The following is a 126,902-nucleotide window of genomic DNA, read 5'->3' as shown; positions in this document are numbered from 1 at the left end:
CATTCGTTCAGCTAATGCTCGCATGACCCTGTAATGCACCCATTTTAAGACTCAGTAAGTTTACATTAAATTATTTGTTGTGGAAGAGAAAATAAATAAAAAAGGAAACAAACTTTTCAAAATAAAATCCTGCATTACATTTAATGTTTTAGTTTGTAGTGGTACTGATAACTTCATCTCTTAGGAAGTAAACTTCAACCTTTTAAGGACAGTAAGAGAAAGGAAAACTCTCTTTTTATGAGATATTCAGGAAAGAAAGATCAAAATGCTGTATGTTGGTAAAAGAGCTGTTTAAAGTATGAGAGGAAGGGAAAGCATTCTGAAGCCATCTGGGAGACACACGTAAAGAATCCAGCAATAGTTAGCCTGGAAGAAAGGTGCCATGTTACCTGTCTTCAAATATCGGAAGGACCTTTGTATAAAAGATGATAGTCTTATTCTGAGTAGAGGAGAGACCAGGGCCAATAGGTAGAGGCTTGTGAGACTAGCTTTGACTGAACAATAGTGGACATATATTTGAGCACTCTTCACAGCCTCCTTATGAAGGATATAGTTTTTCCTTTTTCTTTCTTTTTTTACATTTTACCCATGAAAATAATGTGAAGCAGAAAGAGGTCACCTTCCAAAGGAGTACACCCAGAAAGTTCAGGGAGGCCATAGAAAGTCAGGTGGGATAGCTCCTCACAGGGTCTACTTGGAGACTAGAGAATGAAAGATGTGTCTCCATGCTGGGGCAATGTGGGGGATCTGTTTGGCTTATCTCTCTTTGGAGAGTTAAGAGGACAGTCTGGCATAATGGTGAAGAGGACTGATTCTAGAAGCAATCAGTCTGAGCTCCAAGTGTGACTTCTCCGTTTAATAGCTGGAGTGAGTTTCTTACTTACTCTGAGTCTCAGCCTTCTTTAGCTGTTAGGCGGGATGATAGTAGTAGTTATTTCTACTGTTGGGTTGTTTGAGGATTAAATGTCTTCTTCATTGTAAAGCACTAAAAACAGTCCCTGACAGTATGTACCCAACAAATGCTAACTACATTACTTGGAGTTCCCTGGTTTGAGGGTTCTTTGCTCTTTTTTTCTACTCCATCTCTTGAGTTTCTCTTTTCAGATATGGTTGATTTAGTTAAAAGCCCCAGCCCCTTCCCCCAGCTACCCATTTTACACACACACCATCCCTTAGAAGACCAGGTAAAAAAAGAGGAAAACAAATATGGCGCAGTCAAGTGATCCTGAATGTCTGTTCCTCAGGAAATGAGTCTTTTGGGAGGTATTTGTAAGTGTTATATAAAAGAAATATCCCCAAATCAAACAAGATTATACAAAGATTGATTACAAGACTTCTCAGAGTCTCTAACGTGCACTGTGCATTGTGAAATCTCCCAAGAACGGGAGACTTTGTTTGAATCAGTACAGCCTTTTTCCTTGGATGAGCCTTGAAGCTGTGCTTCTGTTGTGGGTGCTGTGATCTGGACCAGAGGCAGGAGGACGAAAGGCAGTCCTCTGCCTGGCAGCCTCGTCCAGTTCATCTCCTGAGGCCTGGACTACTCAGAAACCATACCCGGGCTTAGTCATGATTTAGTGAAATCAGAAAGTCAATAATTTCAATAGATTAAGGACTGGTTCCTGAGTATTTTGTTTCTTTCCCACCTGGAGTGTGCTCGTCTACAGGCAAGAAGGCAACTCAGAAGGCTGTTATTAGCCCAGAGGAGCATGTTGAGGCAGCAACAGACATTCCTACATCCAGCTGATCAAACCTTGTCCTAAATCTCATGTCAAGAGGCAGTTAAATCTCTCAGGGGCCTGACTTTCACCGTAAGCTACTAACATACAATCCATCTTGTAAGGAACAAAAAACAAGTTAAAACTCGCAGATTTTCCTACAGCTGTAATATAAGATGTTCTTCCCAGTAATAAGCAATCCTTTGGAGTTTTGTTTTAGGAAAAAAGGAGGAGTTCCACTTTTAATTCTCTTTCAGCATACATGTATTGAACATTTATTCCTGGAGCTGACGACCAGTGAGATGCAGCTTTATGAGAAAGTGCTCACACGACTGAGCAAAACAGATGTCTCTGTGATGGAAACTTGTACAGTTTACAGTATCCTTTGCAGCATCTGGGAAATGAAAAGTCATCATCTCATTTCCTGGGAAATGAACGTCATTCTATAGGGTGAGAGTTGGGGAGCTCTAGAGCCACACAGACCTTCTGGAATAGGTCTCTCATAGAACAGTGGTTAGCCTGAGAGACAAAGGACTAAGAAGAACATACCTGCATTTTTAGCCAGGAGGAGTTACCAGAATGTATATCCTTTACTAAGAATGTGTGAAAAATTTAATATTTAGAAAATTAACAAAAATTTTTTTTCTCCAATTTGTTTTACCTCTTGCTCTAATTGGAGGTTTTTGCCGTTCCTAATTGAAAAAATAGAAGTAATCTGTTTTTGTGGTATTGCTGAACAGCTCTTTATAAGAATTATGTGTGAACATACTAAGTAGCACATTGGCACTTCTGGTGGCTCATACCTCAAGTGACCCACTTCCTCATCTCATGGTTCTATCTCTCCCGCTTTAGTTTATCACTTAAGATGCTTCATTTGCATTCAGGTAACAAAAAAGTTCAGCTGAAGTGGCTTAAACAATAAATGTATTTATTTTGTGTAACCGGAAGACCAGGTTTAGGCTCAGGCTTGGTTATTCCAGCAGCTCACTGAAGTCATCAAGAATCTAGATTTCTGGGCATCCCTGGGTGGTTCAGTTGGTTAAGCGTCTGCCTTTGCCTTCGACTAAGGTCATGACCCTGAGATCAGGGATAGAGCCCTGCTTCAGGCTCCCTGCTCAGCTCTCTCACTTTCTTGCTCACTTTCTCTCAAATAAATAAAATCTTTTTTGAAAAAATATTTTATTTATTTGACAGAGACGGTGAGAGAGGGAATACAAGCAGGGGCAGCAGCAGAGGGAGAGGGGGAAGCAGGCTTCCTGCTGAGCAGGGAGCCCACTGTGGGGCTCAATCCCAGGACCTGAGATCATAACCTGAGCCAAAGGCAGACGCTTAACAACTGAGCCAACCAGGCGCCCCCAAATAAAATCTTTTTTGAAAAAACCTCTAGGTTCCTTCAGTCTTGCTGCTCTGCCATCCTCAGCATTTTTGCTTTTGTCCCCTGGTTGATTTCTCCATGTTGACAAAAGGGTTGCGGCAGCTCCAAACGTGTCTGAAAGCCAGAAGAGCAAGCAATTTTTCTTGCATCCTTTTTTTTTTTAAGTGTTGTTTTGGTTTTTGGTTGTTTTTTGGGGTTTTTTCTTTTTTTTTGAAGATTTTATTTATTTATTTGAGAGAGAGAAAGTGAAAGAGAGTGCATGAGAGAGGCTAAGGTCAGAAGGAGAAGCAGAGTCCCCACTGAGTAGGGAGCCAGATGTGGGTGGGACTCGATCCCCAAATTCCAGGATCATGACCTGAGTCAAAGGCAGACATGTAATCAACTGAGCCACGCAGGTGCCCCACTTGCATGCTTTTTTTTTAATAAGTAAAGAAAAATTTCCCAGAAGCCTCCATCAGAGATCCTCACTTTATATTGCCTGGAATTTTTTCACCTGTCCTTCTTAAATCAATTCCGGGTGAGAAAGATGAAACTACAGTTCCTTTCTCAAACAGATCACACTTTACCCAAGGCTGGGCCTACCTCCACTGAGAGGCGAGGGTGGGGAACACTTGAACAAAGCTGGGGTTTTATTGAACAAGAACAAAAGGGGCGGCAGAGTAGTCAACCAACACGGCCTGCCATCTGTAAGGTCATTTGAAGAATAAAGAATTTACCTTTTTTTTTCTTTTTTTTTAAGAATTCAACATTTTTTAGCAATCTGACTTCATTTGGCCTGTAGGAGAAGTGTTGTCTCAAATGCCACAGGAGAAAGGACAAGTGTGTCTTTTGCATTGCATTTAGGACAAAGTCCGTGAGGGCTTGTGGATGAAGAATGATGGAAGAGTTGGGAACTGCAGTTAAATCATTAATCATGATTTCAAGGAGAAAAATGAAGACGATGCTCAGCTAACAGTAAGGGTGGAATAAAATCATTTCGGAAATACTGTGCCTCTTTTTAATTTTCTTGACATCTACCATTCCTCACCTTTAACTAGTAATTATGGAACCCAAGTTTTACCTTCATGGACCATATCATCTTAGAAGAACATCTGACCTGAGCCCGAGGTGTCTGGATAATCTCATTTCCTCAGTGAGACATCAGTTTAGCCAGTAGACAGCGTGGATTGGAATTCTGACTTTACGCCTCCCTGGCTGTGTGACTCTGGGGAGTTACTTTAAATTTCTGAGTCACTGGGAAAATGAAATTGACAATTACCGCTTCACTGGATGGTTCAGGGAATACGATGAGGTGATGTTTTCATCATGCTTGGCTTCTGGGCACTCAATACACGGTAGCCTTGATGACCTCCGATAGACTGGTCCATCACCAGGGGTTCCCCAGACTTTAGCTTCTCCAGTCTAATTCCCCTGCTTTTCACAGTGGCCCAGGAATCATCTTAGAGCAGAAAGCAAATTCCATAGTGATGAAACAGGAAATGGGAAGACAGAGGGAAAACTTCCTGCTGAATCTCCTCGTCCCTCCAGCCCCTCCTCGTGCCTCCTGGTTCTGCTCACTTCACTTCTGCTAATCCGTAATCCACACCAAACTCTATCCTGAAGAACTCAAATCAGGGAAAACTTGCAGGGGCACAAAATGAAAGGACTCCCTTTACTACTAGGGTTGCAGTGGGAGATGGTATGTTCTTGCTACCCCAGGAGGAAATATTGAATAAGCTTTTCTATTAAAGAAAGGCATTTGTGCTACTTAGGGTAAATAATGCATCTGGTCAAACAGTAGCACTTAGCTTCTTTTTCTGGAAAAAACATTTTTTTCTTAGAGTATTCTGATACTTTTCTGAAGTTAATGTTTTATGTGTGTATGAAAGTATGGGTGTGACATAGACTGCTCGTTACCCTCACGACATCCTTTCTCTCCTTCTCCCATCACAAGGGAATTTTTGACAGGACACGCAGTGCCCAGTGTAAAGACTATTTCCCTGACTCATGTGACAGCTGAGTTGAAGGCATGTGAGTAAATGCTAGCTAGCAGCATGGAAGTATAATCCTACAGCCTCTCAAAACCTTCCTTAACACAGTGGCACATACCCTGTGCCCTCATTTATCCCCTTTCTCCATTCTGCCTAGAATGCTGACATTACCTGCCTGACCACAAGGAGGAAGGCCACACTCTGGTGTGGTGGGACAGTGATCTCAGTGGAACCCAGTCATACCAGTTCAGGGCACTTACCTTCAGACACTGCACACATGAGAGAGAAATAAAATTTTATTGGGTGTAAGCTATTATTATTTTAGTTTTTATATCTCACAATCAAACAATTCTATCACTTAACACTACTATAGAGAGCAAAACATTTTAGTTTTTGTATCTCACAATCAAAATTCTAACTATCACTTCTTAACACTATTATATAGAGCAAAACCAAATCAAGAAAATTTCCAAACCAGAAGATACAGTTTCTGTCCTAGATCAAAATGCCATCTAGAAGATTAAACTTTTTCTGAGAATACAGAAAAAGAGAAGTAAATCTGGTGAGTTAATTTTGGACTTCAGATTTATTTATTCTGTTGATAAGCCTTTTTACAAAGCAGTCTTCAGCCACATTGTGAGATTAATTCTACTCAATTAAAAAATACATACATTTCCAAGAGGGAACTGGAAGGCACAGTTTTGACCTAATGGTGTCATATTTCCTTTGGAAAGCACACTCTGGGGCATATTGCCCCAGAAAATTGCAGTGCTGAAATATAAACCTTTGTAAAACCATGTGAGAAAGAAACCTGTTTTATACGATGTATTTGCTGACAAATGTCAAGAGGAAATAATTTCTATAAAACGAAAAGAACCATTAAGTAGTCTAAATTAGGTCACAAACATTTTTAAAACTTCTACTGGAAAACCACCTATGGTTGACTAATACTCTGTATCCCCCAGATGCTCTATATGATAAAAGGCATCCAATTTCTGACCTGCATTCTATAGTGTTAAAAAATAATGCCATGTCATAATAACTAGGCCTGTATGGATTTGTGGCCATTTTGCTTCACAGATCTTGCCTTTGATCACTCAACACCCAGTTCTGCCTCTTCTAAATTCCCTCCTGTGTTCTAGGCACTAGGAGGCAAGAAGCTACCTTTTCACTCTCTCACTGTTAACAGTTTAGAATACAGCTTGGGTTTTGCCAGTACGATGCAGGCCGGGGGGAAGGCGGAGACCATGTTCCAGCTGCTTCTGCGTTTGGCAAGCAAGTCCTAATAGATGTAAGTGTACCAATGTCCGGTCACGAGCTCCGTGCACGTTGGCAGCCGTGATAGTGACTAGTGTGATGGTAGGACCAGCAGCAGCTGACCTTCTGACTTCTGCTCGTCCAGCTCTTGCAGGAATGTGTGAACACCCAAAGTCCTTTCTACTTATACACTGTTGTATGGGTAGAAATTCTACTCTGTTAGAGTGAGTTCTGTTTTCTGTGCTGAACCCTGAGAGAGTATTCTAGTCACTCATATATTTGCCAAGAATTGGGGAAATTAGTTTCCCAGAAGAGCATAATCATTTGTTAACTGAGTTCTTTAATGTTAAAAAGGGATCTTTGGTATATCATAAAGATTAGTGTTTCTTAAACATTGAGCTCAACTTAAATATTTGGTTTTCAATAAACATAATTTTCCTATAAAATTTTTACTTGATCTTTGACTACTATTTCAATAAGTAATAAGTTTAACAGTAATTTATCCCAAATAATTAACCCTTAATTAATTATATTTTGGTTAAGCATGATAAACAATAATCAGAAATTAATTATTATATAAATTATACACAGAAATTCAGTGTATCTCAAGGCCTTCATATACCCAACATATTAGATCCAAATATTTAATTAAACTTGACTAAGTTAAATGGTGCTAAGAAACTAAGGAACCTGAAACATAAAGACTTGAAATATCCAATTCCTTTAGACAGTCAAATACTATTTTCAAACTATATCAAAAACCTTCCTCATAAAAATCGTAAGACTAGTATTAATTAAACATATCAAATTAAAATCACAAGTACAGAGGGAACATGGGATCTTTCTTTTTTTTTTAAGATTTTTATTTATTTATTTGACAGAGATCACAAGTAGGCAGAGAGGCAGGCAGAGAGAGAGAGGGGGAAGTAGGCTCCCCGCTGAGCAGAGAGCCCTATGCGGGGCTCGATCCCGGGACCATGAGATCATGACCTGAGCCGAAGGCAGAGGCTTTAACCCACTGAGCCACCCAGGTGCCCCAAGCATGGGATTCTTGATCTCAATCTTTGGGTCATGAGTTCGAACCCCACACTGGGTGTAGAGATTACTAAAAAATAAATAAAACTTGAAAAAATAAATAAAATCAGAAGTACAAAATGCCAGATCTCCTTAATTGTATTAAATACGTTAAGTAACAAATAGAGGCAGATTATAATGATTTTTAAAACTTCATCTCTAGGTGTATATAAAGTATTAATATTATTTTGATTCATGTCATCATTTCTATGATGGCTAGAGCCTTTGCAAGGTTACAAAGTCACCTGTATAACTAAAGAAAGCAGTACACCTGAAACTAATATACCACTGTATTAAACTATACTGATAATAAAATCAGTTATATAGGAATGCCTGGGTGGCTTGTTGGCCAAGCATCTGCTTTCTGCTCAGGTCATGATCCCAGAGTCCTGGGATCTAGCCCTGTCTCATCTCAGAGGCCCCTGCTCAGTGGGGAGTCTGCTTCTCCCTCTGCCTCTCCCCCTGCTTGTGATTGCATATGCATGCATGCTTTCTCTCTCAAATAAATAAAATCTTTAAAATAAGTTACATAAATAAAAATAAAGAAAGCAGATGGCAGTCTAAGTTCATTGGTATGAAATCCAGGACCAAAATGCTATCTCAGATGTGATTATAGGCAGTGATTCCAGATGTGATCAAGGGGTCTAGATGCTGGTTCCATTTGATTCTACCTGAGCCACCCAAACCACAGATGATCTCCCTCTGCCCTTTCTCACAGATTATCCTTCTTACAGTAATAGGACTTTGAAGTACATGCTTTGTCTGCTACCCGGTCCCCTTCCCCAATCTCTAACAACATTTTGTTGTCTTACTTGGGTGGGGTGAACGACTTACTCATAGACACACTCACAGTCTCACACACAAAGCAAGATGGTGGCAAGTTTCTCCTGCTGGATTAGAGTTAACGGAGTCCTGCAAGCACACACAGAGTAATTAATATTCTTGTGCGTTACTTTATTACCTTTAAAGCCATCATTCTGTAAACATCGTAGGGACAGCTCTGACTTTGGGCCCTGATACAAAAAGTCTACAATAAACAAAAATTAGTAAACAGCATTCCTTTGAAGGAAACACACACACACACACACACACACCCCTTCTTCCTTTTTCCCTCCTGGGGGGAAAAAACTGTTGCTCCTGACAGCTCAATGGATTTAAACTCATGGGAAATGAAAGGCACTTCCAGATCTTGAATTTATATCCTTCAAAGAAATTTTTCTGAATCAAGAATACTAAGTCATTTTAGATGTTTTAAAATCATTTTTGAACAAACCCCTGTGGGGGCATTTGCTTTTAAAAGTTTTAGCTTAATTTTGGCAAGCAGATAATTAAAGCCATTGATTTGTTCTGTCGCTGGCTCCTTGAAATTATACTGAGGGCCAAATTGTCTTGTAGGAATTGCTTCTTCATCAGGAAAACCATTAGAGAAAGGTTATTTCCAGCAATGCTATATTTAGCAAATTAATCTTTTTTGAAAAACTGTTCACATTAGTGTACTGTAAAATCCCAAGCAACTAGTCAAATTCCGTATTGTTAGAGTTGTTGGCTGAAGTTCAGCATTTTGTAATTCACTGCCTATGATTCATCATCTTGAATAGGCATGTTCGGGCCTGAGATCCCATGTTTGATAATCGCAGCAATAAAACTCAAAGGATCAGAGTTATTCGTGAGATGCTCATACACAAAATTTGTTTTTATATACCACAATTATTATTGATTTTGCTGATTCTTATAACATCTTATTTTTTATTAACACATAATGAATTATTTGCCCCAGGGGTACAGGTCTGTGAATCATCAGTCTTAAACATTTCACAGCACTCACATACCATACACATAGCACATACCCTTCCCAATGTCCATCACCCAGCCATCCTCTCCCTACCCTCCCACCCCCCAGGAATCCTCAGTTTGTTTCCTGAGATTAAGAGTCTCTTACGTTTCCTCTCTCTCTCTGGTTCCATCTTCATTTTTTCCCTCTCTACCCACCACGATCCTCTGCCCTGCCTCTCAAATTCCTCATATCAGAGAGATCATATGATAATTGTCTTTAAAGACAGGATTCCTTCATATATCCTTCTAATGTAGAATCACAGTTTATCAATTATAAAACATTGATTTTATTTCATTTTTGAAAAATTTTTATGTTAATTATGCTCTAACTAAAACCAACCATTAAAGGTTAACAGACTCTAATGATTAAGTGGAAGACATATCTATCAAAACAAAAAGTTCCTCTGTGAAAAGGATATTTCTATGTCTTTTGTGCCGTTGCATGGAAGTCAACAACTAGAGATTAAGGCTTTGGTCAAATATAAAACCTCTTTTAAAAAACAAACTCTCGGGCACCTGGGTGGCTCAGTGGGTTAAAGACTCTGCCTTCGGCTCAGGTCATGATCCCAGGGTCCTGGGATGGAGCCCTGCATCGGGCTCTCTGCTCATCCGGGAGCCTGCTTACTCCTCTCTCTCTGCCTGCCTCTCTGCCTACTTGTGATCTCTGTCTGTCAAATAAATACATTTTTTAAAAAACCTTTAAAAAAAACAACAACCAAACTCTCATAGACAAGTTAGTACCCAAAGTTCCAACCAACAGCATCAGACAATATAAAAGAAATCAATGGCATCGCTCATCATATAATGGAATAATATACAGTAAGAGAAAAGAACAAGCTGCCGCTATAATCACCAGTAAGAAGGAAAACTAAATTAGATCATGTTAAGCAGGAAGAGACTGAAGTAGGATGAGTCCATTTAAACTAAACTAAAAAATATTTATTAGGAATACTTATGTGTCTTTAAAAAGCCATAAAGGAACGCATGAGAGAAGTGTTGGGGTTTTTTTTCCTTTTAATTTATTTATTTTTTCAGCGTAACAGTATTCATTGTTTTTGCACAACACCCAGTGCTCCATGCCAAACGTGCCCTCCCTATGTAAAGAAGATGTTTGCAGGGCTGCTCCCTGCTTGCCATGTCGAGAATAGTGTCGTATCCGTGAGTGTAATGTTGTATCCATGCTGTAATGCGTGTAGAGAAGTGTTTAAGCACATGTGAAATAAGATGGTTGTAAGGGAAAAAATCATGTTGTAGATTGAATGCTTTCCTCTAGCCCAATCTCACTGGTGTCTTAATTTTTTTAAAAGGGGCAGCTGTAAAGAGTAGCCAGTAAATGATTAACGTCAAATGTGGCTCAGCAGTTACCTCTGTAGAGGATACAATTACGGAGATCTATGTGGGGGCTTCCAAGGTATTGGAAATGCTCTATATAGTAGACAATATTGTAAGTTCTCTAGTGTGATATATATCATGATTAAAAGTTTAAAACTAACAAACATTAAAGATGATCTCAGGACACCTGTATGGCTCAGTCGGTTAAGCCTCTGCCTTCCACTCAGGTCATGATCCCAGGGTCCTGGGATCTAGTACCATATCCGGTTTCTTGCTCAGCTTGGAGTCTGCTTCTCCCTCTGCCTGCCGCTCCTCCTGCTTGTGCTCTCTATCTGTCTCTCTATCTGACAAATAAACAAAATCTTAAGAAAAAAATTAAAGATGATCTGCCATGATTTAAAAGTGAACAGGGCCAGAACTCTGAGCAGAGTCTCACTTCCATCTCTCCTTAGAGGCCAAGGTATACCACCAGAATACCCTACATCAGGTTTGGAGCACACACTTCCAGCTTCTGAGAGTGTTAGCAATCACTGTCTCTGAGCTGAGTCCCTCTCTGATACTTGCCTTTGACTGAAGATGGCCATAAACCTGAGATCATGCCCCTTTCCCTGGAAAAGCCCGTTATCTCCAGACCGGTTAAGTTGAGATTACAGGAATTCTCTTTTGCACTTTGCTTTATTGCACTTTCCAGATACCGTGCTTTTTACAAGTTGAAGGTTTTGGCAACCCTGCATCAAGCAAGTCAATTGGCACTTTTTTGTCAATAGCATTCTGTTCACTTCATACCTCTGTGCCATATTTTGATAATTCTCACACGATTTCAGAGTTTTTATTATACTTGTTATGGTTGATCTGTGATCATTCATCTTTGATGTTACTATTGTCATTATTGGAGGGTCCTGTGAACCATACCCAATAAGACAGCAAATTTAATTGACAATTGTGTGTGTTCTGACTGCTCCACCAATTGGCTATTCCCCCATCCCCTCTGTCTCACCTCGGGGCCCCCCTATTTCCTGAGACACAGATTGAAATTAGGCCAGTTAGTAACCCTACAATGGCCTTCAAACGTTCAAGTGGAAGGAAGAGTTGCATGTCTCTCACTTAAAATCAAAAGCTAGAAATGATTGAGCTCAGTTGAGGAAGGCACATTGAAAGCCAAGACTGGCTGAAAGCCAAGCCACTTGCACCAGTTAACCAAGTTGTGAACGCAAAGGAGAAAGTCTTGAAGGAAATTGAAAGTTCACTCCAGTGAAACACGAATGATAAGAAAAGAAAAACAGCCTTATTGCTGATAGGGAGAAAGTTTCAGTGGTCTGGATAGAAGACCAAACCAGCCACAACATTCCCTTAAGCCAGAGCCTACTCCACAGGAAGTCCCTAACTCTCTTCAATTCTGTGAAATCTGGGAGAGGTGGGGAACCTGCAGAAAGGAAGTTGGAAGTTAGCAGAGTTTCCTTCATGAGGTTAAAGGGAAGAAGCTGTCTCCATAACATAACAGTGTAAGGTGAAGCAGCAAGTTATCAAGATCTAACTAACGGTCACCTGGGTGACTCAGTCGGCTAAGTAAGTGTCTGACTTTGGCTCAGGTCATGATGTGGAGTCCCTGGGACTGAACCCTGTGTCAGGCTCCCTGCTCAGCGGGGAGTCTGCTTCTCCCTCTCCCCTGCCCCTGCTCATGCTCTCGTTCTCTCTTTCTCAAATAAATAAAAATTTTCTAAAAATCTTGCTAAGATAATTAATAAAAGTAGCTACACTAAACAACAGATTTTCAGTGTAGACCAAGCAGCTTTATACTAGAAGATGCCATGTATGACTTTCACAGCCAGAGAGGAGAAGCCAATGCCGGGCTTCAAAAAACAGGCTGACTCTTTTGTTAGGGGCTATTGCAGCTGGGACTCTGAGTGAAGCCAAAGTTCACTGACGATTTCTAAAACCCTAGGGCTCTTAAGAATTATGCTAAATCTACTTTGCCTGTGCTCTATCAAGGGAACAAGAAACCTTGGGTAGTAGCACATTTGTTTACAACATAGTTTACTGAATATTTTAAGCTCGCTGTTGAGATGTACTCAGGAAAAAAAAAAAGATTCCTTTCAAAATATTACTGTTCATTGACAGTGTGCCTGATCAGCCCACAGAACTGATGGAGACATCCAAGATTAATGTTGTTTTCATACTTGCTGACGCAACTTTCATTCTGCAGCCCATGGACCAAAGAGTAATTTTGACTTCCCAGTCTTCTTATTTAAAAATTACATTGTGTATGGGCATAGCTGCCATTGATAGTGATTCCTTTGGAGGATTGGGGCAAAGTAAACTGAAAATCTTTGGAAAAGGATTCACCATTCTAGAGATCATTAAGAATATTCATGACTCATGGGAAGAGATCAGAATATCAACATGAACAAGTGTTGGGAAGAAGTTGATTCCAGCCCTCACTGATGACTTTGAGGGGGTTCAGGACTTCAGTAGAGGAAGTAACTGCTGATGCTGTGGAAGCAGCCAGAGAATTAGAATTAGAACGGGAGCCCGAAGCTGGGACTGAATTGTTGCAATCTCCTGATGAAACTTTAATGGAAGAGGAGTTGCTTCTTATGAATGAGCAAAGAAAGTGGTTTCTTTTTTTTTTTTTTAAGATTTTATTTATTTTTTTGACAGAGAGAGATCATTAGTAGGCAGAGAGGCAGGCAGAAAGTGAGAGGGAAGCAGGCTCCCTGCTGAGCAGAGAGCCCAATGCGGGACTCGATCCCAGGACCCTGAGATCATGACCTGAGCCGAAGGCAGAGGCTTAAACCACTGAGCCACCCAGGCGCCCCAAGAAAGTGGTTTCTTGAGATGGAATCTACTCCTGGTGAAGATACTATAAGCACTATTGAAAAGACAACAAAGGATTTAGAATATTACATCAACTTAACTGATGAAGCAGCAGCAGGGTTTGGGAGGAATGATTCTAATTTTGAAAGAAGTTCTCCTGGGGGTGAAATATTATCAAACAGCATCACATGCTGCAAAGAAATCATATGTGAAAGGAATTTGTCAATTGATGGGGCAGACTTCATTGTTATCTTATTTTAAGAAATTGCCACAGCTACCCCAGGTTTCAGCGGCCATCGCTCATCAGTCAGCAGCCATGAATGTTGAGGCAAGACCCTCGACCAGGAAGAAGATGCCCACTCTCAGTGCTCAGATGATGGTTAGTGCTCTTCAGCAATGAAGTAGGTGTACATTAAGGTATGTACACTGGGGGTTTTTTACACATAATGCTATGTCTATTTTGCACACTTAATACACTAAACCTAACTTTTGTATGCATTGGGAAACCAAAAAATTCATTGCAATTCTCACTTTACTGGGGTGGTCTGGAACTAAACCGCAGTGTCTCTGAGGTTTGCTTATGTAAAGGCCGAGTCCCTTTGCCCTTTATAGGATTTAACTGTGACCACATGAACATGTTTTAAATAATTGTGAAAAATATTAGAAGTAATTTAGGTTAATAGAGGGAAAAAAGCCAGTTAGAGGGTCGCCTGGGTGGCTCAGTTGTGAAGCGTCTGCCTTCAGCTCAGGTCATGATCCCAGGGTCCTGGGATGCAGTCCGCATTGGTCTCTCTGCTCAGCAGGAAGCCTGCTTCTCCCTCTCCCACTCCCCCTGCTTGTATTCCCTCTCTCACTATCTCTGTCGAATAGATAAATTAAAAAAAAAAAAAAACTTTTTTAAAAGCTAGTTAGATATTGAAAACAGGTATCACTCTATAAAGTGGCATATTATCAAAATTGCATACTGTCCTGAACCTCTTCACTATGTGAGGTGTGGGTTGTTTTTGTTTGCTTGCTTGCTTATTTGTTTAGAGGTATTTTTTTCTTATCAGGCACATTTACTTATTTATTTACTTATTTATTATTTTTTTCCTTAAAGATTTTATTTACTTGAGAGACAGAGCATGAGAAGGGAGAAGGTCAGAGGGAGAAGCAGACTCCCTCCCTGCTGAGCAGGGAGCCTGATGCAGGACTCCATCCTGATACTCCAGGATCATGACCAGAGCTGTAGCAGTCATTTAGCCAACTGACCCACCCAGGTGCTCTTGTCAGGGACCTCTTAAAGGAACAAAGATACTCTAACATTTTGAATATGAACCTCCAAGATGGAATTTCCAGGTTTGTTTATGTAGATGTGAGGCATTGTTTCTCAAATATAATGAAAACAAAATATAAACGCCTAAATTTTGCCTTCTAAAGAAATAATAGCAATTCCAATGATCCCATGTCAGTGATGGGACCTCTTCAACAGGCTGGTGTCTAAGAGCTGGTATTTAGAGGCGAGAAAATAAAAGTCAAAGGTCCCAATATCTGGTGCATGATCCCAGCATTTGTTTTTCAGTGCTATTTGAGAATTAGCTGGTAACCTCCAGGCTCTGCCTTAGATAGAAAAGATCACTCTTCTGTCAGTTCTGCTTAACAACAAGGGAAGCTCTGCAGGGACCTCCTGGATTATGCAATAATGGGAAAGTTTGAGAGAGGCACAAAGGATCTATTTTGGCTGAAAATGGAAAAGAGTACAGAAATCATCTGAAGGCTGCTGGGTTTCATGTTAAAGGAGGAATGTAAAACTGCACTATCATTTGGGTTCCTTCAGTCTTTCTGGTAACAATGTCCATTCAGATGTGAACTCTATGAACCTACCTGTCTGGAATTTCTTTTTTTTTATATATATATATTTTATTAATTTGACAGAGACAAATCACAACTAGGCGGAGAGGCAGGCAGAGAGAGAGGAGGAAGCAGGCTCCCCACGGAGCAGAGGGCCCGATGTGGGGCTCGATCCCAGGACCCTGGGATCATGACCTGAGCCGTAGGCAGAGGCTTTAACCCACTGAGCCACCCAGGTGCCCCTCGTCTGGAATTTCTAAGAACTTCACCTGTTCAAGGAATTATCCAGTGACTATTTCTTTTTTTTTTTTTTTAATATTTTTTATTTATTTGACAGAGAGAAATCACAACTAGGCAGAGAGGCAGGCAGAGAGAGAGGAGAAAGCAAGCTCCCCGCAGAGCAGAGAGCCTGATGTGGGGCTCGATCCCAGGACTCTGGGATCATGACCTGAGCTGAAGGCAGAGGCTTTAACCCACTGAGCCACCCAGGCGCCCCTCCAGTGACTATTTCTTTCTGAAAATGGTGCTAAGGAATATTTTTAAAGATGTTATTTATTAATTTCTTTGTTTATTTTTAGAGAGAGAGAGAGAGAGCACAGGCCAAGGAGGAAGGAGAGGGAGGGGGAAAAAAATTCTTGAGCAGACTCCACTGAACATGGAGCCTGATGCAGGGCTTGATAGCACAACCCTGATACCATCACCCAAGCCGAAACCAAGAGTCAGATACTCAGCCTACTGAGCCACCCAGGTACCCCTGTACTAAGGAATATTTAGTGGGAAAGTATGACAGTTGATTATCTCAGTGTCAACATAAAGAAGCTGATGTATCCCCCAAATGCTTATCAACTTGCCCTTGGATTATGTTAAGGTTATGCTATCTTTGAGCATGCCCAAACCTTTTCAATACCTTTCCTTTCTTTCTTCTTTCATTTAAAAGATAGTTATTTGGTACCTGCTATGTGTCAGATACAGTGCTCAGCACTAGGAATATGCTGAACAACATAAAGATGACCCTACAGCCATCTACCCTTGTAGAACTTAGGTTTTATAAATCTACGGCTTCATTAAGAGTTGACAGTTTCTGTATAACATTGACTGGCAAAAAGCTTTACATAGTTATCTGTCACCCACTGCATAAAGTGGCATTTTTTTTCTTTGTTCTGAAACTATTTCAAAAACTGCTCACCTCTCCATAGACATACCGCCACCACATACAACCCTCCCACACGGATGGTTCATCCAACATAGCTTATTTCAAAGGACTTTCTCTAGAGTTGTTCTGAAGAAGGCAGTAAATTCGATTACATGTTCAAAGCAAGCCCCCTGAGGTCACAGCAAGGTTAACTCTCACATTGGGGGTTCACACTGGGTGCCAGGCATCGTGCTAGACTTTTTACTGCAGAGTCTCCACGAGGCACCTCTCCGTGCCTCCATTTTCTGCAGGAGGTAGTTAAGACTCTGGAGTTCCTGGCCACACAGTGAGTACAATGGTGGAGCCAGAATTCAAACCTCAGACTCTGAGACTCCAATTGCCATACTCTCTTCTCTAGACATGTTCTCTGAAAGGAAATCCAAGAGGATTGCATAGATTCTTCTGTCGATTCATTCTGTTTGTTCTAAAGTGTTTTGCTCAGTTTCATCTGGACTTCAAGAAAGCTCTTACCACTGCTGTCTCAGGGTGAAGTGGTCCGCTTGACTATCTCTTTGTTGTCAAGACTTCCTTAAACTCTGGAAATGATAAGCTTGGTTATATTGTCCATCTTTCTGCTATGAAGTTGTTTTTTATCTTATCTTTAATAATCTCTGTCATATACAGAAACTTTTCACTCCCTCAGACCCAGCCTTGCCCAACTTGTTTTCCCGTCTGGCATTAGCGTACATGGAATGAACTTGTTATAACAACTATTAACACTTAACTATTAACTATTAACAACTATTAACACTGTAACTAGCTAGTATAACACAGCTGACCCTTGAACAATAAGGGTTGAACCACTTGTCTGCTCTCCATGTCGTTTTTTTCGGATATGTGCAGTATAGTACTATAAATGTATTTTCTCTTCCTTGTGACTTTCTTAACATTTTTTTTGCCTGGCTTTATGGTAAGAACAGATATCTAATATATACAACATACAAAATATGTGTTAATTGACTGTTCATGTTACTGGTAAGGTTTCTGGTCAATAGTGGGTTATTAGTAGTTAAGTTTTTAAGGAGCCAAAATTCAGATGCAGATTTTCAGCTGCACAGGGGACAGCACCCCTCACCCCTGCATTGTTCAAGGACCAACTATAATAGACACAGCCTTGGTCCTCTAGCTAGAGCCATGCTAACTTTGCACAGTTCTCCAAACCCTCCATGCGTGTGCTTGCATAATTCTGTGTCTTTGCTCACGCAGTGCCATTCACCTGAAATATCTTCTCCCCTTTGTTTTCATCTGGCAAACCTCTCCTCTCCTTCTAAAAGTTCCTACAACTCAAGGAACTGTTGTGATTATATCCCAGATACCCCAGGCTGAGTTGCTTGTTTAAACTGTTGTATTAAGGTTTTATGGTCCTATTACCTGTCCATTATACTGTAGACATCTGTGTGCTGTCTCCCCTGCCAGGCAGTTAATTGATTGAGCTCAGGAGTGGTGTCTTATCTGTGGATATGTAATATCTCATGCAAGGCTTGGCACAGAACAATAATTAAAATTTATTGAACAGGTGAAGTAGTACAGATTTAATACTTATATTTTGAAATAAATATGTCTTTTGCTGTATCTTATGTAGGGACTTGCTACTTTCCTTTCTCCTCCTCTCTACTTACCACATAAAGATACATGAGGGGCTCCTGGGTGACTCAGCTGATTAAGCCACTGCCTTCATGACTCAGGTCATCCCAGAGTCCTGGGATTGTGTCCCATATTGGGCTTATCCTGCTCTGCAGGGTGTCTGCTTCTCCCTCTCCTTCTGCCTGACACTTCCCTGCTTGTGCTCGCTCTCTTTCTCTCTGTCAAATAAATAAGTAAAATCTTAAAAAAAAAAAAAAAAGAAGAAGATATCTGAAATGATTAAAACTTCAAGCCAGGCTCTGGGAAAATAGTGAGTTGATTTTTTTTCCCCATAGAGACATCCTTTTTGACTCAGCCCCTCAATTTGACTTAACTCCTTTATCAACATTATTTTCCAATTTTAAAGCATGACCAATATTATTTTCAGTATTGTAATTTACTGGGTGTGTCCTTTGGTCATTACTCTACACATCTTACCCCCAGTTTTTTGTTTGATCATTTTGTTTGTTTGTAGGATCCTCAGGTTGGCCTTTCTGTGCCCTTCCCTGACTCCCTGGCCCTTTTCCCCCTGCCAATTTGATCTCCTGGGATACTGTGGAGGTTATAAATTCTCCAGAGGGGAAAAACTCAAGCAATAATCCAAGTCTTTTACACATAAGAGAATGTCTTTTCCTTGTACTAAAACCATCTAAATCCTTTAGGGAATATAAGCAAATATTTAGGGAATATAAGCAAAATGCAGTGGGGCAAATGCAGTCATTCATTATAAAAGAACATAAGTGAATCAGTGCAAGAAAACGTCTCATAGATCTACGTGTATGAGGTAGCACAGAGGCTGAAATTTTGGCTCCAAAGCCAACCAAATCTACGTCCATATTCCAAGTCTACACTTATTGTCTGAGTTACCTCAATTTCATCATCCATAAGATTGGTATCAAAATTAAACTTATGTCAGTTTCTAGCATCATGGTCTTGGGTCATCACCTGTTGAGGAAAGCATTTAAACCAGAAGAACAGCAAGTTTCTTCCAAGTCTAAACTGCCCTGTGATTTTGTTGCATCACGCATTTCTGTATTTCTTCTCTCGGTTTCTTCCTCAGATTTATAAGAGTAAAGGAGCTACCTATCATTGTTTATTGCCAACGTTTTCGGCTTGCCACCAATTGACATTTCCCTGCCCTCCCGAACTCCAAATCCCCACAGGCACATACACAAGAACTAGTTACAGACTTCTCACAACTCTCCAAGCAGCTAAACAGCTTTCTCTCGGGCAGGGGGATTCCTCGATCCAAATTTAAATTGGAGATTGTTTTTTGTATATCAGAAACATGGGTGATAAAGCATCAGACAAGATAACTACAGCTATAATGAACAGTGGTTTCAATCTCACTGGAAAACTGTGATCACTAGGTTATTTTACTTAAACATGTGGACACATTTAAGAAGAATTCAAAGTACTAGTGCTATGTGCTAGGGTGAGTGCTTGTGAATTGTGTAAGACTGATGAATCACAGACCTGTAGCCCTGAAACAAATAATATATGTTAATAAAAAATAAATAAAAGTGGGAAATTTTTTTTAAAAAAGAATTCAAGATGCCCTTCAAATAATATATGTTAATAAAAAATAAATAAAAGTGGGAAATTTTTTTTAAAAAAGGAAGAATTCAAGATGCCCTTCAATGGATGAATGGATAAGGAAGATATGATCCATATATGCAATGGAGTATTATGCCTCCATCAGAAAGGATGAATACCGGGGCGCCTGGGTGGCTCAGTGGGTTAAGCCGCTGCCTTCAGCTCAGGTCATGATCTCAGGGTCCTGGGATCGAGTCCTGCGTCGGGCTCTCTGCTCGGCGGAGAGCCTGCTTCCCTTCCTCTCTCTCTGCCTGCCTCTCTTGTGATTTCTCTCTGTCAAATAAATAAATAAAATCTTTAAAAAAAAAAAAAAAGAAAGGATGAATACCCAACTTTTGTATCAGCATGGACGGGACTGGAGGAGATTCTGCTGAGTGAATTAAGTCAAGAAGAGAAAGTCAAGTATCATATGGTTTCACTTACTTGTGGAGCGTAAGGAGTAGCACGGAGGACATTGGGAGATGGAGAGAAGAAGTGAGTTGGGGGAAATCAGAGGGGGAGACAAACCATGAAAGGCTGTGGACTCTGAGAAACAAATGGAGGGTTTTGGGGGGGACGGGAGTGGGGGGCTGGGAGGGCCTGGTGGTGGGTGTTAAGGAGGGCACATATTACATAGAGCACTGGGTGTGGTGCATAAACAGTGAATGCTGGAACACTGAAAAGAAATAAAATAAAATGAAAAAAAAAAACCTAAAACAAAAAAAAAAAAAGGAAGAATTCAAAGTAGCATCAAGCCACTGGAAAAAAAATATCCAAAAACCTTTCTGAAAATTAGAATCTTTTAACTTGGTAAGAAGTGCAGAAGACAAACTCATTAATGATCATCAGACTGAAAAGGCTTTTGCCGAGTAGCAACTAACAATCCTGCATCTCTCTTCAGCACAGAGCAAGAAAACACCCCTTTTGAGTGCTTGGTGTCAACCGTTGCGCTTGTTACTTTTCCTTATGACCTTGTGCACAAAATAGTCTGATTTCCTTATCTGCAGTTTTGTTGGTCTGTACATTAACTAACGTTTATTGGCCTTCTCAAGGTAAGGATATTCATGATGAAAGAGTAATTTCTTTTTTTTTTTAAGATTTTATTTATTTATTTGACAGACAGAGAGATCACAAGTAGGCAGAGAGGCAGGCAGAGAGAGAGGGGGAAGCAGGCTCCCTGCTGAGCAGACAGCCTGATGCAGGGCTCGATCCCAGGACCCTGAGACCATGACCTGAGCCGAAGGCAGAGACTTAACCCACTGAGCCACCCAGGTGCCCCAAGAGAGTAATTTCTAATATGCTTTCCTCTTACACTATTATTAAGTCCCAAGATAATAGGACTGTGGTTATATGAGTTCTGTGCTCAAAGCCTACATTTTCAAAGCCAGCAGGACCCCTGTGAAAGACCATTTCTTTTTTCTCTTTCTTTTCTTTTCTTTCTTTCTTTCTTTTCTTTTCTTTTTTTTTTTTTTTTTGACATAGAGATCACAAGCAGACAGAGAGAGAGGGGGAAGCAGGCTCCCCACCAAGCAGAGAGCCCGATGAGGGGTTTGATCCCAGGAACCTGAGATCATGACTCAAACCGAAGGCAGAGACTTAAACCAATGAGCCACCCAAGCGCCCCTGAAAGACCATTTCTAGCACTGAAAGAAGAGTTCAAGCTGAGACTGCCCATAGGAGCAGTCTGAGGAGAAGGTTACTTGGGCCGTACCCCAACAGCAGGCTTAAGAACACGTCTGTCTTTTACTCAGGATCACAAAGAGGAAGAATCTGTCTACCTGTAACAGGAGAAGAAGAAAAAGGAGTGTTTCCCACTCACGTCTTTAATATACAAGTCCTCAACGCCGCCACAGCCCTCACAGATTGGAGGGGAAAAGTCTCCGGTTAAAGGTGGCTACAGGATAGAGCAATAAAAATAAAGTGTATAGAACCTGTCAGCCTCTGCCAAAGATGTTACGCACATTATTGCTTCCGCTCTTAACAATAAAACCTCATGACGCTAACATTGCCGTCACCATGTTACGGATGAGAACGCTGAAACGAAATGGCTAAGGGGCTTGGTCAAGGTGACCGCCAGAAAGAATCAAGCTGTGATTCAAGACTATATTTGTCTTGCTCCAAAGCCTGTATTTTTCCTGCAGTCTGTGGCTCCCCGGACTCTGAGAGAACTCTCCTCAGGACCCCAGAAGGCCAGTAAAGCTGCAAGAGCCAGACTAAGGCTCTGAGGGTCAACACACACCAGCTCTCAGAGAGAAGGCGTGTGTGGCTATCATGGCTTGTAACAGCAAAGCAGATACGGAGATGCAGGTGTTGAGCTGCCCCTCACCTGAGGCCCCCTGCAAAATTCAGATTGTGGGCCAGCAGGTCAACGTGAAGAATGAAGCCCGTAGGACTAAGACTCTGGATAAGACGTCGGTGTGCAGTGTGGCCTGAGCTAAGGATCGTGGAGGGCATGGTCGAGGCTGATTTAAGGCTTAAGCCACCTGTGGAAAAACAGGAGTAAAACTGAGTTTAGACCTGTTGGGATTGGGTCAGCATCACAGAATCACAGAACAATAATTGCCAATACCTATTAAAGCTAAAACCACTCTTTGGCCAGTGATTGAATTCTAAGAATTCATACTCCAGACATATTAGTATGTACATAAAATGGCACGTGTAAGATTATTCCTGCAGCAATATTTGTTATAGCTAAACACTGGTGCTGTTGATCATCAATATTGGCTAAATAAATGATTGACTACATAAATTATCTTACAGCTGTTCATGAAACTATAAAAAAGAATAAGGGTCCTCTTCCTTTACTGACTAGAAACTTTGCTAAGATATAATTTTAAATCAAAACAAGAATGATGCAGGATGGTCTATATAGTATAATTTTTAGTGGCATTATATATGATGGATTTGAAAAGATGCAAAAAAACTGGTAACAGAGGTTGTCTTCTTAAAAAAACTATGTGTCCTTAAATGTCTCAAATTTGACTCATAAGGTTTTGTTGTTGTTGTTTTTAACAATATACTGCTTTTTACTGGCCGGCCTGTAGGCTTTTGACTTCGATCCAGGATACGAAGGCCAAATTGCTGAGATCATAGCTCTTATTATGTATTAGATAGTTATTTCTAGTGAAAAGTAATACAGGTTTTATTTCTATTCATGTTTCTTTTATATATTTTTATATGTGGAAAATCCCAATGTCCTTTACAGTTTTTCATCCAATTGTTTAGCCCATCTCTGAAAGGCTTCCAGGTCCTTTCCATCTTGGGCCGAATCCAAACAGAATCTAAAGGAAATTCCCTCCCTCCTTGTTTGCGTGTGTATCCCATCAGTAGTGCTGGAAACAGCATTTTGTAAAGTCAGTGTAAATTTATATGGTTTAAGTGTTAAAATATGTTGGAAACAGATTGCTTGAGAGAAAACAAGACTGCAAATACAGAGAGTAAGCAAAGGAAAAGAAATACGTTAAGTCAGAAAAGAACAAGAAAAATCAAGGATTAAGTTAGTTCTGGCTTGATATAAGGACTACTCCTGGGCGTTAAGAAAATAAAAAGCCATTAAAAACTAGTTTTTAAAATATTCCTATGGGAGGAGCCAGAGTAGATTTATCACTGCAGGAGGTCGGCTCCTTTCAACTTTGTTCTGAACTTCAAGGCATTCATCTTAGAATGTCGTGTGTGTATCCCAGTGGAGGGTGCATATTCACCCAATGGGATACAAGATTTTAAAAAAGCAGAATTTTTATTTGTATATTTTAATTCAATTTGTGGGTGTTTTATGAGGTACATAATATTTTAGTGGTACATGTTTCACACATGTGTACACACACACACACACACACACGCTGAGATCCTGGCTGCTCAAACTTTCTTAGGGAATGCATGACCACAACGATTTGGAGAACACTGGACCACTGATCCAGGCTAAGAATGAGAGAAACTGGATGGGAAGAATCTTTGTTTATTGGTGTCCCAGGATTCCTGACTGAAGGCAGAAGATTTTTTTTTTTTAAAGATTTTATTTATTTATTTGACAGAGAGAGATCGCAAGTAGACAGAGAGGCAGGCAGAGAGAGAGAGAGGGAAGTAGGCTCGCTGCTGAGCAGAGAGCCCGATGCGGGACTGGATCCCAGGACCCTGAGATCATGACCTGAGCCGAAGGCAGCGGCTTAACCCACTGAGCCACCCAGGCGCCCCAGAAGATTTTTTTTTAAAGATGGCATGTATTTATTTATTTATTTATTTATTTATTTATTTATTTGAGAGAAAGAGAGTGCCTGCGAGAACACAAGCAGAAGGAGCGGCAGAGGGAGAGAGAGAAGCAGGCTCCCCCCGAGCAGGGAGCTGAACCCCAGGACCCTGGGATCATGAGCTGAACTGAAGGCAGACGCTTAACCCACTGGCTACTCAGGTGCCCCATATGTGGAATCACTCCAAAAAGGTCAAACTTGGGGCACCTAGGTGGCTCAGTGGGTTAAAGCCTCTGCCTTCGGCTCAGGTCATGATCCCCTGGTCCTGGGATCGAGCCCGCATCGGGCTCTCTGCTCAGCAGGAAGCCTGCTTCCTCCTCTCTCTCTGCCTGCCTCTCTGCCTACCTGTGATCTCTGTCTGTCAAATAAATAAATAAAATCTTAAAAAAAAAAATAAAAAATTTTAAAAAAGGTCAAACATGTACAAACAGTAGAAAATGGTTGCCAGGGCTCAGAAGTTGGGGAAATAAGAGGGATGAGTAAGTTCTAAGGAACTATATTTATTTATTTATTTATTTATTTATTGTTAAGGAGAGAGACAGTGTGTGAGGGTAAACCCCCATGTTGGACTCAATCTCATGACACCGAGATCATGACCTGAGCTGAAGTCAAGAGGCAGCTGCTTAACCAACTGAGCCACCCAGGTGCCCCATATTAAAAACTCTTAACTCTGAAAAAGGTTTTGATTAACTCGATTTTGAGTAGAAACTTTAGATAGAATGACCATATAATTTATTGTCAAAATAGGACAATTTTGAGAGTAAAAATGGTCATATCAAGAATTTGGCTGAGACAAGAGGCATCTAAACCAGGGCTCATGGTCACCTACTAACAGGGTACAGTCTCAAATGTATAGTGTCAAATAATATCAGCAGTCATAGGGAAAGTGTCCCAATTGACGATATGTGCTGTGTATTTGGTCACAGCCTGACATGAACTAAAGTGTCCCTGATTCCTGCTCCCCAGACCTTCCTTAAACTCTATGCTTGAAGAAGAGTTACGTGTGATGCATAATGGAAAGAGGGGCACAGGTATGTAAGACTTTTTCTGGTTTCTAGGAAAACAACTATGAGCATAGGAATTTTTCTCATCTTTTTTTTTTTTTTTTTTTTTTTTTAGTGAGACCCTTCCAGTTTGGTCTTCACCCATGGACAAATGTTAATAAAATTAGTGGGTCCGAAACTGCTTGAATTTGAACACAGTTCCTTAGGTCCTGATCAAACATTTCTGCAAACAGGATCTATGTTTCATTGATTAGTGGTCCTTTTTCAAGTCTTTTTTTTTTTTTTTAAAGTAAACTCTTACACCCAAACATGAGGCTCGAACTCACAACACTTAGATCAAGAGTCACAATCTCTATCCACTGAGCCAGCCAGATGACCCTGTAAATCTTCACTTTTTAAAAAAAGATTTTATTTACTTATTTGACAGAGAGAGATCACAAGTGGGCAGAGAGACAGGCAGGGCGGGCGGGAGGAAGCAGGCTCCCTGCTGAGGAGAGAGCCCGATCCCAGAACGCCGAGATCATGACCTTAGCCAAAGGCAGAGCCACCCAGGCACTCAAATCTTCACTTTTTAAACTTGTCAGCCATGTAGACATTACTTAAAATGGCTTCTACTTCTTAAATGAACCAAGTAGAGGAGGAAATAGATAAACATGCTTTTAAACCTCTTTTCTAGTGTGGCAGCTTAAATAGTAAAGATAGGTATCTCAGAATTTTAGAACTTGTTTGGATTCTAGCACACACACCCCATTTTTTTTAAAGTTTGTTTACTTAAGCAATCTACCCCCACTGAGGGGCTTGGACTCACAATCGCAAGACCAAGAGTCGCATGCTCTTCTGAACCAGCCAGGTACCCTCGCCCCTTTATCTGTAGAATGAGGACACCAGAGCTGAGAGTGTTGAGTTATCTAAGGAGCAGAGCTAGTGGGGATTGAGCTGAGACGACTAAACGGGTCTATGACTCCTACTCCACTGTGCTCCCGTATCACAGCTCTGAACCACATTTTGTTGCCGTTATGAAGATGCCGGAAGTAATGTCTGAATTTTCTGTGTGGGGCAAATACATGGAAGGGGTTTATTCCCGTGATAATGGTATAGAAGAGTGGTTAGGAGATATTTCTGGACTTGCTTCTCGTTAGATTATTGACCATACAGTGCTTGCCACAGGAGCGCATAAAGCCTGTATGGGAGACGCTGAAAAGAAAAGGACAAAAATAAATTGAATCAAAGTGAAAACACTCTACAAAATGTAGACTGGTTGCTTATTATTTGACTTCTTCTCCAGTGGAGACATAAGTTCAGTTGGCCTTGACGGAAGAAGAATGATGAGTTGATTAGTCCACTTGTGCACTATGACAGAGAGACCAGAGAAAGACTCAGGCGACTTGAGAAACAGGCAAATTCCGAAATTATCTGGTCTGAAGACATTATCCTTTTGAACTAAGCTCTTCAAAAAACAACCACGACTGGTGTCTCCAAGATTCTGTTTCTAGGAGACAAGCCTTCTTGTTCTCATCACATTAACACACAGACAAGCAGCTCTTGAAGGAATCCTGGCAAAGAGCGTGCGAGACAAAATATTGGTGTGGACTGCACCTGCTATCACCAAACCTGGAGCGACAAGGGAGTGTGCTGGGGAAAACATCACCTGAGGGGAAAAGTCAGTGCAGCAGTCGTGAAGGAAGACAGAACGGCAGATCCAAAGAAGAATTTTGTGAATTCTGTGGCCCAGGATCCTGTTGGCTGTATGTCTCTATTAGCACTCTTCCTCAGGGCGGGGGCCTTCCCTTGTCATATTCTCCACAGTGTTTCTCTCCCTCTGCCCCATCCCAACCTGCATGTTCCTGAACAGTCACCTAGTAGGACTCATTCCTCTCTCTGCCCCGGCTGGGGTGGCAAAGGGCCCTGCATCAGAAGGAGGGAAGTCAGTGAAGTACAGGACTGCTCAGAGAAGTACGACTTCAGAAAATAATTTCATCTCCATGAGGGCAGGGATCCTCTTTTTGTTCACGAATATGTCTAAGCCATTAGAGAACAGTGCTTGACTTATCAATTGCTTTTAATAAATATTTGTTAAATAAATTTTTAAATGAATGAACACATTTCTGAGTCCTGAACCCACCTGTAATGGTGGCAAACTACTTCAACATTATTGAGCTCCACAGAAGAGGGAATCTTCCAGGATTTCTAAAATTTGATCATCTTACAGGATACCCAGAAAAGAACAATCTTCAATCTATTCTGGTCACTCCCGCCGTCCTCGTTGGCCAAGCCCACAGTGGTTCTCTGAGGCCTCCTTGTGGCACTCGGGCACTGCACTGCCTCAAATGGAGCAGAGGAACGTTCTGCAAGGCCAGGACCCCCAGGCCTGAAGTGCATCAGCTCTTTGAGGCCAGGAAGCAATGCCCAGCTCCTCTTGCAAGTGAGGCCAACAGCCTGGGCTCTCTTGCTAGGGTTGGTGCCCTCATTAATAATAAAGAGAATTGTCTCTTTCTCTTCTGCTTCTCCAAACTTATTTTCTCAGAATTTATCCTGTCTCTAGGTTTTCAACTTTTCGAAACAAAAGCCAATAAAATTTCCAGACTTACTCTGCATTCTTCCCTGACTTCCCCCTGGCACTGACACACAGAGCTTACTACTAACTTAAATGGTAGAATGGAAAGGGAAAATGAAGGATGGGGGTGGGGGGACAACAACCCATAAATATCTCAAAACATTATCCAGCCATATGGATATTGAATCAGGTGCATATAATTATGGCAACTGTGAGCCCTACACGTCATTCCACTGACTACAAAAGCAGTTTAAAAGAAAGAACAGTTGTGTGTATCCTTCTCTGATACTTCCACTGTAGAAAGGAAAGGGACATTTATTATTTTTTTAAGATTTTATTTTATTTATTTATTTAAGATTTTATTTATTTATTTGACAGACAGAGATCACAAGCAGGCAGAGAGGCAGGTGGGGCAGTGAAGGGGGGGAAGCAGGCTCCCTGCTGAGCAGAGAGCAGAGAGCCCAAGTGGGGCTGGATCCCAGGACCCTGAGATCATGACCTGAGCCAAAGGCAGAGGCTTTACCCACTGAGCCAAAATGGAAAGGAACATTTAGTAACAGGTTTTTTAATTTGACTTTGTTTTGGTTTTTTTTGGTCTTATATCCTCCTATAACCAACAGGTTTGAAGAGACTAATTTTTTCTAAAATTTATAATGATCAGAATTTCTTAGACTACTTTTTGCTGTGATTTTGCTATGGCCTTTAGACAGCTTATATTTTAGCCCCAGTCACATCTTTGCTGTAATTTGAATATGTTCCATACTACAGATAGAGATCAGAATTCAATAGGATTGCCTAACTTTAAGCTGTTGGGCATAACCTGTGAGAAATCAATTAAAACAGTATTAATTATTACTCTTTCTGTAAATACCATTTACCGAATACCATTTTAATTTTTTTTACATTTTGAAACCAAACTGTATAATATACATTTTTACATTTTGAAACCAAACTGTATAATATAGGGGTGCTTTCAAGGGGTGCTTTCAAGGTGAGTATGTGGTATTCTGTTGCAGGAAAGGGTAATTGAGAAATTGGTGTGACTAATTCAAGGTCAGCTAACTTCAAATTATCACAGTAGAGGTAAGTCATGCTTTCTAAAATACTTTTTAGGGGTGCCTGGGTGGCTCAGAGGGTTAAGCCTCTGCCTTTGGCTCAGGTTGTGATCTCAGGGTCCTGGGATCGAGCCACACATCGAGCCACACATCGGGCTTTCTGCTCAGCGGGGAGCCTGCTTCCCCCCAACTCTGTCTGCCTACTTGTGATCTCTGTCAGTCAAATAAATAAATAAAATCTTAAAAAATAAAATAAAATAATTTTTAACATTATTTATTTCCTTTTTAAGCCAATAAAAACAGTAAGAATCAACTTATGTACCTTTTCTCATGCCAAGCTCAAGTCACAGGTCCAGGCCCATAAAATTTTAACCATGTAATAATTCCCAAGGTTTAAATGTGCCCCTTTTTCTATTGCTATCTTTTGGAGGCATATGACTTCCTGACACGACTAAGTAATTAAAACACAACATGAAGTCATACTTTCAGGTATAAGATTACTAACATACCTATAAAAACCACAGATAGCTACCTGTCTTATTACCGGAAACTTCAGAAATGAACGATAGCCTTTAAAAATGTTCTGATCTTCCTGTGTTAGGTACTAAATAGAAAAAACTATATGCTGTGTGCTACACATACTTAAATTTGTCTCTGATTAAAGTGGTAGGAAATAAAATTGCAGGTAAGCAGGTTATAATTGCAAATTTTAAGATACTTTGAATAGCAACATGTAAGAACACACCCTGCTTGTTAAGTATTTGGGATTTTATTGCATAGCCTGTTGAATAAGTATCTCAAATCCTATCATAATTACCATTTGGCAATGATAATCTCACTTTGCTGATAATTATACATGCAAATAAACTAATTTTAAAAAGATTATTTCATTTTGTTAAATGACTCTATCATGTTATAAAATGGAAAAGTCCTGGGGAGTAATTTGGCCAATGGCCCAGATGTCTGCTTCAGGACCCAGGAGCTTGATCCCCCAGCTGCTGAGCTTAACGGTTGCTGATAGCTCACAGCTGAGTCCATTTCTGCATCTAGTTCTCTGCCAAAGAGTTGCCCAAGGTTTTGCCTCCTTTCCAGGGGCATCCCACATCTAATGGCTGGCCAATAGACAAGGCCTGTCCCTTGTTTCAATTTAGTATGAATCTGAGAGGAAATCCCAGCTCCAGAGCCGCCGCCCCCCCCCCCCCCCGGATTATTTGAGGCTCCTATTGCAAACTGTTCCCAATCTAACTTCTCCCTCAGCTCAAGCCTGCCTCCATCATTCCATTACAGAAGTTTTTCTAAGAGTAACACCCCAATGATCTTTCTGCACACGAATCTCCAACTGGACCTTACACAGCTGGTACTGAAAGTGGTCCCAGAATTGGAACTCTAAAATAGGGTTTTGGAGCTGGTTTCCGTGCCAGCACGTGGTTAATGAGAACGCCATCCCTGGTGAGTGGAGTATTGATAGCACCTGCCATGCTGTGGCAATGTGATTACTAATTTGAATCCACCTACACTAAAGCTGTGTCCCACCTGGTTATTTGTAATTGTTAAATAGATAAATAAAACTTGGGGTTTCCTGCATTTAATTTATTATAGGGTTTGTTCCCGTTATAGCTTGGGCAAGACTGCCACCTCCTGGAGAAACTAATGTATGCTGATGCCCGTGGCGCTCTCATCCGCGGGGAATCGCTACCACGAGTTTGGGTCGCAAAGCCAACTCCGTAACTCTCCATTAAGTTAAACCAATTTCTACCCCGTTACAACCTCTATGGACAACCTCTATGGAATTTTTGCACAGCACCAAGAATTCAAAGGAACTTGTGCACCACAATTTTTTCACGTGAAAATTTAAACAAAATCTAACATCTGTAGAGAGCTACAGGTGCCAAGTGCTTTCATTCTTAGTCCTCAAAAGAGCCCTGTGAGGTAGGAGCTATTATCACGGGCACACCTACATTACGAATGAGTAAATAAAGTTTTAGCGAATTTAAGGTGACTGACGGTAAGCACAATCCCCACTTGGGTCGTCAGAACTCCAATGACTGCTGAGAACCCAAGCTCGGTGGCTAAGGGACCGCCTCGCCCCACCCAGGCATGCGCAGAAAAACACGGAAGCAATTTCCGTAGAAATTGTAGGAGGTCGGCACTGAGTGGGGTGTGGCGAGAGCCATAAAGTCCCAGCATTCCCCTCGTGCCGGGGCCAAGATGGCGGCCCCCGTGTTGCGGTGCTTTTCCCGGGGCCGGTGGTTTGGGACCCCAGGCCCACCAGGAGTCTTGCTCCTGGGACCACGTGAGGCCCATTCCGGCGCTCATGGGTTGCTGGCGATGCAGAAAGCTCGGGGTCTTTTCAAGGAATTCTTCCCCGAGAGGGGTACGAAGATAGAGCTCCCAGAACTCTTCGACCGTGGCACGGGCAACTTTCCGCAGACCATCTACTGCGGTTTCGACCCCACGGCCGACTCGCTTCATGTGGGGCATCTGCTAGCGCTGCTGGGCCTGTTTCACTTCCAGCGAGCGGGCCACAATGTGATCGCACTGGTAGGAGGTGCCACCGCGCGCCTGGGAGACCCCAGCGGCCGCACCAAGGAGCGGGAAACGCTGGAAGCAGAGCGCGTGCGAAGCAATGCGCGCGCCCTACGCCAAGGGCTGGAGGCCATGGTGGCTAATCACCAGCAGCTCTTCGCTAATGGGCGGACCTGGGGAAGCTTCACGGTACTGGACAATGCGGCCTGGTACCAGAAGCAGCACCTGGTGGACTTCCTAACGGCTGTGGGCGGGCATTTCCGCATGGGCACGCTTCTGAGCCGTCAGAGCGTTCAAACCCGGCTCAAAAGTCCCGAGGGCATGAGCTTGGCTGAGTTTTTATACCAGGTGCTCCAGGCTTATGACTTCTATTATTTGTTCAAGCATTATGGATGCCGGGTCCAGCTGGGGGGATCTGATCAGCTGGGCAATATCGTGTCCGGATACGAGTTTATCCACAAGTAAGCTCCTTTAGACCCAGGAAAAATCTTGTGACCAAATAATTTACACGTGAATAGCCTGTGATCAACTATTACGATTGGGGAATGACTCCCTTTTTGAGTCCTTGTGGGTTTTACTCCGCTAAGTATGTAATGGTGTTAATGTGACTAGCTCACGAAAATTGAAGGGCTGAATTAATGATACTAGGCATGCAATGTATTCTTAGAGCTTTGCAGGAAATAGACCACTACTCAGGATACAGCTTGTGTATTTTGCTTCCCCTTAGTAACTCTGCTTTTCCTTGTTTATGCTTGAATGCGACTGTGTCTCCTGGAGTACTTTCTGATTTAGCTCTGCAGGTCCCATGAAGCTAGTGTTCGTTTTTGGTTGGCATCTCAAATTTTTTTCCAACTCCAAATTTTGGCAAATAATGTAGATTTTAATCGCATTTTCTTGAGGGAGCCCAACTACAGGGCTAACCCATGTGATACTCATTTTTTAAAATCCCCTAAAACATTCTTAGTGTCTCTACCCGATTTCCCTTTACCCAGTTTTCCTTCCTGTTCTCCCTCGGCCATTACAGCTTTCTAGGACCTAGTGATGCAGAAACGAATGACAGTTTAGAATGCAGTTTAGAATGACAGATGCCAAAACGGATTGAGTGCTGTGGAAATAATTAAGAAGAAAAAAAATCAGATTTAGAAAGTGAAGGAAGTTTTCTTAGAGCAAGAGACCAGAATGAAATCTGAAGAAGGATTTGCAGAACTTACCATCACTGTGCTTGAAGCACATAATGAAGTTTTTCTTTATGTTGAGGTTGACTGGAGAAGATGTATTTGGAATCACTGTTCCTCTAATTACAAGTACAACCGGAGCAAAATTGGGAAAGTCGGCTGGTAATGCTGTTTGGCTAAACCGAGGGAAGACTTCTCCATTTGAATTTTATCAGTTCTTTGTCAGGCAGCCGGATGATTTGGTAGAAAGGTGAGTTCTTAATAGTATCCTGAGAAAAATTATAAACTCATAATTTTAGCCGTTGAATCTCTATGTACCCTCTATAGTTTCTGTGTTTTTGTATTCACTTAGATTTTCGTTTAAGACACAGAACATTGCAATTTTAACTCTTCTGAACAGTTTTTTGTTGGTTAGATCAGAAAACCACTGTGATTGATGAAAACTTAGAGCCAAGTTTGTGATTTACATCTAACAAGTACTTAAGACGTTATCACTTGTGCATTCTAGTTTTTTCACTCCTTTTATCATCAACTTGACTAAACCTGATTTTACCTTTGTCTCTAAAGTTTGCTTTCTTTATAACATCTTTTGAAAATCCTTTTTAAAAAATGATTTTCTCATTAATTCACATCTTAAACTCTTCAAAGAATATAAATTAATGAGAAAAATACACCTGCAACGAAAAAAAAAGGTGAATTTAACCAAAAATAACTTTTCCAGAGTGGAAAATATGCCTTATCAAACTACAGTAATTAAGGTTTTTTCCTTTAGATTTATTTCAAACATTTGATGATACACTTTTTTTAGGGTTTTGATGTATCAAGAACTGGCATCTGGAAAGTTTCCTTTTCTATTTGGCTCTAATGTATAAAAATACAATTAATTTCTATGACTAAATGTGTATCCAGCAACTCTTCTAAAATCTTAATTCTAGTAATTTTTGGTTTTAAAGCACAAGCTTAAATTTAAGATTTAGTAAAGAGACTAATGGAAAAGATTAGAGAGAATCCAGGCGGACTCCAGCATCTGTGGTCATGCGATCTCTTTGGCACTGCAGAACATTGGGATAAAACAATCTTTTCAGTAAATTTCACTTAGATAATTAGATGTCTTATGTGGGGAAAATAATGAAACTTAGTCTCACATGGTTTGCAAAAATCAGTTCCAGGTAGATTATCAACCTAACTCTAACAAAAGATAAATCATGTGTTCAGAAGATAAATAGAAAAATATCTTCATAACTGGGATAGGGAAAGATTCTTAAATGAGATACAAAAGATTTGACTAAATTACAATTAAGATCTACTGTTCATTGAAGTCACCATTAAGAGTAGAAGAATAGGGCGCCTGGGTGGCTCAGTGGTTTAAGCCGCTGCCTTCTGCTCGGGTCATGATCTCAGGGTCCTGGGATTGAGTCCCACGTCCGGCTCTCTGCTCTGAGGGGAGCCTGCTTTCCTCTCACTCTCTCTGCCTGCCTCTCTGCCTACTTGTGATCTCTCTGTCAAATAAATAAATAAAATCTTAAAAAAAAAAAGAGTAGAAGAATATCCATTACATGTACTAAAAGTGTAAAGAGCTTATACTCAAATTCCATAAACCAATAAGAAAAAGACAACCCAATAGAAACATAAGTAGAGGCTTGAGCATGCACTTCAGAAAGATTCTGTCCAAAAGACCAAAAACATCTGAGAAGGTTGCTCAGCCTTAATAATGAGGAGAAAATGCAAGATAAAGGTACAATTAAATACTGTTATGTACCCTCCAGAATGGAGAAACAGAATTAACAATACCGGGTTGTTGGTGAGAATGTTCCAAGGTGGTGGGAGAGTGAACTTATTGTGTATCAGTCTTGGCCAATTGCTAGTGATGCTATTGACTAGAAATGCTTGAGGAATTCACCTGGGCACATACCATTTGTGGCAAGCCCCCAGACCTTCCCTGACCAGAACCAGTGTTGAGGCTGGACTGGCCTGCGGGGTTCTTATGATTGCCGGATGCATCTCAGCAGCAACCATCAGGGAAATCTGAAAAACAAAATTTCTTACTCACAGGTCCTAGAGAGCCACACAGAAGGCCCTGGGTAGAGAGAGGGAGGGAGTGTGGACCTAGGCCACAGCCTTATTGTAAACAAAGGGTGGGGTGCCTAGGGCTTTGTAGGTTCACCCTTTATTGGGAAATTTAAAACATAAAGGCAGGAATTAGGGAACAGGAAGGGGAAAAACAGGGTCACTCAAGTGGTCAGTTATCTAGGGCTTTCTAGAAGAGGAACTTCATGAGTAAGGGAGGCCTAGTAATGGATCTAGTTGGTTTGCTACTAACTGTATCATAACAGCTGGCAGTGTGTTTATTCAAAATGAACATCTTTAAAATGGATAATTTGGCAATTAAAGTGTCAGGCACTTAGAGGCATCAGATTTTTTTGTCCTTTTTTTGTAATTGAAGTATAGTTGACATACTGTATTAGTTTCCCGTGTGCAAACATAGTGATTTGACATTTTATATACATTATGAAATGCTCATCACAGTAATTGTAGTCACTGGCTGCCTCCTTACAAAATTATTATAATATTATTGCCTGTATTGCCTGTGCTGTACTTTTCATCCCTGTGACTTTCTTATTTTATAACTGGACGTTTGTATATCTTAATCCCCTTCATCTGTTCACCCATCCCCTCCACTCTGGCAACCACCAGTTCTCTGTATTTATAAGTCTGTTTCTGTTTTATCTGTTCATTTGTTTCTTAGATTCCACATGCAAGTGAAATCATGGCATTTTTCTGAGTGACTTATTTCACTTAGCATAATACCCTCAAGGTCCACCCATGTTGTTGCAAGTGGCAAGATTTCTTTCTCTTTTATGGCTGAGTAATAGTAATATTCCATTTTTCTTTAGCCAGTCATCTATCAGTGGACACTTAGGTTGCTTCCATTTCTTGGCTGTTGTAAATAATACTGCAGTGAAAATAGGTGTGCACGTATCTTTTTGAATTAGTGTTCTTGTTTTCTACAGGTAGATACCCAGAAGTGAAACTGTTGGATGGTATCAAATTTCTATTTTTAATTTTTTGAAGACCTCCCTACTCTTTTTTGTAGTGGCTATACCAGTTTATATTACCCCCCAACAGTGCATGATGGTTCCCTTTCTCTACATTCTTGCCAAAACTTACTTCCTGTCTTTTTGATATTAGCCATTCTGACAGGTGTGAGGTGGTATCTTACTGTGGTTTTGATTTGCATTTCCCTGATGATTCGTGATGTTGAGCATCTTTTCATGTGTTTGTTGGCTGTCTCCTTTGGAAAAATGTCTGGGTTTTTTTGTTGTTGTTTTTTTTTTCAATTTTTAAAAATCGGATTGTTTTTTAATCAGATTGTTTTCTGGTGTTGATTTGTATCGGTTGTTTATCTATTTTGGGTATTATCCCCTTATCGGATATATCATTTGCAAATATCTGCTCCCAGTCAGCAAGTTGCTTTTTCGTTTTGTTGATGGTTTGCTTCATTGCGCAAGCTTTTTATTTTGGTGTGTTCCCAATAGTTTACTTTTGCTATTGTTGCTCTTGCCTGGGGAGAAAAATCCAAAAAATATTGCTAAGGTGGGTGTCCCAAGAGTTCCTGCCTGTTTCCTTTTAGGACTTTCATGGTTTCAGGTCTTACATTTTGGTCTTTAATCCAGAGTTTATTTTTGTGTGTGGTGTGAGCAAGTGGTCAAGTTTCATTCTTTTGCATGTAGCTCTCCAGTTTTCCCAGCACCATTTATTAAAGAGACTGTCATTTCTCCATTGCATATTCTTGCTCCTTTGTCATAGAATAATTGAACATATAGGCAGAGGTTTATTTCTGGGCTCACTATTCTCTTGGTCTGTGTATATATTTTTGGGCCCGTTCCTTACTGTTTTGACTATTATTGCTTTGTAGTAGATCTCGAAATCTGAGTGTGATCCCTCCAGCTTTGTTATTTCTCAAGATTACTTTGGTTATTTGAGCTCTTGCGTGGTTCCATACAGGTTTTAGGATTGTTTTTTCTTAATTCTGTGAAAAATGCGTTTGGTATGTTGATAGGGATTGCTTTAAATCTGTACTTCGCCCAAAAATAAATAAATCTGTATTTTGCTTTGGATAATATGGACATTTTAACAGTATTATTCCAGCCTATGAGCATGGTACATTTTTCCATTTATTTGTGTCCTCTTCACGTTCTTTTATCAGTGTTTTATAGTTTTCAGAGTGCAGGTCTCTTACTTCTTCATTAAATTTATTCCTCAGTATTTTACTCTTTGATGCAGTTGTAAATGGGATTGTTTTCTTAATTTCCTGGTCTGCTACTTTGTTGTTAGTGTATAAAAATGGAACAGTTTTCTGTGTGTTAATTTGGATTCTGCAACTTTACTGAATTTATTTATTACTTCTAGTAGTTTTTTGGTGGAGTCTTTAGGGTTTTCTCTATATAGTATCAAGTCATTTGCAAATAGTGACAGTTCTGTTTCTTCCTTACCAATTTGGGTGCCTTTTATTTCTGTCTGTTGGCTGTGGTAGGACTTCCAGTACTATGCTGAAATAAAGTGGCAGGTGGACATCACTGCCTTGTTCCTGATATTAGTGAAAAGGCTTTGAGATTTTCACCAATGAGTATGATGTTAGTTGTGGGTTTTTCGTATTTGGATTTTGGGGTATGTTCCCTGTCATCCCACTCGGTTGAGAGTTTTTACCATAAATGGATGTTGATTTTGTCAAATGCTTTTTCTACATCTAATGAGATAATCATAAAGTTTTTTATCTTTTGTTAATGTTGTGTATCATGTTGATTGGTTTTCATAAATTGAACCATCCTTATATCCTTGTAATAAATCCCATTGGACCGTGGGGAATGACCCTTTTAATGTATTGTTGAATTCAGTCTTATAATATATGTGAGGATTTTTGCGTCTGTGTTCATCAAGGATATATAGCCTGCAATACTCTTTTTTTTTTTGAAGTGTCTTTGTCTGATTTTGGTGTCAGGGTAATGCTGGCCTTATACTATGTATTTGGAAGCATTCATCTCTTCAGTTTTTTAATAGTTTGAGAAGAGTAGGTATTAGCTCTTCAAATGTTTGGTAGAATTCACCTGTGAAACCATCTGGTCCGGGACTTTTGTTTCTTGGGAGGTTTTGATTACTGATTTAGTTTCATTTCAAGTAACTGATCTGTTCAGATTTTCTATTTCTTCCTGATTGTCTTGGAAGATTTTACATTTCTAAGAATTTTTCATTCCTTCTAAGTTGTTCAACATGTTAGACATATAATAATTTTCCATAGTAGTCCTTTTTTTTTTTTTTTTTTAAGCATTGACTATATTTTCCGTGTTGTACCTTTCATCCCATGAGTATTCATTCCTTAACTGGAATCCTGTATCTTCTATTCCTCTTCATCCATTTTTCCCATCCCCTAGGCCCCAACTCTGGCAACCATTAGTTTGTCCTCTGTATTTGTGGCTGTTTTGGGGGTTTTTTAAATTGTTTTGTTTTTTAGATTCCACATATAAGTGAAATCATGTGGAATTTATCTTTCTCTACCTGAATTATTTCACTTAACGTAGTACCCTCTAGATCCACTGGAGTTGTCACAAATGGCAAGATACCATTCTTTTTTTAATTGCTGAGTAATTTTCCACTGTATATATACCATTTCTTTATCCATTCATCTATTAATGGACCCTTGGGTTGCTTCCATATCTTAGCTATTGTAAATAATACTGCAGGGTGCCTGGGTGGCTCAGTGGGTTAAAACCTCTGCCTTCAGCTCAGGTAGTGATCCCATGGTCCTGGGATTGAGCCCCGCATTGGGCTCTCTGCTCAGTGAAGAACCTGCTTCCCCCCCCTCTCTCTGCCTGCCTCTCTGCCTACTTGTGATCTCTCTCTGTCAAATAAATAAATAAAATCTTAAAAAAAAATACTGCAATGAACATAGAGATGCATATCTTTTTGAATCAGTGTTTTCATTACTTTTAGCAAAAATACCCATCAGTGGATCCTTGTGGTATATTTTTAATTATTGAAGAACCTCCATACTGTTTTCTACAGTGGCTGCATCAATTTACATTCCCATTAACAGTGCACAAGGGTTTCTTTTTCTGCATATCCTCACAAATGTTATTTCTTATCTTTTTGATACAAATCATTGTAACAGATATTAAGCGATATTTCATTATCATCTTGATTTCCATTTCTCTGATGATTAGTGATGTTGAGCATCTTGGTATGTGTTGACTGTCTTTATATTTTCCTTGGAAAAATGTCTGTTCAGGTCCTCTGTCCATTTTTAACTAGATTCATAGTGTTATGGGTGTTGACTTCTGTGAGTTCTTTATATATCTTGGATATTAATCCTTTGTTGGATATATCATTTGCAAATAAATCATTTGCAAAAAAACCCACTCAGTAGGTCTCCTTTTTGTTTTGTTGATGGTTTCCTTCGCTGTGCGAAAGCTTTATTTTGGTGTAGTCCCAATAGTTTATTTTTATTTTATGGTTTCAGTCCTCAATATTTAGATTTTTTTTTTAAAGATTTTATTTATTTATTTGACAGACAGAGATCACAACTAGGCAGAGAGGCAGGCAGAGAGGAAGGAAAGCAGGCTCCCCGCTGAGCAGAGAGCCTGATGCGGGGCTCGATCCCAGGACCCTGGGATCATGACCTGAGCCAAAGGCAGAGGCTTTAACCCACTGAGCCACCTAGATGCCCCTCAATATTTACATCTTTAATCCATTTTGAATTTTTTTTTAATGTATAGTGTAAGAAAATGGTCCAGTTTATGCTTTTGCATATACCTGTCCAGTTTTCCCAGCACCATTTGTTAAAGGGGTTGTATTGTATTTTCTTGTCACAGATTTGTCCTTTGTCACAGATTAATTGACCATAGCAGTATAGGTTTATATCTGTTTTCTCTAGTCTGTTCCACTGATCAATGGGTCTGTTTTTGTGCCAGTACCATTCTGTTTGATTACTGTGGCTTTGTAATATATTTTGAAATTTGGAAGTGTTACTTCCAGCTTTGTTATTCTTTCTCATGACTATCTTTGCTATTCTGGGTCTTTTGTGGTTCATACACATTTTAGGATTATTTGTTCTAGTTCTATAAGAAATGCTCTTGGTATTTTGATAGGGATTGCAATTAATCTGTAGTTTGCTTTGGGCAGTACAGACATTTTAACATTATTAATTCTTCCAATCCATGAGCATGGAATGTCTCTCTAGTTGTTTGTGTCACCTTCAGTTTCTTTCATCAGTGTTTTATAGTTTGCACATTACAGATCTTCTACCTCTTTGGTTAAGCATGGTAGTCTTTTTTTTTTTTTCCCTTAAGATTTTATTTATTTATTTTCATATAATCTCTACACCTGATGTGGGGCTTAAGCCAACAAACCTGAGCTCAAGAGTCATAGGCTCTATCAACTGAACCAGCCAGGTGCCCCTAAGCATGGTAGTGTTTTACAGTCCTTTTTATTTCTGTGGTGTCAGTCGTACCTTCTCTAATTTCTGATTTTATGTGTTTAAGTCCTCTTTTTCCTGATGAATCTGGTGAAAGGTTTATCAATTTTATCTTTTCAAAGAACTAACTCATAGTTTCATTTCTTTTTTTCTTAAGTTTCTGTTTTTATTTATTTGCTCTGATCTTTATTATGTCTTTGCTTCTGCCAGCTTTGGGCTTTGTTCTTTTTTCTAATTCCTTTAGTTGTAAGTTTAGATTGCTTATTTTAGATTTTTCTTGTTTCTTGAGGCAGCCCTTCATTGCTATAAATTTCCCTCTTAGAACTCCTTTTTCTATGTCCCAAAGATTTTGGAATATCATGTTTCCACTTTCATTTGTTTCTAGGCAGTTTTTAATTTATTCTCTGATTTCTTTGTTGACCCACTAGTTGTTTAGTAGCATGTTGTTACATCTCCGGAGACGTGTCTTTTTTCCAGATTTTTTTTCTTGTAATTGATTTCTAGTTTCATACCAGAAAGGGGCTTGGTATAATTTCAGTTTTCATAAATTGAGACTTGTTTTGTGACTTAACATGCTTAATATTGTGGAAAATCTTCAGTGTGTATTTGAATGTGTATTCTGTGTTTGAGAATGGAATATTCAGTATATATCTGTTAAGTTCATCTGGTCCAATATGGTGTTCAGAGCCACAGTTTCCTTAGGTCATCTGGGCAGAAAATTCATCTGTTGCTGTAAGTGGGATGTTAAAGTCCCCTTCTATTGTATTATTGTTGACTTTTCTCTGTATTTTTTTTATTTCTTTTTTTTATTTGACAGAGATCATAAGTAGGCAGAGAGGCAGGCAGAGAGAGTGAGAGGGAAGCAGGCTCCCTGCTGAGCAGAGAACCCGATGTGGGACTCGATCCCAGGACACTGAGATCATGATCTGAGCCGAAGGCAGCGGCTTAAACCACTGAGCCACCCAGGCGCCCAACTTTTCTCTATATTTTTTAAAGATTTTATTTGAGAGAGAGATAGAGGGCATACATGTGTACACTAGTGGGGGTGGCCAGAGGGAGAGGGAGAAATAGACTCCATGCTAAGCAGGGACCTGAGCTTCCCCCCAACCCAGGACTTGATCTTGGAACTCCAGGATCATAACCTGAGCTAAAGACAGATGCTTAACTGACCGAGCCACCCAGGTACCCCTTGATTTCTCCCTTTATGTCTGTTAATATTTGTGTTATGTAATTAGATGTTTCCATGTTTGGTGCATTGGTATTTGTGATTTTTTTTTTTTAAGTTTTTTATTTGTTTATTTCAAGAGAGCGAGAGAGAGCACATGTATGAGGGGGGGCAGAGGTAGAGGGAGAGAGAGTCTTTTTTTTTTTAAAGATTTTTATTTATTTATTTAATTGACAGAGAGAGATCACAAGTAGTCAGAGAGGCAGGCAGAGAGAGAGGAGGAAGCAGGCCCCCTGCAGAGCAGAGAGCCCGATGCGGGGCTTGATCCCAGGACCCTGAGATCATGACCTGAGCCGAAGGCAGCGGCTTAATCCACTGAGCCACCCAGGCGCCCGGTATTTGTGATTTTTATATCTTCATTGGATTGATCCTTTTATCATTATGTTAATGCTCTTTGTTTCTTGTTACAGTCTTTTTAAAGTCTGTTTTGTCTGATGTAAGTATTGCTACCTCAGCTTTTTTGGTTTGTTTCCATTTTCATAGAATACCTTTTTCCATCTGTTCACTTTTAATCTGTGTCTTTAAGTTGAAGGAGACTCTTGTAGGCAGCACCTAGATGGGTCTTGGGATTTTTTATCCATTCAGTCAGCCTGTGTTTTTTATTGGAGCACTTAGTCCATTTACATTTAAAGATTTATTTTTTGTTTTAGAGAAATAGCAAGCATATGGAGAGGGAAGGGCAGAAGGGGAAAGAGAATCCTCAAGTGGACTCCCCACTGAACATGGAGCCTGACACAGGTTTTGATCCCAGGACCCTGAGATCATAACCTGAGCTGAAATCAAGAGCCAGCCACTTAACCGAGCCACCCAGGCTCCCCTACTCCATTTACATTTAAAGTAATGATTAATAGGTACTTTTTGTTGTTTTGGTAATTGATTGTTTTTCTAGTTCTTCTCTGTACCTTTCTTCCTTTCTTGCTCTCTTCCCTTGTGATTTGATAACTTTGTTTAGTGTAACGCTTGGATTCTTTTTATTTTTTTGTGTATCTTACACATTTTTGGTTTGTGGTTACCATGAGGTTCATACATAGCATCCTATGCATATAGCATCTATTTTAAGTTAATGATCACTTAAGTTTCAACACATTGAAAAAGCATGCTTGCTACGTTTTTATTCCCCGCTCTTGTGTTTTATGTATTTGATGTCATGTTTTACATTCTTTTGTCTTTTGTATTGCTTAACTAATTATTGTAGATACAAGTGATTTTTCCTACTGTTGTCTTTTAACCTTCATACTGGCTTTGTGATTGATCTGATACCTTTACTATTTATTTGCTTTCACCATTGAAATTCTTAAATAATTTTCTAAGTCCTGATTACAGCCTTTTCTTTCTCACTTAAAGTCCCTTGAACGTTTCTTATAAGGCCGGTTTAGTGGTGATGGACACCTTTAACTTCTGTTTGTCTGGAGACCTCTTTATCTCTCCTTTAATTTTGAATGATGGCCGTGCTGGGGAGAGTATTGGTTGTAGTTTTTTCCTGTCACCATTCTGACTACACGGCACTACTACCTCTGGCCTCCTGAAAAATCAGCTGATAGCCTCATGGAAGTTACCTTAGACATCACTGTTTGCTTTTCTCTCCCCACTTGTAAGATTCTCTCTTTAATTTTTGCCATTTTAATTATCATGTATCTTGGGTTCTTATTTGGGGCTCTCTGTGCTTCCTGGACCCAGATGTCTTTTCCTTCCACAGGTTAGGGAAGTTTTCAGCTATTATTTCTTCAATTAAGTTTTCTGCCCCTATTCTGTTTTCATTCTGGGACCCATGTAATGTGAATGCCAGCATGCTGCTTGTCCCAGAGATATGTGTCTTTAATTAATTCTGTAATACTAGGAATTGTCGCTTAGTTGGAGAAGCCTTAGTATTAAGGATTTGAAGGTAAATGGTGAGGTTCCATTCATTACTGGCTGACTTATGTACTGACCAATTGGGGCCATTGAAAGGGGAGGCTGTGGGCTTAAAGACTCCATGTCAGCATCTTTAGTAACAAGGTATAGGCCTTTAGTGCCCTGCTGTAATTGGTATTGGGGGGCGTTTACCATTTTGCCCACAGGAGGGAGAGTCACTGGCATCCACTTGGTAAATCCCCCCAAGAAGACTAAGAACTTGGACTGGTTCTGTGTGGCATTGTGCCAGTGCATCCATGCCCATAATAGGGAAAGAAAGGGCCAAGGAAGCCACCACCAGAAGAAGCTGTTTGAAGTAAATGGTCCCTGTAGTTAGTTACATCCAGATGGATTTGTACACCTTTGATTGTTTTACTAGGAATGTCCTGTAGGTAGAAGGGCTTCCCTTTGGAAGAATTTAGAGGATTTGTCTGGAATAATGGTGACTTTGAGCCCTGATATCTAATAAGGACAAAAAGGACCACGCATTTTTATTGTCCCAGTGGACTATCAGAATGGTATAAGGGCAGCTGCCTCTGGGAGGTGGGTTGAGTCCTGGGGATCTACCCAGTTCCTAGGGTAGAGGCTTAGGTGGCTGCCAACCCTGAGCTTAGAGAAGAGGGCAGAGGTAGTTGCAGGGACTGGGTTGGAGTCAGGGGATAGATGGCAGCCTTGTGGCAAGAGGATGGATGGCAGAAGGGGGCTGTGGCTGGGAGAATGCTAGTATTAATTAGGGCCTAGAGTTTAGAGACTGGCTGTCCAGTTATTAAATGGCCAGGAACACCGAAATTTTCTAACTCCCAAGAGAGTTTAACCTGTGTATTTTCAGAAAAGGACAAAATTAAGTTGGGAGTTTACTAAGGAGGGGGTAGGGATTCCTTTGGTTGAGGGAAATTTGCTCAAGGGGAAACCCTTCTGGGGCAGTGGGTGTATAATGACATAGGTTTGAAGTATCTGGGTGCCTGGATAGTAATCTCCACTACTTCTAGCAACCCGTCAGGGCCCCCCAGTGCCTTTTGAATGGTTTCAGCAGTCCCAGTTGTAGGGCTGCCCTGTAATAGGGGGAGCACCTCATGAAAAGAATTCTCTGGACTCCGGGTCACTTGGGGCCTCTTCAGTTTTAGAAATGAAGAGGGGGTCATCTGGGTCACTATGGTCATGTCTCTAGGGGCTCGCCACAAGTGGTAAGGGCCCAGGCGAGTGCCCCCAGTCATTCCTGTCGGCATCACTATCGATAGGCTATGTCTGGAACAGTGAGCACATGGTATTGTCAGCAGGACTGCATGGTAGTACTTGTAGTTAACTGTGGGGTCTGCCTTACCTTCCCATCTTAAAATAACTGGCTGACGAGGTAGGTCACAGCACTTGGGAACACAGCACCACTCGAATGCCATCCCGCCGGTCCCGGTTTTGCATATCACCTCTGCTGTGTATTGTCTGTCGTCTCTCTCCTAAAGTGTCACTGCTGCCATAGTAATTCAGTGTCTCCAGAGCTGTGTGATCAAGGCCATATGGACTAAGGAGATGATTAGACCTCTAATTTTTTTAATTAATTTATTTATTGGACAGACACAGTGAGAGAGGGAATTCAGGCAGGGGGAGTGGGAGAAGCAGAAGCAGGCTTCCCACCAAAGAGGAAGCCCGATTTGGGACTCGATCCCAGGACCCTAGGATCATGACCTGAGCCGAAGGCAGACGCTTAACGACCAAGCCACCCAGGTGCCCCTAGACCATTAATAATAAAGGCCTTTAGAGACTAATAGAAATGAGGGTCCTTCAGGCCTTGTGCCGAGGAGGGCTAATTAGCTAATTACTGAGGAAAGGATATTCTGGTAGGCAAGGAGGAGGGAGAACTCCCGTAGTGACCATTGAGTGGTGGGTCATAGTGGGACTGTGTGTCTCCTACCCACATTTCCCTGACTGGAGTCCGTTTTGTGGCTGAACTGGCCTTCATGGTTCTTACAGGATTGTAAGGATTGTTAAGGATTCAGGATGTACCTCAGCAACAACCATCAGGAAACTTGGAAAAACATCTTATTCCCTACAAGTTCTGGAGGGTGTGGGGCACTTGGTGGTCTCAGGGAGAGGCAGAGAGCATGGTCCTGGGGCTCTGCCTGGGCCTTTGTGAGGCCCTTCTTCATTGGCAGATTTAAAACACAAGAACGGAAATTAGGTAGTGGAAAGGGAGAAATGGGTTCACCCAAGTGTTCAGTTATCTGAGTTACCCAGAGCTTTCTTTTTTTTCTTTTTCTTTTTTTTTTTCTTTCTTTTTAAGATTTTTAAATTTATTTATTTGACAGAGAACACAAGCAGGCAGAGAGGCAGGCAGAGAGAGAGGGGGAAGCCGGCTTGATCCCAGGACCCTGGGATCATGACCTGAGCTGAAGGCAGAGGCTTTAACCCACTGAGCCACCCAGGCACCCCTATCCAGAGCTTTCTAAAGGGGGAACTTGCTGTGTGGCCGTGGCTGGCTGCTTCAACTGCTTCATGGGCCTTCAACTGTGGCAAGCAGGCAGCAGCTCGTTTGTGTGGGGGAGGGCTTGGAATGGAGGCCATGGCAATCCAAAGCTTAGGGTCAGACACAGATGCAGCACTTACAGAACCACTCTGGAAAAGTAGGTGTCTGTGTTACTAAACCTGAATATGCATATAAACCTGTGACCCGACAGTTCCTTTCCTGGGTTCGTCCCCAAAAGAAATGAGCACACATGTGCACCAAGAGAACTACATGGGAATATTCATAGCCGTGTTATTAGCAGCTGTCCAAGAGTGGAAGCACGCAGATATCCACAGTAGACTGTCTACATAAATACTTTACACGAAGTAGTCACGGCACGGAACGCTGTACGTAACAGCGGTGACAAAGCAACGTGAATGCATCTCCTGCCAAACATACTGATGTGCCAGAGAGGCTGAACATGAAGATACATTCGGCATGATCCCATTTATAAAGCCTAAAACTGGCCCAAAAAGCGACGCCATTTACCAAGGGATACCAGAGTAGTAGAATTTTAAAGAAAAACAAAGAGTTTTTTTTTTTTTTTTAAAGATTTTATTTATTTATTTGACAGAGAGAGATCACAAGGAGGCAGAGAGGCAGGCAGAGAGAGAATGAGAGGGAAGCAGGCTCCTCGTGGAGCAGAGAGCCCGATGCGGGACTCAATCCCAGGACCCTGAGATCATGACCTGAGCCGAAGGCAGCGGCTTAAACCACTGAGCCACCCAGGCTTGAAAGGGAAAAGAGTGGTTCATTTGGAAAGGCAGAAGTGTATATAAAAACATCTGGGTTTTCTTGGGTAGAAGACAAGGTATTTCTGGATGGGGGGTGATTACATAGATGTTTGCTTTTTGATTCATTAAACTATGTTTGTGATTTGTATACTTTCTATGTGTTTTTCACCAAGAAAGATTCTTTTTTAAAGGCTACAGATAAAATGTCAATTTTTAAGTTACACATATTTTTTATTTATGGGTACATATACAGAAAACAAAAGTATTAAAACGTGCTTAGGAAGGGTAGGTACAAATTTAGATTAGCTTATTCCTGGGCAAGGAAGGGAATATGACAGTGTTGGCATCTAGAGCTATATTATTTCATGCCTTTTCAAAAGGAAGGATCTGAAGTGAAGATGGCAAATAGTAACATCTTCAATGTGGCTGGTGTGTGCATGGGTATCTTATTTGGGGTACATTTCTGCATGTTTATTTTTCATAATGAAAAATAAATTTGGGGGCGCCTGAGTGGCTCATTTGGTTAAGCAGCCCACTCCCGGTTTGGGCACAGATAATGATCTCAGGGTTGTGAGATGGAGCCCCGCATCAGGCTGTTTTCAGTGGGAAGTCTGTTTGTGATTCTCTTTCTCCCTCTCCCCCTACTCATGTTCATGCATGAGCTCACTCTCTCTAAAATAAATAAATCTTAAAAATATATATAAATTTGAAAAGTAGGCAGGATGTCTTTTGAAGGGAAAGGGAGTTGGAGACAAAAATTAGGTGTGTTGTATGCACCAGCACTTTATGTTTTGTCCCATAGGTACCTGAAGCTCTTCACTTTCCTGCCCCTTCCAGAGATTGACCACATCATGCAGCTGCATTTTAAAGAGCCAGAAAAGCGGGGTCCTCAGAAACGACTCGCTGCAGAAGTTACAAAGCTTGTTCATGGACAAGAAGGGCTGGATTCTGCTAAAAGGTGACCTTTAGGAATAACTAACACTGCATAAAGCTATGTAGTTAATGGACTTGAGAAAATTCATTAGGGTTATCGTGTCATTTGCCACTATAAGGACTGCCAGTGTCTGACTTAAGTGCTTTAGAATAGCCTTTGTGGAAAAGATCATCTTGAGCTAAGTATGACTTCTACAAGATAAACGTTGCTGTTTTAGAACTGCCTGTCAGAACATGTGGTTAAGCACTCCCGTGATGTGGTTCTCGATGTGTTCTTCAGGTGTACGCAAGCCCTTTATCACAGCAGCATCGATGCCCTGGAGGTCATGTCTGATCAAGAGTTACGAGAGTTGTTTAAAGAAGCTTCGTTTTCTGAATTAGTTCTTGACCCAGGAACAAGTGTCCTAGATACATGCCGCAAAGCAAATGCCATTCCAGATGGTCCCCGAGGGTAAGATGATTTAACTTTCAGTCACTGTTCATTCAGCAGTAAATGTTACATACAGTTCATAGCATGTTTCCGTAGTGCCACGAGGTGTCTTATTCCTGGCAGAAGTTAGGTTAGTCCAAGACTAAAGTGAAAACTGAGTACCTATTGTTGAAAATACTCTAAATTTTCTATAAACTCTGGTACCCCTATACTGTCTCTCATTAAATCTAAGCCCGTTTTTCCTCCAGTGCTGGAAAGGCCTACATTGAAGGGACCACTGTGATCAGTAGATGCACTGGGATTAGTCAGCTTGGGGATGGATGGTCACAGTTTGAGACCAAAGTGAAGAGATTCACATGGTCCCTCTCATATTCCGTCTGTATCATCTTTGAGGGAGTAGAGGGGTTGCCCAATCTGTTTATAGTATTTGTTGAGGGCTCATGGGTGGCTCAGTGGGTTAAGCATCTGCCTTCGGCTCAGGTCATGATCCCAAGGTCCTGAGATCAAGTCCTGCATTGGGCTCATTACTCAGTGGGGAGCCCACTTCTCCCTTCCCCTCTGCTGCTCCCCATTTGTGTGCATATGTGCTCTCACTCTGACAAATAAATAAAATTTTCAAAGAATATTAGTTGAATTTCTGAAAATGAAGTAAGCACATGATGTTACTTCCTAAAACTAGTATTATAAATTACCTACTACTCCTCGAGAATTCTTTTTTTTTTTTTTTAAAGATTTTATTTATTTGTCAGAGACACAGAGAGAGAGCGAGCGTGCGTGCATGCATGACAGAATGCACACAAGCTGGGCAATGGGTAGAGGGAGAAGCAGGCTCCCTGCTGACGAGGGAGCCAGACCTAGGACTTGATCCCAGTGGGATCATGACTTGAGCCGAAGGCAGACACTTAACTGACCGAGCCAGCCAGCGCCCCAGAGAATTCCATTTTTCTTATCGAGAAGTAGGTAGAATGCTTTTTCCTGTTATGTGGTATTATGAGGGAATAAAAGTGTTCCACAAAAAAGTAATCCAGCATATACTTGATGCTTATGCACTTAAAACTGAAATAGAGTGATTTAGAAGAAAAAGCACTAGTTAGCCAGAAAACCCTGGGTGTCTCATCTCCCGGAGTTTGACCATGTCATATGCTTGTCAGCTCCTAGTCATGATTATAAATGACATTTGTTAAAATTGCTATTTTGTTTCAGTTATTTTAGATTTTTACCTCTCTCCTAAAAAGCCCTTGGTTATCCTATGTAGAGAAAATATCCATTGTCTTTGTTATCACTTGCTATTCCACCTTACTGATTCCCTAATATGTTCATTATTTCATGTACACTGAATTGGGGGTGGTGCCATATACCTCCCAGAGTGAGTCACTGGTTCTAAGGATTTTCCTTACTGTGGAAGCATTTTTTTTCTTCTGAACTTCTCTAGTGGTTTATTTACTGATACTGGAAATTTTATCATGACGTAGGATGACAGCATATCTGATTTAGACAGAGTTCTTAATATTGACATGTTTTTAGATTGTATAAGCTCAATAAGATTGTCATTTAAGCAAAATAAGAACATGATCTGGAAACTATAGCAAACAGACCAAAGTAACACTTCCTAAAGAGAAAGAAATCTGTCCTTAAATAGAAAACTGTTGAGTTTTATGAAACCACATGTAGTAGTGGTTTGTCATTTGGTAACATTCAGATAAGAGAAAATGAACATTTGCTTTTCACAAGGGCTTCCAAGGCCTTTCATGCTCTAGACCTTTCCTTCTGTTTGCTTCTTTCCAGCTACTCCCTATGTTTCCTCACCCTATTTGTGGAAGTAACTGCTACTCATCCTCCCAGTTTCCATGTCTCTTTCAGGACAATTTCCAACTCCCCCACCCCAGTGTGCACCCAGAGCCATCTTTCCTACTGGTGACAGCATTTAATCCCTGTGGAATAGTCTGGCCCTCTCCACTAGTTTGCAGTACTATTTATATTTAGCGTATAGTAAAGGCTCTATAAATGTTGAATGAATTGGGCAGTAACTAAATAACATAAGTAAAACCTACCTACATACACCATCAAAAAAATTATTACTAAACTGGAATTAGATAAGCTACTGATTTTCCATCTCTGGAATCAGCCCGTTTCACTTTTTTAAAAATTCTCAAAATTTTAACAATTTGCTATTATTTGCATAGTCTCAGAATATAATTTCCAGTGATTTTCCAGTTTCATAAGTTTCCTAAAGATTTCTGTAACAGGACTACATAGTTGCGACTTGTATCTCATGAGAACTCACAAAAAGCAGCATTGTCCTCTTTGTATTTCTGTGGCTTCTTTTCTGTGATTGGGGAATCACTCTCCAGGTGATTCTGCTATTCATGTTTAGACCACTGCCAACTGAATAATTCTGTGTAGAGCTATGAAATATCCTAGATTTTTCTCCACTAAACAAGAAACTTTTGCCTTAAATCAGCTCCTTTTCGAAAAGCATTTGAGGGAAGCAGAATCTAGTAGAGTGAACATGAAGGTAACAATTCACTGCTAAGTGGTTTCAGTTGCAGAGCCTCTGCAATATAAGTCAAATGATTCTAATTAAACATTTCTATTTTTAGGCATCGGATGATAACAGAAGGTGGAGTCAGTATAAATCACAGACAAGTAACGAATCCTGAGTGTGTTTTGGTTGTTGGACAACATATTCTTAAGAATGGACTTTCATTACTAAAAATAGGAAAAAGGAATTTCTACATTATAAAATGGCTTCAGCTATGATGAAAAATCCTTCAGGTGGTTCAAACTTACCCATCTCCTAAGATTACCAAAGGCTGGCTCCAGAACTTACACTTTTGCTCATGTAAGTCAAACCATAGAGAATGAAGTACTCTCTAGGCCTCAGAGTGTGAGTAATTTTCTTATTTCCACAGGGTGGTTAAGACAAGGTGCTGGTGTTATAATGGGGTATTTTATCTCCTGAGCTGCAGGTGTTAAGGACTACCATAGAACTATGATTGCCAGGGATAATCTCTTTTAAAAATTCTATTTCATGGAAGAACTATCCTATCCTTTTTGTTCCCTATTTAGAGATGAGAAGGAACAGTGAAAAAGAGGGTGGCGTAAGGATTCGTGAATACTTTTTTATACTGGAGTTTTATCTCCCTGATCTGACTCACGAACACCAGCAGGGCCTCTAGTGTTCACATTAGAAATATGAAAAATAGGGGCGCCTGGGTGGCTCAGTGGTTTAAGCCTCTGCCTTCGGCTCAGGTCATGGTCTCAGGGTCCTGGGATCGAGCCCCGCATCGGGCTCTCTGCTCAGTGAGAAGCCTGTTTCTCCCTCTCTCTCTGCCTGCCTCTCTGCCTACTTGTGACCTCTCTCTCTGTCAACTAAATGAATAAAATATTAAAAAAAAAAAAAAAAAAAAGAAATATGAAAAATAGTATTGGAAACTTGTAAATTTCTGAATTTTTTGTTGTCGATGATTAAATCCAGTTCTCCTTAATGTATGTAATACTTGTCTTCTTAAGCCATAGTTAGCAGTAGAAATTCTAGTAGAAAGTTTAAGAACAAAAATCCATACTTTTCAGAAGGTTTCTAATTGAGTGTCTCAGTATAATTAAATTTACTCACAGCCTTGTTTTGCCAAATTACTGAGGCAGCAGTATTTCATAAATTTGGAAACTTAGCTCTAAGTTTCAGCGTCTGTCTTCAAGCCGATTGCAACTTGAGATAAACTGAAATGTAACTAGAGTGAAAATAGAGGCAAATATTATACCAATATCCAATCACAGGAGAATATCATAAGGAATCCAGGTAAGGGAAGTTTTCCAGACTTAGAATCCAGACCTAATTAAGCTCTCTATATATTGGGCAAGTCAATTCTTAGAACTGCTTCCACATCTCAAAAATCAGGGTAATATCAGTGTATTTCCCTGAGGACCAAGTGAAATACACAAATACAAAATGGTTCACAATCTGATTCCTTCTAGAAAATCTTATAGGCAGCAAAGCATGTAGTGTTGAAATTCTAGCCATTTACTACCTGGATTACATGGAACAAATCACTGTCTTTATGTGTGAAACTGGAGATGTAATAATCTCTGAATTGTGAGAATTTAATAGGAAAAAATTTGTAAAACTTTTATACAGTATAAGCTGTATTATGTTCCAATTAGATTTATGTTATGTGTTAAACTATAGTTTATCTAAACCTTTCTCTGGAGCAAAGTTAAGAAGAATTAATTTATTGACAAAACTTTAATGTCATTTCATAGCAGCAATTTTATTTACATAGCAAGAACATACAGGTGTCCACTGTAAATGTCAGAGATCGCCTAAACATATCAGAGCTTCACTCAGTTTGAGAGCCAACAAAGGAAGGTTTTCTAACTTTCCAAACCTTTCTTGCCTCTGCTTTTCTTGTACAAGGTGTGTAGTGCCAGCAAGTACATTACCGTAACCTATCTTTAAAGGTAACATTCCCAATTTGAAATATGTTTGATGTGGAGAATGGTGCCCTGTTAAGTGTCGTGTCCGTGTCCTCCCCCTCCCCCCCCGCTTACAAATTTAAAAGGCTGAAATGGTAGTCATCTGATGTATCTGAAGTCAGTCAATCATGGATGGCTACACTGAGGTTGAAGAACGGCAGAGTGACTTCAGAGCGTGTGCTAACAGACGTTTAGGTAGTGTGCATTCTCTCAAGATTGGTACTGCTCACAGATTCAAAGGAGTGCCATATTATAGAAGATGGAATCTGTTCGTGGGTGAGGTCAGTTGCTGAGCCTGTTGTTTGCTAGTAAATGGGTACCGTAAGCTCGTTACCAGACATGCTTTCCCTGCCAGGAGTCCTTCATAAATGTCATAACTTAGGAGAAAGGTTAACATGTTCAGTAAATTCTGTATTATGGAAATATAGTATCTGTCAGAGATGGAGCTAGATGCCTTAAGGATTTTGACCCATATCTTAAAATTTTTAATGTAATTCATATCAAGAATCACCTGGGGAGTTTTAATAAAATGTGACTATGTTCTAAACCTCACCCCCAACCTCTCTGAATGCATTTTAGTAGTCTAAGCCTTCGGATGTGTGGCTGTGTCCGGGTATTTTTCTTTAGATTATTACAGAGTTCCACTATATATAGTGTTCCACTCTAAAATAGAGTATTTTCTAATGTATTTTGTTGGTGTGAAGCAAAAGTAACTTTTTTTTTTTTTTTAACCAACTAATAGAGAAGATACACTTCCAGTGATCAGCACAGAATTTGGTTTTAAGTCCCAGCTCCAAGTGAATCTTGGGACATGGTGTAAGTGATCTAATTTAAAGATGGATCTGAATTATTATATTTGAAAATCAAGTCTAGATGATTTTTAATGCAGAACAATATAATTCATGCTTCCAGGTTTAAGAAAGGATCAAAGATACTTTGATTTTTAACGCACTAGGGCAGCGTGAGCCCAGAAGTGGAAGGGCTGCATAGCTACGCACGCACACCGCGTCACTGTCAATGTTCCAGACCTTCTTGTGCCTTCTCTTACTAACACATCAAAGGCTGCAGCAAAGCTCAGTAAAACTCTAAATCGAAGGACAGGTGGAATGCAATGACTGTGAGTAACCTGTCAACTCACATCTTTCAAAGCCAGACCAGTTTATATTGTGCATGCATTACAGTTGGAGGAAATGGTGTCTTGTGCATTCTTCTTGCAGGACTAGGGCAGCAGCTTTAAGACTACTAACAGATTACACAGGTCATCTTATCCACAGACAAAATGCTTGCACAACTAGAACATTAACAGCTCTTTTTAAGTTCAAATGAAATGGTCACAAGAAAGACTTGATGTACTTTATAGGTACTGGGCAACTTTAGAAACAGCCATTTATTATTTGGGTTAACTGTATGATTTGTTCTGCAATACAGAGTAAAATTTTCAGTTTATAGCCAGTCTCTTCACATGAGCAGATTCATACCATTGTAATACACAGGAGTTCATAAATAAAATTCTACTCAAGTAGGCAGTAACTAGCAAATTTCAAGTCAACAAAGTCCCCGTATTCTATAGTTCTCTTCACCAAAGATGAGTCTCTCGGATTTCAGCAATTATTTGACTGGCTCCTTGTAATGCCTATATTAGAAAAGAAAAAACTGTAAATGCTTATTAAGTTCTTGATATTAAAAAAAATCTGAATTATGTGGGTGTAATCACTCCACTTTGTATGTGGTAGCTTTACATTAACCAGGAATTTGAATCTAAAAATCTAATCAAGTACCTTATAGGAGGACTATCTATCTCCAAGGATAAGAATGCATTTTTAACAATGTGTAGTGTTTGTATCTACGACCCAACTGTGAAAATTCAAATCCGCCAATAATACCTTCAGCATATCGGCTGCTTCCTTCCTGCGCTGTGCCATGTCCTCAGATTCAGTCAGAAGATCATCCAATAAGGACGATTTGTATAGCTGTCCTACTAACTCACTCTGAAGAGTATCTTTCACATGATTAACCAAAAAATGCATTACTGCCTTTGGCACACTGCAAAACCAAACCAGATGATTCATTAATTTAGAATAAGAGTCTAAAATTTTTAAAACACATGTATTTCTACAACAGATTCTGGAATCACTGAGCAGTATTAGAGTCTGATTTAGTACTATAGTACTAACCTGTCTTGAATATTCTTTCTGACAATAAGAAAATATGATTTGATGAGTCGTTCAATGACCTCACAATCTCGCTGTTCACGGGCAGATAGTTTTCGTGCAACAGGAACAGGCTAAATGGAGTGAGGGAAAGAAAAATTTCACTTTCGTGCCATTTTGAAGTGGTTAAAAGTTCAGTAAGTTTTTGTGACTTTTAGTTCCTTTAGTTTTTCTGAAGTGTCTTCCTAGTAATTCAGTTATCTTCTTAGTGCGCAACCCATTTGCATGGCTTACCACATCCAGCAGATTCACAGCATGGCCTTTTTGTGGACTGGCTGGCATAATTGGAATTGGCTTTGATTTTTCCTCAGCTAATAACTCTTCCGCTTTTGAAGTTTTCAGCATTCCTCTCCAGTTGCCTGTTGTTGGTTCTTGAACACCATCTCCAACCCCACCACCTCCAGATGCAACCTGAAAAGAACATGTCCCAAAACCTATTCCAACTGTATCCGATCTGACATTAACTTAAAGTTCATCTTCTTTGACAAGAACACACATCCAGTACCATCTGGAATTTTATCTATTCAGACAGATAACAGGGTCAGAAAAAGATGGCATGTGGCATGTGTAACTGGCAACCTCAGCAATCATAAATAAGAGGTTCTGTTGTCTTTTCTTTGGAAGGCCTCAGCCCATAGATTTAATTTTTCTTTATCGTTTGCTAACTTTAAAATTCTTCCTCCTTGCCAACCCCTCCAACAGTAAATTGTGGGGAAAGTATAAACTGCCCTTAAGAGTGCTTATTAATAGCACAAAGGAAAACAGAACTGCCATTCAGTTTCATTTTTTCAAAGTAACCTTACACACTGTTGAACTTCTCAAAGTCCTATCAACTCATGTCTTGAAAACTTAAGAGTTTATCTATTTTCCAAGTTAGTTTACATTCTTAATTGTCAACAAGATACTATAGGATAAAACTATAAACTCTTTACACTAACAGTTCTTAGGCTGGTACTGACTTTAAGCTGCCTAAAAAGCGGAATGTGACAAACCCACGGTAAGTTTCCTCAATGTCTATGTTCTTAAGGATCTACTGAAAGAAATCTAGTAATCACCAGTACTTCTGCACCTTCTTTTCTAGGATATGTCAGTTGACTGATTGATGTCAGTTGATTTTATAAAAGAAAGATGTTTAGAATAGTGGGAAAAGCAATAACTGTTCAACATTTAGGAATGTTTTTACATGCTCTTTAAAAAGATCTTACAATCTAAAATGGAATTAAGGTGCCATCCAGACTTTTAACTGAAGTGTGTTCTGGCAAGTGTTAAAAATGTCAGTTTTCGAAAACAAAATCATAGAACAAGCTGGGGGTCAATTGTAGGGTGATGGATGCTTAGCTAGACTTTAGGGGGTGATAGCTTTGTAGTGTATACAGATGTCAAATTATAATACTGCACACCTGAAAGATGTATTTTTAAAAAGTCAGTTTGGGTTATCATTCTGATTCAAAACACTGGCCCAAATTTGCCTCTAATACATCAGTTAAGATACGCTATGTCCAAATATAGCAGTATATTATATACTAATCTTAAAATGGGTAATGAGATTTTTAAATTTCTGTTAACTACACCACAAATGATAAAAAGAAAAGGAAAGTAAACTCAGGGTGATGCCACAACTGAAATAAAACTTAAGGCAGTGATTTAGATGGTTCTCTATAAAACCTGAGCACAGTGGGCTGAGAGAGGGTAAGACATTTATAAACTTTTGAGGTTCAGAATCTTAAACTTGGACAGTAAGTGAGGAAAGGAGCTAAAGGCAGAAAAAAGAGAGGAAGGAATAATTTACTGATTATCTCATTTTCCCCCAAACAGGTTATCAAGAATTGACAGTCTCAAACTCTCCCAGTCCCTGTCTGTTCCGAGTTCGCTTAAGCTGCTGAGGCACATGCTAAACCCCACATTTCGGGTGACAAGGCAAACCACATGACCACGCAGGCAAGCAGCAGGAGAGGCTGATCGATTAGTATCGGACAGATCTCTGAACCTTTAAAGAGGAAATGTCCAGAAGTATTAACTGCCACCTCTGGAATCTTAATTCCCTACCACAATATTAAAGTCAAAACTAGGAGGAAAGCCTTTTGTTATTTAAAGAAATGTTAAAACTAGAACTAATGCCATCTTAGAAGAATTAGTTAAGAGAAACATTAAAAAATGGAACACAGACAAGAGATAGATGCTATTATACAAAGAGCTTCAGTGGTTTTGAAGACAGTGTTTCAGTGAGAACCAAAGGTACATTTCCATTCTGAAGCAAGAGACTCACATTTTTAGTTTCTCTTCTGCTGTCCTGAATTAACTGTTAAAAGATATGTTAAAACATGCAATTTAACAAGCAAAATTTAAATACCAATAGCTTGAATTTCAAAAGTGCAGGATAATTTCCTCTTTAAATTATCTTTCCGTGCGCATCTTCTATATTGTAAGCAAAAAAAAGGCATGTCAACAATTTATGAAGCATACATTGTTATATAATTTAAAATTCCTATTAGACTAAAATGATCTAACCTTAGCACAACATCCCACATTAATGTTCAGTGTACAGTGTGTTGTTTCCAGATGATTATGTTGCACCAAACAACTAGACATGCAGGCTTAGATTAAGAATCAGAACAGACCTTGCCATCAGCCTCAGCAGAAGCAGCAGGGGAGGGCTCCTGGGAGACAGGTGCCAAAGCACTTGGAACTTTATAAGACTAAAGGCAAAAAATGCAGGGAAAGAAAATCAAGGATGCCAAAAATGCATTCAGAAACATTCTGTGAGTGTACATTGTTCTTCTGTATCAAAATAGTAAAGCAACCATGGGATATAAAATTATTTTTTCTTCCTTACTCCTTGTACTGTACTATTGTCACCTTTGTTAAATCCAAATTCAAAAGCTTCATTTTTATTTCTAGAATCTGTTAAGATCTGTTAAGATCTTCTATGGTAAAGAATTCAAGGTAACAGATTTGTATACACATATTTTAATCTATACAACTGTTTATAGAAAACTAAAATCTATTATGTGCATATTTAACCTTTCCTCTCCAAAATACCTTCTTGTTGGTCATTTCAACTAATTTTACAAAGTTGATAAAGTCACCATAAACTTCGGTTTAAAAGCTTGATACTTAGGGTGGATCAGTCGGTTAAGCCTCTGACTCTTGGTTTCAGCTCAGGTCATGATCTCATGGTCTTGAGATCAAGCCCCCGTGGGGCTCTGTGCTCAGCATAGAGTCTGCTTGAGATTCTGTCTCCCCCTACCCCCAAAATAAATCTTCTAAAAAAATAAAAGCTTAATGCTTAAAACCCACCTTTAAGCATTTTTTCTAATGTATTCAAGATACCATTATCTTCAAATTACTCAAACTCTTTTTAAACTTGCAGACCTTTACTCAATCAATGAAATAGTTCCAATGGAATAGTAAAAGGAGAAAAAGAAAAGACTACTACTCCTAGAACTGAGTCGTATTAAGGCTTACCAATCCTTTGCATATTGAGAATATGATTTAAAAATACTATTTTTTTTTTTACCTTGTCTCGTGATACTGCTGAAGGTAATTCTCTTGCTAGCCTGTTTCTCCTTTGTTCCTATAAAACACAACCAAACAAAACCAAAGTGATTATCAGAGCATTGAGAGAGAAGCCTACTAAAAAATGTTCAGCTGAATTGAAAAGTGTGGAATAACTTACAGTATATCCTCTCACTGTTGGGACTCATGCCACAATTTTATTTTAAAACAAACAAGAAATCATTTAACCCAATGCTTCTCAATCTTTTTTTCTGCCCAACACACCTGAAGGATACAATACAACGTCAGTAACAGTGTCTCCTGTATGGGGGATTCTCAGTTGAGGGGCGACGGGCCAACATCTTTGCCTTTCCCACTGGAAATCACTGATTTAAACTGTCCCCACATAAGCGTGTGCACAACCCTCCAGCACACCATGTGGAATCTTAAATGCACAGATGACAGAAAACTGATCTGTTAAAAATCACTCTAACCTGCATACCTGTGTGTTAAATTGATAAAACTCCCACACTTAAGACCCTAAATACCTGTGGTGGAGGTTATCCTTTAAGAATGTTCCATGTTCATGTGGAAAAAAAAAAAAAAAAGAATGTTCCATGTTCTTTATCCTAAACGTGGTCAAAACAGTTCTTTCTGTAACCTAATTTAACAGACTGACCGCCCACTCTTCTAATTTACCAGTAGTATCTGGTAGCTCTGGTACAAAGCTTAAGAAACTGTTAAATCAACACCTACTGTATATCAAGCACTGTGACAGGGGCAAGAGGGACAACAGAGAAAGATGGAGGTGTTCCCAGCTTTCTCGCAGGCAGCGACAAAGACACAGGAAAGCATTTAGGTTAAATAAAGTCAGAATTACTCCTAAGGAGAAACCATTTCATGAGCACTCTCAAACCTGCAAAAAAGATGTTAACACATCTTTTAACAGTTAACACATTAGTTAACAGTGATCTCTTATGGGTAAGACTTTCTTTTTTGACAGACACATGGCTGATTTTCATGAGGGAATCCAGTGATAAAAAAATATATATCGGATGATAAAAATATGTGGATTTCAACAATCTTCAGAATAATTAAAATGTACATTTTGAAGAGGGACACAAAGCAAAAGGCAGAGACTGTGGAGCCCAGAAACTCTCATCATAGTCTGTTACCAACCAGTTATGATCTTGGCTGGGCTGGATAATAGTCCTGGTTTATTTAACTTTGTTAACTGGACAGGTTACCTACCAACTCTTTATAAGCCCTCAGCTTTGTAGTCTGTAGTTACCATTCCCTATCCTCAAAAAGTTGTTGTAAAGATTTAATGAGAATATCCAGATCAAGTTCTTTGTCATGGAATCGTTAAAAACAGACATACTCAGTTGTTTAAAACAAAACTTAGCAGAAATCGTATCATAAATAATATTGTCAGTATTACAGAAACTTCCGTACATCAGTTTTCCATCGAAGGTGGTTTCTACGTTACAAGAACTAAACCCTTATTCTAAGATAGTGTATACACACTAATTTTTAACATAACTGTTTTCTGGTGCACCTTCCAAGTGCTTGAAGTGCCTTACTCATGTCCATTTTGGGATTTTTTCTGATACTGAGTCCTCTCACTGAATTAGCTAAAAAATAGTTCCCTATCCCCGTTGGAGAGAAGGTGCTTGTTTCCTCCAACAGGGCCCGGCAACATAAGCACTACAGTAACACTGTTAAGAGTCCTCATCTGTTTAACCAAAGGACTGAAGACCCAGTGTCCCTTCCAGTTTTCAAATTGCACATTTACAATTTTCTCTTCACCCATATGCATAAAAGGAGTTTTATAAAGAAGGGAACTCTAAGGTCTTACTGGATTAAGGAGCAGCAGAAAAATTTATTTTTCTTGGATAAAAGTAGCTGAAAACAAAAACAGCATCTGGATAAACTTTTAACCACCAGCCTTGGCTCCATGTGAGACCTTATACAACTTCCAAAATTCACTTCAAATGGGAAGAAAAAAGAGCCATGAAATGTAGCCACTCTGGTACAGGTAAAAATGTATTAATTTATGAATTTATGTAAATCTTGGAATGTACCCTTCCCAGCTTTCAGAGCCAAATGGAAACAATTTTAAACACTCAGTTTTCCACTCTTCAACCTGAATAAACTACAACAGTTACTGAAAGGGAGCATTCACTAAATCAGTGAATCCTAGATCTCCTCTGAATTAGTGTAAACAGAAAATTAGAATAATGCCTGCCGCCAGGTGGTTCTGAGAATTAGATTTAACATAACATAATGCCCTCAGCATACATCCTGGGATGTAACCAGACAATAACGTGGTCCACATGTGTTTTATAGTTATCCCATGCTCTGTAAATTTGATACAACTGATTTACAATGGATTTTTTTCTCTCAAAAGTGATCGTTCAAATGGTATTTACCTCTATATTATTGTTCATTAGTCCACAAGCATCAGCAAAGTCTGGATGTTTTGTGTTGATATAAGCCAATTCAATTGCCACTAAGTTATGGACCTAGAAAAAAAACAAAATTAGGCTATATACAAAAACATGTTGACCTAATTCTACTTTAGGTAACGTACTTAGTTCTAAAAAAGACAGTATGGGACACTGATGCCTGAATCAGTACTCAATAAATATATTCCAACTGATGCATATTATGCTACAGAATAATTTGCTCTCTTTTGAATTATTTATATCTCTGCATCTAAGACTGCACTTCAAAAGGGGGAAGGAAGTAAGATAGTTAAGATAGTCAGAAGTACTTTTTTAGGGGAAAAAAAAATTCCTTGATGCAAATCTAAGTTCTAAGATTTTATGTAATTTTGCTATTAAAATCTCAGATCATCTGCTATTCTGTGTCAAAGTTTCAGTTCAGTTTCAATAAGAAACATTTCATAACCAGATACAAAAGATGTTAACTTTATTTGAGTAAAGGTCACATTTAAAGACCTGAGATAATGATTGATAAGCTTTAAATTAGACACACATAGTTTAAATATTATATGTGGTTTGAAATCCTTTTTTTTTTAAATTATGGTGTTTGCGTATAACACCCAGTGCTCCATGCAATACATACCCTCCTTAATACCCATCACTGGGCTCACCCACCCTCCACCCCCCTTCCCTTCTGAAACCCTCAGTTCATTTCCCAGAGTCCATAGACTCTCATAGTTCATCTCCCGCTCTTATTTCCCCTCCTTCATTTTTCCCTTCTGATGTCCTCCAATGCAATTCCTTATGTTCCACATGTAAGTGAAACCATATAATAACTGTCTCTGTTTGACTTATTTCACTTATCATAATCCCATCCAGTTCCATCCATGTTGATGCAAATGGTGGGTATTCATCCTTTGTGATGGCTGAGTTAATACTCCATTGTATATATGAACATCTTCTTTACTCATTTGTCTGTTTAAGGGCATCTAGGCTCCTTCCACACTTTGGCTATTGTGGACATTGCTGCTATGAACACTGGGGCACATATGATCCTTCTTTTCACTACATCTGTATTTTGGGGGTAAATACCGAGTAGTGCAATTTCTGAGTCATACGGTAGCCCTATTTTTAACATTTTGAGGAATCTCCACACTGTTTTCCAAAATGGCTGTACCAGCTTGCATTCCCACCAACAGTATAAGAAGGTTCCCCTTTCTCCACAACCTCTCCTACACTTGTTTCCCGCCTTGTTAATTTTTGCCTTTCTAGCTGGTGTAAGGTGGTATCTCAATATGGTTTTGATCTGAATTTTCCTGATGGCTAATGATGTTGAACATTTTTTCATGTATCTATTAGCCATTTGTATGTCTTCTTATGATACTTTATGTGGAAAACTCAAAAAGACCTCACCCCCAAATTACTAGAACTCATACATCAATTCAGTAAGGTATTAGAATACAAAATCAATGCTTTCCTATACACTAACAATATAACTGTAGAAAGAGAAATGAGGGAATCAATTCCATTTACAATAGCACCAAAACCCATAAGATATCTTGAAGTAAACCTAACCAGAGAGGTAAAGGATCTACACTCTAGAAACTACAGAACACTTATGAAAGAAATCGAAGACGACACATAAAAATGGAAAAACATTCCATGCTCATGGATCAGAAGAATAAACATTGTTAAAATTTCTACATTGCCCAGAGCAATCTATACTTTCAATGCCATCCTGATCAAAATACCAATGGAATTTTTCAAAGTGCTGGAACAAACAATCCTAAAATTTGTATGGAACCAGAAAAGACCCTGAATCTCCAAGGAAATATTGAAAAAGAAAAACAAAGCCGGGGGCATCACATTGCCTGATTTCAAGCTATATTACAAACCTATGATCACCAAGACAGCATGGTACTGGCACAAAAACAGACACATAGACCAAAGGAACAGAAGAGAGAACCCAGAAATGGACCCTCAAGTCTATGGTCAACTAATCTTCAACAAAGCAGGAAAAAATACCCAGTGGAAAAAAGACAGTCTCTTCAATAAATGGTGCTGGGAAAATTAGACAGCTATATACAAAAGAACAAAACTTGACCATTCTCTTACACTATACCCAAAGATAAACTCAAAATGTATGAAAGACCTCAATGTAAGCCAGGAATCCATCAAAATCGTAGAAGAGCACATAGGCAATGACCTCTTTGACATTGGCCACAGCAACTTCTTTCAAGACACATCTCCAAAGGCAAGGGAAACAAAAGCAAAAATGACCTTTTGGGACTCATCAAGATAAAAAGCTCTTGCAAAGCAAAGGAAACCATCAACAAAACTAAGAGGCAGGGGTGCCTGGGTGGCTCAGTGGGATAAAGCCTCTGCCTTCCGCTCAGGTCATGATCCCAGGGTCCTGGGATCGAGCCCCACGTCGGGCTCTCAGCTCCGCGGGGAGCCTGCTTCCTCCTCTCTCTCTGCCTGCCTCTCTGCCTAGTTGTGATTTCTCTCTGTCAAATAAAAAAAATAAAAAATAATAAAAATTAAATTAAATTAAAAAACTAAGAGGCAACCCACGGAATGGGAGAAGATATTTGTAAATGACCCTACAGACAAAGGGCTGATATCCAAGATCTATAATGAACTTCTCAAACTCAACACCCAAAAACAGTCAAGTCAAAAAATTGGCAGAATACTTGAACAGACACTTCTCCAAAGTGGTTTGAAATCCTAATGGGACAATAATCAAATGGAAAATTGAAATTAATTTCCCCAGCACTGCAGAGATTAAATGAACTCCTTCATATGTGCTGCCCTAACGAATCTCAGGTATCAGAAGAGCACGAAACGGTCAAGAACCAAGGGGAAAATAATCTATTCAAATGAAATTCCAGTGATTCCGTGCTATCACTAACTCTGAGATCAGGCTTACTATATCCCTGCTCCTCTCAGCCTGGGGGTCACATTTGCTATAGGGAAACACCTGAGCAACAGCACTCACATTCTACACTTCCAGGAATGATTTTGTAGTCTTAGTAAACCTTAAACCTCCATTGGGGCTCACCACAATGGTGAGCCAAGGACCCAAATGCACTTTTAGTAACCAGAAAGGGAACAAAACAAAACACTCAGCAAACAAATAGAGACATAAAGGCAATCTCAAATGCTTATCCCATGTTTTTCCCAATTTCAACATTTTTACGGATAGCAGCAACCCACAAAATAGTAGCAAGCAACCATGGTATTACAGTATTCGGTCATCAAACAAGCAAACTAGAAGTGACCAAATGACCCCAATGTACCAGAGTTAAAATAGCCTACTATAAAGGCTCAGTTTCCTGGGGCTGGTGATAAAACTAATTTTCCAGTAGATCAGTGGTGCTATATAGTAGAGCAAAGCTATTCACAATCCCCAACAATAACTCCATTCTCATGAAAACCCGTGGCTGCAGGCTAACAATGATTAAAACATGAAGACAAATGTACTTTATGCCAGAATTACTGAAGTGTCCTTTGAAATAAGAGTGAGGTTCAGTTCTTTATCTTCCTAATACACTGGGAAACAAGCCTAAACTCAAAATTACTCCTACTGCTGTACAAAAAAACTTCTTTAACAGTGGTTATAATGATTTGTGAAAATAACAGCTCACCATTTCATTTGTAACAGGCAACCGTTTACGAAGAAGGCAAGTCACTACTTCAACTATGGCATCATGAAGTTTAGGGAATCGCAACAATTCCTATATGATGGAAGCAAAATAGAACAGACTGCTTTGTTTAAAGGAAAATTAAATAATCAATGAAATACTGAATTAGAATTTAAGCTACATTTAAGCATACTACTTCAAATCACTTTCCAATCAGAAAAATGAATATTTTAAGTTATTTTTAGCCCATCTTCCATGTTTCCTCCCACCATAAGAAACCAGCACTTCCTGTCTTATACCACTCCAGCTGACACATGAGACATTTCGCAGTTACCTGTGTACTGTAATTGCTACAGTGCTGAATGATCCTTTGCATTTCCTCATGAACCAGTTCCACACAACGCAGGCTGGGTTCTTCCAGACGCTTGATTTGCCGCTTGACCAGTAATTCAAATGAAACTTCAGGCACAAACAAAGCAGGACGGGGACCCTAGAAAAATTTCTGAGCTCTTATTACAGCTATACAAAATTTCAATTCTTCCCTAGGTTAAAATAAATCATGTTTTTTGGTATTTTTCATGAAAATTGCTTCCTAATATCAGGTACGAGAACAAAAATACAATTCATTTAAAAAGACAGTGCTAATGGGTAAAAATTATAATAAACCTTTAACCTCTTTTAAAAAAAATTCTAAAAATTAAGTATACTCACAGTAGCATTTCTAATGGCAGTCAAAATGTCAATCGTGTTAAGGCCACCTAGTGGGTCAACAGATTCTAAAGTTCGCCCAAAAGTCTCATGGAAAATATAACATATCCTAGCACCACCGCATCTGAAAGGCAATGAAGTACATGGTTTCCATTATTACTAAAAGGGAAAGAGGCTACAAGTTAAAAGTCTTCCTATAAGATTTTAAGGTCTTGTTTTCTGAGACAGTCTCAGATAAATAATTATATTTAGATCATTTCCATGTGTTCTCAACTCCATTATGAACGAGTTTGTCTAATTTTTTTCTTTTAATGAAGAAGAGTCATTCCACAAAAGGCATTCGTCACATGTATATGTATGTGTTTGCGTGCAAAGACAAACACACAGAGTAACTATTCTGCCAAAAAACATCAGTTTACTAAGAACTACTAAACATCTTTTCTCTGCCCTAGTTTTCTTCGACTACGAGCTTTTCAAAAGACAATAAACAGTATCTTATTTGTTTATTCAGAATTTACAGGAGAAATGGACAAACTTTTCCTTGTATGAAAGGCCAGCTAGTAAATAGTTTAGGCTTTTCAGACCATACAGTTTCTGCCAAAACGACTCCGTTCTACCACTGAGCAAAAATGCAGCTATAGACAAAATATAAACAAATAAGCACAGCGGTGTTCCAGTAAAACTTATACACACTAGAATATGGATTCTACATAATTTTAACGTCATGAACTATTCTTTGAATTTTTTTCAACTGTTTAAAAATGTAAAAATCCTTCTTAGCCAATGGGCTACATTTTGCTCCTGCTTTAAACAAATTCACTCTCTATTATGCACTATTTTCTTATAGTTGTCTAAGCAGAAGTTGTCTAACCTACCATTAAGCTAAATGAAATAAGCTGGAAATGGAAAGACAAATATTGTATAATTCCTCTCATATAAAATATCTAGAATTAGCCAATTCAGAGAGATAGAAAGTAAATTAGAGGTTACCAGGGATGGGAAGAGGAAGAAACAGAGAGATACTGCTTAATGGATACACAGTTTCTGTTGGAGTGATAAAAAAAAAAAATTTAGAAATAGACACCATTTGATGATTGGACAATACTGTGACTTTAATTGAATGCCATTAAATTATACTTAAAACGGTTAAATTACCAGTCTGCCTCCAACCTTTCCCTTCTCCAAATAATCTTCCATAACGACTAGAATTATCCTTCTAAAATGGGTACTCCTCTGACTGAAACTGTTTTACTTCTATAGCAGGAAGTTCTCCAAAATCTGAAGATATCAGACTTTCCACAATCTTGTTCTTAGATGGCTTTGCTACCTTACCTCCTGTTATAGCCCATCACTGTACATGTGATTCTCTAGATACACCCTATATTATTCTTTTCTGTACCAAAGCCTATAAAACACCCTTTTCTTATTGCCTCTCCAAATTCTATTCAGAGCCCAACCTAAACACATCATTAACTATGGCACACTCCCAGTCCTGAAAGAAATGTAAATGGTCTCTCTTCAATGTTTTAAAGGCTTAAATGATTACACAGATTATTTGCTTTATTAACTACTTATAAAACTCCCCATATATGTTATAAGCACATTTCTGGAGACCTAAGTATTTAAATAAAAATACTTGATTATATGCCTGTTCGCCACATAATCGTGCCTTGTGTTACCTTGTTTTACCTTACCCACTAAGCTTTTTTTTTTTTTTTTAAAGATATTATTTATTTATTTGACAGAGAGAGAGATCACAAGCAGGCAGAGAGGCAGGCAGAGAGAGAAGGGGGAAGCAGGCTCCCTGCGGAGCAGCGAGCCCGATGCAGGGCTCAATCCCATGAGCCGAAGGCAGAGGCTTAACCCACTGAGCCATCCAGGCGCCCCCCCACTAAGCTTTTTAAAGGTTCACCTTAGTAATCTTTATTTCCTTCAATATGCCATATATATATGTATCTATCTCTCTATATATATATTCTCACAGAACGTCTATCATTTTAAGCCAACTTATATATATTTAAAAAAAGATCTTAAGTAGGATGTTTTGTACTATTGCAAGACCCTTTGTGATGGGTAATATGTCTGTTTGAGGTTTTGTTTTTAAAAATGTAGCACTTGACTTTTTTGCCAAGTTAAAAAATAAGTATTACTCCAGTTGCAAAAAATATATAAAATAACCAACCATTCACCAATGAATTCAATTGTCTTTATGGAGTTAATGCACATAAAAGGCCACCTGGGTCACACAAAAGTACACAGAACACTCACACAAGTGTATGTATAATTTTACAAGTGGTGAAATCTGAATAAGCTCTGGGTTGTACCAATTCCATTTTCTCATTTTGTTACTGTACTACAGTTATGCAAAATGTCAACACTGGGGAAGATGGGGTGAAGGATTAACAGGACCTAGGAAGGTACATTTATTTGCAACTTTCTGGACGTCTATAATTGCTTCAAAATTAAAAGTTTGTTGTTTTTTTTTTTTTTTTTTTTTTTAAAGATTTTATTTATTTATTTGACAGTGAGAGAGAGATTACAAGTAGGCAGAGAGGCAGACAGAGAGAGAGAGAGAGAGGGAAGCAGGCTCCCTGCCGAGCAGAGAGCCTGATGTGGGACTCGATCCCAGGACGCTGAGATCATGACCTGAGCCGAAGGCAGCGGCTTAACCCACTGAGCCACCCAGGCGCCCCTTGTTGTTTTTTTTTTTAAAGATTTTATTTATTTATTTGACAGAGATCACAAGTAGGCACAGAGGCAGGCAGAGAGAGAGGCTGAAGCAGGCTTCCTACTCAGCAGAGAGCCCGATGCAGGGCTTGATCCCAGAAACCTGAGATCATGAACTGAACCGAAGGCAGAGGCTTAACCCACCCAGGCGCCCCAATGCCATGTAAATTTTTAACATTGATTATAGAAATGTATAATTAATATTAGCTGTTTGTGACAAGTTGATTTGAAGATATAATTCCAAAATAGCATGACAGTATTTTGACCTGATTTTTGAAATACAGACATTTATAATGTTTTACAGATGCTCAGAAAAATGTCTAGGTTCATGCCAAAATTAACAGGGACTCTGGATAGTGGAATTAAGTAATTTTGTCCTTCTATTCTTCTTATCTGCATTTTTTTTCTTTCATGAAAAATTAGTGTGTCTATTAAAGAAACAAACATTTAAAAAGTTAAATTACTGAGTATTTTTAAATGCTTATCAAAGTCTTGTTAAAAAAAAAAAAACCTGAAATTTTTACTGTGCTTTACCTGTTTACAAAGCATTTTCACACATACATCAGACATGATCCTATTATTTCTGCAAAATACTCTTCTGCAGATAATAAATCATCAGAAAATCTCAGAGTTAAAGTCACTGTTACAAAAGCTAAAGTAAGGGGCGCCTGGTTGGCTCAGTGGGTTAAGCCTCTGCCTTTGGCTCAAGTATGATCTCAGGGTCCTGGGACTGAGCCCCACATTGGGCTCTCTGCTCAGCAGGGAGCCTGCTTCCCACCCCCGCCCCCACACCGCCTCACCTGGGCTGCCTCTCTGCCTAACTTGTGATCTCTCTGTCAAATAAATAAATAAAATCTTTTAAAAAAGAAAAAAAAGCTAAAGTAACCCAGCAGGTGAGGTAACCAAATCCAGAGAAATTTTTTACTTACAGTTCTGAAGTTTCAATATATTTTGCAGTTCCTTCAATAGTGTTACAATATTCTGTGGCGAATTTGGTAATAAGTTGGAGTAAAGTAGCACTTTTATCATCCACAGGTTCACCATAGCTATTTAGGAGAGACTGATACTGAGCAGCTAGAACATTTATTCTTGTTTTCAACTCTGGTAAGCAATCTCTGATGTGATGCATCAGTAACCTAATAAAAGGTTAGAAAGAAATGATTTTAAAGTAAAACTATATTTTGAAGACCCAGATAAGTCAAATTTTTAAAATGCCAATAATGGTAAAAAGCTGTCAAATAATTTGTCCTGCCAGGAAATAATGCAATCTTAGACTAGAAGTAAATACGTACTGGAAAAAAATGACATGAAGAAAAACAACTTGGTTAACACTTTTTAAACTTGCCTTCAACCCACCAAAATGTAGCATTTGTTAGAGAACCAAATATAAATTGAAAAAATTTTGATTTCTGACTTATCTTTCACAATGAGTACTTAGCACAGTGAAAAATCAATCTACTAAGATCCAAGTCCATCAGCCTTTAATTTATTTAGGGAATAAGATAAAAGTAAGAGAAAACATCTTTCATTCCAGTCATTTATAAATTATCTAGAAAGGTTTTCCAGTCCCTCTACCATAAGTGGGTATTAAGGATTCAAGGTATATACTTCAAATTCTTTTTATGAATAAGAACAGAAGATATCTATTTAAAATAAGAATCATTTATGTGAAAATTATACATTTTAATTTAGTTCCTGAAATCCCAAGTGGAAATTAAGTCATCTGCTATCTAGTTCTATTTTCAAAAGTAAATTGACTGTCAAGAACTTCATAATTAAGACATTTTAAAAATTCCCTGGAGCATTCCTAGAATACATAATTTAATGCCAACCACCCAAATTAAAAGAAGACATCTACATTTTAAGGACCTACTGTACAAGAAACAAAATCTGAAACTGTACAAACAAGAATGTTATGAAAATATAAGGAACTAAAAAATGAGAGTTTTTGGACACCTACTGGCAAACCAAAAGGACCTCATTTTCTAAGAGTAAAAACGTTACCTGTTTAGAGTCCTAGCAAGATACTTTGTTCCATTTCTATTAGCCAGAGATGGGTATTTCTTTTGAAGAAATGCATATTCATCTCGGATAGAATCAGTTACACTCTTCTTATTGTTAATGTCAAGCTGGCTCCTAAGGTTGAAAAATAACAAACTGTTTAATTAAAAGTCAACTGTGTCCTCTGCATACCTTAGATGCTGATGGTAGCACCAGACACTAGTAATGCCTGATATGGACTATGTTATCTAATTCTTGTAATAATTCTATGCAGTAGGTATTGGCCCATTTTACAGCAAAGGATGGAAGGCTCAGGGACATTAACCGACCCAGGGTTACATGTTAAGTACTTCCACCAAGAGTCAATCTTTGACTTGTAATACCTGAATAGTTTATATGCCTCACGGGTACCATTAACTACGGTCAAAAGCAGTACTCTGAAGTAACAGGGATAGACAAGTAAAAAAAAAAAGTATGACTATGACAACCAGCTGTGTATTTTATCCATATACAGACAACTAATTTCTACCAAAAATAATTACTTAAAGAGCAGTCATTTATAAATGCAACAGTTTTATACCATGAAAAGAGAGTAGAGGATTAAAAAAAAACTGAAGTATGGGTGACGCAGAACTTACAAATAAAGCAGACACTGTAAAGGGTCTTCGCTATCACTTAGTAAAAACATTTTCATTTAGAAAAGGCCTGAGACCCAGGTATCATTTAAATCCACGTTATATATCTAGTTTATGGACAAACTAGGAGTAGAACCCAGATCTCCTATTCATTTCAGTGCTTCCTACTTTATAAAGGCTTTCGACTAAGAGAGATCTTATTTGAAATCTGCTTTCACCATGTGACTTTGGTAGATGTATAACTTGAGTCTTCTGATTATAAAATAAATATCAATCCTTACCTCACAGAGATGTTGTAAAGGTTCAAAGAGATACCATTTGCAAACTGCTCACAGGAGAGGGTCTAGCGCATAATGAGACACTCAATAGTAGTTTCCTTTCCACAATTACTGCAAAATTTCTCCAAGTCACATCCTGGCAATTATGACGGATCACTAATGCCAGAGGTGTTAAATGAATTTATTAAAATCCTTCCACCATATTAACAAAGTTTTTCTTAATCATGTGCAAATTAGGGGCGCCTGGGTGGCTCAGTGGATTAAGCCACTGCCTTCGGCTCAGGTCATGATCTCAGGGTCCTGGGATCGAGCCCCGCATCAGGCTCTCTGCTCCACGGGGAGCCTGCTTCCTCCTCTCTCTCTGCCTGCCTCTCTCCTCTCTGCCTACTTGTGATCTCTCTCTCTGTCAAATAAATAAATAAAATCTTTAAAAAAAAAAAAAAAAATCATGTGCAAATTAAAAACATTTTTCTTTCCTTATCCAGTGCACTCCTCATGTATAACATAATAGGCAGAAATTTTTCAAGCCTGGCTATTAAATTTTCATCCCATTTTATGGACTGCTTACTTTAAAAACACCTTCCATTACAAATGCCCACAGGAGGCTTTAGTGAATCTCTTTTCTTCCTTTACAGCAATGAATTCCTAGCAATACCAAGATTATAGTAAAAAGGGAAAAGAGGGATAATATCACATTTTAAAATGCTTTTAAAAATTCAGATTTGCTTTGAAATGGGAATGCTGCAATTCTTATTCTATTCTTGATTTCTAACCTGTTAACTACTCCAATTATTCCAAGTTTGACTGGTATAACTCTTCCCATCAATACATCCATGGCATCAGTACCCGCATCCATAAGGTCAAGCTTAGTGATTACAGCTAAGGTTCTGCGACCTGGTAAATGCAAAAAAAAAAAAAAAGAAAAGAAAATGATCCATTAAAATAAAGCTATTAGGTATTAATAAAGAAAAATCCTCATCTATAATCTCTCCTTCACATTACCTCTCATCATTTTGGTAATGCTTTTCTAACCTTTGCTTACAAATACTTTTTAAAAGCTAATTTTAGGAGCACCTGGGTGGCTCAGTCGTTAAGTGTCTGCCTTCGGCTCAGGTCATGATCCCAGGGTTCTGGGATCGAGCCCTGCAACAGGCTCCCTGCTTGGTGGGAAGCCTGCTTCTCCCTCTGCCTGCCACTCCCCCTGCTTGTGTTCCCTCTCTCGCTGTGTCTGTCAAATAAATAAAAAGATAAATAAATAAATACTAATTTTAGGGACACCTGGGTGGCTCAGTCAAGTCATGATCGCAGGGTCATGAGATCAAGCCCCTTGTCAAGACCCAGGCTCAAGTGGGGAGTCTGCTCGTCCCTCTCCTCCATCTTCCTGCTCCCTTCCTCCCTCCCTCCCACTCTCAAATACATAAATAAAATCTTTAAAAAGAAAAAAAAAAAGGGTCACATGCTCTATTGACTGAGCCAGCCAGGTGCCCCTAGGGCTTATCTTTTAATCTAAAATGATGTGAGATAAAAATTTCTTAAAAACTTGAAATTTAAAAAAAAAACTTTAAAAAGTTACTGTTATGGTCATTTTAACTAGCAGATTTAGCATTAACTTTTCCTACCAAATTTTTATTTCAAAGCAGGAAAAAAGAAACATCACACAGCTCACAGCTCACAGAACCTCCAAATACTAAGGGAAAAAAAATTAGCTCCTGCATGGGGCAAAGCTACATTTATCAGCAGCAATAAGAACTACTCACCTACAAGCTGCCATTTTATATATATTAAGAGATGCACACCACAGCATAAATCAAATCCCATAAACTGACCCACAGTATGAACTAAATTAGGATTTATGAACATAATCCTTGGGGTTATGAAAGCTTCATAAAATGATTTTACCTTTATTTCTAAGAATTTCCTCTGCCTTGTCTAAATGTTTCCTACCTCTGCAGAATATAGATACCACAATTTTCTACTATACCATAATAATCTACAATGATTACCTTTTATGATAGTTATTCTTAGAAGTCAGCCATTCAAATATCTAAATCATTTTATTTATATAAAACAAACCCTCTTTGCAAAACCCGTTATAATTTTAAAATCATTAGGCAACCATTACAAATAAGGACATTATGTAAAGTGTTTTGGCCTTGACTATACAGGAACTTTATATATTAAAACTTTATTTTCCATCAGAATTTCTATTTGTAATTATAAGCAAAACAGGAACACATTATTTTTTAAAATCTATATTAATAGCTAGAAAAATTACTTTTAAAAATAAATATTCCTTTCTTGAGGGTAGATTTACCACTGTTAACCAACCATCTCATTCAATATTAACATCTGTCCTTACCATCTGGATCTACCTCTCTTGAAATCTTAAGTGCCTCTGATGTTGCCATATCTGTATTAGCAGCAGTGACAGCAAGGATGATGGAATTTGGATTACTGATGAACCGAAGAATGAGCTCTCTGATTTGAAGCTCAATATCCTTAGGTTGATCACCTACAGGCACCTGAACCAAACAGAGATGGGCAAGGAACTAATAATAAAAACCAACTCAGCTTCCCCCCCCCACCCACATTTAATCTACAGAATACAGGTATTACTCCATTCACAGATAGTTAAAATGAAGAAAGATATACACTAATTAAATTTAATTTAATTTTAAAAGAGTATACTACTACTAGTGGAATATATGAATTTGGTGGTATGTGGAAGTCGCAAAATGTACCTCTTGCAAATATCAAGTTTACCATGTAAAGGACTGGTCAATGATAACTATATAGAGACAAATTCATTTGTTCATTCAATTAACGAGTATTTATTGGCAGCCTACTATATTTTAGGCACTGTTCTACATCAGATATGTCACAGAAGTGACTTATCTTTAAAAAAAGACTGAAATTCCTGTCTTCACAGAGTTTATATTTTAGTGATGAGAAGTAGACAATAAGCAAATATATATATAGTATCCAGGTGGTGGTAGAACTATAGAAAAAATTAAGCAGAACAAGAAGCTAGGGAATGATTAGAGAAGATTATACTTTTAAATAAATAGGATTATGCTTTTAAATAAAGAGGGAAGAAGTCACTCAGATAATGACATTCAAGAGAATGAACAGACAGGGGGAACCTGCTTCTCCCTCTGCTTGTGTTTGTTTTCTGACAAATAAATATTTTTTAAAAATAAAATAATTTTAAAAAAGAGAATGAGCAGGAACTGAAGCCAGTAAGGGAGAGGTACACACAGATATCTGGGGGAAGAATATTCCAGCAGAATGAACAGTAAGGGCTGAAAACTAGAGCAGAAGGAGTCAGAAGAACACGGATACTTTCACTTTTAAGAACTTAAGCTTTTACTATGAATGAAATGAAAAACCATTGGCGAGATTTTGAGCAAAGGAATGACACAACCTAATTTTCACCTTAATAGCATCATTCTGGCTGCTTACTTCACAGATTATGAGGAAGACCTATTAGGAGGTTATTGCAGTCATCAAGCTGACAGGGTAATGGCTAGATAGGATGGTAGCTATAAATTTGTAAGATATAGTGGAGTTCTGTATATATTTTAAATATAAGAAGAGCCGAAAGAAGGATCTTCTGAGAAAGCAGGGTGTGGAATAAAAAGTGTCAAGGATGACTACAAACTTTCTGGCTAAGCAACTAATAGGAAAGACTTGTCAATTATTGAAGTAGGGGAGACTACAGAATGATGGAGTAAGGTTGAGGGACAGGTCAGCAATTTAGGATAAGTCACATCAGTTTGAAATGCCTACTAGACACTTTGGCGTACATGTCAAATAGACAGTTGGATATATGAGTCTGGAGATGTTTACATACTGTCAGCAAACAGACACTCATGTATTTAAAGCCATAGCTTGGATGAAATCATCAAGAGGGGTTAAGGGTACCCAAGTGACAAGAGGTCTAAAAACAGCTGAGGCACTCACTCTGGAGACAATGGGAGGAAAGAAACCAGCAAAAGATAGAGAAGGAATAGCCAGTGAGACTGGAGAGAAACCTGGTATCCTAGAAGCCAAGTAAAGAAAGTGTTTCAAGGAGAAGGGAATGGAGCTAATAGACCAAGTTGACTGGGGAAAAAAGAAAGCTGACTATTCTCATATGAGGTCAAGCGAAAACCACCACAACTGAAAACAAACATGACCAAATCCACAAGGAGTAACAACTAATCTTTACCTTGGTCATTCCTGGCAAATCCACAAGTGTCAGATTGACAACATTGGGTGAAAAAATCTTAAGATGAATTGGCTCAGGGCTTACTCCCTAAAAATAAGTTTTAAAATACCATGTTAAAATCACATTAAAATTTCAGTGAAATATAAATGCTAAAGTACACCACATTTCAAGTAGACAGACACTAGAAGTTTTTACATATAAATTAAACCATAAACATTTCAGTAACCAAAACCTGATGAAACACATGGCAAGTAAGATAGACAGCCGCATAGCAGGTGATAATTTTATCCAATCCTATACATTAATATACAAGATTTATTTCCCCTGCATTACTTCACATGCTTTTCTCTTGATTCTAAATAGACACAACTTCTTAAATATGTTTAATAGACTTAGTGCTGAACAAAAAGAAAACTGTATCACTATCCAAATTTCCGAGGTTCTGGAGTAGACAGTGAGGCATGGGATAACAAGTTATCTAAATCAACTTGGCTCCTAATCTTTGAATATGAAGTAGCAAAAGTGTATATTTTAAGAGATTCCCTGGAAAATTTATCCGTATCTTCAGATCTCTGAATTCAAGTAGAGAGAATCTGGATAGTGAGAGATACCTCTATTTTCTCTCCAGACTGAGATTATCCAGATCGCCTTCTCTTCATCAATGGCCCTCTACAAGTTTTAAAGCTAAGCCAGCTATATATAAAAAGGCACAAAGAAAATGTACATAACTTCTCTTTGCACGTGCCCTGCCCTTCTTTATCCTTGAAAACGTCCTCTCATCTTACCTGCACCTTGTATCTTCTTTCATAACCCAATGAAAATTCTAATTTCCCAGAAGGCTTTTTTGGAACATCTTTTACTCTGAGTTCTATTAGATTACTCCCAACTACTTTTCTATTTCAAATACACCAATGTTCCAAAGTCATATGCTGATACTCAGGATACCTACTCAGGTGGTGTACTTCTCAGGTATTCCCTTTCATGTCCAATACAAAGCTTTGCTCAAATGCCTTTAAAATTCCAATCTCACAGATATTTTAAATCCTTCAGGGCTTTATGTTAGGCATAGGAATTCATTTAGATATTTATACATATAAAATTACTTACATAAGATCAAAGTATCATTTACTTCATTACAAACATGACTTAGGAAAGGACTTTTCACAGATTTGGGGGTAGGGGACTTCTCATCCTTTGGACACTGTGGGTAAGAAAACCTGCTAGGTAAGTATATCACATCCCCACCATAAATTAAACATCTAATTGGTATATAGACTCAATCCTTCATGACATTCAGTTTAGTGTAACTAAAACTTTCCTTTCTGAAAGGAAAGTAGTGGATGTAGTCACATTCACTCTAAATTCTAGCCCTATGTAAAATTTCTATTTTAGTATATGTGCTGCCAAAGCGAGCACTATAAAATTCCTAAATTCAGTAAATCCATGGGAATGCAGGAAAGAATTCAGACTGGTATTATGATTAACAACATCCCCAGAGTCAAAATTATCCCCGATACAATTACAGGACTAAGGACAAGCTAATCTAGTCCCTTACCACTTTTTCTGCTTCTTCTATACAACATATTACTAGAAATTCAAGAAAGTAGGGTGGCAGCAGCAGCAGCAACTCAAAGGTTAACCACCAGTTTAATAATGAATAAAGCTTAGTTGGTCAGAGAGATAAAGAATCCTAAATTCTTTAGGCATAAAGAACTGATATGGCTCCCAAAATGCCCTGTCTCTCCCACAGCATCTGGGAGAGAAAAGGGCTCAATGAATATTTGTTGAATATTAATACTGGGCTAGGGCCCACTTGTGGGATTAAATGGCCTCTGGGTAATACAAGAATGGAGGTTTTAAAAAATTTTTTAAGGAAGGGAACAGAGAGAAAGTTAGCAAGAATAAACAAGGAGAGAAAACAGGCATTTATAGGAAGCAGTGATAGTGCCTGGTGTCAAGATTAATAGCATATTGGATACCTAATCTAGTTTAAATTCTCACAGTATTAGAAAACAGGAAAACAATTCAGTAGCTAATGTTAGTTTTTAATTTCACTGGAAAAACCTCTCTCCTTGCTTTCCTAAGTGAATCTAGCCTTATTCAGGTAAGAAAGTGAGCTCTTCAAAATCTCAGAAGTTACATAATCCCTCTTGAGTTAGACAGTCTATCAGAAGAAGATAACTTATTGTAGCAGTATTAAATAGAAAAATTATACAAGTGGTATGTACATCATAAGATCAAGAATAAACATCTAAATGAAATATAGTATATATAAGCTCTAAGAAACAAATGGGATTTAAAATAAGGTTTTTATATATTTGTGAAAACCTCCATTAGTTTCAAATACCAGGACTATGAATTTACAATGCCCATCACACACTATAGACAGAATACTCTCAATGAGGGGCACCTGGGTGGCTTAGTCATTAAGCATCTGCCTTCAGCTCAGGTCATGATCCCAGGGTCCTGGGATCGAGCCCCACATCAGGCTCCCTGCTCAGCGGGTGGAAGGCTGTTTTTCCCTCTCCCACTCCCCCTGCTTATATTCCCTCTCTCGCTGTATCTCTGTCAAATAAATAAATAAAATCTAAAAAAAAAAAAGAAGAATCTCAATGATATATTTACTGACATTTATATGTTCCAGCTCTAAAAGATGCCTACCTTATTATTTCCTGAAATCCTTTCTGTTTCATTTTCAATTTCTTGTCGAATTTCATCAAAATCCGTGTAAAGCTAGAAATTATTGAAACAAAAAGCACAACACTCATAGCAAGATCAACAGTTTTTAAGTAAGGGGTTAATAAATTTCAAAGAAGTCTATGAGTCTGCTTCACAGAATTAGTAAATTCTAACATAAACACGTATTTTCTGAGCCAAGGAGTTTTATGAGTTTTTCAAAGCTGCCTGATGCCACAACAGTTAATTTCCAAATTACAATAAAGCTCAACTTAATATGTTTTCCAAATAAACTGCTATGGTTAGAAAATGTTACTAAGGGAAGATTTACTTTACAAGGAACAGTGGCTTCAAGGTAATATACCACACTACCAATGGTAAGAAACTAAATTACCAAGTACTTGTAAATTTTTCAAAAATGTTATTTCTTCATAATATTCTTGTGTGATCAATTACCTTATTTTTGGTGTGAAGAAATTTACCCCATTCTTCTGCTTCAACCCCTGAAAAAGAAAAACTCCATTTATTGGAAACTATGGAATTACCTTTTTATCTCAGGAGTTCAAGAAGGCAACATAGTTATCACTTGTTTCTATTTTGCCACTGACAAGCAGTATTTTAAGATCTACCAAATTGTACTTTCATATTTTAAGAACTGTATCCTGTATTTCAAGAAGTGACTATTTTCAGTTACTCACAGGTCTTCCTTTTGAAATCTAGACTCTACAAATAAAATTGTTCACTTCATATTTTGTATGTAACTTTATCATAGCAAAAGTATATGCTTGTTTTTAAGTATCTTATACATAAGCAGTTAATATAATGAAAGTAACTCAAGCAAATGGCTAAAGGAAGAAAAACTAAATCCTACTGAGTAATGCGAAAAGCACACATAATAGGTTTACACACATAAGGTAAAAGTTTGCAATATGTGAATGAAATGACTATTAAATCCATTTTTTTTTTTTTAATTTGGTTTCCTACTGGCTACCTAGAAGTCACAACTTGGTGTTCCTTTAAAGAGCTCCGTCAGTAGTACATTCTGTGATTCATATGCATTTTCAAGGTGAATGTTCCCCCCTTGGAAGTGAACGTTAGAAAGAAATGAAATGAGTGTGTGTTGGGGAGGGGAGTGGGACAGACAGATTCTAGCACCACTATTGTACAGAGATGCTACTCTCCATGAAGTTTTCCAGTAACAGGTCTGTTCTTCCTGCACTTGCTGAAAAAAAGGAAAATATATTCATTGTAGGCACTGTTTCAAGTGGTCTAAATCTTGGTGAGCAAGTTTTATTCTGGTTTTCTCAGAGAAACTAGATGTGTTTAATTCTACAAAGCTAACCTAACTGCCTTCCCTAAGCACAGCTATTTTGCTTTCACCAAATTTAGAGTTTTAAATGTCTTAATGAGTTTATGAATAATGCATATCAGCCACTGAAATCAAAATAAAAATGACTAAAAGATTTTCAAATAAATATTGAAGAAAAACGTATTTAATTCTTTGGTGGAAATAAGGCAAATAAAACGGGATCCTTTTTGCAAGTAAAATGCTCACCTACTTGAAGCTTAGTACCTTCTTCCAAGAAGTCTCATTGGAGGACAGGAGTAATCTAGGTGAACAGAACTCACAGAGGCAAGTACTACATACCAAAGGGGTGTTTTTAATTTACCTTATCATATACAAGAGGCCTGGCTTAACAAGCATGTTTTTAAAAATAAAAATAAAATAAATTACATTCACCACCAAAAAAAGCCTGTATTCCGATGCAATGCCAAGAGGTAACAAGAACCACCTGCAATCAATGTGGATAGGCAAATAAAAATGGAAGAAAAATAATGCACACAGCCTGTAAGAGTACATAAGCACACATGCAGGCATACTAGAAAAAGAAGGGCCAAAAACAAATGGATAAAGGAAACCTTTAGAAAGGTGTCTTGAGTTTTTCCATGTAGCAGGGTCTGTAGTTAAAGAGAAACAGCACAGAATGAGAAGTTTAGTGCTTATCCCTAATATTTTAAATCTTTTTAAAAAATCAAATGTGCAGAAACCTGAACACATTTCAAATGCACAGAGCATTCAATTATTCAAACTTTACAACTGTAATTCCATTACAATTAATTATAACTAAAGGGATGTAGAGATTTTAATTAATATAAATGAAGCATACTATGTGTCATAACTTATTGTTATTTTCCATTACAACTAATTGTGTTACCTCTGGTTTCTAGTTCTAACACAACTGGATTAAAATTAATTCACTCTTCAAAAATTTGCCTTAAATATTTGATATATTTGTTATCTGTGACTATGAGAGAAGATAAATGGCCTGGTACAAAAAAATCTACAAAGCATACCCAACGCATCTTTCAATACCTCGAAAGTAAATATATACAAGTATTTACCCTATTCACAAAGATTGAGCTATGTAAGGGATTATTATGTTCTTTGAAATATATACTGAATTTAAAAGAACACAAACAATTTTGGTCTTTAATCAGCATGCTACTTCTGGATTTTGCCTAAAAAGAAATCTGAGGAGAGCTTGATTTATTTCTTAAAATATATGAAAGATAATCATGAAGTTCAAAGTTCAAACTAAACCACCATCTTACTCTAAAACAGCATGAATATGTTTTTGGTAAGGTTTTTTTCAGAAAATTCTTTTACATTGGCAAAAGGGGGTGCAAGCCAAGAAATTCTATACATTGACACCTCAATTATCCTATCTGGTTGGCAGAATGAAGGACTCAACATAGAATAAAATTTCCTGTTAACTAAATTATGCCTATTAAACATTAAAATACTTTATTTTAGTCAGTTTTGATGGACCTGTATCTAAAATGGATTATACTACTCCATGTCATCCTAAAACACACTGCTCTTAAATGAACCTATTATTGATAACGTGGGCCTCTCTTATATAACAAAGCCCTCTGAGGCTATAAATCTCTATACAAAATGGTTAGAGACTAATTTTTTCTTTTTTGAATTTTCTGTCTGGTTATGTTTTCCTCCCTTTCTCCTCTCTGGTTGTCAGACTGGAGGAAGTTCATATTCTTGTGGCTAACTAATTGTTTATCTGCTTCATTGTTTCTGATTTGCTCTGGGTTACAATGATTTATGACAAGGTAGACTGTTCATCCTAAGGATAAAGAGGCTCTGGGGAGACACTAAGGAACTATGCTAGTTATTAATAGGACATATGAAATTTAATACTCAAAACTTATTTAATCTATTTTGTGTTCTGGGTAGCTGAGTTGTCATTTTAAGTGAGGTTTCACATTTTATATAAATATAAGCACTAAGCTTTGAAAAAATATATATATATAGGTTAAGATATGCAGATTTGCTGACCACCACCAAGAAGAGACACATCAACAAAATACAGTGAACATACAAGCAGAGATACTGAGGAACTAACACTTCTGTAGCTGAAATGTACACCCTTTTCTCAAAACACTGCCCAGCTCTGCAAACAGTTTCTGAGAGGCAGGATATCTATCATCTGCCCTTTTCATGGTGACTGCAAAAAATAAAAAGTTAAAAGAAAGAGACCTAATTAATGCCATATGGTTCCTTAAAGTCTTAGTTTAAGGTATTTGGTTGATTTGAAGACATAACTTAGTGGGAATGAAATTTTAAGCGTTATTCTATATATATGAAGCTGAACCATAGGTTACTCCAAAATGACTAAGTTCAAGGCTCTGAATTTCATTAATACAGAAATATTACAGAAATGCAAAGTGATGAATAATATATCAAGATACTACCTAATATAATTAAGAGGCTCTTACATATCCTCTGGCAATTTATCCAAAAATATTACTTGTTAACACCTACAACTTCATTAACCTGCTTCAGTGATTAACTTTCTATATCACAATAGGGTTTTTTTTTAACTTCCTTAAAAAAAAAAGCAGGCTATCACCACCAATGCTCCTATAATAATGGAAAAATAAAATACAAATTAAAGTAACTTCAATTTCATCAATACTATCATCCCTTCTTAGATCAGAATCTAAGAAATAGAATGAAAGTGCACTGAAAACAGATCTCTGCAGAAAAGTAACAAACATGGTACACTGCTGCAAATGTATTCATTAGAGCATTTTATAATTTTATAAATATGACAGAAAGAGCTAAACACTGAAGAAGATAAAATATATTATTTGCATCAAACATTCCAATCTCAATATAAATAGGATATATACTTAATAAGCAATTTAGTACCTATTTATAGACCTAGCATCTCTCAAAATATTTTCAGTTTAACCAAAGAAGGACTGCAATAAAGGACAGTGTATATTTTCTAATCTTAATATTCCACATTTACTATTGCAGGAATGGGTGGATCTGAAAAATCAGAAGAGTATGTGCTATGCAGGCAAGCCTTGGCAAGAGAAAGATAGCAAAAAAAAATAAAAATAAAATAATCAAAACTCTTTCTAAAAATAGTATTTTAGGGGCGCCTGGGTGGCTCAGTGGGTTAAGCCGCTGCCTTCGGCTCAGGTCATGATCTCAGGGTCCTCGGATCGAGTCCCGCATCGGGCTCTCTGCTCAGCAGGGAGCCTGCTTCCCTCTCTCTCTCTCTCTCTCTCTCTCTGCCTGCCTCTCTGCCAACTTGTGATCTCTCTCTGCCAAATAAATAAATAAAATCTTTAAAAAAATAAAAATAAAATAAAATAAAAATAATATTTTATTAGCTAAAAGGGAAAAGATTCAAAATTAGCAAGTACATGGTAAGACCAGAAAAGGAAAGGTGAGATAACACTGCTGTACTGAAAAAGCAAAGTCATTTTAATTGTATTTAAAAATCTTTGAACTAAAACCTAGATTAAGTTTCTAAATCAAAGTTAAAAAATAAAAACATTGTTTTAAACACTAGGGGAAAAAAGTTATTAAAACACTCCAAAAGACACAAAAACTTTTTCTTTAAAATAACTGATTCCTATTTACTCAGTACCTCACTATATCCTCCCTAAGCATTAATGACAGCTTAGTAATAAGGGGAATTACCGAAAAGGTACTATTCCAAATAAATCTACTCACGGTCCTCAAAAAAACAAAACTTACTCTTTTTTCACAAGAGAAATGATGCATTCTACTTCTCTTCACAGGACTCCTGCTTTTGTTATAGCCACTGATTTGTCTAATCAATTCATGTATTTTTAAGCAAATTGTTCAAGCAAAAATGAAGACTTTTTAAACAATTTTTATTTCAATTCTGAAATTTACCATTTTCTTCTCCCGTTGTTTTTCGCTTATCTTCAGGTGAAACATGAACTAGTTGCAGAATGAGAGGTCTCCGGGTGACAATACCAGTGCCTCTGGGAAGCAGGTCCCTCCCCACCAGGCTTTCTAGCACGGAGCTCTTTCCACTGCTCTGAAAACAAAATACACAAGAGCAAAATTAGTTTCTCCACAGAGAGTGTTGGGGGGTGGCGGAGCAGTCAGAGGGAGAGGGAGAAGCAGGTTTCCCCCTAAGCAGAGAGCCCAACACAAAGCTCAATCCCAGGACACTGGGATCATGACCCAAGCCAAGGCAGATGCTTAACCAACTGAGCCACCGAGGTGCCCCCCTACAGATTTTTTTTTAATAACTCAATAAAACTATACTAACAAAACACCATACAAAGAAATTAAAGGAAAAATTATTGCAAAAATGTTTAAATAAAAATAAAGTTTAGTTATATTTTCTATTATATGAGCTTTATTTCTTTATAATTAAAAAAAGAGAATATTAAAATTCCACTCTCAGGGCACCGGGGTGGCTCAAGTCATGATCCCAGGGCTCTGGGATGAAGCCACACATCCGGCTCACTGCTCAGCGGGAAGCCTGCTTCTCCCTCTCCCGCTCCCCCTGCTTGTATTCCCTCTCCCGCTATTTCTCTGTCAAATAAATAAAATCTTTAAAAATAAATAAAGTCCCACTCCCCCCCCTCCAAAATTTAAAAAATACAGTTCCACTCTCCTGTAATTTTCCCACCTTTTTCGATACTCTCCCAACCAGGTTTTCAAAACGTGTATAATATTGGTATGTAACATTATGCCTATGAGAACATATTACTTTAAATGGGGTAGTTCTATAGCCTGCTTTTATTTTTTTTTAAGTTTTTTTTTTCTTTTCAGCGTAACAGTTTTCATTGTTTTTGTACCACACCCAGTGCTCCATGCAACACGTGCCCTCCCTAATATCCACCACTTTGTTCCCCCAACTTCCCACCCCCCTGCCCCTTCAAGACCCTCAGGTTGTTTTTCAGAGTCCAGAGTCTCTCATGGTTCAACTCCCCTTCCAATTTTCCTCAACTCCCTTCTCCTCTCCATCTCCCCTTGTCCTCCATGTTATTTGTTATGCTCCACAAATAAGTGAAACCGTATGATAATTGACTCTCTGCTTGACTTATTTCACTCAGCATAATCTCTTCCAGTCCTGTCCATGTTGCTACAAAACTTGGGTATTCATCCTTTGTGATAGAGGCATAATACTCCATAGTGTATATGGACCACATCTTCCTTATCCATTCATCCGTTGAAGGGTATCTTGGTTCTTTCCACATTTGGCGACAGTGGCCATTGCTGTTATAAACATTGGGGTACAAATGGCTCTTCTTTTCACTCCATCTGTATCTTTGGGGTAAATACCCAGTAGTGCAATTGCAGGGTCATAGGGAAGCTCTATTTTTAATTTCTTGAGGAATCTCCAAAGTGGCTTTATTCCCACCAACAGTGGGAATTCCAACTTGCATTCCCACCAACGTGGAAGAGGGTTCCCCTTTCTCCACATCCTCTCCAACACAGGTTGTTTCCTGTCTTGCTAATTTTGGCCATTCTAACTGGTGTCAGGTGGTATCTCAACGTGATTTTAATTTGAATCTCCCTGATGGCTAGTGATGATGAACATTTTTTCATGTGTCTGATAGCCATTTGTATGTCTTCATTGGAGAAGTGTCTGTTCATATCTTCTGCCCATTTTTTGACATGATTATCTGTTTTGTGTGTGTTGAGTTTGAGGAGTTCTTTATAGATCCTGGATATCAACCTTTTGTCTGTACTGTCATTTGCAAATATCTTCTCCCATTCCATTTGTTTTGTTGACTGTTTCCTTTGCTGTGCAGAAGCTTTTGATCTTGATGAAGTCCCAAAAGTTCATTTTCGCTTTTGTTTCCTTTGTCTTTGGAGATATATCTTCAAAGAAGTTGCTGTGGCTGATATCGAAGAGGTTACTGCCTATGTTCTCCTCTAGGATTCTGATGGATTCCTGTCTCACATTGAGGTGTTTCATCCATTTCGAGTTTATCTTTGTGTACGGTGTAAGAGAATGGTCGAGTTTCATTCTTCTACATATAGCTGTCCAGTTTTCCCAGCACCATTTATTGAAGAGACTTTTTTCCACTGTATATTTCTTCCTGTTTTGTCGAAGATTATTTGACCATAGAGTTGAGGGTCCATATCTGGGCTCTCTACTCTGTTCCACTGGTCTATGTGTCTATTTTTATGCCAGTACCACGCTGTCTTGGTGATCACAGCTTTGTAGTAAAGCTTGAAATCAGGTAACGTGATGCCGCCAGTTTTATTTTTGTTTTTCAACATTTCTTTAGCAATTCGGGGTCTCTTCTGATTCCATACAAATTTTAGGATTATTTGCTCCAGCTCTTTGAAAAATACTGGTGGAATTTTGATCGGAATGGAATTTTGATCGGAATGGCATTATAGATTGCCCTAGGCAGTATAGACATTTTAACAATCTTTATTCTTCCGATCCAAGAGCATGGAATGGTCTTCCATCTTTTTGTGTCTTCTTCAATTTCTTTGTTCTGTAGTTCCTCGAGTACAGGTCCTTTACCTCTTTGGTTAGGTTTATTCCCAGGTATCTTATGGTTCTTGGTGCAATAGTAAATGGAATCGATTCTCTAATTTCCCTTTCTGTATTTTCATTGTTAGTGTACTGATTCCTGTACATTAACTTTGTATCCTGCCACATTACTGAATTGCTCTATGAGTTCTAGTAGTTTGGGGGTGGAGTCTTTTGGGTTTTCCATATAAAGAATCATGTCATCTGCAAAGAGAGAGAGTTTGGCTTCTTCATTGCCAATTTGGATACCTTTTATTTCTCTTTGTTGTTTGACTGCTGTTGCTAGGAATTCTAATACTATGTTGAACAAGAGTGGTGAGAGTGGGCATCCTTTTGTTCCTGATCTCAATGGGAAGGCTGCAAGCTTTTTCCCATTGAGGATGATATTTGCTGTGGGTCTTTCATAGATAGATTTTATGAAGTTCAGGAATGTTCCCTCTATCCCTATACTTTGAAGCGTTTTAATCAGGAACAGATGCTGGATTTTGTCAAATGCTTTTCTGCATCAATTGAGAGGACCATGTGATTTTTCTCTCTTATTGATTTGTTTTATCACATTGATTAATTTGCGAATGTTGAACCATCCTTGTAACCCAGGGATGAATCCCACCTCCTGCTTTTATTTTTAATGTAGCAATCATGGATAATATTCCATATCAATATACTAATTTCTGTGTTTAAAAGTTAAGTAGTATTCTACTGTTTGTAAAGCTAACCATTGACTTGGACATTTAAGTGTTTTTTGCTATTAACAACGCTGCAGTGCACATGCTTTAGACATAGAACCTTACTCACATATTACCTTATCAGTTTTATGCATTAAATGAAATGGCTGTGATTAAAGAGCACAGAGATTTTAAGTATTCACATACTGTCAGACTGCACACAAGATGGCAGGAACCAAGCTATACTTTCCATGCAATTTGCTGCACTCCCAACAGCACAGGGAATTGTCACTTTTCTTAACCTTTGCTGCTTTGATAGATGAACAATGACAACTCATTTAAATTTACATTCCTTTATTACTAAAGTCAAGGATCATTTTGTTTAAAGGCCTTCTGTATTTTTCAGTGATTGTTCAAATGCTGGCATTTTCTGTTTCTTATTAGTTTTATAAAACTGTTTATCCATGTGTTTCATTTTTTGTTTTGAATATTTCCCCTTTTTATTTTGAAAATTTCGAAGCCACAAGAGTTCTGAGAACAGTGAATGTTCATGTCTTAACAAAGATGCACCAATTAATTTTTGACACGTGCTTTAAGTCTGTTATGTCTATTATACACACCCATTTCTTTTTCTTCTGTTCTCTTTGAGAATTATATATATATATATATGTGTGTGTGTGTGTGTGTATGTATGTATGTATGTGTGTGTATATATATATATCTATCTCATGGCACTTCATTCCTAAATATTGTAGCATATCTATCCCTAAGAACATTCAAAAGGGCATTCTTCTATATAATCATATCCAATGATGACACTCAGGAAACTTAACATAGATACAATACTAAAGAACAAATTAACAAATAATGCATAAAAGCCTAATCTATACATCTTAAATGTTTATAATTTTAATTTTATATGCAATATTTTCTGTACAGAGTATTTTTTCTGTGCTATACTTCTCCTTAGGCAAAACTAATACAACTTTTACTTTCACATTTTCTACAAGAACAAAAATCCTAAATTCATCTATTGTATCAGAAAGAATCTACAGAAAGCAGATGGTCCACTCAAGTTAGTTAATTTAAGGAGAATTTATTTATAAGCAGACTCTTTACAAAGCTGAGGATAAGACTCATAGAAATCACAAAGGATAGTACAATAACCCAGGCAAGTTCTCACCACCTATACAGGCCCTGAAGAAAAGACTAGGACTTTGAGAAGAGGGAGGGTCAACCCAAGGCATCTTATGGAGAATGAGCTACAGGAATAAATATTTTAATCTCCTCTTTTCTCCTTTTCCTGCCAGGGCTCCTCATTTCCAAATCCTATCAGATGCCAGAGGACATAGGGGCTCACTCATGTTGTCCAGAAAAGTCCCCTCTGATAAAGAAAAGGAATGTTGAGTGGAATGGTCAAATTGAAGATTATGCCAAGTTTTAGTGTCTCGGTTTATGCATCTCATTAAGAACAATGGGATGGGGCGCCTGGGTGGCTTGGTGGTTAAGCCTCTTCCTTCAGCTCAGGTCATGGTCTCAGGATCCTGGGATAGAGCCCTGCATTGGGTGGGGAGGGGGGCGCGGGGGGGGGCTCTGCTCAGCGGGGAGTCTGCTTCCCCCTCTCTATCTGCCTGCTTGTAATCTCTGTCGAATAAATAAAATCTTTTAAAAAAAAGAAAAAGAAAAAGAAAAATGGGATGATTTCTATCTTTTCTAAAAAATTTTATTTTTTTTAAAGATTTTTATTTATTTATTTGACAGACAGAGACCACAAGTAGGCAGAGAGGCAGGCAGAGAGAGAGAAGGAAGCAGGCTCCCCGCTGAGCAGAGAGCCCAATGCGGGGCTCAAACCCAGGACCCTGGGATCATGACCTGAGCTGAAGGCAGAGGCTTTAGCCCACTGAGCCACCCAGGCGCCCCTTTTCTAAAAAAATTTAAACATGGAAATTTCCTGTTCTTTATGCGTTTGATAAAACCTGTCCATAAAAAAAAGAAACAATCTAACTCCCTGAATTTTCAAATTTACAGGCATACTGCTTATAATATTCTCAGAAACTGTTCATTTTCCTTACTTCTAATATTTTTGTCTTTATGTTGTTTCTTCTGACCAAATTTTCAGTTGATTGTTAAACTGATTTACTGGTCAAATCTTTTACTGGTTTCATTTTGTAGTTATTTTTCTAATACTGTTAATTTCTACTTCTTCCCTTCTTCCCTCCCCTGAAAAAGAGGGGTTATCTTTTCCTCTTTTTAAAAACTCCTGGAGTTAAACATTTAGCTTATTTCTCTATCTCAGCTACCAACACCTGCCCTACCCATCCCATACACAAATATACATTTCTCAAACTAAGTTGTCTCTTTTCCTCTATACCAACAATCATGGTTCTTAAGGACAAAGTTCATGACAGAAGTAGAATAATACACAATTACTCATTTGCTTTTATTTCACATTGCAGAGTCTCCAAATACTACCAATGGTACCAACAATCAGATAACTGAAAATAACTTTTTAAATATTTTGTATTTAATCCCTCCATTCTCTTTCCGACCTCTCTGTAGACCATACTTTCCCCTTTTTTAGCCATCATTTGATTCTGCAAGTGTCATGATAATATCAGTCCTTATATTAATGCCTCTCTAGTCATTTTGATTCTCCAAAGCTTGTTCTCAGTAGGTTCCTCAGGAGGGCTAATGGAAGCAATATTCTTCAAATTCTAACACATATGGAACACTTTGGGACTTTTATACCTGAAAATCAGCTTGATTATATATAAAAATCTTGGGTTTCTACACTCTTGAATATCTTAGATATAAAATTTTCACAATAAATTGTGTCTTCTCTCATAAGTCTTATGTTTTCTCTCATGAATGGTTATTTTTGAAAGGTATGACAAAAATCTGATTTTCCTTCTAAGAGACTTTGTGAATTCCTGCCTACATGTTTGAGGGCTTATTTTTCCTTTAAAGTCCAATAATTTACTAGACTATGTTATATCTCAAGGTTGGTCTTTCCGTGTCAGTGTTCTCAGGTATGTGTTCTGCTTTTTCAAAACGGAATTCCAAATCTGTTTTTAATTCAGTTTAATTTTTATTATCTGTTCCCTTACTAGCTTTATTGGCCGGGCAGGTGGGGGGTGCAGGGGAGTGAGGAAACGGTGCTCCCATTATACGTATGTTGGATCTTCTCTGCCTGTTTTCAATATGTTAGCTTCTGTCAAATTCGTTTTACAACTATTTCTTACCCTTATTTTTAATGTTTTTCCTTTTCATCTTTCTCTCTCAAGGTACTGTCCATAATGTTTATTTGTTCTTGTACTCCTTCCATTCCCTTCATTTTTAAAATAAATATTCTTTCATTTCTAATATTTTACTAAGTTCTATCACCTACTTTTAATTTTTTGCTCACGCAAACTTTTTTTTTTTTTTTTTGGTAATGCCTTGTTGAGATTATGTCTTTCTTGTCTTGCCTTTTGTCTTAATATCTAATTGTTTCATCTGCTTTATGGATATGTCCTTCTGGTGTGCTTTCTCGTCTACAGGGTTGCTATTCTGAGTCTCATTCTTCTTTAAAAACTTTGTGAGACTTGACAACAATCATTTTCTAAACTTCAGAAAAAAGCTTGGCCTAGAATTGCTATTCTAACTTCACACTCGTAAAACTCCCTCATCTATACACAATGTGTTCAAAAATATAGCTGTTTTCTGATATCTTATCTCCACCACTTTTATCAGGATCTTCTCTTTCCTTTGCTGTATTCTTCAGGTGATGCTCAGTTATGTTCTCATTTCTTTTGCACTTTTGAGAATTGGTCATGGAAAGAAGCTTTGGTTGGTTAGTTTTCAAAGGTTCACAAAGATGCTCTAGTCCCTTAAGACTTGACCACAGACCTCTCTCACACACCCATTATCTGTGCGTGCAAAACCCCACCCAGTTTCAGCTGACATTCTTAAACTGGCCATCCAAGATTTCCAGTGATTGCTTTTTGTCTATTTTTTGACTCCCAGATTCATCTGATGTTCCACTGCTTCCCTCTTCTTCTTCCACACTCCACTGCTCCCCTCTTCTTTGTACATAGGTAGTAATACACAAGTCCTGGAGCTGTTTGTGGTTCATCCCCAACTTACTGGTATTGGAGGATTTACAAAGAAACATGGCAAACTCATTTTCTTGTAAATGTTGTAGGGGTACCTGGGTGGCACAGTTGCATGAGTGTTCAACTCTCACTTTCAGCTCTGGTCATGATCTCAGACTCCTGGATTAAGCCCCACATGTATAATGCTTAATATTATACATTTTTTTTTACATTATTCAGTCATGAAAAGAAATAAAGTACTGACACATGCTACAACATGGATGAACCTCAAAAACATTATGCTAAGTGAAAGAAGTCATCAGAAAAATATTTGATCCTGTTTATATGAAATGTCCAGAACAGGTAAGAAAGTAGACTAAGTGGCTACCAAGCACTGGGGATGGAGCGAAATGGGGAGGGACCTCTAATGGATACAAGGTTTCTTTTTAGAATGATGAAATACCTAAAACTAGATTATAGTGATGGTTGCACAACTCTACAGACACGCTAAAAGCCACTGATTATACAGTTCAAGTGGGTGAACTTTATGGTATATAAATAACATCTCAATAAAGCTGTGAAAAAAACAAAATAAAGGAGAAAAATTTCCAAATTAATTATAAAGTTTAAAAAGTACTAGAGAATATTAAAGTATACCTTCCTGACTCCCTAATACATAAAATGTAAAAACTAGAGGAAAAAAATTAGTAATTCATCTAGAGTAAAACTGAAATTTCTTTTACTCATACAAAAAAAAATTAAGAGGAAAATATTTGTGGTTCCTATAACTGACAAAGAACTAGTAAGCAAAATGCAAAAGCTTCTACAAATTAGTAAGAAAGAAGATGAATAAGTTAATAGAAAATAATGAGCTGAGATAGGAACAGAAATTCACAAAAACAGAACCACAAAAGGATGAGAGGAAAGTTAAGATGCTCAAACTTGTAAATCATCAGGGAGATATAATAAAACCTCAATTAAATACCATAAATTTAAAAAGTGACAATAAGCAAGAGTCCCATCCAAGATGGCAATTTAAGATGCTGAACTCACCTCCTCCACAGACACACCAAATCTACACCTAATTATACAGCACTTCTGCCTGAATAGCTTCTACACCACGAAACACAGAGAGGCCACACAGAAAATGACAAGAGAGACCATAAGGAAAGGAACCTCTACCCCCAACACTGTGAACTGCAGTATGGAGGAATAGTATGAAGGGGCACAGAGGAAAAACAAACAAACAAACAAAAATCTGTGGTTTAAAAAAGCAATTAGTAGGGGCACCTGGGTGCCTTTGTCAGTTAGGCAACTGTCTTTGGCTTGGGTCATGATCCTGGGGTCCTGGAGTCGAGCCCCAGAGGGCTCCCTGCTCAGTGGGGTACCTAATTCTCCCTTTCCTCCTTGCTCATTCTCTATCTCTTGATATCTCTCTCTCTCTCTCTCAAATAAAAACGGGTAAAATTCTTAAAAAAATTTTTTCAGTAAACTAGGAATAGAAAGAAATTTCCTTAACTTAATAAAAAATATCTACATTAAAGTCACAGCTAACATTATGTCTAGTGGTAAGAAATTTAAAAATTAATTACTTAAGAAATAATATTAGGGACGCCTGGGTGGCTCAGTGGATTAAGCCGCTGCCTTCAGCTCAGGTCATGATCTCAGGATCCTGGGATCAAGCCCCGCATCGGGCTCTCTGCTCCACGGGGAGCCTGCTTCCTCCTCTCTCTCTGCCTGCCTCTCTGCCTACTTGTGATCTCTCTGTCAAATAAATAAATAAAATCTTTAAAAAAAGAAAAAAAGAATATTAAAGCAATTAGTATATAAAAGATCCAGCCATACAACCACCAAATAGTGGGGGAACTGCTGGGACTCTCTCCAGATTGGAGGAGCAATCTGGCAAGTGCCACAGTTTACATCCACCTTTCACCTTGATAGTGCATTTCAGAACAGAGTTCCAGGTGCCAGAGCCAACCTACCACCTCACAGAGTACTGGGTCTCTAGCCCACATCAGCCATAGCCATCCCATCAAGACAGCACCAGTGTGGCACACACCAAAACACCGCTGGTCAGCACTCACTACAGCTCCAGTGTCGAGGTGACACAAGCACCAAGTACCCCAGAACACCACAGGCCCACATCACTTGAAAGAGCACACCCCTGGCACAGAGTACTCCAGGACTACCTGGCTCACACCTGCCTGGATCTAGCCACTCTACCAAGGGACCCCCTGCATGGAGCACCCCAGGAACCCCTGGTTCATGCTGCCTCAGTTCCAGCCACCCCACCAAGGAGTCCCCTGAATAGAGCACTCCAGATCCCCTGGCCTGCACTGCATCTTATCTGCAATCACCCTAACAGGGCACCCCCTGCACAGAGTGCTCCAGGACACCCTGGCCTACCAAGCCTTGGCTCTAGTCACCCTGCCAGGGCACCCCCTGCACTAAGTACCCCCAGACATACCAGCTTGTACCCACTTTAGCTTCAGCAATCCTGCCAGGGCGCCCTCTGTGTGGAGAACCCAAGGACCAGTTCATATCCACTTCAGCTTTAGCTGCCCTACCAGGGTGTCCTCTGTAGGGAAAGACCTGGGACCCCCAACCTTGCATCCACTTCATCAACTGTGCTGCCAGAGTACCCTCCAAGTGGAAGGCCCCTTGATCACCAGGCCCATGCCCAATTCCTTGTTGGCCATTCCACCAGGGAGGCCCCAGCACAGAGTGCCCCAGAGGCCCATTCTAGACACTGCTCCAGTCAGCCAAAGTCACCAAGCACACACAGTCTACACAGGTGATGATTATATCCAAAACCACACCTTCAAGTTTAGGAGAAGTAGCTGTGCCACCCAATTCATGGAAACAAATAATGAAAGTAAGCAAAATGGGAGACCAAAGAATATGCTCCAAACAAAACAGAACAGAACCTCAGGAAAAAACAACTAAATGAAACAGAGATAAGCAATATGCCTGATAAAGAGTTTAAAATAACAATCCTAGGGGCACCTGGGTGGCTCAGTTGTTCAGCAACTGTCTTCAGCTTGGGTCATGATCCGAGGGTCTTGGGATTGAGCCCCACATCAGGCTTCCTGCTCAGAGGGGAGCCTGCTTTTCTCTCTCCCACTCCCCATACTTGTGTTCCCTAACTCTGTCAAATAATAAATAATATTAATAATTAATAAAATAAAATCTTTAAAAGTAAAATAAAATAAAATGATCATAAAGACGTTCACCAGACTGCAGAGAAGAGAGGGAGAACTCAGTGAAACCTTCAATAAAGAGGTAGTAAATGCTAAAAAGATGTAATCAAATTTGAAGAATATATTAACTAAAATGGAAAATACACTAGAGAGATTCAACAGCACATAAGAGGATATGAAAGGCTGGATTAGAAGTCTGGAAAACAGGGTAATGGAAAGCATCCAAGCTGAAGAACAAAAAGAAAAAAAGAATTTTTCAAGATGAAAATTAGGCTAAGGGATCTCTTTGACAACATCAAGTGAATTAACATTCACATTACAGGGGTCCCAGAAGAGAAGAGGAAAAAGGGCAGAAAACAATATGAAGAAATAATAGCTAAAAACTTTCCTGACCAAGGGAAGGAAACAGACATCCAAGTTCAGGAAGCACAAAGAGCTGCAAACAAGATGAACCCAAGAGGCCCACACCAAGACAACATAATATAAATAGCAAAAGTTAGATAAAGAGAGAATTTAAAAAGCAGGAGAGGAAAAAAGTTATGTAGAAGGAAAACCTCACAAGGCTATCAGCTGATTTTTCAGGAGAAACTTTGCAGCCAGAAGAAAGTGGCATGATATATTCAAAGGGCTAATAGGAAAAAAAAATCTACAACCCAAAATACTATATCCAGCAAGATTATCATTCAGAACTGGAGAGATAAAAAAAGTTTCTCAAACAAAAATTAAAGAAGTTCATTGCCACTAAACCAGCCTTACAAAAAGTGAAAAGTGACTTCTATAAGTGCGGGGGGAGAAAAGCCATAATTAGAAATAAGAAAATTGGGGCACCTGCATGGCTCAGTGGGTTAAGCCGCTGCCTTCGGCTCAGGTCATGATCTCAGGGTCCTGGGATCGAGTCCCACATCGGGCTCTCTGCTCAGCAGGGAGCCTGCTTCCCTCTCACTCTCTCTGCCTGCCTCTCTGCCTACTTGTGATCTCTCTCTCTCTCTCTGTCAAATAAATAAATAAATAATTAAATCTTTAAAAAAAAAGGAAAGAAGAAAATTATGAAGAAAAAAAGATGTAAAATATAACAACATATATATAAAAATGGAGGGGGAACTAAAAAAGTTTTTTTTGAATGTGTTCAAATTTAAATGACACCAACTTAATACGGACTGCTATATATTTACGACCCTACATATGAATCTCATGGTAACTACAAACCTAAAAATAAAGAAAAAGAAAAGCATAACACTACAGAAAGTCATCAATAAAAAGGAAGAGAGAAAGAGAAAAGGAACAGAGAAGAACTACAAAAACAAACAAAAAACTATTAACAAAATGGCAAAAAGTACACACCTATCAATAATTATCTTAAATGTAAATACACTAAATGCTCTACCAAAAGACACAGGGCAGTGAAATGGATTTAAAAAAAAAAAAAAAAAAGACTCGTTTATACAATGCCTACAAGAAACTCACTTCAGACCTAAAGATACACTAAAAACTGAGATAAAGTATGGAATACAACAGGGGCACCTGGGTGGTTCAGTGAGTTAAAGCCTCTGCCTTTGGCTCTGGTCATGATCCTGGAATGCTGGGATCAAGCCCTGCATCAGGCCCTCTTCTCAGTGGGGAGCCTGCTTCTCCCTCTCTCTCTGCCTGCCTCTCTGCCTCTCTCCTAACTTTTTATTTACACATCTGACAGAGGTCAGATGTATAAATAAAATATTGAAAAAAAATATGGAATACAACATGCTATGCAAACAGAAATGAAAACAAATGCTGGAGTAGCAATACTTTTATCAGACAAAAATGGACTTTAAAACAAAGACTCTAACAAGAGCCAAAGAAGGGCATTACATAATGATAAACAGGTCAATCCCACAGGAGTATACAACAATTTTAAGTATCTACACACCCAAACTTTGAGCACCTAAATACATAAAGCAAAAAGACACAAAAGGAAACATAAATAGTAATACAATAATATAAAATTATGATTTTGTATTATTACCATTACAAAATTAGTAATACAATAATAGCAAAGGACTTTAAGACCTCACTTACATCAATGGACAAATCATCCAGGCAGAAATTCAATAAAGGAACAGTGTCTTTGTTCAGGGCTTGAACTCACAACTCTGAGATCAAGAACGTGAGCCAGCTGAGATCAAGACCTGAGCTGAGATCAAGAGTCGGACACTTAACCAACTGAGCCACCCAGGCACCCCAAAGAACAGTGTCTTTGAATGACATGTTAGACCAGATGGACTTAAATATATACAGAACATTCCATCCAAAAACAGAATACACAACCTTTTTGTTGATATCACATGTTAGGCTACAAAAACAAGTCTCAATAAGGTTAAGAAGACTGAAATCATATGCATCTTTTCTGACTACAAAAGTATAAAACTAAAAATGAATTACCAAAAAAAAAAAACAAAAAAACCTGGTAAAAACCACAAACAAATGGACGCTAAACAACATAGTAATAACCACCCAACTGGTCAATGAAGAAATCAAATAGGAAATCAAAACATACATGGAGACAAATGAGAACATAAACATAATAATCCAAATCTTTAATGCAGCAAAATACAATTCTTAAAGGAAAATTTACAGTGATACATACCTCACCAAGAAATGAGAAAAATCTCAAATAATCTTACATCTAAAATAACTAGAACAACAGAGCCCAGAGTGAACAGAAGAAAGGAAATAATAAAGAGCAGAACACAAATAAATGAAATAGACTGATAAAACAATACCTCCCCCCGCAAAAAAAAAAAATCAATGAAACCAAGAGCTAGTTCTCTGAAAATAAAACAAAATTGATAAGCTTTTAGCCAGAATCATCAAGAAAAAAAGAGGACATAAATAAAATCAGAAATGAAAGAACAACCAACACCACAGAAATACAAAAATTATGAGAATAATACCAAAAAAGAAAAAAAAATAATATGCCAGCAAACTGACAACCTAGAAGAAATGGATAAATTCCTAGAGACATACAATCCTCTAAAACTAAATCAGGAAGAAAAGAAAATCTGAACTAATCAATTACTCATAACAAAATTGAGCTGGTAAAAAAACAAAACCAAAAACTCCCAACAAATAAAAGCCCAACACTAGATGGCTTCACAGGTGAATTCTATTAAACATGTAAGGAAGAGTTAATACCTATTCTTCTCAAACTATTCAAAAAATAGAAAAGGAAGGAAAACTTCTAACTTCATTCTCTGAGGCCAGCATTACCCTGGTATCAAAACCAGATAAAACACTACAAAAAAAGAAAACTACAGGCCAGTATCTTTGATGAACATAGATGTAAAAATTCCCAATATTACCCAATTGAATCCAACAATACATTTAAAAAGTCATTCACGGGACACCTGGCTGGTTCAGTAGGTTAAGCATCTGCCTTCAGTTCAGGTCACCCCAAGGTCCTGGGATCCAGTCCCACATCAGGCTCCTTGCTCAATGAGAAGCCTGCTTCTCCTTCTGTCACTCTCCCTGCTTGTGCTCTCTCTCTCTCTCTCTGACAAATAAGAAATCCTGAAAAAAAAAAAAATCATTCACTACAATCAAGTGGGATTTATTCCTGAGATGCAAGGGTGGTTCAATACCCACATATCAATTACTGTGCTACATCACATCAACAAAACAAAGGGTGAGAACCATATGATCATTTTAACAGATGCAGAAAGAGCATTTAACAAAGTAAAAAAATCCATTCACTAGGGCGCTTGGGTGGCTCCGTTGGTTAAGCGACCAACTCTTGGTTTTGGCTCAGGTCATGATTTCAAGGTTGTGAGATCCAAGCTCAGTGGGGAGTCTGCCTGAGATTGTCTCTCTCCCTCTCCTTTCTGCCCTGCTGCTCCCGTCTCATACTCTCTAAAATAAATAAAACCTTTAAAAAAATCCATTAAACTGGGGCGCCTGGGTGGCTCAGTGGGTTAAGCCTCTGCCTTCGGCTCGGGTCATGATCTCAGGGTCCTGGGATCGAGCCCCGCGTCGGGCTCTCTGCTCGGCAGGGAGCCTGCTTCACCCTCCCTCTCTCTCTCTGCCTGCGTCTCTGCCTACTTGTGATCTCTGTCTGTCAAATAAATAAAATCCTTAAAAAAAAAAAAAATCCATTGAACTAAGTAGATTTAGAGGACACATACCTCAACACAATAAAAGCTATATGTGAAAAACCCAAAGCTAACAGCATCCTCAGTGGGGAAAAACAACTTTTCTCCTAAGATCAAGAACAAGATAAGAATGTCCACTCTCCCCACTTATATTCAACATAATACTCAAAGTCCTAGCCACAGTAATCAGACAAGAAAAGAAATAAAAGGCATTCAAATTGGGAAGGAAAAGGTAAAACTTTCATTATTGGCAGATTACATGATACTCTCTATATAGAAAACCCTAAAGACTCCCCCCCAAAACTACTAGACCTGATAAATGAATTCAGGAAAGTTGCAGAATACAAAGTCAATATACAGATATCTATTGCATTTCTATACACTAATAATGAAACAGCAGAAAGAAATGAAGAAAGTAGTCCCACTTATAATTGTACCCCAAATAGTAAAATACCAAAGAATAAATGTAACCAAGGAGGTGAGAGACCTGTATTCTGAAAACTATAAAATACTGATGAAAGAAAATAAAGATGACACAAACCAAAGAGAAAGATATTCCATGGTCATGGACTGGGAGAACAAATATTGTTAAAATGTCCATACTACCCAAAGCAATCTACAGATTTAATGCAAATCCATATTAAAATACTTTTCATAGAACTAGAACAAATAATCCTAAAAGTTGTACGGAACCACAAAAGACTCCAAATAGCCAAAGTAATGTGGAAAAAGAACAAAAAAAAAAAACTGGAGATTATCACAATCCCAGATTTGAAGATACACTACAAAGCTACATTAATCCAAACAGTATAGTACTGGCACAAAAACAGACACATAGATCAATGGAACAGAATAGAGAGCCTTGGTCAATTACTCTTGGGCAAAGGAGGCAAGAATATGCAATGGGAAAAAAGACAATCTCTTCAACAAATAGTGCCAGGAAAACTGGACAGCTACATGCAAAAGAATGAAACTGGACCACTTTCTTACACCATACACAAAAGTAAACTCAAAATGGATTAAAGACCTAAATGTGAGACCTGAAACCACAGAAATCCTAGAAGAGAGCACAAGCAGTAATTTCTTTGAAATGTGTCAGAAGAGTATTTTTCTAGACATGTCTCCAACGGCAAGGGAAACAAAAATAAACTACTGGGAGTATATCAAAATTTAAAAGTCTGCACAGCAAATCAAACAACTGGCAAAACTAACAGCTGACCTACTGAATAGGAGATGATAGTTGCAAATGACATACCCAATAAAGGGTTAGTATCCAAAATATAAAAGAACTTATACAACTCAACACCAAAAAAACCCCAAATAATCCAATTAAAAATGGGCAAAAGACATGAACAGACATTTCTCCAAAGACATAGGAATGACCAACAGACACATGAAAAGATGCTCAACATCACTACTCATTAGGCAAATGCCAATCAAAAACACAATGACATATTACCTCACTCCTGTCAAAATAGCTAACATTAATAATACAAGGAACAACTAGTGTTGACAAGAATGTGGAGAAAGAGGAACCCTTGTGCACTGTTGATGGAAATGCAAATTGGTGCAGCCACTTTGGAAAATAGTATGGAGGGTCCTCAAAAAATTGAAAATGGAATTACCATATGATCCAGTAATTCCACTACTGGGTACTTACCTGAAAAATACAAAAATTCTAATTTGAAAAGACATGTGCACCCTTTCAGCTTTTGCAGCATTATTTACAATAGCCAAATTATGGAAGCAGTCCCAGTTTCCACTGACTGATAAATGGATAAAGGTGTAGTGTGTATAGACAGGATAGATGGACAGAAAGATGGAGAGAGATACACACACACACGCACACACAAACTATGGCATATTATTCAGCCATAAAAATGAAATCATGCCATTTATAATAACATGGATTGATCTACAAAGTATAATGCTAAATGAAGTAAGTCAGAGAAAGACAACTACCACACGATGTTACTTATATGTAAACTCTTAACTACAGAAAACTGATGGTTACCAGATTGGGGTGGGGTTGTGAAATAAGTGAAGGGGTTTAAGAGTACACTTATGAAGAGCACTGAATAATGTATACAATTGTGGAATCAATACATTGTACACCTGAAACTAATATAACACTGTATGTTAAGTGAACTGGATTTAAAATAAAATTAAATTAAAAAAACACATTAGACCAAATGGACTTAAGAGATATACAGAGAACATGCCATCCAAAACTAACAGAATACGCATTATTCTCAAGCACACATGGAACACTCTCCAGCACAGATCATATACCAGGCCACAAAACAAATCTTAGTAAGTTTACGAATACTGAAATGAGGGGTGCCTGGGTGACTCAGTTGGTTAAGCGGCTGCCTTCAGCTCAGGTCATTTCCAGGGTCCTGGGATCGAGCCCCGCATCGGGCTCCCTGCTTAGCAGAGAACGTGCTTCTCTTTCTCCCTCTGCCTACTGCTCTGCTTACTTGTGCCCTCTTTCAAATAAATAAATAAAATCTTTAAAAAAAAAAAAGAATACTGAAATATCAAAAATCTTTTCCAACTACAATGGTATGAAACCAGGAATCAATCACAAGACTAAAAAATCTGTAAATATGTGGAGATTAGACAACATGCCATTGAACAACCAATGGATGAAAAAAGAAAAAAAAAAAAAAAGCTTGAAACCAATGAAGATAAAACATACCAAAACTTACAGGATGCAGCACAACCAGTTCTAACAGAGAATCTAATAGTGATAAATGCCTATATTAACAAACAAGAAAGATCTCAAATAAACAACCTAACTTTACAATTCAAGGAACTAGAAAAGGAAGACTAAATTCAGCCCAAAATCAGTAGGAAAGGAATGAAATAGATCAAAGATCAAAGCAGATATAAATGAAATAGAGACTAAAAAGAAAACAAAACAAAACAAAAAAATCAATGAAACCAAGAGCTGTTGTTTTGAAATGATAAAAAATACAGAGACCTTTAGCTAGGCTTACCAAAAACAAAAACAAGGACTCGAAATCAGAAATAAGAGGAGATGTTACAACTATTATCACAGAATATAAAAGATCTTAAAAGACTACTCTAATACATATATGCATGTGCAATAGAATACTATTCAGCCATAAAAAAGAAAAATTCTTCTATCTGCAACAAAACAGATGGACCTTGACAGCATTACACTAACTGAAATAAGTCGGAGAAAGACAAATACCACATGATCTTACTTACATGTGGAATCTAAACAAAAGCAAAAAAGAAGTCACAGATACAGAAAACAGATTACTGGCTGTCAGAAGCTGGGGGTAGGTGAAATGGGTGAATGTGGTCAAAGGTACAAACTCCCAATAAAGTCAGTCCTGGGAACATAATGCATGGTGTGGTGACTATAGATAATAATACTGTATTTCTATGTAAAAGTTGCTAAGATGGTAAATTTTAAGTTTTCATAAGGAAAAAAATGCAACTATGTGTGGTGATGAATATTAACTAGACTTACTGCGGTGATCATTTCACTATATATGTACATCAAATCATTATGTCGCACTCACAAAACTAATAAAATGCTATATGTCAATTATATCTCAATTACAAAACATTATGTCAACAGATTCACATACAGACCAAACAAAACATGTTTATAAGTTTTCATTTTTACCTATTACGAATAATGTTGGCTTTCCTCAACAACTGGCAAGAACAGTGTTTGTTTTCCCCTGTGATTTAAATACCCAATATTCACTCTTTCCAGGAAGATGAATGGCTACAGAAATTCCAGTATGGCAAGTCACAGGCAGCTTGCTCTGAAAATAGGGCTCACTTGGCACTGCAATGCTTCTGCTTTTTTCATCCCCATATACCCCAAATTGATTCACTATCTATATATTTCCAGATTAGAGATTTGTGTCCCTGGTCTTAGTACCATCTTTTAGTTTCTTCCAAATTGTACTGTGTTAAAAATTTATAGTGCTTTGCATTTATATTTTGAGACTTTTCAGTGAAAAGGCTTTATCATATTTTTAGCTTTTTCTCTCTGATAAAAAGCTATCAGATCCAACATTAGTTGGAAATAGGTAGCAAATATTCACTCATGAAACACTACCCCAAATGATTCAGTTTTTAACTAATTTTTATTTTTCACTGTATAAGACAGGCCTCTTAATTCTTTGATATTAATATAACAGATAAAAATGTATTTTTCTTATTTTTTTAACTTTTTATTTGTAGTGAAAGCAGCCAGACATAAACCAATCACATATTTTACAATTCCATTTCTATGAACTATCCAGAATAGGTAAGTCCACAAAGATGGAAAGAAGACTGGTGGTTGCCAGGACTGGAGAGGACAATGAAAAACAGGAAGTCATTGCTTAACGGGTTTGGAGTTTTCTTTTTGGGTGACAAAAATGTTTTGGACCTAGGAAGAGGTGGTGATTGAACAATACCATGGATATACTGAATGCCAATGAACTGTATCTCTGAATGGCAAGTTTTAGGAAAAACAAATTTCACCTCATTTTTAAGTTAAAAAAAAAAGGAAGCAGCACATGAGCTATATAAAGAAATTAGGAAAAAAATAAAAATATAAGTTCACCTAAGAATATTCCAAGAAATCAATATACGAATGAAAACTATGATCAATATCTAGCACGAAATTACTAAATGTAATGAAATCATCACCTCTATGAACACAAGACAAATGATGGTATATCCAGCAGGAAAGGGCAAGACTTCAGGAACTGAAATGTAGACGGCAGTGTGGGAGAGGGGGATGTGTGTGCTTTTTTTAAAATAAAGAATTCTAGAATAGTTTAGCACTTTTTTAAAAGATCTTATTTATGAGAGAGACAGAAACATGAGTGGGGGGAGGGGCAGAGGGAGAAGCAGCAGCAGCCCCCACCCCCCCCCCCCCCCCGCCGGAGCTGAGGGTCTCCAACCCAGGATCCTGGAATCATGACCTGAGCCAAAGGCAGACACTTAACTGACTGAGCCACCCAGATGTCCAAATTTAGCACTTTTGTAAAAAGACAATAACAGTTGGGGAGGATGTGCAGAAACTGAAACCCTCATACAATGGGATGGAGGAAATATAAAATGGAATAGCCACAATAAAAAACAATGTGGCAGTTCCTCAAATTTAAATAAGAGTTAACAAACAACCCAGCAATTCTACTCCTAAGTATATACCCAAGAGAACTGAAAACATGTCCTCAGGACAACTTGTAAACAATGTTCACAGCATTATTCATCATAGCCAAGAAGTGGGAAAAAAACCAATATTCATCAATAATGAATGGATAATCAAACTGTGGCATATCTACACAATGGAATTCTAGCCATAAAAAGTAATGAAGTTAAAAACATGGATGAACATAAAAAACCTGTTGAGCAAAAGAAACCAGACAAGAATGGCCACATATTGTATGATTGTTTATACTGAAATGTCCAGAACAAGGGCACCTGAATGGCTTAGTCGTTAAGCATCTGCCTTCAGCTCAGGTCATGATGCTACCGTCCTGAGATAGAGACCCGCATCGGGCTTCCTGCTCAGTGGAAAGCCTGCTTCTCCCTCTCCTACTCCCCCGCTTGTGTTCCCTCTCTCACTGTCTCTCTCTGTCAAATAATAAATAAAATCTTAAAAAAAAAAAATGTCCAAAACAGGCAAATCCATAGAGACAGAAAATAGATTAGTGGTTACCAGGGGATGGCCCCGGAGGGTGAAATGGGGAATGACTGCTAATGGGTACAGATTCTTTTTTTTTAAAGATTTTATTTATTTATTTGACAGACAGAGATCACAAGTAGGCAGAGAGGCAGGCAGAGAGAGAGAGGAGGAAGCAGGCTGTCCGCAGAGCAGAGAGCCCGATGCGGGGCTCGATCCCAGAACCCTGGGATCACATCCTGAGCCGAAGGCAGAGGCTTCAACCCACTGAGCCACAAAAAAAAAAAAAAAAAGTCAGGGGTGCCTGGGTGGCTCAGTGAGTTAAAGCCTCTGCCTTCAGCTCAGGTCATGGTCCCAGAGTCCTGGGATCGAGCCCCGCATCAGGCTCTCTGCTCAGCAGGGAGCCTGCTTCCTCCTCTCTCTGCCTGCCTCTCTGCCTATTTGTGATCTCTGTCAAACAAACAAATAAAATCTTAAAAAAAAAAAAAGTCAGGAATTAGATAGTGGTGATGGCGGCATAACCTGGTGAGTATACTAAAACTGAATTTTACACGGGTGAATTTTATGTTACATGAATTACCTTTCCATTTTTTAAATGTTAAATTAAAAAGAAACAGTTGGTTTGCAAAACCCAAGATTCCTTTTTGAATTACTAAAGGTGGAATGCTGAGATCACTGAAATAAAAGGTAAAGTGAAAATTTCCTTACTAGCAACTCTGAGCCAGCATCTCAGGTAAATGTCATGGGTACTGGGATTCCTATACTGGGTGGTGGTTTGGATTACATACTTGGGAGGGCTCACCCTTCTAATTCTCAACTTAAAAAATAGTGATCAAATTTCCCAAGTTTACGTCTTATCTCCTCCACCTACAAAGTACACCGTGGTCTAAAAGTGTCAACCTTTTCTCTCCCCTCTTCAGTGCTTTCCACACAGATGCTCTCAGCTAGGGAAAAAAGAAAACTACTTAGCTAAATCGTAAAAGCTGTGAATGATCTACACTATAAACATGTTTCCCTCTCAACTCCTCCAACAATCTAGGCTTGAAATATTACTTGGGCAATTTTAAAAATCAAAATTTAAAACATTAGCAAGAATGCCACCAAGATGAACATGCTACTGGATGGTAGCAGGTCCTTAGGCTCAGCTTCCCTGTCTTTTCCAGTCTCGTGCATTTTAAAGTTAAAGACACACTAAAATTCTTTTCAATTAGGATCTATGAACCATCTGCATCAGAATCACCTGTGGTGCCCAGCCCAATTTGGACTTAAAAAAATCAAAATCTCTGGGGATGAAATCCAGGAACTTATTTTCAAAATAATCCTTACATACACTAAGTTTGCAAATCACAGTTCTAAAAAGTTCAATAAAATGGGACTAACAGCCATTTAAGATATAGGTAATGTGTAAGATAGTGACTATAGGGGCGCCTGGGTGGCTCAGTAGGTTCAAGCCTCTGCCTTCAGCTCAGGTCATGGTCCCAGAGTCCTGGGATCGAGCCCCGCATCGGGCTCTCTGCTTGGCAGGGAGCCTGCTTCCTCCTCTCTCTCTCTCGGCCTGCCTCTCTATCTACTTGTAATTTCTGTCTGTCAAAGAAATAAAAATTAAAAAAAAAAAAAAAAGATAGTGACTATACCTGTGTTATGAACACATCTTCACTACTACTGAGAAGTTTACCTGTCAGAATACCTATTATGTCTGGAATTCATTTTTTTTTTTAAATATTTAATTGATTTGACAGACAGAAATCACAAGCAGGCAGAGAGGCAGGCAGAGAGAGAGGAGGAAGCAGGCTCCCTGCGGAGCAGAGAGCCTGATGCGGGGCTCGATCCCAGGACCCTGAGATCATGACCTGAGCTGAAGGCAGAGGCTTTAACCCACTGAGCCACCCAGGCGCCCCTCATTTCTTATTTTATAATAAATGAATTCCAGACATAATATGAATGTAATGCATGTGCTGTATAAATGTACAAAACATTAAATGGCATGGATGACAAAGTAGTGATATACTCATATTCAGTAAAAGAGATTTTCAACATACTGAGGAAAATATGGGAAAAAAGACAGTGTTTGTAATCTTATTTCTTCTGTACCTGAATAATAAAGGATTGAATTTCAGCTAATAAAGACATAAACAGAGATAAACTTCATTAAATCAAGTTTTGAAACACTAATTTCCCTGGGTGCCTGGCTGACTCAGTCAGTAGAGCATGTGACTCTTGATCTCAGGGTTTTAAGTTCAAACCTCATGTACAGTATACGTAAAACAACAACGACACCTAATTTCCCCTCTGAGTAACTTCAAACATCAACATAAAAACACAGCATATACTTATCACCACTAGGATGGTTTTTGCTAGCACACATTAACAACTTTCCTAAAGTGAGATCTTAACTTTTCCACTCTGACCTTCCTAATTCTGCCAACAGGTTTACTCACGGAAATAAACTCAATTTTGTGTAAGAAAAATCCTTCTTGATTTTAAACTATTTATGCTGATACACAATAGCCCTGATTCTTTTACTGCTTCAAGCTTAAAAACCATGGAGAATCTCTTAAAAGTATATAGAAAGTTTCTGGTCCACAGACAGGAAACATTTCCAAATTACTATCAAAGAAGATTTATTTCACCTCCTTTAATTCTATTTTCAAAACCAGATCCATTCTGATGATAGAAGTCCCAGTGTTTTAAAATATTATCTAGTCACAGTGAGCAACAGCCATTCATTCAAAGTATTTATAGAGCTCTCACGACATACCCCAGACTGTTCCAGAGCTAGGAACAAGAACACAGCAGTGAACAAAACATGCTAAAGAAAAATACTGCTCAATATATTGATGATTTAGTCCGATCACTACAAATATGGAGTAACAAGTACTACAATATACGTATGCAAGAAAGACCAGAATCTGTACCAATCCTACAGCAGACCAAGCAAATATGTTTCTGAAATAATTTCTATTACCATATTTAAATGCAAGAAAGAGTGCAGGATGTCTATGGTTTCCAAGGTCTCCAAGGTTTGAATATACTCTATAGTATTCTCTCTCATAATTATACTCTACACTATAATATTTTAACAAGATGTAGCAATAGAAAATAAGTAAACCAAGTAAAATAGAAAAAGCATTAAGAAATGAAAACACTTAAAATCAATACAACAAGTAATCTCTAAAATGCGTTCCTCTGAACTCTAATAAAAGTTCTAGGAGTCTTTTTAAACCAAGAAAAGCAGCAGGCAGAGAAAATGAAACTTGTACTTCTGTCACTTTAGAATTAATTTATTTCTTCAACATTTCTGCATAAAAAATAAGCAAAAAATAAAAATTAAAAAATCATAAAAAATTATGCTATCTATAAGACCCAAAATGGATAGACCAGAGAACCTTGATGCCCAATTTAGATGAAAGAAAAAAACCACAGCCTACTCAGAAAAACTGGTTATTCCTTCCTCAAACCCAGGTACAGGTGGTTTCGGGGTGCGTTGGATTTTTTGTGTTTTGTGTTTGTTTTGTTGCTTTTTGGTTTTTTGTAACTGCTTCGGCGTTCCCGAAACCTGAACGGATTGCACTGCAGGAAAACACGCCGGTGCCACACAGCTGCGGCCTTCTCAATCCCGACCCCGCGGTTCCAAAACTGACTCCGCACCGCCTGAGCAAGGAGGGGAATAAAAAAAACCTTGTCGCCCTAAAACCAACCGAGGAGGGCTGGCTGGCCCACCACAAGCCCACCGTACCCCGCGTGCCCCGCGTCCCCCATGTGCCCTTGCAAGCAGCGGCCCGCTGGGCAAGCCGCGCCCGGTCCCGGCGGACTCCAGTTCAGCCCGCCGGCCGGTCCCTCCCTTAGCCCGCCCCCGGGACCCGCCGGGCCCGCTGCGCCGGCTCCGCCCCTCGTCTCCCGACAGGGCCCGGATTCCCAGGCCCGAAGCAACGCAGCCCGAGGCGGGAAGGCGCGGCAGAGCCCGGGGAGCCCCGGCAACCCCAGCAGCTCCCTCTCCCTACAGGCCGAAAAGGCCAGCTGGGAGCGGCCGCTGCCGCAGACCCCCACCAGGCCTGCGCCCCGGACTCTGGCCTGGGCGGACGCCGCCCTCGTCTCTTACCTGCGTTCCCACCACAACGATCTGAGGCAACTGGATGATGTCGGCGCCCACCGTGTTGAAGACATCCTGGAGCTTGTTGATAACAGGAATTAGCGCCTCCATGACTCCGAAAACACCGGACCCTTGCCCGCCCGGCCGAGGCAATGAATGGGGCCGGGGCCCAGAGCCCGCCTCCTTCCTCTTCTCCTCCGCCCTCTCCTCGGGAGCCGGCACCCATTGGACCCCGCCCGCCCGCTACCTGCCCCCTCCCGGCAGGCCACGCGCTAAGAGGAAGGTGGAGAGATACAAAGTCCACCGGGAGTTGTAGTCCTGGGTCGGAGGAACACCGAGGCCTACGACTTCCAGAAGGCTGAGCGGCACCGGGCGGGCGGAAAGCTGAGAGCTCTGACTTGGTTCACCCACACCTGTCAAAAGACTAGGGAGCGAGGCCCCGAGAGCAGGAGGGAAGAGATACATTTATGTGTCTCTTATGTATTAGGGCCCTAACGGGTGTGAAAATGCCGGATATGAATGTGTGTTAAGTACAGCGGAGTATCTTGATTATCCAAGATGTCATTTCCTTATGAGGTCGCTTGCTTAACGAGGGAGGGCTGAAGAATCTTAAAAGGATAGCTGATGCCTCAGGCTCCCCAATCAAATGCACAGGATCCGTAGAGTGATACTACAGAAGGCGTGGGGTGCTATTTTGCAAAACACAACACCAGCCCCTGTTAGAACACACGGGTTCGCCTAGATTTTTGTAAAAACGTGTTCAAAAACAAACAAACAAAAAAAAGTTTTAAGAAAATCTTATGTCAAGAGTTTTGGAGGGGGGAGGAGGCTGAGCCCTTGTTCTCTATATTCTGTATAAAACTTCACTTGCTGTGGCCTGATTCCTGGCAAAGCAGAGATCTGGTAACTGCCCTACTTGCTTTTTTCTAAGTGGGCCCACTGAACTATTCCTGTTTTTCTTTTTTAGACAGATTCTACCTCTCCTCTACTCCCAGCCTCCAAATGTTTCTTATTTCGAAGTAAAAAAAGGTGACACTTGAGCAAAGATCTAAAGTAGGTGAGGAGAGGCGTGTCTGACTGGCTCATAAGGTTAAGCGTCGTCTTGGGCTAAGGTCAAGATTCCAGAATCCTGGGATGCAGACCCAAGTGGGGTTCCCTGCTCAGTGGGAAGTCTGCTTCTCCCTCTCCCTCTGTTCCCTCCCCAGATCCTGCGCACTCTTGCTTTTTCGCTATCTCTCAAATAAATAAGTTTAAAAATCTTCTAAAAATTTTTTTAAAAGGGCACCTGGATGGCTCAGTTGGTTGAGCGACTGCCTTCAGCTCAGGTCAATTTCCTGGAGTCCCAGGATCAAACTCCGCATCAGGCTCCCTACTTAGCAGGGAGTCTGCTTCTCCCTCTGACCTTCCCCCCTCTCGTGCTCTCTCTTTCTCTTTCTCTCTCATTGTCTCTCAAATAAATAAAATCTTTTTTTTTTTTTTTTTTTTAGATTTTATTTGACAGAGATCACAAGTAGGCAGAGAGGCAGGCAGGGATACAGAGAGGGGGAAGCAGGCTCCCCGCTGAGCAAGAGCCCAATGTGGGGCTCAATCCCAGGACCCTGGGATCATGACCTGAACCGAAGGCAGAGGCTTTAACCCACTGAGCCACCCAGGTGCCCCAATAAATAAAATCTTTAAAAAAAAATTTTTTTTTAATTAAAGTGGGTGAGGAGAAAGCCCCTTTCCCTTATTTTATTTTTCTCCACAGTATTTATGTCCGCATGCTACATATTGAATTTGTTTACCCTTTCCTCTTGCTAGATTATTAGCACCTAGAAACCAGGGATTTTTGACTGTTTAATTTACTGATGCACCCCTAGCCTCTAGAAAGTGACAAACAAGATAGGAACAATCTCAGTCCCATCTGAGTTTATAGTGTAACAGGATGACACCATTATAAATGGGTGGCATGTTATGACCGGGTATCATAGAACATGTAATGGGAACACTTTTTCTACTCTGAGGGGAAAGAGTGAAAATTCAAGCAAGACTTTTTAGACATCACCAGACTTAATCTCCAGGAGGATAAGGACCACCTGCAATAGGAGAAATTGTGCATTGCACAAATACCCCAGGTACTGTTCACCTGCACAGCCCCACATTGTAGCCCTGAGGAACATGCCAGATGTTCAGCAGGACACACAGTAAGTACAGAATATTTTGGGACCAATGAATAAAATACCACATAAGCTAAGACTTGAAGGGCCACTAGTAGTGTTTTGCAACTTACCAAGTTTTATGACCATTTCCTTCTCATTGTTTTAAAAAACAAAAATTTCAGAAACAAAGGGAGATTAAAATTTCAGAACCCCAGAAAACAAAGAGCAAATGAGACATTTATTCTGGGGCAACTGGGTGGCTCAGTGGGTTAAAGCTCTACCTTCGGCTCAAGTCATGATCCCAGGATCCTGGAATCGAGCCCCGCATCAGGCTCTCTGCTCTGTGGGGAGCCTGTTTCCTCCTCTCTCTCTGCCTGCCTCTCTGCCTAGTTGTGACTTCTCTCTGTTAAATAAATAAAATATTAAAAAAAAACATTTATTCCAAATCCCCTTATTTTCTATCAAAGACAATGTAATAGTCAGATTTTACCCACTTTGCTTTTCAGTCCTCTACTGATAGAGATTTTCATCTCTGCTTTTTCTCTGAGTGGTCTGTATTCCTTCCAACAGAAAAAAGCAGACAGAGAGGGCAGGCTCCTTGTGAAGTTCCATGGGCAAAATCAGTAACTGCTTCATAGGGGCAAGGTGTCCTAGGGCAAAAATGATGCAACTACAACTGCTTTTACCTTATTTGTGACATCAATAGAGGTAGTCTTTTCCTTTTTGCAAAAATAAAAGAATGAGCATGCATATATTCCAGGAAAACAAATGTCACGAATTTCATGTGGCATTATATATTTCCATTGACATTATAAAATATCTCTTGGGAGGGAATATCCAGAGTCTTATAACATGCTTCAGGAATAATAGTGACTGCTTTTTAATTGTCTTTTTTCTAGGAGAAATGACCACATGGTCAGTGTTCAAAAGTCTTCCTATTACCATGACCACCAGTTATGTTTCAGCAGCTTTGTCCAGTACTTGCCTAGACTCTAAACCATTGAGTTTATCGGGTGCAGAGGAAAAGAAAAGTCTTTGAGACTGTAGAAACAGGAAGTGGTGAGGCCTTTAAAAAGTGTAGCTCTGTTTTGATAACTTAAAAAAAAAATAAGGCAGGATACTCTATGTGCAATGTGTCTCACTGGAGACAAACAAAGCAAACCAATATTGGTTTTAACATTTTAAATTCAGAATATTCTTGCTTGTAGGAAAGCCATTTAGCCAATAAATATGACTTTCCTCATCTAAAGTAGGATAATGTGTTTCTCAGTGGGTTGCTATGAAATCACATTAAGCCATTATCAGCTACTGTCTCAAAAGCTTTAAAAAACAAACAACTCTTCTCCTTCAGCCATCCCTCCCTTACCATAGGTTTATGATTTAGGCAGGATCATTTGGTTGCAAGTCACAGACATTTAACTCAAGCCAACTAGCTCACAAAGAAGGATTGATTAGCTTATATAACCAAAGAGCTAGCATGACCTTGGCCTCAAAAATGACTGGAACTGGGGGCTCAAGTAGCATCAGAATTCTCTCTACCTCTTAACTCTGCTTCCCTCTGCATAATCTTCTTCTCTCAAATCAATTTATCCTTGCAGGCAGGACAACAGGCAATGGTGGAAGCTATAGGGAACTCCATGAGCAAGCTGCCTTAGGGCTGATGATGTTGATCGGGAGAAGAACTGAAACTAGGTGTCTACCCTGTTTCCCTGGTGTATGAGTTTTCTATTGCTGCCTTAACAAATTACCACAAACACTGTGGCTTCAAACAACAAAAATTTATTATCAGACAGCTGCGTAGGTCAGAGGTCCAATGTGAGTCTTACCTGGCTAAAATGATCATCAAGGCTGCATTCCTTTCTGCAGCATCTACAGAAATGTCCATCTCCTTGCTTTTTACAGATTGGAGAATGTACACATTCCAGCTCTTGTTTCCCTTCCAACATCTTTGGAACTAGCAATGTCATGTGTCTTTGACCCTTCTTCTGCCATCACATCTCTAACTATAGCCAAGAAAATTTCTCTGCTTTTAAGAACCCATAATTAGATTGGCCCACCTGGCTAACCTGAGACAATCTCCCAGCACAGAGTTCATTCCTTTAATCATATCCACAAAGTTCCTTTTGCCATGTAAATTTCACAGGTTCCAGAGAGTAGGGCATGGACATGTTTGGGGGGCATTATTCTGTCTACCACATCAGCTTAAGGGGATTGCCCTGGACATGGACCTGACCCCAGCAGGGACATTTAGAAGCCTTCCCTCTGATTTTTTTTTCCTCTTCTTTCTCAAAGATTTTATTTATTTGAGAGGGAGCAGAGCAAGGGAGACAGCATGAGGGGGGAGGGGCAGGGAAAAGCAGATTCCCCACTGAGCAGGGAGCCCAATATGGGGTTAGATCCTTGGACCCTGGGATCATGACCTGAGGCAAAAGCAGACACTTAACTGACAGAGCCACCCAAGCACACCCCTCCCTTCAGAATTTTTTAAATTGAGTTAACCCAAGAATTTTCTCTGTCTGGTTTATGGCATTTTCAGGATGTGAGTCAATGTCTTCAGAAATCATACTTCCTACCACATGGAATAAATTGGTTTTGGAAAATAGATCCCTTATTCACCATAAAATAAAATACCCAAATCCAACATTGTCCCATACTTCTAAATGTACATATATAGACACAATCTAGGAATTCTAATCTCCATATTTAATCACTCCTTTTCCTCCTTGCCCTTTTCACATTTTATTATTAAACATTCACGGAGTGCTTGCTGGGGGTGAAGCAGTGTGCTAAACATTTTACAGTTGCTTTGTGGGACTGCTGTACAGATGTTGAACAGAGGCTTCAGGGATTTATTTAAAAAATGATAAATTTACATAGCTAGTACATGGCAGAGCTGTGATCAAAACAGGTTATTTGGCCAACTCCTAACCTTTACACATACTGCCTAGTTTCTTCATTCATTCCCTCACTTATTCAACACATATTTATCACATACCTTGTAGACATATGCGTCTTAGCCAGGCACTGTATTTGCTAAAGGAAAGGGGTTACTGTGGACATGACAATAGCATGCCTTTCCCCCCTGGTCAGCAGTGAGCTCGAGGAGGACAGAGGGGGTGTCTTATACAGCTAGTTATCTCCACTACCAAGTATGATGCTTCTTACACTGTATCACTCTAGTGAAGGGGGTGGGTTCCTTTTGCTTTACTTGGAAACTCTGGAATAGCAAGGATTTAAGCAGGTCAGAATTGGCAGAATTGCAGCTAGGATTTGCAGTTAAACCCAGCTGGAACATAGCAGGCTGGCCCGGCAGAAGACTCATCAGAAAACTGACAAATTATTTTGCTGCAGAGTAGGCTGGCTTTGTTCTAACTCAATATCTCAGATGAGAGGAAGTTCATTTTGAGTTAAATTAATAACTAGAAATTATTAATAGCTCTTGCAGACCATCCAGTCTGCTCAGGCAGACTTCTTTTAATAGCATAATTGCCCGGTATCATTTTATGCCAACATTTTGATCATCAATCATAGCCAAGCTGCCACTATCCATGCCTTCAAGTGCAGATCTAATGTGAATATAAAATACACAACTCTGATGGGGAAGCCTCTTTGTTATATTTTGGAAACTGCCTGTACTTTTGGAAAGACGATAAAGAAAACAGCTTTAATCAATTTGCACTACTCCCTGAGCCTTGAGCTTAACACAGACTTTGTCAGTAGGTGCCGGGAAATTGTCCACAGATGGTGGGGCGGGTCATGAGGTTCGGTGGCCAGCAATGAAATCTGGGGAGATACTGACAGCGCAGTAGAGGGCAGTGTGACAACACAGTTAAGAGTAATGGAGCCGACTCCTCTCAGCTGATTGTCTTCTCCTTCTCCTTTCCTATACGCCAGTGGAACGCCGCCATTTTTTAAATCCTCCCACCCTCAAAACATGTATATTTCACTAACTACTAGAGATACAAAGTGACTTTCCAACAACTGAAAATTACACATTAGATGTCCCTGCCCTTAAACTACCTTTCTCACCTTGTCTATGGAAAGTTCTCACTGGCCTCTTTCCAACTGCATTCCAGGTTCCCAAAATGTTGTTTGGCATTCTTAGAAACTCTGCAAATCTCCTCTATACTCTGTTTTTCAGGCTTCCTTTATGTCTTCCCTATACCAACTCAATTAGCTCACACTTTTTGGTAAAGAGAAATCAAGCTTTCCAGTCCTTGGTTAGCTACCTTTGCATATCCAAAGGCTTACCAGTACCTGGTGGTAAACAAAAGGGACTTCTACTCGGAATTTCTTCCATTAGGAGCCAGGCCTGGTATAGACTTTGAACATCTTTCCTTTCTAATTGCACAACCAGCCCATCTAACCAGTAATGGGTAGCATGAGTAGATTTGAGTTTATAAGAGCCTATTTTATAAACATGCTGCACAATTGGGATGGATGATAAAACATATACCTCAGTGACATGATTGTAAAATTAGTGAATAAGACAGTATAGCATAAAGTACTAAGTACAGTATGTATAATATATTAAAAAGGCTTATCCAGGGGCACCTGGGTGGCTCAGTGGGTTAAAGCCTCTGCCTTCGATTCAGGTCATGATCCCAGAGTCCTGGGATCGAGCCCCACTTCGGGCTCTCTGCTCTGCGGGGAGCCTGCTTCCTCCTCTCTCTCTCTGCCTGCCTCTCGGCCTACTTGTGATCTCTGTCGAATAAATAAACAAAATATTTTTTTAAAAAAAAGGCTTATCCAACAGTTGACTTATGTTTCTTGTGAATTTTATTGTAATTCTTCTTCAGTTACTGAATTTTGATGAAATGGATGAATGGAGATGGATAGATGAATGAATGAATGATTGACTAGATGTTTTGCATATTAAAAATCCTCTTCTGGGCTAGCCAAAGACTAACAAGTCATTTTAGAACTAGTACAGACTGAGGAAAAGAGTTCTGAATTAATCAACCTCTTTAAGAAATTTTACTTACTCCCAACCCCTGATCTATGACATAGGAGTAATAATGTAACTGCTAAGAATGTGACCTACTACCTGAAGAGAAGTAAGTTTTAAAACAGAATTAGCAGTACTAGTAAGTTAATGGAAAGACAGAAAATGGTGTGCCCAAAACCCAGGGAGCAGTTTCAAATGTGTGCCACTATTCACACCAGTAGCAAACACAAAAGCAAACAAAATAAAAATGAAAACACAAAAGGGCAATTAAATACTAAATTAGGTGTTAAGATGTAAAAGTGGACAAAACACATCCATTGGCATTCCTCAAAACTCCCTTCTTCTCTTTCCCTCTCAAGAAGAAAATAGGCAAGTGGCCAGAATTAGATGAAATAATAATTATTAATTAACTTAATTAATAAGTCAGCACATAGGAAAAAGACTTCACGTGGGCTTCCTGGATGAAAGGACAAATAGGAGTTGACCAAAGAGGAAGAGAAAGGACTTTTAAACCAAGCAAAAGGAGCAGCTTGTGCAAAAATGAAGAGGAAGGAAAGCACATGAGGCATTTTCAATGCTTTAAATAGTTCCATGTGGCTAAATATAGGGCATGAGGGTCTGTACCAGAGTGCTAAGTGCCCAGACTAATAGCTCACCAGTCAGAGATGAATTCATGAGAGTGAGGACATAGAGATGGATCCCGAGTGTAAGGGAGAAAATCAGAAGAGTGCAAAGAGACACATTATCTTATGAGTTTTATAAAGATCAGCCACATCCCACTGGATTGGGGAGAGGTAAGGGAGAATGGGAAACCAAACAGGGAGTGGTACAGTAATCCAGGTCTGAGAGGATGGTAATGGGTAGGGAGCTAGGGTGGGAATAATGGAGGTGGGTTGGTGGAACTGGAGAAATTTGGAATAGATGAATTTGTCCAGGTAGTATAAAGAAAAAAATATGGCCAAGGGCAGTATGGGCAATAGGAACATCTAAGAGGAGACAGAAGAAGGATGTTAGAGAAACTATAAAATAGTGACCTAAAAACATAAAAAGGAAAACTTTTTTTTAAATGGCTTGTGCCAAATGTATTTTAAGCTCTTTCTTGTGGGCTTTTCTTTGCCTCAGAAGCTAAAAACTACATTTCTCAATATCTTTACAACTCAGTGTTCCATATATAATTTTAGTTCCATAAAACAGGTACATTCACTCAAGGCTTACATTCTGATCTAAATTATGAGAAGATGGACAAGTTACACAAGGCATCCATTTTACTTGTGCAGATATGGGGGGCATGATGTGGTTCTAGAGTTAATGGTTCTGATGATGCTTTCTGATTCTCAGATAGTGGCTAAGGTGAGGAGATCCTGAGAGCCAGGTCCTAATTGTGATAAATGTATCAGTGACTCTTGGTGTCCAGTTTTCCTGGGAGTAATTCCTGGATGTCTAGCCTAGAGCTTATTTTCAAGTCATTCTAGAGATTCACAAACATCTAATTCCATGCATTAAATCTCTCTCTGCATAAACTTGACAGAGTGTATTCATTTCCTAGGGCTCCTGTGGCAAAGTGCCACCAACTCATTGGTTTAGGAAAATAGAAATTTGGGGTGTCTGGCTGATTCATTGTAGATCATGTGACTCTTGTTCTCAGAGTCCTAAGTTTGAGCCCCATGTTGTGTGTAGAGGTTACTTGAAAGAAAGAAAGAAATATATAAATCTATTGTCTCACAATTCTAGAAACTAGAAATTCAAAATCCAGTTGCCAGCAGGAGTAGTTCCTTTTAAAGGTGGTGAGGGAGAATCCATGCTCTTTTCTAGCTTCTGGTGAGCCCCAAGTATTTATGGCAACATTACTCCAATCTCTGGCTCCACCTTCACATGGCAATCTGCTTCTCGCCTATATTCATACCATCCTCTTTCTGTGTGTGCCTGTCTCTGTGTTCAAATGTCCTTTTATGAAGACACCAGTCATTGTTGGATTAGGAGTCACTCTAATGACCTCATATTAAGAGAAGACTGAAAGGGGTGCCTGCCGGCTGGCTCAGTTGGTGCAGTGTAGGACTCTTGATCTTGGGTTATAGTTTCAATCCCCACGTTGGGTGTAGAGATTACTTAGAAATAAAATTTTTAGGGGAGGGGGGTGGGAGGGATGGGATGGCTGGCTGATGGACATTGGGTAGGCTATGTGCTTTGGTGAGTGCTGTGAATTATGTAAGACTGGTGAATCACAGACCTGTACCCTTGAAACAATTATATGTTAACTAAAAAAAATAAAAATAGGGGTACCTGGGTGGCTCAGTGGGTTAAGCCTCTGCCTTCAGCTCTGGTCATGATCTCAGGGTCCTGGGATTTAGCCCTGAATTGGGCTCTCTGCTCAGCAGGGTGCCTGCTTCCCCCTCTCTCTCTGCCTTCCTCTCTGCCTACTTGTGATCTCTCTCTCTCTCTCTCTGTCAAATAAATAAATAAAATCTAAAAAAAATAAAAATAAAATAAAATCTTTAAAAAGATAAAAAAAAAAAAAAGAGGGGCACCTGGGTGGCTCAGTGGTTTAAGCCTCTGCCTTCGGCTCAGGTCATGATCTCAGGGTTCTGGGATCGAGCCCCGCATCGGGCTCTCTGCTCAGTGGGGAGCCTGTTTCTCCCTCTCTCTCTCTGCCTGCCTCTCTGCCTACTTGTGACCTCTCTCTCTGTTAAATAAATAAAATATTTAAAAAAAAAGATTAGAAAAAGAGAAGACAGTAGAAGGATTTTAACTCAAAGGAATTTTAATTTGATTACCTCCATAAAGACCCAGTTTCTAATAAGGTCATATTCTAGGTACTCAACTTAGGACTTCAATATATGTTCTGGGGGAAATTCAGTTCAGTCCATAAGAGGAATGATGGAACATTTGGTATTCATTAAATATTTGATAACTCTTGTATTTCCCAGATTCCTTTGCAATATGCTTGGGGGCATGTGACTACTTTTCCAAATCACTGTGAGCAGAGGTGGCCTGTGTGTCTTTTGAGCTGGGTCAGTGAAAAGCCTGGTTCAACCTTTTAGCTCCCTTTTCCTGACTTGGCAATCTCTGAGGACAAAGGTTGAAAGAGTGATTTACCAAAATGGTCAACCCTTAGTCAGCCTGGGTCCCTGATTGTCTATGTAGAATGGAGTCCTCTGCCAAAATATAATAGACATGTAGCATAAGCAAGAAAAAAATCTTTGTGGTTTAGAGACACTAAGATTTAGAGGTCTGTGGCAGCAGTTGGTGTTAATTATCCTTACCAGAGCAGCCTAACTTTGATGGGCACATTATTGGAAAAGTTTCTATCTTGGGGTGCAGCTTACGTCTTGAAGTGGGTTTTTAAATTATCTGCAAAAAAAAGGGTGGGAGCATCAGCTTCTCCCAACAAAGAATATTCAAGGATAAGAGTATGAAAATCTCTATATCTGTATTAGTCTGCTCAAGCTGCTTAAATAAGATATCATAGATTGGGGGGCTTAAGCAACAGAAATTTATTTTCTCACAGTTCTGGTAGAGAGGAGTCCAAGACCAAGGTGCCAGCAAGATTGGTTTATGGTAGATCTCTGTTCTTAGCTTAGAGATGGCTGCCTTGTTGTTTTCATCCATAGCCTTTCCTCTGTGCACAAGTAGAAGGAGAGAGCTCTCTGGTGTCCCTTCCCCTTCTCATAAGGATGCCAGGCCGATAGGATTAGGACCCACCCTCATGATCATTTAACCTTGTTACTTTTTTTTTTTTTTTAAGATTTTATTTATTTATTTGACAGAGAGCGATCACAAGTAGGCAGAGAGGCAAGCAGAGAGAGTGAGAGGAAAGCAGGCTCCCTGCCGAGCAGAGAGCCCAACGCGGGACTCGATCCCAGGACCCTGAGATCATGACCTGAGCCGAAGGCAGTGGCCTAAACCACTGAGCCACCCAGGCGCCCCAAACCTTGTTACTTCTTTTACAGGCCCTATCTCCAAATACAGTCATATTGGGAGATAGGGTTTTAACATATGAATTTGGGACAGGTAGGGACACAAGTCAGTCTATAATATCATTGAATAATATAAAATATGAGGAGCTCCTCACCTTTTTTTTTTTTTTAAGATTTGTTTTTATTTATTTGACAGAGTACAAGCAGGGGAGAGGGGTAGAGGGATAAGCAGGCTCCCCACTGAGCAAGCAGCTCAATGCAGGACTTGATCCCAGGACCCGAGATCATGACTTGAGCCAAAGGCAGACACTTAACTGACTGAGCCATCCAGGTGCCCCTCCTCACCTCTGATCTTACTTTCTAGATGGGAGAGTGAGTAGCTTCTTTCTGTTCTTCCTAAGTTTTACCATTCAGACACAAACATAATATAAATTAGATTATACTACACCTATGGTTATTTTTTCACTTATTGTGGAAAAAGCTTATTATGATTTTTCTTCACTTATTGCTATATTACAGATATCATCCATATCAATGCATAAAAATCCCAAAATATTCTTTTGAACAGGTGAATAGTATTCTCGTGTAAAGATTATGATGATTAAGTTTTTCTCTGGACACATGATAAATCAGTTCAAATTTCTTTTTATGGACAATGCTACAGAAAATTTGTGATGATTAAAGAAAACTCACAGATGAACCGGCTCCAGTTACTAGCAAAGACAGGATTAGAATTCAGTTCTCAATTTGACAAAACCTCCCTAATTTAGGAGTTCCAATATCTCTGGATTTAAAAGCAAACAAAAACAAACATCACACATTTTAAAACGTGACTTTTTGCAGAATTAAAATTTGATAGTTTATTTATCAGGGTTTCACAACTATTTAGTGTCTCCAACACCCAGCTGTACTGCGCTATTCGGTAGATGGTAAACCCAAGCCCTGAAGCCAACTCAAAGCCCCAGGAAGTAGCATTCCTGAGTTTTGCCCACAGATGTTAAATTCACATAAACAATCAAATCCCAGGATCAGCTACTCAGAGCCAGTTGTGGCCTGGAACCTAATCTATAGGTTCTCTAAAAGCCACTTTCCTGCCCTTCCCCCACCCATCTTGCCAACTGTGTGTTGGAGATCACACATCACACTCTCTGGATCCCATTATACAACAACAACATGCTGACAACCTTTATGTTACTTTTATCACACCCAATCTAGGCTATGTTCTCAAGCTAGGAGGTTCTCTAAAGGCTGATTTAGATTTTCTTTTTTCACCTCAAAGAGTGGTAATAACTTTAAAAATAATGAAATACATAAAGAGGAAGGTAAAAGTCACCTGAACTCTGTTGGCATCTCATCAAATCCCTTGCTCTAGAGGTAAATACTATTAAAGTTTTCTGATGTGTGCTATCAGAAATTTCCCGCACATGGGGGAGTCATATTGTTTTAGAATTAAGTTTAAAAAAATAATTTTTTAAGTTTTCACTTACGGTCTTGTTGGCATCTTTCCAAATCAATGTATATAGCATTCTTTTTAATTCTTTTTAATACCTTTAAATGTATGTATATATGTAGAACACAATTTGTTTATGATTTCATTTGTCTTTTAAATTGCACTGGTGCCTCAAAGACACCCACACAGAGAGAACTTGAAAGTTACTGGTGGAATGAGTACGAGTAAATGTTCCTTGCCTAGTATAATCCATATATGGGGAAAGTGTTGCCTTAGAAGGTTATCTATGCCTCTGATCTTCAACTTTCCCATCTGCAAAAAGGAACCCACATTTTTTAGCATTGATGAGATAATGCATATAGGGCTACCTGGTGAGGTGGAAATGGCATTTTGGGGGACAGTATACTGTGTTCTTTAAAGCATGGATTTTATAGCAGACCCAACATGCTTGAATTCAGGTTCTGTTTACCAGTTCTAACCTAGAATGACTGATGTACACTCTCTGAGCCTATTTGCTCACCTACAAAATACATGAGAAAATAGGGACACCCAGGTGGCTTGGCGGGTTAAGTGTCAGCCTTTGGGTTGGGTCATGATTGCAGAGTCCTGGGATCGAGTTCACATCGGTTCCCTGCTCAGCGGGGAGCCTGCTCCTCTGCCCCCTGCCATTCATTGCTGCCCCCCTGCCCCCGCTTGTGCTCTTTGGCTCTCTCTTTCTCGCTCTCTATTAAATAAATAAAATTCTTTAAAAAGAAAAAATTTTATTTACTTAGAGAGCGAGCGAGCTAGGGAGAGCATGAGTGGGGGGTGGGGGGGGAGAAGAAGGCTCACCACTGAGCAGGGACCCCAATGTGGACTCGATCCCAGGACCCTGGGATTATGAACTGAGCCTAAATCAGATGCTTAGCGACTGAGCCACCTAGGAGCCCAACAAATAAAATCTTTTTTAAAAAAGTACATGAAAAAATAGCTGTGTGATTCAAAACAAAATAATGCATATAAAGGGCTTACTAGAGTGTTTTTTTCATTAAATGTGCTCAATCATAGTAGCAATTACTGTCAAATGTGATCGCTGAAGCTAGATAAATTTGGGCTTAAAATCCGCCTCTGGCAGGATTTTAGATACATGTTCCTGAGGCATTCTCTTAAAGTTTCTGAACTTACTTTTCTCAATCTACCTTATAGGATTGTGATGAAATGAGATGCTTAGCATCATTCCCAAAACATGGTACATACAGGCCCTTAGCACTGTGTTCAGGTCTTTGAATGGGAGCACTCATCAGGTCCTTCCCAGCTCATCATGCACAGATGAAGTGTATTTATTTAATTTATTTTTAAGTAGGCTCCACACTCAACAAGGAGCTTGAACTCACAACAACCTTGAGATCGAGTTTCGTGCTCTATGAGCAGAGCCAGCATGGTGCTCCCAGATAAGTATATTTAAACTCTAGGGTAGCTGTGTTGAAGGGGATTTTAAAATTAAAACCCCTGTGACCTTTTGCCATTGTGAAAGTCCTTTAAAATGTTTAAAGTCCTTTCTATGGGCTGTTTTACCCAATAGTTCACAAGAAGTGTAATGAGATGTAATGAATAGTGATAAAATGTATTCAAGCAGAATGTTAATCATTTAATCATTTAAGAAAAAAAAAAAAAAACCCACAGAGGACTTCTTCCTTCAAGGGGTACATTTTTCTCAGCAAATTAATTTAAGTTATCAAATAGCAGTTAACGCCAATTCTATTTCTCTGCTGAATTTACAAGTTCAATAGAAACACAAACTATAATGACATGTGGGGGTGGGGAGTGGTTATGGGAGGCTGAATTGCAGCCCAGAGGAATGCAAAACTGAGAAACATCCTAAAAAGTTGTTAAGCTAGAGAACTGGACATAGTTTTGAAAGAAAAGTTCATAGTTCAAGGCCGCTTAAGGAAGGGAACTTTCCAATTCTGCTGGTCAAAGGACACATTCCCAGCCCACCAGGATTTAGGTGAGCCATGTGTCTCCACGAGTCCCCAGTTTTCATAGCTGAGAGAAGGAATTTTGCTCCAAGAACCTTATTACTAAATACCACCTACAGACTGAGAACATAAGCAAACTGCTTGACACCCCTAAAGCACTCTGGTTAGATCCCCTTTCCATTTGGACTTAAAGGCGAGCAACTGGACAAGGGGACAGAGGAAAGGAGAGCGTCATATGCAAGTAAAGGCTCTTGAGCAGAGCTTTTCAGCTTCGGCACTACTGGCATTTCGGACTGCAGAGCTGTTGGCAGGGTGCTGTCTTGTGCCCTGTAGGACCATCCCGGGCCTCTCTGCATTAGATGCAGTAGCACCACCCCCCTCCCAGGGCTGACAAACTGAAAATGTCTCCAGACTCTGCCAAATGTCCCTGCTGAGGCAAGAGAAAGGAGATGGAAGAACAGGCTGAGAGCTGATGTGCTTGGGTGTGAGGAAGCAAATGACGGAACATACCCTGGACATCTGCCTCCCCCCTTTCTACTTTTATAAAAAAATTTTTTTTCTCCTTTATAAACATTTAACCTTTTTTTTTTTAAAGATTTTATTGGGGCGCCTGGGTGGCTCAGTGGGTTAAAGCCTCTGCCTTTGGCTCAGGTCATGATCCCAGCGTCCTAGGATCGAGCCCCGCATTGGGCTCTCTGCTCAATGGAGAGCCTGCTTCCCTTCCTCTATCTCTCTGCCTGCCTCTCTGCCTACTTGTGCTCTCTGTCAAATAAATAAAATCTTTTTATTATTTTTTAAAGATTTTATTTATTTATTTGACAGAGAGCACAAGTAAGCAGAGAAGCAGGCAGAGAGAGAGAGGAGGAAGCAGGCTCCCCGCTGAGCAGCAGGCAGAGAGATAGAGGAAGGGAAGCAGGCTCTCCATTGAGCAGAGAGCCCAATGTGGGGCTCGATCCCAAGACCCTGGGATCATGACCTGAGCAGAAGGCAGAGGCTTTAACCCTCTGAGCCACCCAGGTGCCCCAACATTTTACCTTTTTAGAAAGATCCTTTATGGATCTTTGGCAGCTAGAGAGCTATCTCTGTTTTCATCCCAGTCACTCCACGACAGGTTGCGACTTACCCGAGAGACCATTGGTGAAGCCCTTCCGCATTTGGGAGGTGGGCAGGAGGGCGCAGGTCCGAGTGGTGAGGTCTCATCCGGGCAGGGCTTGTGGTATTCAGCCTGAGAGCAACACTGAAAACTAACCTGCTTACCTCAATTTTGACTATCACCGTGTCTCTTAAAAATGGAGGTGAGCAGGTAGAGGAAGAAGGGGATGAATCCGAATCATCTGGGAGAAAATGACATAACCCTGTTCACCTGCAGGCATGTAGCCCCAGGCACAGCAAAAATCCCAGCATGCGCGGGATGGGTGTGCCTGTTTTCAACTCTCTCCTCGCGGAAGAACCACCTGCCTAAGAAGTTTTCTACATCTAACCTCAGTGACAGGTGGGCTCTCAATAACAAGTTAAAGATGTTCCTTGGGGATCCTGGCTGCCTCTGTTAGAAGAGCATGGCATGCTTGATCTCAGGACTGTGAGTTCCCGCCCTACACTGGGTGTAGAGATTATCGAAATAAATCAATAAATTCAAAAGAATGTTCCTTGAAGCATTATCTTAACTAGTGAAAAATAGGATGTAGGAGATATGCTGAACAAGTTGTGGTGGAGTAAAAACGAAAGAATTCATATAAAGTTCCTAGAATAGTGCTTAGCACATAGTGAGCCCTCAAATGCTTGCTATGACTATAAAAAACTGCTTTTGGAGGTAGAGAAGTGCTTAGGGTATGACGTTGAATGAAAATAAGACCCCAGGCTACAAATAGTGGATCCCTGTGTTTTAAAGATTTTATTTATTTATTATTTCACAGAGAGAGAGATCACAAGTAGGCAGAGAGGCAGGCAGAGAGAGAGAGGAGGAAGCAGGCTCCCCGCGGAGCAGAGAGCCCAATGCGGGGCTCGATCCCAGGACCCTGAGATCATGACCTGAGCCGAAGGCAGCGGCTTAATCCACTGAGCCACCCAGAAAAAAAAAAATAAAGAGATACCCATAATCTGGGGATCCCAACTCAAGACTGAGCTGTGACAGTCTATCTCTTAGATTTCATTATGACTGGTGGGAGACACACTTGAAGAATTTCCTCTGGTATTAAGAAGAAATAAGAGAACAGAGTGGAGAACAGAAAGACAACTGGGAGGATCATAGAGCAGCTGGGTTAGGGACTGTTTCCTTCCCAGCCGAGCTGGATTAAGGGATGGGCAAGCAGGTGAGCCATCTGTGTTGCCATTGCACAAGGGATGCTAAAGTATCAGTGAGCACTAGTCATAGTAGAAAACAGTGTTTTGGGGAAACTTGTATTTACCAAAACTCTCAGAGTACCGGATGTGATTAAAGTCACTTGTCACAGTTTGAAACCTCCAGGGGGCGCGGGTGAGTAAATGAGCCCTACACCGCTTTCTAGTGAAACTGGGTCCAGCTGATTCCGGTCTTGGTCTTTTCATTTTGTGAATAGTAAGGATATGCAGCTCTCTTGCCAAAACGGGAGAACCCAGAACACAATGGAAGAGGTTGCCAGCTGCCCCCAGAGGTCTTACTTCTCTGTCCTTCCTTCTTTCTCTAAGTAAATGTTAAGCAAGTATTTAAACAGTATTAGTTTTAAAAGGCTCCAAATTAATACTTTCCCTGGAGCCGGTACCTTCCATCTGGCCCTGATCCCAGACCCACCCCTCTTCAGTGTTCATAAAGACCAAGATTATTGGCAGAAACTGAAGAATTTTTATTTGTTGCACTTCGGTTGTTATGTTGGCCAAGGAATCTGTTGCATACTAAGATCTGAGAGACTTGTGTCCTATCACTGGGGCTTAGGTGACAAATACTAATGCAAACTTTGGGAGCAGGGGACTCTCTCTGCCTGGCCACCTTCACTGCCCCAAACTCTGGCGGGTGACTGTTACTAATGGTTGTATAATTGCAGAGGGATGGCGCATTTCCTTAATAATGGCGTGTTTATTCTTAATTTCTGAATCTATTTTTTGACTTAAGAAAAAATGGAAGATACAGAGAAGAAAAGTTAAGATGAAATTACTCAGGATCCCACAGCTTTAAACTTACATTGATCTTTACTTTGGCTGCTCAAAGTCTGGACTTTGTGTTGTAATTCCATTTTGGCTTCATGGTTTTCTTGGTTTGGTTTCTGAATCCGGAAATGTACAACTTGTCCTATTGCACTTTTTAAAATTTTTTTAAAAATTTTTTAAAGATTTTATTTATTTATTTGACAGACAGAGATCACAAGTAGGCAGAGAGGCAGGCAGAGAGAGAGAGGAGGAAGCAGGCTCCCCACGGAGCAGAGAGCCCGATTCGGGGCTCCATTCCAGGACTCCAGGATCATGACCTGGGGGGAAGGCAGAGGCTTTAACCCACTAAGCCTCCCAGGTACCCCTACTGCACTTTTTCTAATGTCGTTTGGAAACAATAGAACCTCAGACCCTCTGGAATTTGGCATTTTAAGAGTAAACGAAAGACATTTATGCAGCCCCTTGGTGTCTCTGAGAAGCCCAAATGCACACAGGAAGGTAGAAAGGTCACCGATTTACCCCGCTTGTTATCTCTTTGCCTCTCACACAGTTTTTTCTCCTAAAAATCTATTACCATTTTTTGGGTGCCTTAAATAAACCAATTATTAATATGTAGCAAGGCAATACTTTTAGTATCAATCCCAGTTCCTTTTATTTGAAACAATGTATAATTTTGGGCCCCTGAGTTGCTCACTTGGTTAGGCAAGTCATGAGTTCAAGATCTTTGTTGGGTCTAGTTTCGAGCCTACTTAAAAAAAGAAAGCAAAAAGAGAGAAAAACTGTATAATTTTATAACATTCCACATTTGTTGGTACATATTTCCACTGTGCTTAAAATAGGATACTTCTCCTGTTTTTATTTTACTTTATAAATATTACATTAGGTTGAACCACAGCTGACAAGTAGGGTCAAATAGGGTCAAAACTTTTCCATATGAATGTTGATAAATACACATTTTTGTGACACTACAGCTTATGTATTTTAAAAATCCAGGGTATTTTGTTTACAAAGAACACATCTTCTGATTAAAGGAATGACAAAATATGGGAATAGCTCTTTGTGTGCTCAGAGAAATTTAAAAAGAAACCTACTGTCAGTATATTCAGAGTAATCTTAGACCTTAAATATTGATACAATAACCAACTAGCATAGAGAAAGCATTCAATTAATATTTAGATGTTGAATGAATGAATGACTCAAGATAAACTATTTCTTGAAACTATTGTTTTTCCTAGGACAATTTACAGTTGTTTTTTCTTTATATATCTTTTTTTTTTAAGATTTTATTTATTTGACAGAGATCACAAGTAGGCAGAGAGGCAGGCAGAGAGAGATGAGGAAGCAGGCCCTCTACTGAGCAGAGATCCCGATGCGGGGCTCAATTCCAGAACCCTGGGATCATGACCTGAGCCAAAGGCAGAGGCTTTAACCCACTGAGCCACCCAGGCGCCCCTTTACGAGACAATTTTTATTTGTATGGAAAGAAATAAAGAAAAAGAAGGTTGCAATATGTAGGCTTACAAACAATTCAGGAAAATAAAGGACTAGGTTAAACTCCATAAAAACTTTAGAAAAAAATATTTTGAAATACATGTAGACTTACAGAAAAGTTAGAAATTACAAGAACTCTATCTTTCATCCAGATTCTCTAGAAGCATTTTATTTCATTGGCTTGATCTTTGACGTTTTTGTCACTGAGCCATTTGTCAGTATGTTGCATACCTGATGCCTCTTTCCTCTCGAACACTTGAGTGTGTTCTAAAGAACAAGGCTACTCTCTCACATAATCACATTGCAATGACGGAAATGGGGAAAGTAGCACATACAATTATCTCATTTACAAATGTTAATTACTGTTTCAGTGATATTCTTGATGGAAGGAAAAAAAAATTCTGGCCTAGGTCCAACCCGGGATTATATACACCTTTGCATTTGGTTGTCCTAACTCTTTAGTCACTTTTTCTGGAAAAGTTCCTCAGTCTGTCTTTGTATTTTATGACCTTAACATTTTTTAATATAGACAAGGCATTCTGTAGAATATTTCTCCAATTGTGTTTGTCCGGTATTTCCTTGTGATTAGATTAGGCTCTGCATTTTTGGTAGGAATACCACAGAAATGATATTGTGCCCTTCTTAGTGCTTCAGATCAATAGCCCTTGATACCAGTTTGTATTCACTGGTGATACTAATTTGGTTAGGGTGTCGGCCCCAGGTTTTTCCATTGTAAAGTTAATTTTTTTGTGTAATTAGTAAAAATTTTGTGGGTACAACTTTGAGACTATAGAGATATACTTGTCCTCAAGAATTTCTTACCCATCTGTTATAGCATCTATTGATAATTCTTACCTAAATTATTACTATGCTTTGTCAAATACCTTTTTTATGTAGGCTCCACATGGAGAGTCCTGGGCTTGAACTCATGATACTAAACAGCTAAAAATGCTATTTTTTTAAAAGATTTTATTTATTTATTTGACAGCAAGAGAGAGATCACAAGTAGGCAGAGGGAGAGAGAGAGGGAAGCAGGCTCCCTGCCGAGCAGAGATCCCGATATGGGACTCGATCCCAGGACTCTGAGATCATGACCCGAGCCGAAGGCAGCGGCTTAACCCACTGAGCCACCCAGGCGCCCCTAAAAATGCTATTTTTTAAACTTCATCATTCCTTCTACATTTGTTTGTATTTTATTATGGGGAAGAAATTTTCCTTTTTCTCCATTCATTCATTCACTCATTCATTCATATCGGCTTGAATTCTTGTGTTCCTATTTTACTGAATGGAATTTAATCCATTACCATCATTTCCCATGGCTCCCAGGCTTATTGAGATATAATCGACATATCACTGGGGCACCTGGTTGGTGAGCATCCGACTA

General features: G+C 39.1%; 2 protein-coding genes across 10 annotated transcripts; one reads left to right on the top strand and one right to left on the bottom strand.

The window, feature by feature from the left end:
• Nucleotides 1–30,655: 30,655 nt before the first annotated feature.
• YARS2 (tyrosyl-tRNA synthetase 2) lies at nucleotides 30,656–56,268 on the top strand. Of its 2 annotated transcripts, XR_006819540.1 has the most exons (6): nucleotides 30,656–31,434; nucleotides 32,231–32,398; nucleotides 46,765–46,920; nucleotides 47,176–47,346; nucleotides 49,926–50,167; nucleotides 55,824–56,268. XR_006819540.1 is itself a non-coding variant. In XM_046010965.1 (5 exons), the coding sequence occupies exons 1-5, from the start codon at nucleotides 30,656–30,658 to the stop codon at nucleotides 50,083–50,085; spliced, it is 1,434 nt and encodes a 477-aa protein (XP_045866921.1). In that variant the 3' UTR covers nucleotides 50,086–50,514. The 2 variants fall into 2 exon arrangements, 1 of the variants encoding a protein (XP_045866921.1); XM_046010965.1 differs by lacking the exon at nucleotides 55,824–56,268 and having other exon boundaries at nucleotides 49,926–50,514.
• On the bottom strand, nucleotides 51,575–106,730 carry DNM1L (dynamin 1 like). Of its 8 annotated transcripts, XM_046010957.1 has the most exons (21): nucleotides 106,509–106,730; nucleotides 82,066–82,213; nucleotides 78,750–78,788; nucleotides 77,286–77,332; nucleotides 76,815–76,886; nucleotides 74,154–74,240; nucleotides 72,303–72,465; nucleotides 70,717–70,837; nucleotides 69,034–69,165; nucleotides 67,959–68,165; nucleotides 64,306–64,426; nucleotides 63,929–64,084; nucleotides 63,598–63,687; nucleotides 59,936–60,028; nucleotides 57,526–57,582; nucleotides 56,627–56,704; nucleotides 56,275–56,307; nucleotides 54,243–54,419; nucleotides 53,973–54,082; nucleotides 53,682–53,841; nucleotides 51,575–53,431 (listed from the first exon to the last, which is right to left on the bottom strand). In XM_046010957.1, the coding sequence occupies exons 1-21, from the start codon at nucleotides 106,608–106,610 to the stop codon at nucleotides 53,375–53,377; spliced, it is 2,250 nt and encodes a 749-aa protein (XP_045866913.1). In that variant the 5' UTR covers nucleotides 106,611–106,730; the 3' UTR covers nucleotides 51,575–53,374. The 8 variants fall into 8 exon arrangements, with proteins under 8 accessions (XP_045866913.1, XP_045866914.1, XP_045866917.1 ...); XM_046010958.1 differs by lacking the exon at nucleotides 56,275–56,307 and having other exon boundaries at nucleotides 106,509–106,729; XM_046010961.1 differs by lacking the exon at nucleotides 56,627–56,704 and having other exon boundaries at nucleotides 106,509–106,729.
• Between the last annotated feature and the right edge of the window lie 20,172 nt (nucleotides 106,731–126,902).

This window comes from Meles meles, chromosome 7, assembly GCF_922984935.1.
Source record: "Meles meles chromosome 7, mMelMel3.1 paternal haplotype, whole genome shotgun sequence".
Classification (NCBI taxonomy): Eukaryota; Metazoa; Chordata; class Mammalia; order Carnivora; family Mustelidae; genus Meles; species Meles meles.
The sequence above is the reverse complement of the archived record's forward strand: the minus strand, read 5'-3'. Positions and strand labels throughout refer to the sequence as shown.

Excerpts from the sequence above, each read along its gene's own strand:
- DNM1L (XM_046010957.1), bottom strand. The coding sequence starts at position 106,610 with ATGGAGGCGCTAATTCCTGTTATCAACAAGCTCCAGGATGTCTTCAAC. Across the intron at positions 68,166-69,033 it reads CTTGCTAGGACTCTAAACAG|GTTACTGATGCATCACATCA; the intron begins GTAACGTTTTTA and ends ACCTTTTATTAG. Across the intron at positions 53,432-53,681 it reads AAGCAGCCGATATGCTGAAG|GCATTACAAGGAGCCAGTCA; the intron begins GTATTATTGGCG and ends TTTCTAATATAG.
- YARS2 (XM_046010965.1), top strand. The coding sequence starts at position 30,656 with ATGGCGGCCCCCGTGTTGCGGTGCTTTTCCCGGGGCCGGTGGTTTGGG. Across the intron at positions 46,921-47,175 it reads GGGCTGGATTCTGCTAAAAG|GTGTACGCAAGCCCTTTATC; the intron begins GTGACCTTTAGG and ends TGTGTTCTTCAG. Across the intron at positions 47,347-49,925 it reads ATTCCAGATGGTCCCCGAGG|GCATCGGATGATAACAGAAG; the intron begins GTAAGATGATTT and ends TTCTATTTTTAG.